General features: G+C 37.2%; 1 protein-coding gene across 1 annotated transcript; it reads right to left on the bottom strand.

The window, feature by feature from the left end:
• Positions 1–38102: 38102 nt before the first annotated feature.
• On the bottom strand, positions 38103–139445 carry FUT9 (fucosyltransferase 9; the record flags this gene model as incomplete). Its single annotated transcript, XM_084283795.1, has 2 exons — positions 38103–39190; positions 139307–139445. The coding sequence occupies 2 exons, from the start codon at positions 139443–139445 to the stop codon at positions 38103–38105; spliced, it is 1227 nt and encodes a 408-aa protein (XP_084139921.1).
• Between the last annotated feature and the right edge of the window lie 4734 nt (positions 139446–144179).

Genomic DNA, 144179 nt, shown 5'->3' with positions numbered 1-144179 from the left:
TAATAATATTAAGAACTGTATCAACTGTATCAACAGCAGTTTGAAAATCAAAACCTTATCTGTGTGTCATACGCTATGCCACAGAGGGAAAATGTAAAATATTTCTACGTCATAGAAGGAAGAGTCAGCAAGAGACAGCAATTTTCATCTCCAAAACACTTCATAAACAACAACAGTCACTGTAAATATCACTACCCTCATTTCTATAGATAAGGATAATATAATTTACTTTCACATTGTCATGAGTCATTCTGAGCAATTTCAGCACTGCTCAGTTTCATTTTCTGTTTTTGATAAAAACATCAGACTAATATTCCAGCCTCTCAAACATAATTATTTCAATCTACGATCTATTTACATTGGACAATGTGAGTTATATGTAAACAAAAAACTGAGAAGGTGAGACTGCACACATAGTATGTGATATTCATGCACAAAGAAATAAAACCAAGGGAGAATGAATTAGGCAAGTGTGAATTATGACTTCTTTAAGAGAAGCTTTAAATTTCATAATCACTATGTTAGTTATTTAATATAGGTCTTTAGTGCTAAACTGTAATAGTTAACTGTAATAGTTAACTTCATATTTATTTAGTCAATTGCAATTAAAATAATTAAAGTATGAGGCATATAAACTTATTAGCCTAGTGCTGATAACATGATTAGTGTGCTAGTAAAAACATAGTATCACAACAGAGAAACTGACCCCTATAAGAAAGGTTAATAGTTTTATTTATCATTTATTGACACATATGTACATGATCTCCAACCTCATTGTCTTTCCAGGACATGATCAATGTATTCTGAACTTCAATACACTTCTTATGTTAAAAAGCTGTAAAAGCAAGAACTTATTGATGCAATTATTTTGTATAATTATTTTATGTTTTCTGAGTTGTGCAATCTTTATTAGTTGAATAGTGAATATTGTTGAATAGTGAATATTATTGAATCTAATATTAGATGAACTCTAACTAGTCAGACAGATAACAGCTAGATAAAAAGTTTGATGTGATACAATATATTTTTTTTCAATCAGTGGAAATACAGTAACATAACGTTCCTCTTAAAAAATGTGTTGACTTTACTTAATTTATTCCAGGCAGTTTCTGTGCCATTATTCATCAGATAAACTCCAAAAGTTGCGTTAAAGCTGGGTTGGAAGTGGGGATACTCTACTTTATTAAGATGAAATCACATGCCACTTGCCGAGGCGATCGGCTCCGGGGCAGACACGTTCTGCAGCGGAGAGGGGGATCTGACGGGCAGGGCTAATTTTTCCGGCACCGAGACCACTTGAGGGAGCCGCCAGGACCCGGCAGCCCTCGAGGGAGGCGAACGAGGCGCGAACGAGGCGTAGGCGGAGCCAGCAGCGCCCCCTCCCCGGCCGTTCAAAAGCTGCCCCTAGGGAGCGCGGCGACCAGGACGGGCAAACAGCGTGGCGCGGCAGAAGTGAGCGGCGCGGCAGTTAGCGCGGCAGGGAGAGCAGGCAGGGCAGAGCGCTCCCCCCTGCCCATACGAACACCTCTAACGGCGGGCTACCGCTAGCTCTGCTGCAGTGGTGCATACCAGGCACAGTGCTCTCCAGGAAGTCTGTACACACCCAGACCCACTGCCTACTCAAAACTGCGGCAGTTCAGGTCTCTCAAAACTCAGGCAGTGCAGGGAGTGCCTGAGCCTGTTGCTGCCATCGGCAGGAGGCAGAGAGACTGTGTGCGTGAGGTGCGAGCAGGTGGATGACCTGGTCTGCCTCGTGGCAGAACTCAAGGAGGTGGAGAGGTTGAGGGATATCAGAGAGTGTGAGTGGGAGATAGACTTGTGGAGCAACTCCCTGCGCAGCCTGATGGACAGGCACCGGGGTGAGACACCCCAAATGGGGGTGGACCCCCTGCCCTGTCGCCATCGGGCAGACAGGGGACCTAGGAGTTGAGGAAGAATGGAAACAGGTCCCTGCTTGACATCGCAGGCGATGCCCCTCCCTACTGGCCCCACCTTCCCAGGTGCCATTACACAACAGGTTTGAGGCCCTGGATCTTGAGAGACCAGTAGCTGAGGAAGAGGTAGAAAGTCTACCCAGGAGGATGCCTAAGGCAAGGAAGTCGACTCCACGCCTCAGGACTGCCTCCACCAAGTAACAAAGAAGGGTGATTGTTGTGGGCGACTCCCTTCTCAGGGGAACAGAGGGACCTATTTGTCAGTCTGACCCTACCCATAGGGAAGTCTGCTGCCTCCCTGGGGCCAGGGTCAGGGACATTGCCAGAAAGCTTCCCAACCTGGTTAGCCCCTCTGACTATTATCCTCTTTTCATAGTCCAGGCTGGCAGTGATGACACTGAAGAGAGAAGCCTGAAGCCCATCAAACGTGACTTTAGGGGACTGGGACGGCTAGTGGATGGAGCGGGAGTACAGGTGGTGTTTTCGTCCATCCCTATGGTGGCAGATCGGGGTACACAGAGGACCTGGAAAGCCCACCTGATAAACAAGTGGCTCAGAGGCTGGTGCCAACACAAAAATTTGGGGATTTTTGACCATAGGGTGCTTTACTCAGCACCCAGCCTGATGGCTGCAGACGGGTCCCTATCTCTAAGGGGAAAATAGCTCCTGGGCCAGGAGCTGGCAGGGCTTTAAACTAGGTGAGAAGGGGGACGGGGCTGAAACAAGGCTTGTTAGAGCTGTGCCAGGGTAAAAATGGTAAGGCTGGGAGAGAAGGCAATGGCCCAACTGAAGTGCATCTACACTAATGCACGCAGCATGGGTAACAAACAGGAGGAGCTAGAAGCCATTGTGCAGCAGGCAGGCTATGACTTGGTTGCCATCACGGAAATGTGGTGGGACCACTCTCATGACTGGAGTGCTGCAATGTCTGGCTATAGGCTGTTTAGAAGGGACAGGCAGCATGGAAGGGGTGGTGGTGTGGCTCTCTATATTAGAGAATCTTCTGATGTTGTGGAACTTGAGGTTGGGAATGATAAGGTTGAGTCCCTGTGGGTTAGGATCGGCGGGAAGGCCAACAAGGCTAGCATCCTGGTCGGGGTCTGTTATAGACCGCTGAACCAGGATGAGGAGACTGATGAAGAGTTCTACAGGCAGCTGACAAAAGTTGCGAAATCATCAGCGCTGGTTCTTGTGGGGGACTTCAACTTCCCAGATATATCCTGGAAGCACAACACAGCCCAGAGAAAGCAGTCTAGGAGGTTTCTGGAGAGCGTGGAAGATAGCTTCCTAATGTAGCTGGTTAGTGAGCCTACCGGGGGGGTTCCCCACTAGACCTTCTCTTCGCAAACAGAAGACTGGTGGGAGATGTGGTGGTTGGAAACTGTCTTGGACAGAGTGACCATGAAATGGTGGAGTTGTCCATTCTTGGGGAAGCTGTGAAGTGGACCAGTAAAACCGCTGTATTGGACTTCCGGAGGGCTGACATTGAACTGTTCAGGGTAGAGTCCCTTGGGAGGCGGTTCTGAAGGGCAGAGGAGTCCAGGAAGGCTGGGCGCTCTTCAAGAAGGAAATCTTAATGGCGCAGGAGCGGTGTGTCCCCACGTGCCTAAAGAGGAGCCGGCGGGGAAGAAGACCGGCCTGGCTCAACAGAGAGTTGCAGCTTGAGCGTAGGAGAAAAAAGAGGGTTTACAATCTTTGGAAAAGAGGGCAGGCCACTGAGGAGGACTATAAGGAGGAGGACAAAATTGGAAAGGCCAAAGCTCATCTGGAGCTCAATCTGGAGACTGCCATCGAAGACAACAAAAAATGTTTTTACACATACATCAACGCAAAACAGAGGACTAAGGAGAATCTCCAGCCTTTACTGGATGTGGGGGGGAACTTAGTTACGAAAGATGAGGAAAAGGTGGAGGTGCTTAATGCCTTCTTTGCCTCAGTCTTTAGTGGCAAAACCAGATTCTGGATACCCAGTACCCTGAACTGGTGGAAGGGGATGGGGAGCAGAATGTGGCCCTCACTATCCATGAGGAAGTGGTTGGCGACCTGCTACAGCACTTGGATGTGCGCAAGTCGATGGGGCCAGATGGGATCCACCCGAGGATACTGAGAGAACTGGCAGAGAAGCTGGCCAAGCCGCTTACCATCATTTATCAACAGTCCTGGCTATCGGGGGAGGTCCCAGTCGACTGGCGGCTAGCAAACGTGACGCCCATCTACAAGAAAGGCTGGAGGGCAGACCCTGGAAACTATAGGTCAGTTTGACCTCAGTGCCAGGGAATCTCATGGAGCAGATTATCTTGAGTGTCATCACTTGGCACTTGCAGGGCAACCATGTCATCAGGCCCAGTCAGCATGGGTTTATGAAAGGCAGGTCCTGCTTGACAAGCCTGATCTCCTTCTATGACAAAGTGACATGTTTATTGGATGAGGGGAAGGCTCTGGATGTGGTCTACCTTGATTTCAGTAAGGCTTTTGACACCATTTCCCACAGCATTCTCCTCAAGAAACTGTCTGCTCATGGCTTGGACTGGCGTATGCTTCGTTGGGTTAAAAACTGGCTGGATAGCCAGGCCCAAAGAGTCATGGTGAATGGAGTCAAGTCCAGCTGGAGGCCAGTCACTAGTGGCGTTCCCCAGGGCTCGGTACTGGGGCCGGTCCTCTTTAATATCTTTATTGATGATCTGGATGAGGGTATTGAGTGCACCCTCAGTAAGTTCGCAGATGACACCAAGCTAGGTGCGTGTGTCGATCTGCTTGAGGGCAGGAAGGCTCTGCAGGAGGATCTGGATAGGCTGCACCGATGGGCTGAGGTCAACTGCATGAAGTTCAACAAGCCCAAGTGCCGGGTCCTCACCTGGGGCGCAATAACTCCAAGCAGAGCTACAGGCTGGGAGATGAGTGGTTGGAAAGCTGCCAGGCAGAGAAGGACCTGTGAGTATTGGTTGATAGTCGGCTGAATATGAGCCAGCAGTGTGCTCAGGTGGCCAAGAAGGCCAACAGCATCCTGGCTTGCATAAGAAGCAGTGTGGCCAGCAGGTCTAGGGAAGTGATTGTCCCCCTGTACTTAGCTCTGGTGAGGCCGCACCTTGAGTCCTGTGTTCAGTTTTGGGCCTCACTACAAGAAGGACATCGAGGAGCTCAAAAGAGTTCAGAGAAGGGCGACAAAGCTAGTGAGGGGTCTGGAGCACAAGTCCTACGAGGAGCGGCTGGGGGAACTGGGTTTGTTCAGCCTGGAGAAGAGGAGGCTCAGGGGCAACCTTATTGCTCTTTATAAGTACATCAAAGGAGGCTGTAGCAAGGTGGGGGTTGGTCTATTCTCCCATGTGCCTGGTGACAGGACGAGGGGGAATGGGCTTAAGTTGCACCAGAGGAGGTTTAGGTTGGCTATTGGGAAGAACATCTTTACTGAGAGGGTTGTGAGGCATTGGAGTGGGCTGCCCAGGGAAGTGGTGGAGTCACCATCCCTGGAGGTCTTTAAAAGGTGTTTAGATGTTGAACTTAGCGATATGGTTTAGTGGAGGACTTGTGTTAGGTCAGAGGTTGGACTCGATGATCTTGAGGTCTTTTCCAACCTAGACGATTCTGTGATTCTGTTATTCTGTGATTTTCTCTTTAGAACCATGAAGTTTAGAACTACTTCATTTAGAACTACTTCAGAAGAAACTATACTGAAGTAGCAAGTAGTGTTTTTTGACTGAAAAAACAAATGGCTGGAAAAATTTGTAATATGTTTAGCATACTTAAGTATTTTGTTAGCTAAGGGGAGAACTTCATAAGTAGGAAATGCTGAAGGTGATTTCATTTAGTCATATTTAGAAGTCATTACAGGCTTGTCATGAGAGGTTCACTTTAAAGCACCAGGTCTGTGATGGCAGTTCTGGCTTCATTCTGGGTCTCAATTCCCTTTTAATAAGGGCACAATACCTGTCATGGCTTGATGAGAAACAGAAAAGTTTTAATGTGACCGCTTGACATGACTGCAAATGATGAGACATTTTATTCTTTGAACGTTTTATTTTCTTACATCTAGATAAGAATGTTATGTGTAAAGACAACACTGTGGGATGCTAAGGCCTAAAGGTTTTAGTGACTTAAGTGTTGGAAGCCCACAGAAGTAATCAGACTTAAAGTCAATCAGTCAGGTCATGCTGTGCTTTGATATACCAGAAAGAAGCAAGAAAGCTTCAAAGATTTTTAGGGTTTTTTAAAAAGACTTGTGGGTGCCATTTGTATAGCCATCTTCATATTCAAGCCATCCAAACTAGTTATTCAGAAAGAAACTGAAAAAAAAAATGGGAAAAGTAAAATGATCAAAAGCAGTGCTTACACACTTAGACATGTAATAACCTTGTACGTTTCATCAATGAAGTTTTATTATAATCTAAAAAAAGGTATTCTTACATGGGCGAGAGTTTGAGAGAGAATGAGGAAAGGAGACAAGAAATGTGATTCACTATAACCAGTGAAGAATTTTATGAATATTTTGATCCAGAACTTATTGCAAGTTTGTTTTTTCTGTCTTCCTTCCAGTAAAACAAAGTTGCTTTAATTTAAATAGAAAGCTTTAAAGGCAAATATATATTTTAAAAAATCCACTAAAATTTTATATTAATTCTGTAGCAGATTGTTTTTAACACAGCTTTGTGTGTTTATATAGAAGTTGTATAATAAGTTCCATTATATAATTAATGTATAGCAAATTATAAGAAAGACCACAGTGGCTGCAGAAGTCTTTCAGTGCAGATTTATCATACTGAAATAGAAATATCTGATAAGAGTACAATTAGGCATGAAGCTAGCAGACCACATTAGTAACCTGTCTACTCAGTCCATTGGCTTATTTATACTGGCCGGAACAAAATCCTCACATAGATGGTAAAAACACTTGTAAGGAAAATAATGACTGAGAAAAAGCCTTACTTTAAGTCCTATCATTTTGAGATGAATTAATGATTTGAATTAGGAGCTTTTAACACTCTTCAAAACATTTACTTCCACTCTCTGAACTTTAACATGGAGGTGTGTACCCATGTAGACATTTAAGTATTAATGTGCAGCTTCATGTATGACTTGTCTCTGTGTCTAATCCTATTTTTGGTTTAATTTTTTAGCCTCAGCAGTAATCTGGCACAGAAAAGCCTTCTGAATAGTTTAGATACATCTACATTTGCCTCAACTCACTGGTCTCAGGAGTGCTATGAGATGTAGAACATCTGATTTTCCCATAATTTTCCTGTAGGCAGCCTGAATGTGGTTCAATTTTAGATTTCATCTGTCTTTGTATTAGGCAACAATGAAGCTCTTCTAGGAAGGGCCAGCTTGTCTCCCCGACAAGCATGTCAGTCATGTTATGTGACTGCAAGGGCAGATGAAATAACTCAAAGGCAGAGTCCAGAGTCACAAAGTCCATCCACATACTAAATAAATCTCTGCCACATTTTGCAAATTCTCCCAGCTCCTGAGATATCTCCTGCAAAACCACTGCAAGAATGCTCCTGTAGGCAAGGAATATGGATGAATGCAAATGTGGCCATCAGCCTGGCCTTAGAATATTTCTTACCCACCAATGTAGAGGCAACAGCTGTACTGTAGTAGGATACATACTAAGTAGATACAAATTTGCTTATGTGAGAAAATTTGTCTGCAATACAAGTTCTGTATTTGCTTGAGTAAGGCTCCACATGACAGCTATAGCCCTAAACTTGATTCCCAGGTAGGACTTTAAAATATCATTAAAAGCCTGCAGCCTGACATCCTGGCTTACAATATTAGGCTATAAATAAGTCTACATATTATTGTACAGACAGGTTTTTACTCATTCCACCTGTACTTTAAGCCAAAAGGATATCAGCCAGCTTTAAACTAAAGGCAGCATGGTCAGAATTATCCTTGCTCAGAGCACAATGCTGGCTAATGAAGCTATGTTGTTTCTGGATGAGACCTTGATTGCATCCAGCCAGTTCAGAGCACAAGCACAACAAGCTCAGAGCTGTCTGCAAAGGATCAAATGGATCCTGAAATGAGGCAAATTGCAAGCTCTTAAGTGAAAACTTGAATGGCTACTTCCCCAATTTCTAGAGCAAGAATGAGACCAAACTGTGGTTAATGTGAGAACTGAAGTTGTGTAAAATCGGGGTTGGACCCGATGATCTTTCAAGGTCCCTTCCAACCCCTTCAATTCTGTGATTCTGTGAAAATTCCACTAACCTTGCTTACTCAAAAGTGATTGTGCAGGCATAATAGTGGAGAGTATGTTAAGCAGAGAAAGAGACAGTGGAAACTGTCCCAATGTCCCAAAATAAGGAGGATAGCTAAGAAAAACAAGATGAGCAGTGCGAAATCGGTAAAAAACAAAAAATCATGGGCCCTCTAGTCATGAGAGAAGGGGGAAAAAAAAAGGGAAAAGGAAAAGGCTAAAATAATGATTGGTCAAATAAAATTGTACATATATGATATAGTAATAAGCATTGAGTAGTTTGTGAACCTGTAGTACTCAGACAGTGAGGAAATGGGAGGAATTAAGCTTTGTATAATTGCGAATATAAGGTTATGATAATGCTTTTGCTGTGCACTCCTTCTTGCAATCACTAATAAAAATGCTGCTTCACTGAAATCCTCACCTGAGCCTGTGGATGCAGATTGTTTCTCACAGTTGAGAAACAGTAACCTGATGCCAGTTGTGAAGCAAAGTTGTGGAGTGCTTGTATATAGGTCCAGTGCTGCATCAGACTGTGTCAATACAGCATAGATGTAATCAAGGGTAATGAAGAAATATTGGTATGATGAGTGACATTTTGGAATGATTTTTAATCTTCTTAGATATCCCAACTGTTTTAGTGTAGAAGGTATTTTGGGGTTGTAATGTTGAATGAATATATATATCTCTTTGCATGCTTGTATTTATGCTTGTGTGTCCCTATATTTGTTGTTATTCATAGATGCTCTAGCAGAAAAATAATGAATGTATTGGAATAACAGAGTGGAAGCTGACATGGATATTGGAGGCAGAAGGCAGCATGCTTTTAAGAATGTCAAGTGAAGGTAAATCTAAATTCCTGATACAAATTTTGATGACTAGCCCATGATTTGTTTTTCAGTGTTCATACTTGTATCATTTACTTTCTTACTGCAGGCAGAAATCACATGAGAAGAAATTCTGAAGTCCTTATTCTTTAGCCAAGCAAAACTGTCAGAGACCAAGTATTCCACTATTCTTAGGTGGATTCAGACCAACAAAATATACTTGTTATCTGTTGTTTTCCACAAATTCCGTAAGATATTAATATGCTGAATGCAGATTTCAGGCATGTTTAGGTCTTGCTGTTCAGAAGCAGAGGGAGGTTAGACTCTTTGATGCCCAAGGCCTCATCTCTGAATGCCTCTCTCTTCACCACACTGCATGAGAATTTAGCAGCTGATGAAGCGATGGAGGGGGAAGAAAGTCAGTGTGACTAACATGCTCGATTGGTTGTATTCTCCTAAAGCAAGGCAACCACCTAGGACTGAATTCTGATATTCTGAGTCTCAAGATTTGGACTGCTGTGCTCCTGGGGCAGTACAAATATATGCCGTTCAGGGCTTGTCATAAATCCAGTTTTGCCCTTAAAAAATGGTGAATTTTATTAAAGTGAGAAAAATACTGTTAGTAAGAAGAAGGGCACATTTGGAAGTGCTGTAAATAGCTTGTCTCTGTTAAACTCGGTGGAATTTGACTGCTATCACCAGTTCACAATTTTGATAATATTTTGGCAGAAATGAGCCTTGAGGTTCCGCCATAGCGAGTTCATTGTTACTGTTATTTTCTCTTAGGTTTCACAGCAGGGAGAAATGAAATGAGTGTGAAATCTTGTTAGCTATCTGAAGACCATCTGTATTTTCTTAATGAATGCAGCATTCCTCTTGAAACCATGAAATATGTAATATATTATGTTGATTCTAAAACAAATTGTGTGGAATTTAAACTTTACATATACAGTGAACCTTCCTTTATTTAGGAGATTCTCCTGTGAAATCTACCAATGTGATATTAATCATTTAGCAGCTGCTACAAGAAAGAGCTCTTAGAAGGTTTTCCTTAAAGTCTGGCATTGAAGTAATTACTTATTGGCTATAGGCACTTGATTTTATCCAGTGAGGAATGCTGAATTTTAGCTCATTACTTTTTATGATGGCTATGTCCTTTAGTGTAAACCTTTCATTGGTTGTAAGCAGTCTATACATTCTAAAGCTATAAAACACAAGGATGGGGGAGGACGAGTTATATGTACAGCCTACCTGAAAGGAATTTTTCTCCTTTGAAATCCTTTGAGGAAACCTTTAAATAGTACCAAATGTTAATGCAGAATAGCAGTAAAATATTCAGCTGAGTTTCACAAATGAAGATGGGTGTTTCATAAGTGTCCCAGAAGAGCTATGAAATGTCATATCTTATAAGCCATTAAGTATTAGGCTGCTTAGATTCTGAGTGCAGAATTGGCACGGTTTAATTTTTGCATTGTCATTAACACAATGATACAGCATATTGAGGTTTCACAGAGCCTTTTAAAAAGCAAGATGGCATGAAATGTGGTTGGGGAATAAGAGGCAGGTTGTGCCAGAGAATCTCCACTGCTCTCACTTACCAAAATAATTGACACTTCATTATGTCAATGCTGTGGGATCTAAGACAGGTTCACAGCTCCTGAGATCAGACACACAGCTGAGCCACAACCTCACTCCATGTTGGAAAAGGGGATAGACATGAACCATGCCTATACAGCTGGCTGATCCTGGTTTCCATGGAAAGAAAAACTACTACTGAGCAGAAGAGGACCCCTGGTGCACTGTCCCACATCCCCAGATTTGGACAATGAAGGGTCAGGTGTCTCCTGTGGCACCATCAGAAAGGTGCCATAAAAAAAATACCCCCAGTATTTATATATAATATTATATATATTATATTATATTATATTATATAATTATATTCTATATTCTATATTCTATATTATATTCTATATATTATATTATATTATATATTTAATTATAATATCTTATAATTAAATAAAATTATAATATAATTATATATTATATTATATATAATATATATAATATAATATTATATATATTATATTATATATATTATATTTATATATAAGTACTATGAGCCAGGTAGCCAGGGAGGAAAAGAACTTTTTTTTTTTTAAGTCCATTTAATTTTTTTTATTGTATGCACTTGCTTGATCTAGTCCACTTGATGAAATAGGGTAGTGAAATTTAGCTTTATATCAAGTTTGTGGCTTTTGGAAAGCCACCAGCTATAAATCAAGTATGAGAAAGAAAGTCTTATATAAAATAAGGATTATAATAAAAACTGTTAGGGACCATTAACTTTAAGCATTGTTACTGCTCTATGAATATTACAATTAAGCATCTCCTTAAATTTGAAACATTAAGAGGTAACTTCTTGCATACACAACATTTAAGTTTGGGTGTAAAATGTTTGCAATATAAACACCACAGAGGTGAATGCAGATAGCTGTTTTTATTTATGACTTTCTTATATGATTAAGTGAAGCTTTTCCTATTCATTTGTTTTCCTAGACATGGGGCCTTGCCTTGGAGGAACTGCCCTATTTGCATCTATGTAAATGAAAGGCATGGGGGGCATTCTTCTACAACAATTAGCTCTACAACAACTTTGCACAGCACAACATTTGATTTTTGAAAAGCCCTTACAATTTGACCCTCAAGAAGCAGAAGTCCAGATGAGTAAGCTTCACAGTGCTGTTCTTTTATTTAAGCACCACAGAGAATGAGAAAGGAAAGGAGCCAGGGTTCCCTGCTTAGCTGTTTGATACAGGTAATCAACAAACAAAGCTCTAAGCAAAACTGTGGCAAGAAATAATTATCACGTTCATTCCCTTTGTTATCATGGTCTCTTGTCTTCATGGAGCTGAGCACTGTTCCCTACTACAGTAAGTGTTGATTCGAGAATCACCAGGTAAAAGCTGTACTCGGTGTGGGTGCATTCCTTTCACTTAGCACAATAATTTTCTGTTCTTACTCGATCACATCTCTGTGATGTAATGAAATGGGGAATGGAAAGGGGGAAAAGAAAGGTTTCACATTTGAAATGCGCTTGCCAGTTCATTCTCCTTTTCCTTCTCCTTCAGCTTGGCCTTGAAATTCTCCATTACAGAATCCCTCACTGAGCAAAGGAGTGCATGAAAACCAGCCAAGAGCCCTCAGGTCCCCTGCCCCACAGCACAGAGCATGCACCATTTCAGAATACAGGCTGGAAGATTTGAGGACAAAGAGATTGGAATGAAGACACTGCTTGATGGGAGGAGTGGGTGAGGGAAGCCTGTGAATTACTTGCTTCTTGGTGAAGAGAAAGTTTATCTGAGAATATGCACTTCAGGGAGAGGATCCTGCCTCACCTCTCCAGGCACAACTTTGGTTTTGGATGGCAGCACACTTGGGTCTCTCACGTGGAAGCTGGGAACTTAAATGTCATGCTGGCTCTAATGCAGATCAGGGTCTGCCCCGTGACTCTCCCACTGCTGATTGTCCTACGTAGAGTCTACAACAGACAGGATGTGCCTCACCACAACTTTGGTAGGTATATATGCCTCTGTTGTGACTTTACCTCAAAAGAAAACTGCTGCATTAGACAGAAATTAATTTAATCTGTTGGGCAATCCCTGGATTGTTCTGATACACAACTTTTCAATTAGCAGTAGTGGTGTTTTCAGAATTGGGAGCTCTTTTACCCTGTGTTTCTCTGTAATTTCCTGCCAGTGTTTAAAGGAGCATTTGTGAAGAAAATAAAAATGTTTTCTATGGCTTGACTTTTCATCACATACTCCAATGTGCATAGGTTAAGTTGTTAAGCAAAATCCTGTGTAGACAGGAGTTCTGTTTATACTTACCCACAATATGTATAACATTATAATATATATAAACTGAGTAACTTTGTCATGGGACATTGTTTAGACCATACATCTATTTCTTGTAACATATGCATTGTTAAGTTCAATAATACTAGGTACTTGAGGGTAGAGAGGATTAATTGCAGGCTCTGTTTTTGCAAGCAGGAAGCAGCCACTTAGGGTGTATATGTGTGGGTACTGAAAGTGAAATGAAAAGCAACAACGGGTAACGACAAAAGTTCATGCTGAAACAGAAAATAATATCAAATGAGGCTTTGTTGAACAAGGAGCCCCTGTGAAGTGGGGTTTCGTACCCCTTATTGGCTTCATATTCTTTCTGTAGAGCTCAGAAATCCTGAGCCTTCATTACTTTTTTATTGCAGCCTGCACCTTTCCCTACTCCCACAGGCACACATGTAGCAGAGCTATGGAAAGGTTTATTTCCTCATGCTAGCAAGGATTTAATTGTGTGAGCTGTTGGACACTTATATCTCTTATTCAAGTCATCACAGCTGAGGGCACTCAGGATCCTCCAAGATCAAAAAAAATAGAAACCACAACATCTTCCTATCTTTCAAGAAGTGAGAAGAAAATCCACAGTAGTGCTAATCCTGCTCTGTCTCCAGTGCTACTAATTCTTGTTTGAATGAGTGCTAGTGCTGCTTTTCTAATTTCTGATTTACAGCAGGTGATTATCACTTGCCCTCCTAACAATCTATTTTTAACTACTCCTAGTAAATATCTACATTTTTGAAATGAAATGGGATCATGAGAAGTCACTCTACGTTAACTTGAAAACTAGGAATTATTCAAATTTGTTGCTGTTCTCAAGGCTACCTCAACATATAAAGTAATTTAGATGTTAAACCATCTGTAATGCTTCTTCCCATAAAACATAGAGTGAAATTCTAACACACCGATTAATTTGTTATTTTTTGCTTTCCATTCACAACACTACAAAGCCAGGCTGTTTTCAGATGTCCTATGTTTTATTCATAAATCTACCTTTAAAACAATAATAAATTTTAAATGATACTAAAGCAAAAAACATTTAAGTTAGTGGCAGCTATAACTGTTTCCTTTCGAGCAAAATAATTAAACAGGGATTATAATATTATTTATTTTAACGTGGTTGGCATTATGTTTTCTCATATACGAGCTTTTGGCATTGATTAACTTTATTTTAATTTAAATTAAAGCCCAACAAGAAGAAAAAATAAAAGTCAAGTGCCCATCAGACAGTATAGTCTCACACAGAATTCAGAGCACTGAATGAAATGGAAACCATCTCTGCAGGAAGAGTGCTTCATAATTTAAAAGCAAAGTACACAAAAATCAACTACTATGTGTTTACTGCCTCATATGCCATATGAAGGATGTTATCACTCGCACTTTTTAAATAGCTCTTCAAAATGAACTTGTTCTGTATGGCTTGCAGCTGTTTGCATTTTTATAAGTCTAGGAGAAATTTACAAATTGTGGATGGATTTGCACTTACTCAGCTTTGTATCTCAAAGATTTTTTAGAGATATATAAAGGCCAATATAAAAACAATTCAGTATGGAAAAATAAGCTCGGACAGACCTGTTTTTGCCTCACAGAAATTGAACAGCAAGATAGCTAGGTTTCCTTTTCATCACCATTAATTTATCTGAATCTATGTTCTGAAAACTGACTGGATACTGGCAAGAACATAAACATACAAGTTGGATAATGACGTTAGGTTGATTTTTATAACTGGTGATACATGGCAGGGAGTATTCAGTGCTCTAAATGTCAGTGCAGGTCCCGTAAGAGGTACTTGACTGGTTCTGGACACCAGAAACAGTATACTTGAGCTAGCACAATGCCCTCCTGCAGTTCTTTTACTATATCTAGTAACAGTATGCTTTGACTTTCAAATCCCATGCTGCATTTCTCAGACTGAGATCCAACATGAACCCCCAAGCATATTTTGCCTGTGACATAATAAAATGTCACACAGCCACATGCACAAAATGCTTCATTTTGCAGTATCTTCTCATAATACAGCATCATTTTGAACATCATAGTGGCAAGTGTGGATTCTATTAGTTACCACATAGCCCTCAGGTACAAGAAGTCCTTTCACTTTTGCCCCTCATACCTAAAAAGCAAAAAGGTTGCATCTTGATACTACCCCTGCAGAAGTTCTTCACAGAGTCACAGAATGTTCCAAGTTGGAAGGGACCCACAAGGACCATCGAGTCCAACTCCTGGCTCCACACAAGACCTCCCAAAAACCAGGCCATTTGTCTGAAAGTATTGTCCAAACACTTCTTGGACTCTGGCAGGCTCAGTGCTGTGACCACTGACTGCACTGGGGAGACTGTCCCAGTGCCCGACCACCTCCAGGTGCAGAATCTTTCCCTAACCCCCAGCCTGACCCTCCCCTGTCCCAGCTCCATGCCATTCCCTCAAGTCCTGTCGCTGTTCCCAGAGAGCAGAGCTCAGCACCTGCCCCTCCTCTCCCCTCGTGAGGGAGCTGCAGGCCACCATGGGGCCTCCCCTCAGCCTGCTCTGCTCTGGGCTGAACAAACCGAGTGACTTCAGCCACTCCTCATACATCTTCCCCTCCGTTCCCCATCTTCATAGCCCTCCTTCAGATGCTTTCTAATAGTTTTATGTTCTTCTTATACTGTGGCACCCAAAACTGCACACAGTACTTAAGTTGAGGCTGCACAAATCCACAAATCTTCCTCTCCAGTTTAATTCATGCTTTACTGACATAAACCCTTTCCCACCTCTTCCACTTATTAATCCTCTCTGCCCACTACAACAGTTCGTTGATCATTCACCTCTGAAAAGTCTGTGAATATCAAAATGATATGTCATTCTGGACTTTTAAAGCAGGATTTGCTTCCTCTAATTTAACTGCCTAGAATTTGTGTATTTCAGCCATTCATTTAAACTTCATTTACAGTGAGTAGAGAGAAGCAGGCATCTTCAAGTATATATTCATCCTACCTATCTAAAATACATGCTTTTTTTAATCATTCCTTTAATCAGTTCAAGGGGGAAAGGACCTACACATAAAGCTACATTCATAACCTTAATATTGTGCAAGATGAAGCAACTTCGCCAAAAATCCAGTTGGTTCTTGACTACTCATTCCATTTGGGAGGCTACTGCTTCCAGTAAATTTCCAAATTATTATTATTATTCTTATTTCCCTTCTAAGCCAAACCAATGTGTGTAATGGTATTTTCAGCCTACATTGTTGCTGTATATTGAGAAGAGAGGCAGTGAAGATCACATCAGATAGCATAACTGGGGATGTGTTGGAATAGTGAGCTTCTTACTCTGGAGTAACACAGTAAAGGAGTAAAACTTTCAGAAGAAATGATCTCTTTTGGGTTGCTCATGATCTCCTCAGCTGTTGAGTGTTTACATTGACTCTGACCTGGAGCTTTTTTTTTGAGATCTTTGATTTCAGTAATAGCTAATTGTTAAATACCCTCAGAAATTTTGTGTGCAGAACAAAGGCAGGGAATAGCATAACAGGTATTGGCACCCTATATTATTTATTTCTTCAAAAGAAATGGAACTATTTTGATGAAAATGCAAGAATTCTATTTGGACAGCACAAAAAAAATAATAAAAAGCATTTCTTATTTTCTTGAAGCATTTCTTTCTTTTACTTATTTTTTTTTCTAGCTGAACTGACAGTCTGAACAGCGAATTTTCTGGATCATGAATTTCTAAAATTGTCTTAGTTGCTTTACGCTTCCCTGTTAGATACTTCTCTTTGAATTTGTCCAAGTTCTACAACTTAAACATTTAAACATTTTCGTTCCTACCTTTTACCCAGTAAATACCAATTCCCCAGTGTTGCTTCATTCTGCTTATAGTTTTTCTAAACTAGTGATTAGAAGCCCATAAATCACCCAATTTCCTGTTTTGCTGTTATGACACTGCAACTTGTGTGCTTCTTTTCCTGTGGAAGAGGCAAGGAGCAGGTGACGAGCTGTGGTGCTGGGAAGAGGTATCTTCTCGCCACCTACCATGATAACCCCACAAGGCTGAGGGAGGATGTGACAGGTAAAAGTGCTCCATTGCTACATGATTGGACGTTAGCAAAGATAATCCTGTATTACTTTACATAGTTGAAGCCATTCAACCTTACATTTCTGCTACAAACACACGTTTGAAAACAACATGGGCTTCTTCAGCTGTAAAGTTTCCTTGCCTAGAGCAAAGTGATAGGTAATGGTTGAAAATTTTGTTTCACCCCTCTCACCACACAGAGTTATCAGATTCATATCTCCATCTCCTTCGTTGAATCAGGGCCAAATATTCATCACCTCACAGGAGAGATCCTTTGATGCACGTACATGATGAATGCAGCATCCAGTTCAGCTCACCACATTATCAGACAAACAATTTGAAAGAGAAATTAATGCTTTATTTTTCCAGTTTTATCTGCTTTAGAGTTTTATCCTGAATTCAATATCAAACCAGCAAATATTATTGTAACTAAAGAGAGGGACCAGATTGTATTACTTTTGTCTGTCCTAGCTGCTAAGCTTTGTGGAGGAGCCTGTTAATTTCATGCTGTGATGCTATGCATAGTAATGTATATATAATGGTAAAGCCTTCATCACATCAAGCATTACAAGATACAACATAGGGAATGGGGTTTTTAGTCTGGGAGGACAGTTCAGGTTAGGTCCCTTAGGCTTTTTCTTATGCTGGTAAAATATCCTCATTAGTGATTTGGATAACAGAATAAAGAGTAAGCTTAAAAAATTTGCAGATGATGCTGAGCTGAATGATTTGAAAGCACTGTGGAGGAATCAGAAAGATTAGAATTCAAAGGTTCTTGATAAATTGAAGAAATAATCTGAAATCAGAGAGACAAAATCCACTAAAGAAAACTGTATAGTTCAACGCTTAGGAAGGAAAAATCAAAGGTTTAAGTACAAAATGAGTTATAACTGAGTTGTCAAAGATAGTGCAGTGAAGACCGTGAGGGCTAAAGCAAATCACTAATGAAACATGAATCCCTGCTGGGTTGTTATAACAAAAAAAGTGTATCTCATTCTGTGATATATTAGCACGAATAGTATATAAAGGAAACAATTACTTCTTCTGTTAAGTACTGGTGAAAAACTGGAACTTGGGCAACGTGTTTAAAGAAGGATCTATATAAAAACTAGAGACAGACCACTAAAACCACTGAAGTGAAAGAAAACTGTACTTCTGAAGCAGTTGGCTTTATTTAATCTAGAAAAGAGAAGAGGTGGGAATATGGCAGCAGCCTGTGGATGCTGAAATGTTAGTGTAAGGATATTGTCCATAGTTATCAGAAGCAAGAGAAAGGTTACTTTGCAGCAAGGAAGATTATATAACAGTCTATGAGAACTGCCAGCCTTCTTGAACAGTGCCTGTTTTATCACTTATTTATTGTGTTTATTTATTTATTTTTAAATAGATAAATGTAGTTCATCCTAACTAGAGAGATAATGCAAGTACAAACAGAAATACATGTATGTTTCCTCACTCTTTTCATAATTAACTGTGAGATCTTACCAAGGTGAATTGCTTCCTTCCAAAACAGTTAAAGGATGAAACAGATGGGCAGGGACTTTATGTTGTTATTGTCTATTGTCTATTCAACTATAACTTAAGTTTACCAAACTATGTTCTGTCCAACAGGGGACCCACACATGTGCAGTGTATTCAGTTCTACTCACAGTACAACATTTGGTAGAGATTTTTATAGACTTAATAGATAAGTAAGTGGATATCAATTTAAAATCAAAATAAAAAATCTTAGAAAGCAAAAACTAAGACCAGAAGATATGTTAACATTATCTTAAAAAAAAATATAGAGAAATTAGTATGGTGGTTTCACACTTACGTAGCTAAACATCACCATGCTGCTCTCTCATGCTCCTTCCTCAGAAGGCCATGGGGTAGAAAATAGGATGAAAAGTTTGTGGGCTGAGAGGGAGGGGAGATCACATATCAATTACCATCGTGCGCAAAACAGACTCAGCATAGGAAGATTACTGAATTTTATTACCTATTACTAACAAGCTAGAGCAGTGAGAAACTGAAAGAAAACTAAAACCACCTTCCCTTCCCATCCACTCTTTTCTACCTCCTCCCCACAAGAGGTGCAGGGGAATGGGGAATGGGGGCTGCGGTCAGTCCTTAACGCTTTCTCCCTACTACTCCTTCACGGTCACTCTCTGTCCCTGCTCCCCGTGGGGTGCCTCCCATGGGATGCCATCCTTCCCAAACTGATCCTGCAGGGGCTTCCCACAGGCAGCAGCTCTTCAAGAGCTGCTCCAACATGGGTCCGTACCACAGCGTCCATCCCCCAGGAGCAAACTGCTCCAGCATGGGTCCCCCTCGGGTGGGAGGCAGCTCCCCCCAGACCCTCTGCTCCTGCTCCTCTCACATGGGCTGCAGCTCTGGCCCAGGGCCTGCTGCTGCGTGGGCTCACCATGGGCCTCAGCCTCCTCCAGGCCACATCCCCCTGCTCCACTGGGGGCTCCTCCACGGGCTGCAGCGTGGAGATCTGCTCCATGTGGGACCCATGGGCTGCAGGGGGACAACCTGCTCCACCAGGGGCCTCTCCACAGGCCACAGGGGAACTGCTGCTGTGTGCCTGGAGCACCTCCTGCCCTCCTGCTGCAGTGACCTTGGGGTCTGCAGGGCTGGTGCTCACTCCTCTCTCCCAGCTGCTGTTGTGCAGCAATTTTTTTTCATTTTTTTTTTTCCTTCAATCTTCTCTTCCAGAGGCCTAGCGTCGCTCCCTGGCTCAGTTCTGGCCAGCAGCAGGTTCCTTTGGAGCCCGCTGGAGCTGGCTCTGCTCTGACGTGGGGCAGCTGCTGGGCTCTGCTCACAGAGGCCACGTATACAGCCTGCCTGCTACCAAAATCTTGCCAGGTAAATTCATTACAATTAGTTTTATATAATTTTGGAACCTTTTTTTTTTTTTCCCCAGCATACATGTTTTTAAGCCACATGGAATAACACTGTACTATTTGCAGGATAATCTAGATTGTGGTAATGGTATATTCTGCTAGTGATGTTCCTCAGTGAATAAAATAGAAAGACCTAAAAAGACTGCTCGGCCACAATATCTTGGATAAAGCACTCTGAAGATAATGCTAGTGGGTTCAGAGACATGCTATAACTGGAAACTGATCTTGACTAAATATCAAAATGGAACTTGATAAATTCTAATGAAATTAACAAGTAAGCAATCTGAATCGCAGCAATCAATTATTCTGCCCATCTTGCCTGCAGTTGTATGAGTGTTTAATATTATGCTGAAGTATAGTCCCATTGTAGTCACATAAATTCCATTCTGGAAACAAGGTAAACAAGCATACACTCAGAGTCACCTCAGAGTTTATGAGTAGCGTAGGCACAGTTAAATATTGCTGTTCTAAGAATGGGATAGAAGGGCCTTGTTACCTTTTTCTGCTAGAAAAGGGAGGAAGAAGGGTGGGTCAGAGACAGAGGGTAGCTTAAATAGAGATGTCAAAATATGTACCTTTCATTCACACTGTGTTAGATATCAGATGGCGTCATCTTGCCGGTGACAGACTAATCTGGAACAGCTTGGAATATTGAATATAAATCCAGCTTAACGTAACTTTATTTTTTTTTTTTTTTAATAAGAATCATTGTTCTCTTAACAGGATCTAACCAACTCTAAGGATATCTACATGGAAGCTGTGGTGATGCAGATTTTTTGTACTGAGTTTTGAGTTTCGATGAAAAAGTCATAAGCTGTTATGACATCAGGGAGTGTTGCACCAGTGAAGTTTTTATTTATTTATTTATTTTATTATTATTTTTTTTAGTACTGTATTGAAAATCAGAACATAAAGGAATTGTTATATGGTCATAAATACATAAGCATTGCACTTCTGTGCAACTTTTGATTCTTTAAGTTTTAGATCTACTAGGTTTCACATTCTTTACTCAAAACAGCAAACAGAACAAAATAAACAGATCAAAACAATGCAACAAAACTGTTACAACTTATTGTAATTTGTAGTCTTCACAATTTTTGTCTAAAAAGGATAACATTTTAAAAACATTCTAGCCTAGCTGACAAATTCATTTCCTAACATCCTCCTTAAATGTGGAGTGCCAATATATGAGATAATAAGTGAATTTGGTTGGACTTTGAGTCAGTTATGTATGCAAACATGCAAATGCTCCTTTGAATCCTTTCATGCAGGACGTCCAAACTGACATAATTCACCCATCTCCTATGCTTTTATAAACATATTCAGTACTTGTTGGATTCATTAAAAGAATGTGTCACTAGATTCAAGGAATGTCAGCAGATACTTATTAAAAGAACAGAATTTCTTCTGCTTGTTATTTATCTTTCATATCTGTACAAACAGCATCTTGGTCTTGCCTTCTATTTCAATTATACAGAAAATATTTTGGAGAAGAAAAAAATTATATCCCCAAATAGATATCGTGTGGTGTGGAATAATGAATGAACCATTTAATCAAGAGCTACCTCTTCTCCAAATATGTGAAGGACTCAATTCACTCATACACCATTGAACTCTGGAGGACTTTCATAATAATCAAGGGAGGGAAGGTGGGACTAAATTTAGATATAAGTTAGTTTCTCATTTTATGCAATATCAGTTGTAGAATTTTGTTTTCATTAAGAATAAATTATCACTAAAAAGGGTAAATTCACAGTGAATATGTGAATGTGAATTGTCAGCATGTTGTCAAATTGGTCACGCACTGAACAGTAACAGCAATTTCTTGAATGAGTTCATAGCTCTTTCAGGGTAACATGATTGCTATCCCCAAGGGAATATGACAATACCATTTTGTAGGTGGTGGGTTGTTACATTGTTCTAGTTCATGAGAAAGACAGGGATCAAGAATCTAAGGAAGGACATAATATTAAATGCTTAAATATGTACTTAGCTTTAATGGCATTTATACTAGTGAAATATGTCCACAGCCATTTTCTGGCACTAGCCGGCATCTAGCCAGGCTAGTCTAGTCAAGTCTATCCTCCAGAACAGAGTAATCTCATATTAAATGCCTCTTGGCATGAGATGACTCCTGAAATGTGCTAAAGCGATACTGGGATGTAGCAGCTGGCCTGAGGCATAAACGGTACCAGGGATCACTCTAACAATTTAATAATATAGATCAGATTACAATGCCTGGGGCATGATGGAAAAAGTGACCTTATATATTCATTTCCCACTGCCTCTATCTACCTTTGCAGCTGTGGCTCATAGTTCTGCTGAAGCCAGATTTCAGGGAGATTTGGGTATTCCCCAGTCACTTGAAGGACCAGCAAGGAGGGCAGTTCTGTGGGGCTGAAGGCTGTGGGAATACATATACACAAGCAAGGACAAGTCTTATGTTCATGAAAGAGGACTGAGAAAACTGTATCTTCCACTCCTCTGAGGCTCTCTGAGTCCAGTGCTGGTTCTGGAATTGGTTAACGTTTGAATTTTATAGAGAAATATGGTACTCTGTTGCTTGTGTACCACATACAATGTCATGATGCCAACGCAGTGGCGAATTAGCTTTATCCACATGCTGCTGCCTCCGAGGTGTGTAGCTGGCTTGCACATCCCTGGCAGCCTGCTGTTTCTGTGAGCTAACACAGGTACAGCCGGATAAGCTTTCAATTAACTCTCACAGCAGACTTGCTATGGGAGAAACGATACCGTTAGACAGTGTGCCACCTGCTGCCATATCTGAGTAGCGTGCCACTGGGATTGCCTGAAGAGTGCACACAGACTGGTAAATGAGAGGGATTTTAGAAGTTGGCCAGTGAATGTGGTGCTCACATTGGTCTCCAGGAATGACAAACTGTGGCATCGGTAGGTCAGATTTCAGATGCAATCATGGCAAGCTCAGCATGATGCTTCTGTATGAGGACATAAGAAGGATCAAAGTTGGCTGGACATGGAGTCCACCTAGCCCAGTGGTCTGTCTCCACGAGCAGATACAAGCAGATGCCCATATGTACAGTGCAGTAGGCTTCCTAAAATAGTTTTTCTTTAATGCCTGCTTGGCTGTGTACTTACTTGTGAGCAGCTTGTATTTTAATGAACAGTTGGGGAATGGTTGTTCTTTAGCAAAAACTCTTAGCTGTTATTCTAATGCTTTCTTTTCTTTTCTACTTTTTTTTTTTTTTTTTTTTTTTTTAAATATGTGGACGTTTGGGAAATACTGTCAATACTGTCTTTGTAGATAAGACAAGAAGGGAAATATTGCATGAAAGGAACTTAATGTGATTCTTACAAAATCAAGAGTCTGATGAAGAAGGAGCTTTGTAAATGGATCGGAAGTGAAGCAGTAGTTGTTTCAGCATAGAGGCTGGCTTTTGTCTTGTTTCTTCATGGAAGTTGAAAGTTGAGCTTGTGTTTCTCTAAGGATATGAAAATGGTAGATATTTGTAATGCTTCATGGTAGAAGGAGCTTTGTTTCAGAATGAGATATTAGACATATTTCCTAAGGATACGAAGCTTAGGAAATGTGATTTACTAAGTGATTAGTGAAGTGATTTTACTAGAGATTACTTTCTCCTTTATATGTATCTACCTATGTCTCTCTGTTTAGCGGTATCTTTCAAAATTTATCAGGACATGAGACAATTCCACAGAATGTTTGTAGATGTGAAGATAATATGTTCATATGACGTTCATTGAAATGGGCAACTAGATAGTTCAAACAGTCCTGTAAAGTCTTCCTTCTGGAAGAAAGCCTGACTTCTGAATGCAGCCCTCCAGAGACACCAGGGAATCCACAAGAGAGAGCTATTATGAATGTCCTGATTGTGAGAAAAGCTTTAATCAGACATCACACCTAATTATATGCTAGAGAATCCGGCTACAGGACCTGAATTCATAAAACTACGCTTCATTTCTTCTTCTGCTAAAGGATCTTAAAAGAATTAAATGTCTATTAAGGGGATAGAGCTGGTGATGAACTTCACTGAATGACTACTGTGGAGAGGCATTGTTATGTTTAGGAAATAAATTGAGAATGAGCAGTGTGTTGTCAAGGTAAAAACTGGTGGTGGAGAGGGATGTTTTGAGGAACTTTTTAAAACCAGAATGTGTTGTGAAGTAAAAGCCACAGAAGTAATTAGCTTCAGAGGAGGTGATAAAGCTTATTAAGCCTGTTTTCTGTCTTGGAGGGTGTCATATCATACAGTGGAGATATTGCTGCAAGTATTAGAACAATGCAATCAACAGTGCCTTGAAATTAATGTTTCTGGACTTCACAAGCAATTTCAATTATATTATGCTAATATGTTAAAATAGGAAAACAAAAGTTATGTAAGGTTTTTAGATAATATTAGGGTCCTGAGCTGGTAAATGAATGAAGGGAATTCTGCTGTAGTGGGGAGGGACTGAGAAACAGTTAAGGGAGGAGAATTGGGAAATGCCCTCAAGCTGAAGCAATCTGCTATTGGGAGAGCAATAAAAAATCACTATAAGGCCAGAGACATCTCCAGTAAAGGGCTCTTTGGGGAGGGGGCTGGAAGAGAGATGGAAAATGGATCAATCATTTTAGAGAAGTACTTTTGAAGCTGGTACTACCAAGCATCTCAAATACTGTATAGAAGTCCAGTCACTCATATTCAGGAAGGATAAATTGCTCTTGGCAGATAAAAATATCAGGGCATAGCAAAACTGTGATGTGAAAAGCAAAAGGAAGAGCAAACTGAAAGCAGAGAAGGGATGTAACACTAAGAAAACACATCTTGAAGGTAAATTTAAGGGAGGAAGAAAACATTTTTTTCTCTTTTAAGCTGAAGAGCAGTGCTGTCACAAGATAAGATGGGCTTCAGTGAGAAGGAATACATTAACTATTGAAGCACCATGATTCTAAGCAGCAAAACTGCTTCCTGAGTAATTTTAAGGTAAGGTATGAAAAGATTATGCTCAAGTTACTAAGAATGGCTGGTTCTGGGCATTCTGTCTCAAAATGTATCCTTTCCAGTCCTGTCGTAAATCTCAGCTATCAAGTTGGCATTAACAGATTGTCAGAAAAAAAAAGACAGGGCTACAGGGTAGAAAAGTAATGGGAAGGGAGAAAGGAGCTATCTCTTCAGTGGGGATATAAGCATTAAATGGTTTCCAAAATATCTAAATGTTTCACTCAAGACAAGCTATATTTGCTTTTCCTGAGAGATTAAGAGAAAAATCTCTTTGTTAATGACACCTTTATTAATGATGTGGTCAGCTGTAGTCAATTGCTTTGTAAAGGTATGTTCACCACAAGGAGAGGCTCCCATGTAACTTAGTCACAGATTTCATTACAGGATTAAGAAATACAGAAAATCACCTAAGGCTGTTTTTTTTCCATTAGGAGAAAAAAATACTAATCTTGAGGGAGAAGTCTAAAGATTTCCTGGATGGAGGGGTGTAGCAGATCCCTTTCAGAAGTTCAATGGCTCAAGGTGAGCTTGCTCAGGTGCTGGGAGTGGTGCGGGCAGGTGGTTACATTGGTATGTATGCGTACTGTGCTGTACAATAGCTGAGCTAGTTCCTCCTGCTCATGGCTTCACTGTGATAGCAGACAGCCTGACTACCTGAAGTGGACTATGTCATTCGTAAACTCTGCTTCAGTTCTTGTAGGAGGATGAAAACATGAGGATTTACACAAGACACCAGTTTGTCTGGAAATTAAAGGCCCCAATTTTGCAAACACTTGTGCAGTGATTTTCTTAAGTATGGAAGGAGTCTTATAGCCTTTTATGTCTACAAATTGCATTATCAAGGAAAAACAGCTTTAAAAATGCTGAAGGGCCAGATCTATTTCATTAACTCTTTGATCTCCTTGGTTGAATGGAAGATTGGAAAAAGCAAGAGTTATCATTATCATTATGGTGCACATTTCTGCATATTTTTTTTTTGCTGATAAGAAAGAACTTGTGAGCTGTGTTTTCATTTGTAAGTACATTTCTGAGCCTTATAAAAAACAAGGTAGAAGATCTCTGTCTTGCTATACAATATGTTTATCTGTGGAAAGCATTCATCTCAAACACAAACTAAAATTTAATGCATCAGAGACATGTAAAATCACTACAAAGATTAAAGATTTGGTTCTGTAATTTTTGTAAGAGGTTCTGAATGATAATATTAAGTGCCACTGCTTTCAGAGCTAGTGGAAAAGACCATGCTCTTTAATATCAAACAAACAGAAGATAAAAGATTTTTTCAGACATCCGACATGAAAGACATAAAAATAAAATAAAATAAAAAAAGATGAAGCTGCACTTTTGAACATTCTCTCATTGACCCAGATCTTGTATGGCCAGTGGGTGTCCTGCAGGATTAAGCCTGCCTCAGTCCTCACCAGGCAGTGCCATCCAGCTCTCAGGAAAGCTTGGAGATGTATGTATTCTTCATCTTGCTAGACAGCTTGTCTGGGGCACTGGAGAGCTCCGTGGGTCCGCATGGTGCTCTGTGCTAGCCAGAAGCCAGGACACTAGGTGCAAACTCAAGGATTGTGATGAGACAGAGTTGATAAATGGTGCTGGACATGAGATGGGGCTGTGCAGGTGGATTTTGCTGTAGTAAATTGTACAGTATGTCTACCTGTATCTGATTTTTATTTTTCAATTAATCAGGAAATCTCAGATAACATCTGACTGCATGGTTATCCTGTGATATTGCTCAGTGCCCTTCATATTGCTTGCTGTCTTTTAGCTCAGGACTGGGTCTGGTACAGTACAACCACATGACAGCTTGGAGCAACATTGGAATAAAAGGTTTCAAGGGTAAAATTGCCATTCTGGATGTGATTGACACATCCAGTTGATTGCATTACAATATATTTGGTTGAAAAGCAGAACCAATTAAAAAGTACCTGATTGCCTATGTACCTTGTTAGATTTCATCTCAGTGCACTTATCAGTGAATTAAATCTAATTTAATGACAATGAGGGGGCAGTGGTGTAGGAGTATAGGGCTCACTAGTTCAAGTGTACAGGCGCTTGAATCATTCTAGCTGGAAGTAAATATTATTATTATTTCTTTCTTCTGTCAAAATAGACAGAATGCAAAAATACAGATTCAGTGCAGAAGGGGAGGGCATGATATGGCTGAGGAAACCAAGTTGACATAAGGTGGAGACAGTGTCAACAAATGCCAGAAACTGATGGTGCTGGAAAACAAGAGTGAGCAGCTTAAAAAGCAGAGTGAACTTTGTACCTTGAAAGAATGTGTCTGAAAGATGGCAATGAACTATTAGACGACTGCTCCTATTGCAGGAATAACATGATTGTGGTGTATCAGAGAGTCTGTGACTATATAGAAATTATTTTGAAACCTTTTGCAACAACTTTTCCATTTTGATTAACCACAGCCCACTGAGTATGTGTTCTTCACACATGACAGAATTCAGATGACAGAGGCCAAGTGAAGAATGAAAATGCTGTTGATGACATTTTCCTCATTCAAGAATCCTGCCATTGAAAAACAGCCTCTTTTGGGAAAAAGAAACATCTCATAAAAATTAGTGTGGAGTTTCTCAAATTAGTCTTAATATTATGTAGTTATGGAAATATTAATATTATTTTAAGGTTTGAATTAAAAGCAAAAATTTTGAGAATACTTTTGATCTTTCATAAATATAAATTAGAACATTATAAAAAACTAATTTTTACTGAAAAAATGGAACCTTATAATTTTTCACCTTTCAGCACAAGCAACTATTTTCTTCTTCCTTGTACATCAAAATTAATTGTAATAAAATTATCATTGAACTGCTAGATAATACATTATTTTTTAATGTGATCTTAGGCAGGACTGAAGATAAAGACCCGCAGAGTAGGTGAGATGAGTTGCTCTCAGACTCCTTTTACTTTTTTTAACTTGTGACTCTTTCTCATGTAGTGGGAACTTATTTATTGCACCTCTACACACCTATATGTAGGCATCTGCTCTGAGATATCTTAAGCTACAACCAGGTCTTTTGCCTAAAGGCTTGTTATCCTATCCAAAAGCTTCATTGGAATTAAAATATGTGTTGAGAAAATATTAGACTTGGAAGGAATCTGCTATTTTAGTTAGTGGGAATCAAAATGGGGTATTTTGTAATGTGGTGTGTCAGGGTGCAACCAGCTGATAGACTAAGAAGTGCTGTAACTATTTGTCTGTCTCTAACTTCTATATCAGCTTTGCTGAGAGGTGCTAGCCTGTTCTCAGACTCACACTGGCTTCATATTCAGTTCCATGCACTGTTTTGTGCCAAAGTACCAGCCTGCATAAAGCTAAAGTGGGGTTATTGCTGGTTTTACTGCATGAGGAAGTTGTGCCCACAGCAGCTTTATCACTCATAGATATGGTTTCAGCTTCTGGAACCCTAATGCTGGCAGTGCTAGAAACCTGCACAACTTCTGTGCACGACAACTTCTGGCTTTCACTTCAGGGCTATACTTCTAGAGGCAGATCAAAAAGTCAGTTGCTTCTGACCCGGTTTTCTAAACATGTAAAGCTTTATGTCCAATAAGTTGGTGTATCCAGAAGGAGTTTGTATTTGAGAGGGAGAATGAAATGGATCATTTGAGAAAAAAAAAAAAAAAAGTTCTGTTTTAAAGGCAGAAGGTTGTATTAGCTGTCTTAGCCTGACTTTTTGATATGGCTTTTGAATGTAAGAAGAGGAAATGAGAAGGAGTGAATAATGAAATGTGACAGGGATTTCTTTCCCATGTACTATTAAAAAAAAAAAAAAAAAGCCTCTGCATTTTTTATGGGTAAGTTGAAGATAATGATAATTCTAGTTTGAGCAAATGACATAAATGTAAGAAATTTTAAAGAATGTATCCAAGCTTTAGCTCAGGTGGAAAGCAAATTACCCAGCTAGTGGGAGGGAGAAGGATTTTTGAACACCCTAACCAATTCTACAAGTTGCACTGTAGCCAAAAATAATATTCTGCCTTGCTATTCTTGCCTGTTATCATGGGCACCAAATACTCTGTTCTTTTGGGAATGCTGCATTAGTTAGTACATTTATTTGACTGGCATCATCAAAAGCAAGGCAAAGTAACTTCAACAGTAGTACCATAATGATTTAGCTATGTTGCTTACTGTACACGGGAAAGTCAAACAAGAGTCCACATGAATTCATTCTGACTCTGACCACTTGCAAGGATTTTGTGTGTAACAGCTTAAAAAAAGGCAAAGTACTGTTTGTGAAATCTCAGTCGGAAGTCATGGGAATGACTAGCAACAATCAACAATCTTTAGATACGGCTCTTGTTGAGAACTACAAAAAGAAAAAGAATGGCATTAGACCTACAAAATAATGATCAAAGACTGTAGTACACTTAGAATGTTTTCTTTTATTTTAAATATACCTATTACAATAATTTGTTAGGCTTATATAGAGCACTATTATTTACATAATTCAGTGTTTATCCTTTGGGGTGAATTCCAGTGCTCAATAAATAAGAGTCAGTGAGCTGCTTGTTAACCATGTCAGGATCAGAGTTCAGAAAGATTAATTTCACATAAATGATGAAAGTCCTTGAAATGGTTACAGTTACCTATGGTTTCATACAGCAGGTATCTTCTGACTGCAGTCAAATTGTGTTTAAAAATCTGACCATAGTTATACGTAATTAGAACAAAGACTAACAACAACATCAAATTAAAAATATACTGAAAAACATCAGTGGTTAAACCTCTACATTTTTCAGATGCATCTCAGGGTGACGATATTGTTCGAAGGTAACAAAGAAACAGTTTGGTAGAATTCCTGTTATAAAACATCATGGGGCAAAATATACAGTCACTAACAAATAAAAAATACAGCTTTTTACAATATTTCCTTTTGACATGGCATCTTAAAATGTGCCTGCAGATAAGAATGGTTTTAATTCTTTTATTAAAATTAAGTTTTCCATAGTTACTATTTCTTACACATGAATTTATGCATTATGTATGCTATTTAAAACATATAAAAGATTAAGTTGTCAGTACACGAAATATTATTAGTTGAGAACATGAATAAAGGGTTCATATCAGATCCCATTCAATGTTATGCTCAAATACACAAGAAAGGAACTTTGGTCCTGATCTTTCACTAGGAGAGTAAATGTCCCATGTTTCTACATAGAGAACTTACTATCTTTACAGAGATTGTGCCAGTCCTGAGTGCAATCCCGTGATCCATGCCCAAAGTGGGTTTGAATCAGGACAAGCAGCTTTAGGGTTTTTCTCCTAATTCTTGTCAATATGTTTTGGAGGTCAAGTCTATGGCACATCATGCAAGTGGCTGAATATCTATGACATTCAGCTATGGCACCCAGTATTGTTTCTCCAACAGAGAGAAAGATAGGGAAGTGCAGCTCATAACTACCAGGCATTTATCCTAGCGAATGTAGCATTATCATCATTATCATGGACCAAAAACCATTGCTTATTGACAGTATGCCTGTTTGTTCAACAAAACATTTTGAATTTCAGCAGCATTACAGCTTTGCAGAGAATAGTTTCTGAAGTACCTTGTTACAGTTTTGAACATCTGGCACATTTAAGACACCCACCCAGCTATTTAAACAATATTTTAAAGCAAAATTAATGTTTGATATAAAATAACAGTTGTGTTGTAAATGTGGAAAAATAGCCTGCAAAAAATAAGTATAAAAGTGATATCAGATTTATGAATATGTTTCATATATAAACAAGTCCAGGTGACTAGTCTGTGTGTTAGAAATGGCCCTTGACAGGCTGTGTCACAACAGTACATCACATTTTTCACAGTTTACATTAACACAGTTAGATTCACTATATGATGACACCTTATATAAGAAAAATAGTATTTTACAAACTATACATTTGGCATCTATTTTTACATTTTTTTTTTTTCTGTTTCTTTGTCAGTTCCTTTTTTTTCTTTATCCCTCTTTTTTTTTTTTATTTTCTTACAAAATAGTGCAAAATTACAGTGCATTAATAGAAGATTTTGCAAATCCTAATAAAAAGACATACATAACTTTTTATTTTATTTTTAAATTATTATTATTATTATTCACTGGAAGCAGTTTGGCACATTAGAATTTTGTATAGATGGAAAATCTTCTCATTTTGTTGTCTTCAGGATATCCACTGAATCCTTGAAACATTAACCTGCACCAAGGGAGTTAACTTTCCATACTTTTTAAACTCATTTAACATATGCATTACAGAAGGAAACAGCAAAGGAAAATATAGATTTTATGGTTAAATTATTTACCAAACAGCATACATATATCAGACTGGCTTTTCATACCATGTTATAAGGAAAAGGACTGATGGGAACATTTTCATTTGGTGACTGTTAAGTGGTTAGTTACAGCTTCAAGGCTCTATAGGAAATTTATCCCAATTTCAAAGCATTAGTTTATGGTATATCTTTCACATTTTGCTGTCATGCATGTCCTTGTATATAGATCCAAACTGTCTGTATCAAGTCAGGGGGACAGGGTTTCATGAAAGCTTGTTTTATGCTGGACTAATTCATATATAGAATAACCAACAATTGCTTTTCCTGCGAATTTGCAATGATTAGATGATTTTTTTTTTTACTAATTATTTACTTAGGAATGTTAATGAAGAGTTCCCCCAGGTATGAATACTTCATTTGTACAGACAAGCACTATACTTCAAAGAAATGCCAATACTCTTGAGGACAAGAGACTTCTGTGTAATCACAAACAGGCATGGTGAAGGCAGCAGGACTGGGAGCACCCTAGGTCACTCTGTGCACTGAGAAATGCACAAAGATGTCACATGAGTTCAGTTCACATGACTTCAGTTCTTTACCTCCTTAGCTAAAAGTAGGAACGAGAAGCCTGGTTGAGATCATAGTATCACCTGCTAGAGGTTCCCAAATAGCCACCTGCACCAACCTACTCATAATTCAGGCAATTAACCCAGAGGTGAAAGGCTCTGACATGTGACCAAACCTCTGAACTCTTCACTGCACAGAAACTATTGGGTTCAGTTAATTGCATGGGGAATATGGCAACATAAAGGTTTCTCAATTAAATAGCTTTCCAATAGAGTAATTAAGTGACTTTTTCCAATACAGAAACCACAGGATGATGTCTCTAGGACTAATTATTTCTCATGAGTTTATGGTTTTATTATCTGTATCACTCTGTGGCATTTGTGCCATGAATTAAAATTACTACTGCATGGTTTATTTAATCAATTTCTTGGCATTCCTGTACTTTTTATGAATATATCTAACCAGTATGAATGTTACACTGATTCTTTGAAGTTAGAATGGGCTGTAGCACTAGAACCATTTATTCATATATTATAAGGAAAACATCCACAAATAAGAAGGTTGCTTTTTACCCCAGCCATTCCACTCTGGGCTCATCCTGTATGAAAGTTTGGGAATGTCCCATTTGGGAATGTCCCATATCGGCTACTGACTTTGGTGGAATATTTGCCTGAGCAAGGGGTAAAAGATGAAGCTTAAACAACCATTTTGAATGAATTGTATTTGTATCGATTGTGGTCTAACATCCAAAAAAACCACTTATATGAGAAAAACAAAACAACAAGCAAGAAAGCAGAATTGTCACCCATTGTTAATAAGAATACCCACCAACTGTTAGATAAACAAGTACTTCACCTAGATTCTCTTCTCAATAATTTACTGGTTTGGATGAAGGAAGCACTTGAATATTTGACTAACTTCCACCATTAGATTTAAAGAGGTCAGAAGCCTCCCTGTGTGTGCAGACACACTTGTGTTCTCTGTCTCTCCCAGGCTGTCGGCCTCTAGTTCCTAAAACTCTAGTTTAGTATAAATCAGTAGTCCAATTAATTTACTTACAACTCAGTTGTTTCTGGTGCTATGCTTCTCTAAGATGAAGAATGCAAACGTTTCCTCAACAGTGGGAATAAAACCATGTGCTGTTTTTCAATTATATGCCTTTTCTTATCCTCAGAAAGCAAGTAAGTAATTCAGGGGTTCACATTTAGATGTTCAAATAGCATTTGGACAATACTCTTAGATACATGGTTTAACTCCTAGGTTGCCCTGTGTGGAGTCAGGAGTTGGACTTGATGATCTTCATGGGTCCCTACCAACTCAGGATATTCTATGATTGTTCTAAGATTAGACTCATCCCCTCTAGGACGTCCTTGGTCTGGGTTAAATGAAGCAGATGTGACCAGGTTTTATACTTTCTTCCTAGGAGAATATTCTAAATATCATCTCAGCAAGCCTCAGCTCCTCTCACCTCTGTATTCAACATCTAAGTGCACAGCACAGGGAGGTTGTAAGGTGGGGTGCCATACTGAATGGATGATATGAGGTGATGATGCACATGCTATATGCTGAAGCAGAAGAGTAGGGCCAACGTCTGATGGATAAGCACTAAGCTAGAATTAGTCTGAAGAGTTTTCAGTTTGGAGTAGCCAGTTTACTCACAGAATAGACCCATGGATGTTAAAAGGACACACAAGTTGGCCTATGCTATAGACTGTGCTCTCAGGCACAATTCCCAAAGACAGTAAAAAATATACTGTTAGAAGCCCCATTGCATTAAAGCACTTAAGATGATCTTAAATTCTCATGGTCATATGCGTGTGCTTAAGGTTCTTTTCTGAATGAGGTCCACAAAGCATTGTTGCATAAGTGCAGAAGGATTTATTTCAAAATCAAAAAAGAAAAGATAATAAGAATTCTTTATATCAAATGGGAAATATGATTAGCATACTGACAGACTTCAGTCTTCCACCCCCAATGTTATTTTTTATCTAATAAAAGAGATAATACAAGGCCAACAGGAGTGTCATTTTTGAATAACCAGTAACAGTTATTAGTTATTTAACAGATGCCTGATTAGAGAAAATTATATGGTCCTTTTCCTTTTCCTTTTCCTTTTCCTTTTCCTTTTCCTTTTCCTTTTCCTTTTCCTTTTCCTTTTCCTTTTCCTTTTCCTTTTCCTTTTCCTTTTCCTTTTCCTTTTCCTTCTTCAGTTCCAGGTTGAAAGTGAACATAAGTAGCTAGAGCCAGTAACCATCTGTTTACTGTGATCAGCAGTGCCAGTTACACAGATAGTGCTCAGTCTGCATGAAATCCGCAGCCCCACATACATATTCTAGCTCTCTCGGTCTTTCATTTCATTTAATATATTTCTTAAAAAACAAATATGTTGCTGGCTCTTTCTTGCACAGTCTGTGGGCCTCGCTCAGGCTGCTTGTTCATTGCAATCACAGCCACCTTGGATGACAAGAGGCATTCAAAGAAACTGGGAACCCGAATTTGCTAAGGAAGGGAGATCTCACATTGAGCATGAGCTGCTATGGTCATTGAGTGTTGGTGAAATGAAAGGAAAAGTCTTCTTTAGAAGGATCTGCTGCCAGTTTGTCTGACATCTCTTCACATTCAGTGGGATAGCAATGCATCTGCTGTTAGCATTTTATCTGTTTTGGATCTTATTTTCCACACTGATTAAGACAGTATAATGTTGATAGCTCAGCATAGCACAGAGTGCCTAAGAACAACCAAACGAGGGTATAGTAAAAGAAAGAATAATGATTACTCTGTCTTCAATGACTGACGATGTAATATGTGACAAGTAAGCATGCTGCTGGATTACTTGGCTGGCAAATAAAATGAACTGACTGGCTAAATAAAATTGTTAAGAAAATAGTAAGAATTGATGTGATTTCTCATCTTTAATTTCTCTTTTATTGTACAAGTATCTTCTTTTGACAGTGGTACCATGGCATAAATAATGCCTTGTTTTCCATTTTAACTAATTCCGTGTAATTTTTCTTTCCATAATTAATTGTTTTTGCCCATTCTCCTTCACAGTGATTTACTATTTGAACCCATTACACTAATTGTTCATGTAGGATGGCACACAGAAAGACCATAAACAGACTGGAATCAATCTTCTGTTAGTTAGGTGTGTAGGTCCAGGCAGATTGCATTTTTGCATGCATGAAGTCCAGATAATTTACAACCATTTTTTCCATCATTATTCACCTAGGCTGGATACGTCTGAAGATGTTACAGCTTCTGTCAGCAAAGCTCTTTACATTCAGTCTTCCATACTGCTTAAGTCTTGACAATACATACACGTAGATCCCCCTAAAATCTTTATAAAATGACTGACTCACTTTTGTTCCAGACCGCACACTTCAGGAATATCAATGAGACATTAGGGCCATGTCTTGTGTTAGGATTTGATCATGATTCTTAGTCATTTCAATCTGGTTTAATTTTTTCCTGTTTTATTAATCTTTGAAATTCAAGTAATGAATCCTCAAGGCAAAGTATCTACACAAGCTTGTGTAGAGTTTTTGTGACAAGAATGACTGTTTCCAGTTCCAGCAAAAGACTGTCATGTACCTTAAAATTCAGCACAAGATTAGCCACGCTGACTGGATCCAGTGCTCACAGAAGTAACAATATTACTTACAGGCTTAACACGTAGCATATATTTCAAAACTTTCCAGTGTATACTCCTATTGATCTTTTTAGTAACGAGTAATATATATTCCTATCTCATCTCATTATTGTGCTTACTTGTTATTAATATAAGAATTTATCAGATGAATCTTGAAGCCAAGGAATTAGTCTCCTCTGACTAAGGCCTTGTAATGCCTAGCACACCTCGTGCTATCTGGAATGAGGAATGAAATAAGAGACAGTACATATTCACCAATGGGTGAATATACTTCCACTGAGGTCAATGCAAAGAATTTTAAAATTCCAGCATCAAAGAAATCAGGTAATCTAGCTGAAGCAGTGCCATATTCAGCAGCTGAGAATTTCACAGCCCTGAAAACAAAAAGTATGAAGAAACAGAAAGGTTTTGTTCCTGTGGGTAATAGCCACTTGCCTTCAAAATGATAGAAATATTATTCACATTACGACAATGTCAACACTGGTTTTAGAAGACTGGGTTTCCTTATATTGCATTAATTTGCAAGGTAAGCCCATCTTGTTTCCTACTGGAATGCTGGTGAATTTAGGAGGTTCACAGTATCTTGTAAATTAGTTTTTTAAGACAGCAATACACAGTATAAATAAATATCTAAATGGAGACATAGGGAGAACACAAGTGTTTCTATAAGATTTTCAGAGGAGTTTCTGAGTTTAGAAATGTAAGTATATTATTCTTACAGCCTTCCATGTTTCTGTTCCAGCCTGGGGTAAACAAAGTATCTCATAAATCACTTTATTGTTTGTTAATCATCACTTACAACTTGATTCATTATTGCAGCAGACTTGTTGTCTGCAAGTTTAATCTTAAGTACTTATCAATTACATTGCTTGATCAAGGTCTTCTACATCACATAACTAGAAGTTTTTCCAGTTAAACTATTAGACTTTTTTTCATTCTTTTCTGTATGTAGCTTCTTTTACCAGGCCTTACTTTAGTAGCAGGACATGTATTTGTTCACGGTAAACGAAAAGTATCTTACACCTTCATGTTTCAAGCTTTTTACATGTTATTTTCTTTTTCTTAGGGATAAGTCTCAAAAGTTTGAACTCAATGTTCATCTGTTAACTATTGAAACAACGTACTAATTTTACTGTGTGATGCTTACCAGTGAGTTTGTACCTTTTAACATTTCTTTTACAACTCTTTCTGTAGTTTAAATAAAAGATAACATAATCAGAAAAGAATTCACATTTCTAGTATGATTTTAAAACATGTCAAAATAGTAGACACAAGATTCTGAGAGCTGACTGCAACTCAGTAGAAACTGTACTCTGTAATATTTTGACCTAAAAAAACAAGCTGATTGGTTTTCAGTTGGTATCAAAATATATCTGTATGTCCTACATCATTAAACTAACCTTGTACTATACACAGCAATCCAGAATTTAAGTCTTAGCTGTTGAAAGAAAAAAAGTAATAAAATCAAATAACACACATTAGAAACAGACATATTTTTAACAATCATGACAATCATCACATTTCTGTATTTGTTATCAGAGCAAATTTAATACTTAAAAACCTGCTTGTATATTCAGATTTTGAAAGCATCTACTGTTCTTAAGAATGCATTTGTTTATACCTGTCACACAAAATGTTTTCAGAAAAAAAAACTCATTAGCATAATGAGTTGAATGGTTGAATATGTCATCTTGATAACTTATTTACTGATTTTCAGCATATTTCTTTCAGAAAAGAAACTCGGTACTCAGCAAGTTGTCCAACTATAATTACAGTTCAACAGATCTTTACAGAATTGGAGAGAAATTTAACAATAAAAAAAAAAAAAAAAAAAAAAGGAGAGAGAAATTTCTAGAATCTTTTAACAAGCTATTTCTAAAAGGTTACTATTACCAGCTAAATTCAGTGCATGAATCTACGCGATCAAATGCCTATATTAAAATCCGTTTACTTCTGTATCAATATATCACCAATTACAGCCCTGATTCAGGTAAACAATACTTGATACACCAGGAAAATTAAGGACATGCTGCATTTAAATGCATTCAAAAGTTGGATGAATCGGGCTTTGATCACTATGGTTGTTCATCTTGTTCATATCTGGCTTCTCTACTCTTTGGAGGGTAACAAACGTATTACTAAAGTAACTCTAGGAGCTGTTTCTTAGGAAACTCATCCTTTTTAGAAACAGAGCGTCTGCTATGGTAATACGTTTTAAAAACTGTATTTCTACATTCTGCACCCTTAAAAAGGGGTGCAATTGATCACACTGAAATAATGACAGATATTGAACTTCACTGTGTTCTCAAAATATAAGATGACCCATAAAAAAGTTACTGTTTTTTAAAACATTACACACATTTCAGAATAGAACAGAAAATTATGTTCTTAAAATTCTCTATGGCATTTAAGAGTTGTGTCCTCATTTTCCAAATAGGTTAAAAAGCAAATAAAATCTTTAAAAAAAAGGAAAAAACAAATGTTAAAAATCACCACTTTATGTGCAAGAATGAGTCATACTTCATAGACAATGTGAAAAATCTTGTTTAAAAATTATAGTAAACAATCAAATATTCTTCAGTGCACATAATTAGTATGTACATTATAATTTAAAACTGAGTATTGATGACTGTTGCTCATGATCTTTAAAATCTCTTACAAAATATAAATAGGACAGCCAAGAGAGGATAGCTGATAAACCATGACATAAGGTTTTCTCTTCCTTCTTTTCTTTTCTTATTCCTTTCCTCTCCACTTGGACTAAAGATCCTTCTGGCTTCTTCAAAAAAGTGCACACGTACGTGCGCACACACACACATACACACACACACATTAATTCCAAAACCATTTTTCTAAATTTCCAATTGACTTGTATTCCTGGTGTCTTTTCACATGATCACAAGCAAGACATGCATGTGATTCCCAAAACCTAGGAAGATGCACTGAGAAATCCTTCTTCCAGTTGAAATAACTAAGGTACATCTTGTTATTTTTGTCAAGCATTAGAAGATATTCTGCCAGCTCTCTTGGGGAGAGAAAATCTTCCACATGTATGAAAGAATCTGATGGAATGTAATTCTCATAGTTTTCTCTGGAAGGGCCCAGTACAACTGGTACTGATCCAGCCAGAAGGGCATTGTAAAGTTTCTCAGTAATATAATCTTTGTGGATTGAATTTTCAAATGAAAGGTAGAATTTACAAGTAGAGATAGTTGGAATTAAGTTTTTATCATTGACGTAGTCTCCGAAGGCTTGCCCATAGGTATGGATTTCAATGTATTTGCTAAGCTCATTGTAATACTTGACTCGAGCATGCTCAGGGTTCCAGTTACTTACAACCCAACACACCAAGTTTTCTTTACTTGGCACTTCATATGTAAAGGAACTTGTACCAACCATCATGAAGCCATAAGGCACCTGAATATCTGAATCACGCCGATAAGTCAGGGTCAGGTTAAAAAGGTGTTCAATGCCACTCTTTTGAGGAGTATGAGTTGGAGACTCCAAGTTCATCCAAATCCATTTCTGGAATGGTGGCCTGGCTTGCTGAGGTAAATTAGTCAGATCCCAGCTAATGTCCCTGTGATGAATGAGAACTGCATGGGATTTGTTATATAGTGAGCGGTCAATAGTCAGATGGCACCCATGGATGTTGAACATTGTTTGGCAGGATGTTAGATCAAATGTCTGACCAAATGGCCAAACCCAGATCAAAATAGTAGTCTCGTTAACATTATCAGTTTTGGAAGAAAAGAAGCTCTTCATTTTCAAAACTGAGCTGGCTGATTCTATAGGACCAGAGATCCAGCTGTTTGTCGGTTTAATATAAATTAGTATAAATGCCATGAAACAACCAAGGACAATGAAGATAATCAAAAATGGCCGGAAAATTCCTTTAGATGTCGATGTCATAATTTGTTCTGAGAAAAAGAAAAAAAAAAAAAAAAAAAAAAAGAGGAAGAGAAAGAGAGAAAATAACATCAGATATTTAAATCATATATATATGTCTTGTTAATGCAATCAGACATCAGACCCCAAAACGGACAAATTTTGATATCATTGACCTATAATCTCAGAAACTTCTTCTAAGTAGAGAAGGTATGTTGTGGGTGCCCCATCCCTGAAAGTGTTCAAGGCAGATTGGATGGTGCTTTGAGCAACGTGGTCTAGTGGGAGGTATCCCTGCCCATGATAGGAGGGTTGGAACTAGATGATCTTTAAGGTCCCTTACAACCCAAGCCATTCTGCACTTCTATGATTCCATGAATCCATTTTCCTATGAATCTATGTGATCTTGCACAGCATTCATGGCAAAATTTTGGATAATAGCATATTTCTCCTCTTCACATTAGAAGCTATCTGACATAAATTGAAAGTAGGGTTTTCAATATATATATCAAGCATGACATGTATGACATATATATATCAAGCATGACATGTATGTCTTAATCATTGTATATCTTAAACAGTGTTTTTGCTTAAAACCTAGGCCGAGGATTTGAGACAAATGATTCTCTTTGATTCTCTTCTTGTGTGTCTGGGTGAAGGATAATATGATGCAGTTTTGGTCCATACATATTCATATGTATATATGTATGGAGGATGCAGCTTTAGAGAAAAGAAGAAGGAAAGCACTGGAACTTTAATTCTGTTATCAGTAAGACTGTCAAAAAATTAGCTTATGCCTGGTGGGTACATGGGTATGAACATTTGTGCCTTTTCCTGAGAACTCCAAGAACAGATAGGGAAGCAAACAGCAGTACAGGTTCTCAGCTCCCATATTCAGCGTCACAGTTCCCACATAAAGAAAAACAAATAGTAGTATGTCCTTAAACATTTAGTTATGTTTTTATGCCACAGCCCTGTGTTAAAAATTACAAAACTACAGATATGCTGCATCTTTTTGAGGCATATTTTTTTTTTTCTTTGGGGAAAGAAAGGGTAAGAAGTTCCTATAGTTTCCTTTGTTCTCTTTCTGGTAGTGTCTTTCTGAGATAACTGATAAATCTCTTTCCAGCACTCATTTTCCATATGTTTCTTGTGAAACCTAGCAAAGTTAGGGATTGTTTGTGGTTAACTTCTACTGCTGTATGTAGCCCTATAGGTGTTCTAAAAATAAAAATAGTTAAACATGTAAAAAGTACTATGACACACAATGAAAAACGAACAGAAGTTAGATATCAATAAGAAGTGTTCTAAATATACTGTCTGACTGTAGAAATGTAGTCCTGCAGTACACTTTAATTACTATAAAATTTGTCTGACTTTCTTTTTCTGCATGTTTTTCAGTGCTTTGGGTTTCTTATTTATTTATTTATTTATTTATCTTATAAAGTACTCTTTGATTCTCTTCTTGTGTGTCTGGGTGAAGGATAATATGATGCAGTTTTGGTCCATACATATTCATATGTATATATGTATGGAGGATGCAGCTTTGGAGAAAAGAAAAAGGAAAGCACTGGAACTTTAATTCTGTTATCAGTAAGACTGTCAGAAAATTAGCTTATGCCTGGTGGGTACATGGGTATGAACATTTGTGCCTTTTCCTGAGAACTCCAAGAACAGATAGGGAAGTAAAGCAGCAGTACAGGTTCTCAGCTCCCATATTCAGCGTCACAGTTCCCACATAAAGAAAAACAAACAGTAGTATGTCCTTAAACATTTAGTTATGTTTTTATGCCACAGCCCTGTGGTTCTCAGGTTCTCAGCTCCCATATTCAGTGTCACATTTTTTTTTTAATTAAAAAAAAATCCCATGCCTAAATATATATAAAATATCACTCTTAAAAAAAATAATCAGACAGAAAGCAAAAAAATATATATATATATATATTTTAAATTTAAACCAGCTCATCTCATTTAACCTGTGAAATAAACAATTACATTCAGCACAAAGACATGGTAGAATGTTGTGAGTGTAAAAGATGATGTTTAAGCATAGCAGCACAGTTACAACAAAAAACATTTTCACATTCATCATTTATGAAAGGGACACAGAGGGGATGTCATTCCTAGTTCTACGCTACCACTGTATCTTGAGGAAAAGAATTTTCCACAATTTCTTCCTTATTTTAGAAGGTCAGATGGTCTTAATTTTCTGTTTTTAGGTACTGTAGGTTAACCTTGGCTGGCTGCTGTGTGACCACCCAGCTGCACTCTCAATCCTTCTCCTAAGCAGGACAGGGGCAGAAATTAAGATGGAAAAGCTCACTGAGGTAAGGATAGGAAGATAACTTACCAATTACTGTAAGGGGACAATAAAACAGACTCACTCTGGGGAAAATTAATCTGATTCATTGCCAATGAAAATAGATTTGGATAGTGAGACCCCTCCAAAGGGAGCAGAAGGGATTGTTAATGGGGATTGAGGTCAGTCTATAACAGCTCCACCACACCACTCCTTCCTCACACTTTTCCCCTATTCCAGTATATGGGCTGTAGTCTTTCTATAAAAAACCGCTGGTCCAGAATGGGGTTTTCCACAGATTGCAGTGTGGATATCTGCTCCATCATGGCCCTCTCCGTGGACTAGGGGGAAATCTTTGCTTTGGTGCCTGAAGCATCTTCTCTACTTCTTCTCTGACTTTGGTGTTCACGGGGCTGTTTCTAACACTTTTTTATTATTACTTTTTTTTTTTTTTTAAAAAAACCCTCTCATTCCTCACTGCCTGTCTAGTGTATTTGCCTTTCTTAAACACACTTTTTCCTAGGCACTGCCATCTTGGCTGCTGACACCAGCTGTGCCCAGTGGCGGGGTCAGTGGAATTGGCTGGAATCCAGCACAGGGCAGCCCCAGCCCCTGCTCACAGAGGAGCCCTGTAGCCCTCCTATCCTACGAGTGCCTGGACATGGACAGCCAGTAGAGATATTTAAAATCTTGTGGTGTGTTTAGTCTGACTCCTTTGTCTCATCCTCTTCTTTTGGACATAGATTAGCAAGTCCTCTATGCTTTCAAGCAAAATGATCCTGAAAGGAGTAAAGGGGAGGAATGTTTGTGTCCATAACTTTTCCACTTCTTCTCATCAGTTCAAGTTCCTCTGAAGGAAATTTGTGGTTTTACAGCTACATCACACTGGCTTTTTTTTTTTTTTTTTTTTTTTTCCCCAGTTTATGTTGATTTTTGCTTGAAATACATCTAGAGGGCAGTTTATGACCCACAAGAGCAGAAGGTTCTTTCCCTGCCTTTCTATAATGACAGTCTGAGCAGGGTCTCTGAGGAATAAGGGATTTAGGTTGAACAGCTCTAGGAGATGAAACTCAAGTTAAAAACAAGGGGCTGAACCAATCTTTATGTGACTGTTCTTAGTTTCTCTGCTATCGAAACCAACACAGAATAGGGACAGCTTTTCACATAAGAGCTAGTGTGAGCTGAGTTTGGAGAATAGGTTGGGAAAGGTGTCTATTCACAGAGACTGATCATTTTCTGGAGACTGAAATGGCCGGCAAATCAGAAAAGTACTTTAACATTGTGCCTTGTAATGCAGTCACCCTCCGGTTAAAAGCTCACAAGGCTTTCATTGCAGGGATTATTTTACACCAAGCTCATCTGCTAACTAATGAAACCCCCTGTATCATCACAAGACAATTTCTGCTACACAGGAAAGAGTCAAATATTATTTATTCTGTTCTCTGCAAGAAATTATAGTGTATTCACGGTGCAGTATTTGTGTAGGAAGTTTTGAACTATAATGTCAATGTGAGGATAAACACTTGCTGCTCCAGAATACCAACATTAACTTCTCACAACACTAAAAAAGTAAATTAACCTATTTTCTGTCCTCAAAATCTGTTTCCTCACATTGTTTTGGTGCCCTCTACTTATGTGCCCCCTACTGATGCGGGATCGTGGTTCTTAGAATTTACCTTTCACTGAAACACTAACTCACAGACAGGATAGTACTGTCTGGTTTTACATCCTTTGGGTTCAGAGAACTAGCCATTCATTACACAGACTCAAATATCTATTAGGAAGTTACTGCTAACAGGATTGTGGAAAAGTGTTACAAAAGCAAGATGTTAAAACCTGGAATGAGAGGTTTGCAAGGAAGCAGAAGCCTAGAGCAGAATTCTAGCAATGCCACTTGCTTATACTCCAAGGAGCTGACAGGATTTTGTGGTAACTGCAGTAATAACTATTAAGATATTCACTGGGAATAGCAATATTTTTTTTCAGAATGAAGTGTTAACCTCAGAAGCAATAACTTCTGCCTTCCTTAAAGCAGACTGAAGAACCAGCAAACTCTGCCTTCATGGCTTTTGGGACCCTTAGTTCTATATACAGGGAGGCAGTAGACCAGTGAAAACATACAGCAAGCACCTGTTGACAAATAGTATTTTCTTGCGAAGCAGCTTTTCTATAATGCTAGGATATAGAGATTGGTTCCTTTGTTTGCCCACTAGAATTTATGGAAGATTTATTTTTCACAATGTTCTTCAAAATGTGTTTTCCATATTTAACATTTCCTTCTTCCTTTTTGTGCCTAAGGTAACTACCAATCTCCTGCTGTAGCTCTCACATAAAGGTGACAGACACTAAGGAGACATTCATTACAAGACATCCAGCCAAATAACCTTAGCTCACCCTTCCTCTTTCATGGCTTTCCTTCCACCACGGAAGCACAAATTTCCTTTTTGCAGATCCCCTCCCCCATCAACCTCTGGCATGCCAGCCTCTGAAAAGAAAACTTTGTCAAAGAAATGTGTTTACTGAGACTATTGCCAACTGGAAGAATTCATTACCTTTGATAGTTTCATTATAAAGTACATTTCTGAGTGTTGTGACATAGCGAGTATCTTCTAGGTGCTTTTTTTCCTAGTTGAAAGTATAATATCTCATCAGTACAAGACTATTTTTCTCAGTACAAAACTTAGCAAGGCTCCCTTTAAAGTGCAAAATTTGGCATTACATCTGCAAGCAACTCCACGTAGTAGCAACACAACCAAGGAGATACTAGCAGGGTACTAGCAACATTAACCCTAAGTACACCAGGCAAGGCTTGCAAAAAATATATCTATTGTGTGAATGCATCATGTTCACAAAGAAATAAAATGGAATTTTAAAGGAACTGTTTTATCATGGCTCCTTTGCAATGGTGACTTCTTAGTTATTCCAGAAGGGATATATATATACATTTCTGATATGCAACACTGCAGGAGGGAGAAAAAAAGGTAACCTTCCTGGTCAATAATATCAATATCTGCTTTTCTGGCATATCTTTATGCTAGCTTCACTGGCATACTATCAAAGTTTTCCCAGTAACCCAAATATATAACTACTTGCAGAAGTATAACTGTCATTACTAGTCTAGTACTGAAATCTTCCAAAGGCTTAGTGTCAAGGTCAGTCCTATGATTTTTTCAATCCAAAAAAGCTGGCCACTGCATCCATCAAAAAAAACCACCTGACTGTCAGCACTGGCAGTCACTGCAAATCTCCTAGAAGAGCTAAGATGGCTTTCTGGAGAATTTGAAAGTGTGAGGGAACGTTTTGTTTCCAAGGGTGGAAAGGGGCATTGAGGACAGTATTTTAAAATTAAGCTGGAGCAAAGGGACAGTGTTATTTTTGAAGTCATGGACACTGAATAATGAATAAAGACCTCTTGTTACTTTTCTTGCCTTACTTAAAATCCTGAATTGTTCAGGGCTAACTCTTATCTTTATCAGCATTTGGTTTCAGGAGAACTCAAGAAGAAATACTTTAAAGTCTCTGGTGATCACTCCTGGGATCAGATTGGGCATCTCTGGCACAGAGGATTTGTCAAAACTGAGAAGCAGGAGGACACTGAGGCAAACAGATGTGTCAGAGATGGGCCCATCTAGAAGCAGATAGTATCTATGGAGATACTCTAGAAATATTAAAAGGACAGTTGAATGCAGTGGGAACTGATACGAATCTCATGAAAACAAACATTATTGTTGGAAAGAACATTCCTTTGAAATTCCTTTCCCTGTCCTCTGGCATATTGTAGCAGCCCCAGCCGTGACATATCTACCTTTATGCTAAAGGTGGTGTTGTCTTAGACCAAACTTACAGTTAGATGGAGGTTTCTTCACCTGCAGTATTAAAAGAAAATATATTGCTTCAGGCTAGCTTGAGTTTATCTTTCTATCTCCAAGTCATTGCTGTGTGGACATGCCTCAAACTACTTTTGCTTCAGTTCTCTGAGACTAAAAAATTTTTCTTTTTGATGGAATTAACTCTTACTGCTCCCAGTTATGCCTTTTTAGCAACTGAAGTAGTGGATTTTTTCCTTGCATGGGCTTGTTTCCATTCTTTTCCACACCTGTCCCACAGATTTCTGAAAGCAGCCCAGTCTGAAAAGACTCATCAGAGCTACATAGAGTTAAAGGTTTTCATGCTGAAAGTTGAATGAGCTGCTAATCTCAGGCTGTGTATTTTGATTCTATTTGCACCATTGTATTTGCACCATTCTTTTTCTTCCCTTCTCCACCTCTTTTGTTTTCGGGTTATTTGTTCAATTCCTCAGATTCCAGTTTTGTGTGTTTGCACATTGAGGACAATATAGAATGTTCTTATTCAACAGTGGTAATTTTTATTATTATGAACAGTTTTAGAAAAATAATCTAAGAGGACAGGTAGCATAATTAAGACATTGTTTAGGGAATGTGCTGAAGCAATCACTGGAGACTGTTAAGAACAGGTTAGACAAGCATCACTCAGCAAGGAGAGATTAGATTCTCTCAGGTCCTGGGGCTGGGCTAGATGACCTCATTTGATTCCTTCCAGACTTTTGGTCAGTGATGATATTAATCACAGACTGTTGTAAAAAGTACCTAACAAAAATGCATCCCGACAGCCTAAAACTGCAGAAAATTGCTGAATAAATTAGTAAAAAAATCTCTCATCTTGAAACTTTTCTTGCAGTCTATGAAACAGCAATACTGCATAGTGAAAATGTAAAGGAAACTGAAAAATCAAGTGCACAACAATGACAACAACAACAAAAGTCCCCGTTTTCAAAGGCAAAACAGAGAGCTTCCTGTCAATTGCTGGCTGAGGTACTGCTGCTTTTTTGAGAATCTCTGAATCTTGTCCTCTCAGGCCTTGGTGAGGAACACCCTATTCTCATCTCCATTCTCCCGATTGCTGTGCAACACACAGAATGCTGCAATGGCTCAGCAGCCTTCAGCGTTCCCGTGTGATTGCCATCTATCCTCTCCTTCTCCTGGTGGCACTCACATACTGTCACTCCCCAGCTGCTGAGGCAACAGCTCAGTGGTTCCTTTCTGCAATCTGACACTACAGCAGACAGCCTTAGCCAGGGATGCAGGGTCTTTTGTAATAACAGAAGGAAGCAGCTACAGCATTGCTCTCCGTACTGGACAGATCCTACTTCCACGCCCCACTGCCACATATTTGAAAAGAAAAAAGAAAAGAATTACCTGAAAATCCTATCCAAGGAACTTTTTCCAGCCAATACAGAAGTAGCATCAGGACACCCCACTTCACACTGCAGCTCTATCTCTTTCTATTTATGAACTCTAAGGGAACATAAGAGTACTGTCTGTTCCCTCTCTTGCACAACTGGAAAATTCATGCATGCAGAGCTTTAAGAAACACCAGCAGCATTGCCAGGCTTGGTAACATGCAGAGACAGTAACTTTTTACCTTAATGACCATGTTGGTTTGTCCACGTCAAAGCTAGTTTACAACTGATAACATTCTGTGAAGGGAGTGGTGGCTTTCCATACTGTGCTGACTACAGAAAAGGCAGTTCTTTACCACCATAACTTACGAGCCAAGTTTATCCACCTCCCCAGGAAAGTACTTTTTGTCTTCCTGAAGATAAAACTCCTCCTAGTTATACAGCACAATCCAAACTTCTTTCAAAAGCACTGAAAATGCTCTGCAACAAATGAAGCTGTTCAAAGAAAAGCACCCTCAGAAATGGGTAAGGGGGTTTCTTTCTCCCTTCTTTCCATGTAGTTTGGGGACAGCAAATTGCTGTTCTCACTGATTGTGCCAGAACTGCAGAAAGAGCTGTTCAGTAGCTTTGTGGATGGCTTGTAAAACTGCAGCCAACCAGCTGAAATATGGAAAAAAAAACATATCTACACAAGGTATGAGTTTGTGATGGCCACCAGCCTACCAGAAAGCCCTAGTTAACTCACAGTAGCTGTGAAATGGTGTAAATTAAGTTAAAAAGAGATGGGATGTAAAGTGGCAAATGAAGAATCATAGGCTTTGCTGTGTATGTGTGCTAAACTGAACATCCCAGAATCATGGTTGCTTCTGACCAATTTCCTAGTATATAATTCCTTAGTACAATGGAAAAAAATACCTCTCCATGCAAAGCAGACAAATCAGGGTCAGGAAAAAGTGGAAAATGCCTGCTTATAATAGTGAACATTTACTAGGGGACATTACTTCTGTGGCAAAGCAAGGCTTTTGGAGCTCTAAGCACCAGCTGTTTGTGTAGATATGATTAGAGGCTGTGTGCAGCCTCTTACACTGCTGAATCTTGCTGCATAGGCAAGCTTGAAAATTTTAATTGGGATTTAATGCTGTTCTTTTTGCAGATACAACTGCAAAGATCTGGAGGATTGTGCCAGTGGCAGCATAACTTCTGAGACAGCTCTGTAGCCTAGACAGCTCTGTAGCCTGAGAGGCCTCTAAAACTTCCCATAAAATCCTCATAATTTGAGCTCTTCTTAACATTTCAGTTCTCTGCCTGCCTAGCACCTGTTTCTTAAGAAACTCATAAATACTCTGGCTTTTGGATCTGTACTGATATCAGTATTTTAGGATGCAAATCGATGGTCTTGCTTTAATTTACAAAGCCTAAACTGTTAAGAATGCTAGTTGCTGGAGAGAAAACTGCTCTTGAGAGAAAAGGGGGCAACTGAAGTGCTCACATCCGTTGTAATCAGCTCTATGGCTGAAAGGGAAAAATACATTTACTTATAAAGTCAGAATAAAAATGCAGAAGAGAGCTGATTTTCAACAGGACTCAGCAATGGCCAAGAGTCCTTATCCAGATTCTGCAACTTCTTGTCCACACTGCTCTTGCTTTCTTAAAAGAGACTCAGTAAGTCAAAGGCTGAGGTTAAAGTCAGTGTATATAAAATACAAATCCTTCGTATCCTATGATACTGAGTGCCAAAAATGATCGTCACTTATTTTCTGTATTGAAAAAATGTACTTCAAGTAAGTGAACACTTATAAGTGCAAGTGCCTCAATACAAAATACATGGACAATTGGAAAAGCACCAATCATTTTCCAATTGCACACCAGCAGTTATGTTTTCAAGGTAAATTATGTTGGTAAAGTGTTAAACATTTTAAAGAATGAGCCTGGTAGGTGTAAGATGGAAGGTCATTATAAAACAGGACTCTTAAGGTAAGTATTTTATCTTGCTGGAGCAAAGAAGTGTGTAAGTCACTATAAACGTTGGCCAAATTTGGAAATTTTAAAAAATAAGAAAGGAAAACTTTTTAGAGACCAATCCATTTGGCTTCTTACTCATGCACAGAAAGCAAGAGCAAGATCCACACACACACACAAAAAAAATAAATCATAATTGCTCATAACAATTTTATAAGAGCTTAAAAATCATGCATATACATGCCCTCACACACAAACAGAAACAAAACTGGAATCCACCAAAACCTAAACAGCAGAAAATTAAACAGTAAGGATGAAAACATATTTTAAATATATGTATTAAATAGTATATATTGTAAACCCAGCAAAAATAGTAACCCCTAAGCCTCTCAAACTGTACATTCCTCTGAAAAAACAAAATCTCAGTTGAGAGAAACAGCGGTTAATTTCTTGGAGTATCTCTTTGTGTGTATAATGAAAGGAAGAACAAAGAGCTGGAACTACTAGTATAACAAGCTGAGAAATACAAAGCTGTAACAACAAGTCACTGAAAAGACATTTTCTATAGAAAAGAAAAAAAAATCTTTCAGTCAAGAAACAGTAAATACATGAGGAGTGAGTTGAAGGAATTACAGTCTGGAAAAAAAAATCCTACAACACCTACATGCACCAAGATGATGTTTTCTTGTTACTACTTACTGTCTGGGTTAACATATGCAGTGATGCCTCTGAAAGCAACGCTCACAGTTAGAATATAGGAAGGAAGAACAAGTTGATGACAATAAATTGCATAAAACAGATTGGTAGTTAGTACAGAGATCATGCTTAATTTGAAAAGACTCAGGTTACTTGCTATGGAACTTGCTGTTTCCTAGCTAATTTTCTTCCTTTTCAGACTATTGAAAAAAACAAGTTGAGCATCTGCAGTGTAAGTTAAAGCAGTCCATTCTGATGTTCAGTTACTGCATTTTACTGTCATACATTATTTTATTCTTAATAGAGCAAAAATTCCATAGTGAATTCATGTATTTTTTACCACTGCAATAACAGGTTAAAGTAAAATTATTTACTATATCTTGAAGATGCAATTTGCTAGGCAGTCTTTTTGCCATCTTAAGGTTTGCAGCCCATATTTTTTATCTGCTACAATCCTACTGTACATATTAGAATGAGGCATTTAAATAGGGGTGAAAAAATAGTTCTCATTTGTTCCAGTACATGAGGAAGACTTTCTATAGCCATTTTACTCAGAAAGCAGCTTTCTAAAAAAGTCAGCTGAGATGTCTAGGAGCAAATGCAAGGAGAAAAAGAGAGGACAATGAAAAGAAATTAGAAAATGGGAAAAAAAGGAGCACTCTGCTAAATTCCATTTTCCTCTGCTTTGAAGATGTTGGTGTAAAGAAAAATGATGGCAGGCAGTTGCCTTTATTTAGTCTGTGTCTCCCTGCAGTTAGTGCAGCTTAGGTGGGTAGGACTAATTTGATGACAAGGATGATAAGAGGGACCGAAACTCATGCTTGGTTAGCCTACCCCTGGTCCTAAGGAGCCTTAAACCAGAAACAGGCACTACTAATAGGGCTCAGGGGGTATGCTGGTGTCTGACTCCAAAACTGCAACCCTGAAAATCTCTGTTCATTTGTTCCTCAATGCTAGTCATGCTTGAACACTCTCTGGCCCTCTGCCTTTCAGCCTCCTGTGCACTCAGCAGCCTGGTGCCAGCACATGCCTGGAAGGGGCTCATTCTTCACAGGGAAGGGCCACTTAAATCGATAAACCAGCTATTCTCCCAGCTCGCAGCCCTGAGGAAGAACTTAGTAGCTGTGTCTACAACCACAGACTCCATCTCAAATGCAGTGTTAGCAGCTGCCTTTTGCTTCTCTGCTTTTAAACAAACCAGAATAGGGTGAAGTCCCTTTATGCAGCACTTGAAGCTACAAACTCGGATGAGAGATACAAATCCTACTTCAGCATGAAGTGATTCGGTCCTAGATATTGCACTTTCCTTAAAGATTTCCTAGCTCCTTGATGGCAGTGACTGTTGATTTTAAAATGTGAGAAGAGATCTAGGATTAGAAGGAAAGAATCCTTTCCTCCTTATTGGTGCCCGAGCTGCTAATCCAGACACTACTATTTTCCCCTGACCTCCTTCTGTCTCTTGCCTATTGACTCCTTAATGATTTATGCCCAGGGGCACATCTGCAGCAGTGGAGCATGGTGTCCAACTTCCTTCCCTGTGCAGTTTACAGCCTTGTAATGGGGGATGGTGCAGGGAGGTGATAGAGGTGGTCTGAATCTCCTGTGTTGGAAAGATCACAAAAACTGGTCTGTATGATGGGCGACTGTTTTTTCTGTCCTCCTCTTGCTAGGTTTAAAAAGCTGCAACACCCCAATTTCTTCATAAAAGAAAGAGTCTAGCTCCCTGATTTCAAGGGAGGATTCCCAGCTCTGAGTCCCAAGGAGAGTACTCTTAAAGAGTGCCGGATGTGCCTTGGTGAGGGATGGAGGAAGGCACATCCCTGTCCCATTTTAGGTAGCCTCTTCCATTGCTTATCCTGTGTCTCCATCCTCACTGGTTTAATTTCCTGCATTTAGGTTGGCAGCCTAAATACCCTAAGGAAGCTTTTGGGTTCCTATCCTGGGGCTGACAGATAACAGGCAGCCATGCTAATGTTTAAGGCACAAGCTGGATCTGAGTGCAGATTCTGGCATGCATGGTCAGACATCAAACAAAACCAAAGACCAAACTACTATGAATACTATGAAGTCTCCCTCCCAGCCAAATTAAATGAAGTAAATAAAATTCTTATGTTGTAATCTTTCATAAAGGGAGTGAAACCAAAAAGAATAATAATAGTAGTAAATCTTGATATTTCTGACCAGCATATTGATCTAATGAAGAACAGCATGGTTTTGCCAAGTCTAAATCACTATTAGACCCTGCTGGTGCCCTAAAAAACCTCTTACATGGGACAGAGAGCAAGGTGATAGGAGAACTTCCTGGCTCATTTATCCGTTTCACTTGAGTTCAGTTGAATGAAATTTAATTTGGGTTAATCACTTTCTATCTCTTTTTTTTTTTTTTTTTTTTTTTTTTTACAACTATAGCATGAAACTAATGATATTTTCCCTCCTTTAATAAAATACTTTAAATAGTTTACAGATTATAAGCACCATACAAGCAAAACCAATGCTGCATTGGTAATAGCAATAGTTACTTCTGAAATGCCTTCCTTAAATAATCTTAAAGGACTTTTACAAGCATTAGTTAAGTTCTAATCATAGCACAGTTAGAAAATTATTACTGAAACTGCTTTAGTGGGAGTCAAGGAGGGGTGAAAATGAAGTCCAAGAAAGATTAAGTGATTTACATAATGCCATATAGTTTTTATGGTATTTGACAATGATGATTTTAATTTATATCAAAATGGTTGCATCTGTGGGATAGAATATCTTCCTTCAAACAAATGTCACCAGAAACTACTCATCACATTAATTCAGACCAGATACCTCTAGCATACCTTCATTTCAGTCTCTGAAAACAGATCCCGAACTTCTTGACTGTAATACATTAGTAGAGGAAAATGTAAGATATAATCAGAAGCCAATATAAGCCAATGACCCCTTGATTCGTACAATAAATAAATAAATAAATAACACCTTGAACTCCTTTTTTTTTTTCAGAACACTGAAAAACACTGTCAGAAGAGCTGAATTTATTGAAAGACAAGAAGTATCAGAGATGAAATCTTGCTCACAGAAACACTAGCAAGCCTTCTATTAATTTCAGTATGGTTACGGTTTTGTTCTTTCAAGTGAATGCAGCAACATCTAAGAAGTGAGAAAAAGAGCACAAAAGCTATTCCTTTGTGACCAAAGTTGGCTTAGAAATGAAAAACCTAAGGCAGCTCAAGAGACAGCAAGAAAGATACATGTCAGAACCTAAACTCTAGAACAAGTTACAAATAATAAACACTCTCCCCTACATAGACACACACACACATCAGTAACCTTAGGAAATTTAACACATTTTTTAGATTCACTGTAATGTCTTATCAACACCACTTTACATTCTTTGTGCCTGTACCCTTACACACATCATCTATACGTATGTAAATACACGCACACACACACATGCTTATGAACATATAGAAAACTACTGCCCAAACTGCTGGACATGGGTAGAAGCAGTGGGTCTAAGGAGATAAGCTGATGCTTTGCCGTGTGACAGCCAGGAGATGTAGGTGGTAATGGCACAACTACTCCTGCCTCACTGACAACTATGAGGGAGAGAGATAGGTGAGAAGAGGAGATGAAGAGTGGAGATGGGGTTATTGTGTATGAGAAATAGTATCTTTTTCTTTCTTACCTTAACCCTTTTATCAGAGAGGATGTGAAAGAAAGCACTGATCTCAAACACTTCCCTTAGAAAGAAGCATAGCAGCAGGCTGAATCCTGAAGTCCTGAACATCATTAAGAGCATAAGACTTCTGTATACATATCTTGAGATCAGAAATCTTCCTTCAGACTTTTTGAAAAAAAGTACATCAAGGAAGAGAAGGAAGTTGCTCATATCAGGACGTTGATGAAATTTCTCTACGATGTGGCAGTAGGGTGGATTGACTCAATAATCGTTTCTAATATGCAAACAAGTACATCTATTTGCATAGTTGACACGAATAGAAAGCTTTAAGGATAAAGGATTCTTAAAATCCGTTTTAGTTTTCATTCATATTCTGCTCCTTTTTTTTTTTTTCATTTTCCATGTCAGCAAGGATTTTTATTTTCTATTTTTTTATTATTACATTGATTACATTGCATTGCATTTTATTATTATTTTATTGCCTATTATTATTATATTTTATTTTTATTTTATTTGTTATCTTTCAAAGTTACTACGCTATGCAAGGTTACTAGGTTGGATTTGGGTCTTAAGTACAACAAATATGATAACTGTTTTCAACCAGCTACTTCTAGTGGATTTATTTTAACTGCCAATACAGAGGATTAATATTTTTTTAATCAAAGAACATTAAAAATATTTCTAAGGACGTTTTAGAATAAAATCTTTCAATGTTTCAGCAAAGTGTTTTTTTGTGTGTTATTTCCATGACTGTGGTTCCTAGTGAACTCTTACTGACACCTGTTACTAGCACTAAAAACAACAGGAGAAAAAAATATATTTACAGAAAAAAAAAAAAAAAAAAAAAAAGCCTTTAAAAAATGAGTTACTTTGGATTTTCAAAGACATAACTGTGTGGAGAAGATGTTTTCTAAGTTCCAAATAGTATAATATTAACTTGAAAATGTATTTTTTTGGGGTACTCAAGAAATATTTAGAAAAGTACTTACAATTTCAAGGAAGTCTTCCCACTTTAAGCTATTTTCTGAATGCCAGGCAAGCATTTATTCAATGCCCATGGTGTAAACATTAAAACACGAAGTAAAAGATCACCTAACAGAGCTCGTGTATGATTGACAAATATTGGAATTTGATTGCATTTCTCTGTTATTTAAGAAGATACCAAATGAAATATGTACAACCGGAAAAAAAAAAAAAAAAAAAACAACAAACTATTTTGGATAGATGACCTTACTTGCTGATAAAAGTAAAATGAAATAAATTACATTTCAGCATTTCTGAAACTACCCTATTATGCTGAACTGAACGGTAAGTATTTCACCGGGAAATTCTACATTCTGAAAGATATATTTTTTTATTATTATTATTGCTTTTTTTTTTTTTTTAATGGAGAATAAAATATGATAATCTCCCAGGAGACTTCTGGAAAGATACTTTAAATTGTCATTTTGTGCAAGGAAGCAAGATAGAGTTCTGCAGAGCTGATGTGTTGATAGTATGATTACTGCAGCTAGATTTATTTTTCCATTGGGATTTTACATCTCTGCTTTATTTAACTGCTACATATAAGGGAAATTACATAAAAGGGCAAATTTGGCACAGAATTTCAGTTTGTAGTACCATGATTTATAGAACCTAAAAACAATAGACAAGTTTCCACTGCTGTTATTGCTTAAAATACAGAAGTAAGAGTTTTATTTCTTTTACAAATTCTTGCAGTGTATAAGCTGTTGCTCTGTTAGTAGAGGCCAAACTGAGATTTACTGGACAGCAACTATAAACTATGGTACAAATGAGTGTCTTGTTTTCATTGGACAAGGTGAATTAAATTCCCTTTGTTTCCTACTCTCCCTCCATATATTGCTTCTGAAATGTTTTTGGATTCTGATGCATTGCACATAAAACTATGTTATTCTCTGGAAAAGTTCAAGGAGACTTGATCACAAAATGTTTAATAAATTTTGTTGTTGTTTTAGTTATCAGTGTGTAAAAAACAAAACATTCTCTTGAGAATACCATTTTGTTAACAATTTCTCAAGGATATTTTTTGGCAGATTTTGAACAATTTTTCAAGGAAGCCCATAGCTTCTCTAACTGCTTATTAGGGAGGGAATGGTTTGAAAGCAATTTTGCACAGAAAAAAGTAAGAACATTTTCAACATCACAAAAATTTGTGGAGGGCAAGAAATCATTCCAGCTATCAATTCATGATAGCTTTAACCACTGGAAGATTTCTCATCCTTTGTGAAAACTGAAGGACAGGTACACACTGTTGTACGATACTAACAGCATCACAATGTCCTCCTGAGTTGTACAACTAGAACACCTAAAGAAAAGCAAAAGCAGAACTACATCTTGATGCAGACATAGCCTGGGTGATTACTAGTTTCCCTAATTACCCAGCAACTGGGCGGCTCAGGCACCAGCCACCCAGATGAATATTTTGCTTCCAGTTTTCCCTAAATTTTTTAGGTAAGGGTACTTTGAAGAATCTGCCTCAAAGAGTTTGTACCTGTTGCATCCATATGTACAATGTTTCTGAGATATCTTATGAAATTTCAGTATACAAAGAGAATCATAGAATCACAAAGAGCATGAACATGGTGACAGCTTCATGGTCTTAGCCTTAAAAATCATAATTCCCACAGACAGTAGCCCCAACTCTCTCTATTAACGGCCTCTCTTACCTTTTTTTTTTTTTTTTTCCTACTTCCAGTGGCAAGCTCATACCCTTGCTATATTTCAGAATTAACAACAGCTGTGGGAATCTGGCAGCTCCAGCAACATCCTAACAACTTATTGAACTAGCCAAATAGTACTGCCAGTGTCGCTTTTTTGTCTTCTTCATTTGGCTTTTGCTGTTGTCTATGTATTTTCCTATTTTAAGGCCAAAAAACAGAAATTAGAATGCTTTTGGTATGGCCTAGCATGTGAATACAAGAGTAATTATTAAATAAATGGGAAGTGCTCCATGGACAATAAAGGCCCATGAGAAGACTGAGAGAAGAGCATCTGGAAGCTGTGCATTTTTTTGTTTTAGTACTCTACTCTACTGGGAGAGACAAAAGATTATCAGTGCTAGACAAGGATCTGGAAACTTTAGGACTTTAAGTGTGTTCAGGAAAGACGGGATCTCCAGGCTAGTCCAGAGTAAAGACTGAAGAATAGAGACGGTTTGTTGATAGCAGTACTTGTTTGTTAAAATATATTTTATGTTACATATATGTTATTTGTGTTCAGACATGAAAAACAATGCATTTTATGTGTTATTTGCTATGCAAAATTAGTTCCATGCCTATGAGTGTGTGTTACTCTCAGGGAGACATGGTACAGCATGTACTACATCCCTGACACTTCCTGCAGACTTCATTCTTAATCTTAATCTTACATTCACTCCATACCAGGTTCACTCGGCTCATTACTCATTAGTGGAGTTACTCCTTGTTCCCCCAGCAGCAGACATTCCAAATTAAAAATATCTGCAGGATCCAAATCACTGGAGCTTTCAGGTGAAGCCTCTGCCCCAGTAATGAGCATGAATTAAAATCCCACAAATTTGGTTATAACAGTGGTGTTTTGCATATATATTTTCTGGACCTATGGTTGCAGGCCTCATGTAGGTGACTATGTTAATGCCTCATTTCAAAGAAGAGGCACTATGCTTTTCCAGCTATATTCATCTCTGATTTCTCAGTCCTTCTGGAAGACTCTGGATGCAGGTGACAGCACTGCCAGCAGCTGATGCTGCTCTGAGCAACCAAGTCATTTTCTCCCATGTTCCTCAGTGTGACAGACCTAGAGCCCTGCACTGGCCCAGCAACCAGCCAACACAGGGCCTGCACTTCCATTTAGTATTTTTAGTGGAAGCACCCCGCTTAATAAGTTTTTAGTTTACCAGATGGGAATTACTGTTGAAGTTTTCCTGGTTGTTGGCCACAGTCTAGATATGACCACTAAGCTATCAAGATCTATATACTCCAAACAATAGGAGTAAAATAGAGGGTTTCCTGGTCATCAGCACTCTCCCTTTAGCTTTGCAGGTCTGAAAGCTGTTGTCACTCAATGCATAATAAGCCTCACTTTCTCTATAATAATGGTGGTAGATGCTTGCTACTGTGTGTCATAAGTCTGAAGGTATATTTCCATTGTAAATACAGAATATAAAACCCAGTATTTGAATGTCATACCCACAACTCAGCTAACACTGTCACTGTCATTTTAGCATCCTAATTACATCAACATTGTCCTTTGTGACTCATACTGCAGATTTCCAATCAAAATGTCTCTGATGAGGGAAGCTGCATTATGGCAATCAAGCAGCAGAACAACATCTCTAAATAATCCCAGCTTGTTCAACATCCCAACTGCACTGTAAAAAGGTGATCTAAACAGCTAAATATGGCAGGAAAGTACACATCACTATGTGAACAACTCTGGCTTAGATAGCTGATGAGGAGCAATTAAATATGTCTGAGTATTGCCAGAGTTCAGTACACATTACCCATGGAACCACATAATGATGAATGATCATAAATAAAAGGTGAGAAAATATACTTTATGCCTGTTAATATCTTCTCTGCATGCCCTGTTTTTATTATTATTATATTATCTTTTATTTATTTATTTATTTATTTATTTAAATTCAAGTGAATGGGGAAGCCTAAACTTGCATCAACCTTAAGTTCCTGGGAACCACAGCATTGTGAATTCACAAGAACCAGAGCTTCCATTTTCCCAAGGAAATACATTCCTAGCAATTGCAGCTGCAGAGGAAAGCTTGAAAAAGCAACCTGGTGTACCACAAAAAATAAGATAAAAAAATACAGTACTGATTACAAGAAATCCTATTATGGAATTGCAGGAAAGCAGCTCCCGAGTTTCAGTGCCGGGTACTTCCAATACAGCTTACAGAACTCAGTTCTTTTTCTCTCAAGGTGGAAGACTTTTAGTGTGGAAAGTTTGAAATAGTCCCCAAAAATGCTTCCTCCCCCTCCCCCCCCTTTTTTTTTTTTAATTTCTCTTTTAATGTCACATGGATCCAAACCATTACTGCAGACTACTTTGTGTTTGGAGCAAAATTATACTAAGTATACTTGGCTGTGATACTTCATTAGGAATTGATGTAGCAATTGAGTAGGCTCAGAGTAGAAACATATTTGGGTGATATTCTCTGTATTTTGGAACACATCTGAGAGGTGGAATAGGTATGGTCTGAATTGCTTTAGCTGTATTACTGTCACAGAATGACTATTATACTTCCGAGAAATTTTTCTTTGGTTAGATGCTCCTGTGCTGCTTTGCTGCATGCTAGGGCTATGCTAGATAGCATATGCTGTGAGGTATTTTCTGCAGTCTCTTGTTAGACTTTTTTTCTCCCCAGCTTATCCATGAACATCAGTGGTGGAGAGTCCCATCCTCTCTGGAGTACCCCAGGACACTGGGATGACCAGAACCCCTCCTTAAGCTTGTATCTTCTCTGAGAACACTGTACCACTGCTGTCTGTACAGGACTGCCATTTGGTAGAGAGAGAGCAATATCTGTGGTTTGCCTGCAGTGTTATAATCACTGTCCCCATTGCTATAACATGAAGAAAGGTGAAGAACAGTTTTATTTTGTGATAGTGAAAAATATTACAGAAATTCTGCTGGGGAAAAGATATGCAGAAATAGAAAACACCCTGTTTCAGAGTTACTTATAAATATCTAAAAATGTCTGATTTCTTATTTCATTCAAAAAAAGACATCAGGATGCTTACAGAGCTCTCACCTCTGGGATCCACTTCTGGGCAAGACCCCCATCCTGAGAACTGTCAGTACCGATCAGGATGCTGACCTGCAGCACATCTTCCCAAATGCACACATCCTCCCCATTCACATTCTACTCTCTTCCACAGAATTTCCTGTGATTCTCAAACTTAATACTTAATCAAGGTATCAATTTTTAACACTGTTCCTAAAGGATTTCTAGCTGTTACAGCATAGGTTTGGAAATGACAATATCTCTAGGGTGTAGTTAGAACTGTTGCCTGGCCAAACCGTCAACAAGCTTTTTCAGAATAACTGTGGAAAGCATAATGACTGGGCTGGTATTTAATTTTGTGGTGAACAAAAGATTTATCTCACTCAAATAAAATCCTCCCTCTAGACCAACAGGGAGAAGTTTATCTCAGTAAAAATTCATTTACACATTTAAAATATCATTTAATCCCTTTACACGGAAAAGCACTCTTTAGGCTACCATAAAAGAGAAGCTATAATCATAGTTTTGGCAGAGACTAAATACAAGAGGAACCAACTAGGAGGATACTCGCAGTTTCAGTGTGGATGACGCTGATACCTAGTTTGCTTGGGTGGTGGGACAGGTGATGGTGACACTGGTAATTCAGATCTTCTTCCTGATTTAGTTTCCTTGAATGTAAAATGAAGTTAAAAATACTTGCCTTCTTTATAAAGTGTTCTGAAAGTACCTACAGAAATTATCATGTAACTAAGATCAGTTCCCTTGTACTTACTGAATCTTCTGTTAACCAATTAATTGAAATCTGTGCCTGCTTTTTGCTTGCAAATCAGCACAGATGAGATCCAGCAGAGTGGAAAAATAAAAAACAAGTTATGGTCTATCAAGATACATTTTAATATCAGTTTCATGTCATGTGCAAGAAGTAGGTTGCACTGATTGCAGAAGAAAGTCTGATATGCTCTACTGATAGACTAGTAGGTCCATATCATCAGATTATAGCCTTGGATTGCTTGCCCTCTAAGTAAGCCCAAATCAAGCCACTCTATTTCAGTGATGGTGCGAACACAAACTGTAATCTAGCTGATCTGATGTACCCGACCTTTAGCACGATGTCAAGAGGGCTAGCTGTGCTGATGACCTTAAACACAGCCCAGGGCAGAACTAGCTTACTTCCTGAGTATGGCCAGAGCAGTGTTACAGCACAGATCTTACGCAGCACAAAAGCGTAATGACAGTCCTTATGAAAAAGAGATTCTTAAGGTTTCCATTAATTTGTGCAAAAGGACAATGAGTTTCTCTCATTGTGACTTCTCTCACAAGGCACACATAGGTGATCACACATTGCTAGGCACTTGTGTCAAGGCCTTGCCATCTGAAAGACTGCTGTGCACTTTCTTTGATGGACACCAAGACTTTTAGGCTGGTAGAAGCAACCTCTGTTCTGGTATGGCTTCAATACCTGGAAGAAGCATTTCTTAGTCTTAGGATGATATAAAGAAGGGATAGGTAGAACTGATGGTTACAGAGGAAGAGAGGAGTAGGTAAATACACTCAGAGCTGATATTTTTACATTTCCTCTCCCTTTGTATTATATCATATGCTTAGATCAGTCAATATGCTATTAAAAGGCAAATGTTAAATTAAGATATATTTGCTACAGGAATATAACCCAATCTTTCATTCCACTTTCTGAGATATAGGAGTAGGTAGTATCAACAGTCTCTCTTCATCTGCTCATTACTACAATTCAAGTATTTTTATCTGGCATAGATCTTAAAAAAAGAAAACAACAAAAAAGTAGACTGTAACACAGATATACATTAGTAAATATATATGTATTTATGGAGATATGTCCCATATTACCCCTTTACTGCCTGTTAGTATTGTATTAAAGCATCTATCAAAACAGAATAAGAAATAATTGTTTTGGAAAGGATTATAAAGTTTCTAGTGGTGATGGACTCTATACTTCCCAAGGTAGAAGTTGTCCCTTCCTGTGTTCTTTTCAGCTGTTTCAGATTATGTCTCCAAACCATGATTTTCAATTCAAAGCTCTTTTGATAGAACATATGAATTATAGTTGTTATCACATGAAACCACCTTTTTTTTTTTCTGAATAGTAACTTTAAAATTGCCCATTGCAAATCTGTAAGAACACTTTCTTTGTAAAGTCATAATCTTGTTTTATAACATAGTCAAAATGGCAACAGAAAAGAGTGAAACCCATGATTTCCACATTATTTCAGAATCTCTTAAGAGAATTAAAAAAGGAAGAGCTAAAAAAAAATAAAAAATGTAATGATCAGAAGATTAAATCTTAAGAGTCAACAAGTGCTTCCATTCCTCTCTGAAGACTCATGTATAAAATTAATTTTTAAAGCTTCTTTTATAGTATTTTATAACTGTTTTACATAGTATGTTATATCTACTTTATACAGAGTGCAAGCAAACCACTGAATTTTAAACTATAAGTTAATTAAATATAATGAATTTTAATGGAACACAGAAATAAATTGTTACATCTTACAATTTGCATCTCATAATGATGGCCACATTAAAATTCCTTATTAATACATCTAGTGGTTTTAAAACCAGTTATAATTTAAACTATTGTTATGAATCTTAGCTTTCTCATATAAATCTTCCTTGAAAAATGTAAATGCTAAATTTAGTTTGCAGAATATGTTGCACATATAAAGTCCCAAGTCCCAAGTTAATGAAATGCACTAGGGTTCTCTTTGCAGAAGCAGTAAGGGGGTACCCTTTCCAAAAGCCGGTATCATCTATATGCTTTAGAAATCTATCCCAATTTTCAAAACAAACCTAGGCATTTTAATTGGGACTTCATTATCTTAAAAATTAGGTGTCTGTTCTAAATTTTTCATATAATCTACATCTCATATTAAAGAAGAGAGAGGGATATTTCTCAGTAAGTCATATGTCTCATCATAAGATAACTATCTTGGACATTACATGCTTATTTCTCTGAGAGAATTGAGAGAACTTACTTCCCCTTGTAATGGAGAATCATTAACCCTCTTTTGGTCTTTGGTCAGTCCTTTCTGGGTTGGAAGGTGGGGGACGCAAGCTGCAGCTGGATATAACGCTGTTCTGGAAAACAGAAGAATCAAATCCAAATCCCTTCTGTGTTTGATTTAGTTTCTTATCTTTTACGCAAGAGCTTAACAACTAAGCCATAAGGAGGCATTCAGAAATTAAGATCTCAGTGCATCCCAGAGTGAAACTTAAGTACTTGACTACTGCAGCAGACCTAACCAAGCTATTCTGGTTGTGGAGGTGAACATCCTCCCTCTATGACACATCACAGAATAAAGCAGTTGCATGTGAGAGCCTGGAGATGATGTAAATCTCTACTTCAGATTCTCAAACAAAACAAATTTTAATTAGTGATATTGTAAATCAATAACTTCAGCTACTTGTCCAATAGATGTTCTTCCTCCAACTCCATGCCAACTGGCAAAGCTTAGACAAAACTGGTAATGAAGTCTGAGTATGCAGGTAGCACAGGGAAAATCCGTTTGGATTTGAGGATCCTATCAGGAGGTGCTCCAGGCACTGGAGCAGCAGTTTCCCCTGCGGCCTGTGGAGAGGCCCCTGGTGGAGCAGGCTGTCTCCCTGCAGCCCATGGGTCCCACATGGAGCAGATCTCCATGCTGCAGCCCATGGAGGAGCCCCCAGTGGAGCAGATGGATGTGGCCTGCAGCCCATGGAGAGCCCCCGCAGCAGCAGGGCCCAGGCCGGAGCTGAAGCCCATGTGAGAGGAGTCCATGCAGCAGCAGAGGGTCTGGGGGGAGCTGCCGCCTGAGGGGGCCCCGTGCAGAAGCAGTTTGCTCCTGGGGGATGGACCCAGTGGTATGGAGCCGTGTGGGAGCAGTTGTTGAAGAGCTGCTGCCTTTGGGCAGCCCCCGCAGGCTCAGTTTGGGAAGGACGGCATCCCGTGGGAGGGACCGCACATGGAGCAGGGGCAAAGAGGGACCATGAAGGAGCGGCAGAGACGAAGAGTTAGGGACTGCCCACAGCCCCCATTTCCCTGTGCTGCTTGGGGGGGAGGAGGTAGAAGAGGGTGGATGGGGGGAAGTTGTTTTTAGTTTGTTTTGGGTTTCTCAGTGCTCTACTGATATTAATTGGCAATACATTAAATTAATTTTCCCCAAACCAAGTCTGAGACAGTAATTGGTGAACCATCTCCCTGTCTATTTCTACAAGTGCCTGAAGATCAAATGTTTTCTGTTTATGTCAGAATAATTTAACGTGCCAGGGCAATTTTCTAAAGTTTTTGGATACTGTTCATTAATTTACATTCATACCTTCAAATTCTGCCTTGTCCTTCCCTTGCACTTGCTTTTCAAAATGAAATTTCAGAAACTGTTATACAAGGTGCTTTTAAAAACCACCCTTCCCTTTCCTAGAAAAATGCAGAGTTTCTAGTCTTTTTTTTTTTTTTTTTTTTTTTTTCCCCCCATAACAACAGGTTTACTTAAAATGTCATGTACAATAAATAAAGAAAAGGGAGAACGTAAATGTTAGCCTTTTAGGGTTTTGATATGTTTGAAAACCAAATCCAATTATACCTCCATATTTGCAATTCCTTATCCTAATAAAGTTGCCGTGGGTGTTTTCTGCTATTTATACCATGAAAACATGAAGAAACAGCATGATTATTTTCAGATTTGTGTTTAGATTTTTTTCACATCATAATCACATGAGAAAACTGCTTGAATGTATTCAATATTAAAATCAGCAAATAGTTTTTAAAGGAGAGAAGGTAATTAACTTCCCTTTTTAATGATGCTTCTAATTTAGATTATGCATGAGATGTATCATAACTGAGAGAGATTTCACAGGAAAAGACTGTTCTGTAGCTAAAGTACTAAACTCAGAATCAATACAGTTTGATTCTGTTTTCATGTCTTCAGCAGACTTGCTGTGTGACCTTAACTGAATTATTTAATTATTCTGCTCCACAGTTTATCTGTAAAATTGAAATAATGATGGTCAGATTACTGAGAGGATGTGAGGATTAATTATTTAATATTTACATCTTCAGATAGAATAGAGTTAGAATTATATTATAGAATTATATGTTAGTTAGAATTATATGGTGAATGGTTAACATTATTTTGCTACTACCAAATTCTCAAATAGTAGCCTGGCTATTTTATTGTACAGAAATATTAATTTTTTATAGTCTTGCATCTGACAACTACTCTTCCTGAAATGTGTTAAAAAACAAATGTAAAGTCCTTCTCTTGGCTTTTAAATCTAATTAATGCCCAAAGTACTCCAAGAAGGGGTAGAGAACAGTACTGTTCAAGTCTACCTTTGTTGCTCCCACCTGCCAGTTCCACAGAAGGACGAGTAAAAGATATCTTCCAGATAATAGATATTTACCACAATCCAATTGTTAAAATAAATACCACTACCACAGAACAAAACAACAACAACAAAAAGAAAGAAAGAAACAAACAAAAAACACCAAACCAACCAAACAGAAAAACCGAACACGGAAACACACAGTGCATTCACTATAGGCTTATAATGCAGGTCCTGGAGACCAAAATAAATAAATAAACTAAACACTTTCTGCTTCTGGCCAGAGCTGGCAATTATACTCACAGGAAACAGAGAAGATTTGTTTTGAAGGTGATGGGCTCCTGAAGTACAGATCCGTCCCACACAGAATCTGGCTACCTCAGATGTTATTCTATGCAAATCTCTCAGTCAGTGGTTAAAAGAAGAAGGCTGTATATATACCCCAAATGTGTATGAAATGCACTCTAACTGATGATGATGAATTGTCATCATCAATTGATAATTGATAATTGGCAATTACACAGCAATATTAATGATGTACAAGTACTACCATTTTGAATCAACAAGTAATTGCCAGCAAATGTCTCTAAAAATTTTCAGCATAGTTGTATTCAATATACTGAGTTAAATGGCCTTTTTAATTCAAACACTTTCTTGACATTATTGGCTGTACTTTGTGGATTATTACGTTGAACTGGAGTGTGCTGATAAAGGTCTTCAACTTCTTCAGATATGTGATGCAGCTGAGCAAGTTGAACTTCCCACCTGTTTGATTTATCAACGCAAGCTAGAGGAAGGTGGCATGTATCCTTTCTGGTATTAAAAGGAATGGAGACCGCGAGTGGATGATTGCTATCCCCATGACCATATCCTAGGATGAGTCCTGCATACAAATACCTGCTCCTTGTCACAGGTAGGGCACACAGCAAAGTCTGGGTTAGCTCATAGCTCAGCTGTGTTTTGCTCCCGCATATGTGCAAGGAAAAGTGATTTTAACTGTAGTGCTGAGGCACAGCTTGGAGAACTAAGAGCTCGTGCAAATACTTTGGAGAAAAAAGAGAAAGCAGAACTTCATTATTTCTTAGCAAGGCACCCAACACATTTAGAATAGATTATACTGAAATGTGATGATTTTAACTCTTGTGCCTGAGGATGATGCCAATAAAAAGCAGCTATTATCAAACATAGCTTAATATGAAATTTTTACAAATGGTTCATTTGTAAGAAAGAGGTCCCTGGTGAAAGGCAGGTTACTCAGATAAGCTGTGAGACCATAGTTTTTCACTATGTTTTTCAGGAGTAAAAAGCATGAATTAGCCTACGATCTTACAGTGATGCCACAAGCAAAGATTAAACATTGTGAAACAGGCAATCTATAAGGTTCTTGAAGCTTAATGTCCAACAAAATCCCAATAGAATAAACTGTCTAAAATGACCTTTCTTATTACCTCACATTCTGTGAACACTATGACAATATAAACACAGATAATTTAAAATAGCCTAACCCATATAAACACGATGTATGTGTATAAAAACTTCTCATTTTTGACTTGAATCTCTCCCGATATTTTACTTATCTCTATTACCTTTGGAGTCAGAAGCTTTGTTTCTGAATAACTGTAGAGCCTGCCTTGCTATAAACAAGCATTAAGACCCCTACCTGATTGGGGAAGCTTGTATTTCTTGGTCTTGATGAGCAAATGCAAGACTCACAAGTTCCACAACATAAAAAATAAGAGCAGGTGTACCTCTGAAGCAATTTGGTTCTTGTACGACTGCTGCTCAGACATAGAATCGTACATTATGCAGCCAGAAAAAAAATCACACACAATTTCCCTGAGTTTTTCTCACATAGAATAGAAATGAATGGGTTTTGAGCATAATTCCCATTGAGCTAAATTCTCTACAAAGCCTTATTCTGATTCATAACAGCAAGAAAAACCTGATCTGCTGTTTCAAAATAAAAGCAAACTCCCCAAATAATTATTTTAAAGGACAGTACCAAGTTTTCTGATAATTTTGTTGGTCTTGGTCAATCACCTTACAGAACATTATTATGACCTGATAGGATATACAAAAGGCAGTGAAATCAGAGCAGCAAAAACTCTTAGTTAAATACTACTCTCTTTACTTTCAATGAACAAGATCAATTCATTCTAGGGCCAAGGTCTTTCTGTCCAGTAAAAATTTGCATGCTCTTGCTTTAGTATGCAGAAAAGTCTAATACCGCTATTCAAAAATAAACAAATAAATGAAATTTCTTTAACACAGAGAAAAATCTAATGCTATTGTAAAAAAAAAAGAAAAAAAAAGAAAAAAAAAAGTAACAATAAATAAAACCAAGGGACACTTTTCTGTCTATGTTTAATCTGCTCCGTGGACTTTGCACAAAAGTATTGTCATTAGAAGTATGAAATGTGATGAAATCAGAAATGTTCTACACCCTGTCTATAAACTAAGCAGAGCTGATATAAGAAGAATGCAGGGTGGTGGATATAAAAATCTTCTCCATCTTTCAGAATCAGGATCAAATAGACCATTGCAAATATGAAATAAATAAATAACTGTCCAGGAAATAGAATAAATCCTCAGTAACACAGGTTCAAATATACTTAATGAAAATGTTGTTGCAAAGAAAATATCAGAATAAAATACTTAAGAAAGTATGGAAATTACAGCTTACTTACTTGGTTAAAGTGATGATTAAATATTTGTCAGGTAAAGTGACATGGTAACATGTAAAACTATACATAAATATTACAGTGATGAAGAAAAACAATGATTTTAGGAACAGAACCATAATCTCTTCTATCAAGCTCAAAGAGAATTACCTTTTTTTTTTTTTTATGTGAACATTCTTAAATTCACAAAAAAAAAAATACAGAGAGGAAAAAAGTACAATTTCATACTATTTAATGACAGCTACACAGCTACATAACAGCCACTGGCCATGACAAGTGAAAATACCAAATATGAATCAATGTAGTAAATAAAATTCCAAATGCTTGGAATGCCAACCAAAAACATTATTTTTGACTTACAGGTCAAAAAATTAGAATTGCCCTTAGGAGGACAAAACACATATACTTCAGATCAGTATGATTATATTTTTAACACATGTCAATTACATTTACAACCCTGGATACACATTTGCAATCTATCAGAATAATCTAACTAAATGAGTGTCAGATGTGATTAGAAGCAGCAGAAGGAGTCAATGCAGTTAGAATATCAAATAGGCACAACATGTTTAGCCCTTTTCTGCATTCCGTCTACCCAGCTTTAATATATGTTTGCCATAGCTTTCTGCCCTGGACTCTAGGGAAACAATCAAAAATGAGAAATGTAAGATTTTATAGACTCATAGCCTTTCTTTCATTCCCTAGCCATTTTTAACCCTTTAGATATTTCAGTTGTTTAGGTCTATCAGGTCACAATTAGGTCACAATGTGAAAAAAAAAGGTGATTTTTATATGCCTCACTCACACTAAAAGATTTTGCTGTCACTGACTGTATCAGTAAATGCCTCAGTATTGCTCTTGATTAGCCACTGGTTTTCTCTGGATTATGCCAAATTCACCAGCAACACTGAGGACAAAGCCTTCTGAATATTCCCAGCACTTGGCTGTGCAAAGCAAGGATTTCAAGTGAGTCATGCCTCTTGCATTAAAACTGTTTGGACTGCTGAAGATGCAGTGAGACCTGCCACAAATACACAGGGGGTTTTGGAGCACAGCTGGTGACAGGTAATGGTGACATTGCATACCCTTACCTTAAAATTAAGAACATTTATTAAATATGTGCTTATAAGGCCAAAATTGTAACAGAAAAACATACTAAGTTAAAAAGGAATTAACATCTACTTGCTGCTACAGTGAAATGTCCCAGTTAGGGACTTTTCTGGATACCCTGGGCAGTCTCTTACAGAAAATATTGAAAATAGATAACAGCACAAAACCTGCCACCTATCTGTGCTTACCAAGGGCATTTCTTTCCACCTCCATTCCTCCAACAGACTGTTTTTTTTTTTTTTTTTTTTTTTTTTTTTTCCCCACAATGTCTCTATTTACCCCCTCAGGGAAATCCAAAGTGAGCATGTGCCTTTGCTCCACCTCATATCACATCAGCTCTCAGTCACCCACATTCTCACAAGCTCTTAGTCTGATCTCAGCTAGGAATCATTAACTCTGCTTAAACAACTCTTTATAAAGATATCACTAATATAATGTATGCAGTACACAGTCAAGGTCAAGCTGCTTAACATGTGTGTTTGCTCAGGTGTTTTTGACTTTCTACCTGCAAAAGTGAGTATGTGGACTGGGCTAGCAAGTTTGATGCTCTAAGGGATAATAAATGAAATAATTGGGGGTAAGTTTCTTCAGCTGCATCCATGAAACTGGATTCTCAGATTGGGTTTTTAAGATTTTTTTCATTGTTTTAGAGACAAATTTCATTTTTCTTCTGAAAATATTAGCTAATATGTAGATAAAATACATAATGTTAGAGGACATTGCATTACTTGAGAAATAATGAAATACATGTAATTTGCATCTGTACTGTAAAACATATGTAGAAAAGAGTAAAGTTAAGGCTGCAAATGGAATTTGTCATTTCCTGATGAGTACAACTTTATAATAAGCTATGTTATTGCATATCACCAGAAAAATTGTCACACTTTTTTTTTTTTTAAATCTTTGTAAATACCATGCACTGAAAATTTACATTACATGGAAATCATAAATACTTTGTTGTATCCAAAATATTTTATTATGAATTCCTCTAGTTCAGTGGAATTTGCTTCACATTCATGTGTTAAAAGTGATGACTTATGTAATACATGTAGATGATGCACTCTATAACTGAGTTTAGGTGGCTCAGACTTCTTTAGCATTTTGTAAGAAACACATGGGCACTGGACCCTTTCTTTTACAGAAGCATGTGTGCTTGGATGACCAACGCAGTTATAGTTTCTATAACAATATGGAAATTAACATATATATTGGTAGGTTCCTGCAATAACCCATCTGAACAGAAATTTTGACTGTATTTTCACCATGAAGATTCACATACATGTGGAAAATTTGCCACAAGGAACATTTTTTCTGAATCAAGATAAAATAAATGAATGCAGCAAAAGATAAGAAGAAAGACAAAGCAGAAATAAGATCATGTGTTTAAGTATGCATATCCAAACTGTTTTAGAAAGCTTAAAATAGATTTATATCAGACATCTGGTTTGCTCTTGAATTTATGACAAGGTACTTCTTTCCAAACTTCTTTCCTTAGGTCTTAATGGGAAGAGAATATGATCAATTTATGGATCAATTTTAGGAATCTATTGTAGGATTAAGAGGCTACCTCAGAGAAACTTCCAAGGTGTTTGCCTCCATAGCAAAAGAATGAATAAAGATGGACATGGTCCAAGGTGTTGTGATGTGCAGTGTCAAAAACACAATGGCCCTGATGTGGTAGGAAATAGGACAAGAAATAGAGCTTCAGAACAGAGGAAAGCATACTATAATAACCGACAGGACTATTTTGGCAGATGCATTTTTTGTAGGCAGAAGAGTGCAGTGAGAAGACTAGTTAAAAAAACAGGAGAGCAGATAACAAAAATCAGTTGTGGGTTTTAGCAGCAGTGGCAGGAAAACACACTTTGGAGGAATAAGTGGCCAGAGATGGCTTTATCATGGCAACAAAGTAGAAGGAGGAACTGAAAACTTTCTTTAGTGAGTTAAAGGGTCACTCTTTCCTACCAGATGGGTTGTCTGAGCACACTACACATATTTCCTCATGGCGACCCAGTCTGAAGGTGGGAAGGAGCAAGTTATCCGTGTAAGAGAAACATCCCTGTGCCTGCACACTAAACCAATCACTGCTTCTCCTCAGTTTATTCCCTTTCCTTTCCAGTGTATAACACTATTGTTCTATTTACCAAGTATTTCCCAACATGGTCTACATTTCCCTATGATGATTTCTATTTGCTCAGTGCTTACTGAATCCCCTATTTTTAGAATTTAAAGAATTTCGATTATTCTTACTGAATCCCCTAAATAATCGAAATTCTTTAAATCTAATCATATTACTTATTAGCTTAGTACTTTGTGAGTAGACAGCTAACTTTGCACATAGCCTCTGAGATGTTAGAACTTGTGAGGACACTGTCCTGGCTGCCACAAAGGTCAGCATTATCTTTTCTCTTCTCTTCTGCTGTGTGGGCACAACAGTGAAGGTGTTCTAACCTTGTTCCTTTGAATGAAGGGATTTTCTCTGTAGGCTATGTCCTATTTGAGCACAGGTGAGAAGGGTGCTTTATAAAATGCATTTATGCTCAACAGGTGGTTAAAGAGCCTATATTACCAATCCCAGGGATGCTGTGTGTATGAATTATTTCTCAATAATTGCATTGTTTCTGAGTTAAATAATTTCCTTACCCATTTTTTTCATCAGTTTTCTCCACCAAGTCACAGGTATGTTATCTAAATGCAAAATAGCCCTAAAATTACCCTAGCACACTACAATCCCTTCCCAAACTGAAAGTTTCCATCCCAAATTATGTTTCACAAATCAGCTTTCCATCCTGCAACTTTTCAATTCTCTTCATTTTAAGCATTAATCTCTGAGGTGAAATCATCTTAAACACTTTTTGAAATAAATTCTGCACAGGAGTTAACTTCAATTTCATCTTCTCAGAACTCATATATGTCTTCTATGGATTTCTGCAGGCAGTAAAATGGCTACTTGACTTTTCTCAGTAGCATGATGTTTTTTCTTTCAGTAGTATGTTGATTGTAATGTAACTCTCAGGGGTATTTTTATCATTATTATTATATATATATATACTTTTTTTTTTTTTTCTAGTGTAAGAAAAAAAATGAGGAGAGAAGAATGCAGTGCTTAGTGTTATCTTTTTAAGAACTAGAAAAGGGCTCAGGCAACTGCAATTTAATGCTGCAATGCCTAAATCCTACACACTGAGAACCAAGTATAACATTTGCATTGAAAAGTGTGCAATATGAAGTCAGGTGTCCATGTTCCCTTGAATGCATGAAGAACATTTTGCAGCTATCAGCAAGTGAAACAATTTGGTGCTTAAATGAGTCCAGAGGAGGGTGAATCTACAACTCTTTTTCTGTTAGAAGCAGGCACTTGGTAGTTAGTCATCTCTCTTAAACTGAGAACATGAAGCCCAGCTCCTGAATATGGCTACCAAGCTGGATGTTGACTGGTCTTTGCTTCCTATGATGGGAAGGGCACATAGCTGCTTGAGTGCAGCACTCAATTGGAGTGAGTGGTCTCAGAAAACTGTCCAAGCCAACAAGCAGTAAGTCATTATGGAAAGATAATGTGTGTGCGTGTAACTTTTCTTTTTTCCCTGGTTCAGCCTGTCAGCCAAGAAAACAAAAGACAAAAGGAGTAAGCATGATACCAAACCCTGAAAGGTTTTTATCTTTCAAATCTTATTAGCTCAGAACTTTGTGTTTATGACATTCACCTGAGAAAGAGTGTGCTGGAGGTTTCCTGCAAATGTGCATTATTTTAGGTACTCAGAAAATATATTGTTTGACCTGGAGATAATTGTAAAGATAAGTAGATTCTCCTTGCATAGAGGATGCACAGAGACAGCCTAGTTATATTGCCTTAAAATGTTCAACTTGAGAGTAGAAGAACCTTTTGTGAGGTTCTGTGAGAAGAACCTTTCTGTGATGCTACCTTGGATTTAGAGTAGGAAATGTTTGTTGTTGGATTTATTTTTTGTCTTTCATTTGAAATTTGGGCGTAGTCACACTAAACTCAGCAGAACTAATTATGAATTTAGCAACAAGCACGTGAAAATTATTTGGAGGGCTTTGGACCCAAACTAACTGGCATGTCTACTTCATCTCCAAATGACAAGCTCCCTGGCTGCCTGCTTCTGGTCTGCTGGGAAAACCTGTGCAAGATTAAACTTTTTCCAACTTCATGCAAGAAAACTTTTTTTTTTTTTTTTTTTTTTAATCTTGATACTATGTAAATCCTTTAGATGGGAATCAGGCTGCATGATATAAAAAACAGGATTAATCTCTTGAGAACTGAAAACCCTTCTACCTTAACATGATAGTTGTTGATCATTTCTTTGTTTGCATGGGGACGAAAAATCCTAATGAGCATCTCTGTAAATTCCAGTGTCAATTTAAATATTATTGAAAAACTGCTCAAGACTTACAAATGTTCTATTACAAAGATTACACTATACTGCATAGTGGTCTTTAATAAGAACCGAAAGTGATTCACTTTCAGTAACATTTTTCACCTTTTGATTCCTATAAATTCAGCTAGTACACAAAATAAACTTTTTTTTTTTTTTTTTAATATATGACTAACGTGAACTGCTAGTATTGTTATTACAATTATTTATATATATATATATATAAAAACCCAGCTACCTCAACCTAGCATCCTTAAGAAAAGGATTGACAGCCAATGCACATTGTTCATCAGAACAGCTGAGATCTATTTCCACCACAAGTTTTTCTCTGTTACTTTTAAAACATCAAATAATTTAATTCACCCTTCTGTCTGAAATGGCATTCGTCATATCTATTTTTTTTTCCATTTTCAATTCTTTTTGCTATTTTTGCTTTTGCTATTTCTCTGTATTTTTCTTGTGTTTTCATATGTTTTTATATGTTTATGTTTCATATGTTTTTTATTTGTTTATGTTAAAATAGATTTTAAAGCATTTTGTATAAATGAATAACTAGAATCACTTTGTATTTCTTTACAATTCAAAATGCTGAAAAGCTTTCACTGTTCCTTAATGTGCTAAGTTTCTAAAGGAACCACAGCAAACATTTATTAAATTGCATGCTGGCAGTTCTACTGAGCTGTTACTCACATGTGTAGAGTTAAGCACAGGAAAAAAATTAAGACCATAATCATCTTTCTGTATATATTTAGAGAATATTGATCTAGAGGCACAATTTGGAGTCAAGTGCCAGATTTTTGGTTTGACAAAGGCAAAGCTGTCACATTACATATCTTTCTTCGCACCTGCTTATTGATACTAAAATTTTTGGCACCTTCCTCATAGAATCACAGAATCATTAAGGTTGGAAAAGACCTTCAAGATCATCTGGTCCACTGTATGAAATAAGCATCAACTTAAATAACGGAATGTGGACAATCTTATTGTAGCTTTCTGTATATTGGATTAAATATAATGCCCAATCTACTACTAATATATATTTTAAATATATAGTTGTATATAGAATGTTTCTATACATATATGGAATGTATATAGAATTCTATATACATGTATATAGAATGTTTCTATATATATATTATATATTGTAAAACATACATGATATATTAAAAATTATCTGTGTTGAGTATCCAATGGATAAATTAATAAAGTTCCTAAAATGACAAATAACTTTTTAATATAATATTATGTAAGATCATACCCCTTTTATTTTTCAACATTTTTAAAAATGGTAGTCAATTTGTATCACTCAGCTAATTATGACAATTTTACTTAGATATGTCCTTTGATATATTGCAACTTCTTCTGGAAAGAAGGCAATGAATGATTATGATTCCCTGGTTCAGAAGGTGGATCGGACCAGATGACCTCCAGAGATTCTGTGAAAAAAATGTAGTTTCTTTCTGGAAATTCTGCTTGAATAAAGAATTCATGATCATTTCCCAATTCAAGGTTTAGAAGAATGTTGGCCCAGCATTCATGTCTGTATCTTCAATCCTTTGAAGACACTGCAGCTATGTTTAGGTAAATATGACAGATAGCAGAACAGGCTTAATAAAAATCAAAACCAGATTTGTTTGAATAGGGATTGCGTGATCAGGTTATTTACTAGCAGAATAGAAACTACCCAAGGCCACAGGACCTTAGAGGGAAAACATATTCTACGCAAACAGTGAAGACAGGCTGAGCTTTATAGAAAGAATTATTTTAGAGTTTGAGAACTGTTGTCTCTGGTATATATAGCAGCAATGTATTTCTGCTACACTTCTACAGTGCTACATACCACAAGCCTCACCTGTGTTGGCCCCAGAATTTTCATCTGTATGCACAAGGGTGAACTATATACCTCACAGCTATTGCCTGCTCACTGTTTCCTCTTATTATTCTTTAAAAACAGTAAATTGTTTTATCCACAAGATAAGTGACTTTTGCCACATTTCTCTCTCATCTACCTAAGAAGATTAATTGATGTAGCATAGATTTTAGATGCAGAAGACCTTTCCTGCAGAGATTTATAAAATGCTTAAATCCACTTGTATGAAACTTTTTTTCTGAAGCGAAATGCCCTTGATATTGTAAAGGTGCAGTGCCAAACAACAGATACCTGTCCTTTTGTTAATATGTCATTCACTTAGAAGTGATTTGTGCCACCAAAAGAATGATAAAGCTGGTGTAGTCTTTGACACTTACCCAGACAACATAGCTACATTACAAAAAGGATATTTGTGTGTGTATTTGCACAGGATTTAAAGTATTCCACCTCTATAAAAACTGTCAAAGAACCTTTGTGTTACCTGACACCACTGCACTACCAGAAGTTTTAGAGTAGGTCCTATAGAAGATTCCTGTGTAAAATACATGAATGGAATGGGCAAGGAAAGGAGCTTATCCATAATAAAAAATATCAAAGTGTTCCTTAACCTTCTGGAGAAAAATATCCATTGGTATTTTGTTATAGTCTGGTACTGAAGGATGAGAAAGAGAAAGAGGAGTAGTGAAGAAGAATGAATAAATACAGAAACACTTAACACTGAATTAAAAACAAACAAACAAACAAAACTATTGTTTTTTAAAAAAAATGACTTTTGAAATTACAAATAGTTTCATGAAATGCTGGTTTGGATTTCTTTGTTTTCATACTGTTCAAGTCTCACTACCCCTTCATAAATTAGATTATCACTTCATACCCCCTCATAAAAAGATTATTTATCACTTTACGTTTTTGACAGAAGTTAAGAAAGCAACGTTAAAAAAAAAAAAAAAAAAAAAAGTGAAACAAAAACCAGACTAGTCTCACTAGCACCAGTGTGTATTTTCCTATAGAACTGTAAATTTCTATGCTATGGGCAGGGACACTTTCTACTAGATTAGGTTGTCCAAAATCCTATCCAACCTGCCCTTGAACTTTTCCGGGGATGGGGTGTCTGCAGCATCTCTGGACAACCTGTGCCATTGCTTCACAACCCTCATAGTAAAGAATTTCTTCTTAATGAATAATCTAAATCTATCCTCTTCTATTAGAAAACCGCTACCCCTTATCATATCACTCAACACGCTGATAAAGAGTCCCTCTCCATCTTTCTTGTAGGCCCTCTTTAGGTACTGGAAGGTTGCTATAAGGTCTCTCCAGAGCCTTCTCTTCTCCAGATTCTCTCAGCATGTCTTCATAGGAGAGGTGCTCTAGCTCTTTGATCATCTTTGTGGCCCTCCTCTGGGCTCACTCCAACAGGTCCATGTCCTTCTTGTGCAGGGGGTCCTATAGCTGAGTGCAACACCTAGAGTGTTCCACTCTCATGAGAGTAGAGAAGGAAAACCACTTCCCTCAACCTGCTTGCCATGCTTCTTTTGATGCAGCCCTGAATACAGATGGCTTTATGGGCTGCAGCTGCACACTATAGACTCTTGCTCAGTCTTTCATCCACCTACACCCCCAAGTCTTTCGCCACAGAACTGCTGTCTATACCACTCAGTGCCCAAACTGTGTTCATGGTTTGTCTACTAACCCCTCCCTGTCTGCTACCTTTAAGCTACTGAGAACTGATCAGATGGAAGCAGGGAAGCAGGTAACTACAGAGATTAAGCATGATGAGAGTCAGTGCTGCGACAACCATTGTCTTATTTTCTCCAAATTTCTTTACAACAAAAGAGACTCTTGGTCTCTATGGTCTCTTACATATCTTTTTTTTTTTTTTTTTTTTTTTTTTTTTTTTCAAACTAGGCACTTTCTAATTTTTGACAAAAAACACAAGTGGAGAACTACATGGAGTTAAAATTAATATGATTTCCATGGCTTCTCAAAAAATTGTTCATCAGTGACTCTGTGGCTTTTCATATGAACATTTAGGCTACAATACTAAAAGTGAGCACCTGCTTGTCATTTTGCATTGCAAACAGCTTCATTGATTTAGTGAGTTAAGCCAGGTCTCTGAGTATACCTTTGCAGGATCAAAGCTCAGCTGCTTCAAATTTCAAACAATAATAACATGACATGTCTAGGTCTAACGTCGCTTCTGCTTCAACAATCTATTTCTGTAGCTGGTTTTGTTAAGTACCCTGGTTTTTATCCTACCTCCAATAATTAAATTTGAGTTCAATCTCATGCTTATTTAGAGATTTTTTTTTTAAAAGAAAACCAAAGTTAACTACTTTTTGTAACTGGATTTGACAAGAAAACAGAATGAGCAAAAGAGGTCAAAAGCTTTACAGGCAAAATAAAACCAAAAGAAGTTAGGAAACAATACAGAAAACTTGAGACTTAATTAGGATGTGCATAAGAAATCTTAGAATGGAACTAGAAAGACAGAAATGAGATTGTTTTCCACAAAATTAAGTGCCTACAAACTGCACAATGGAAAGATTGCACAGCTATTTCAACTTAGAAGCTAATATAGATATTTTTCAAAACCTGAAATAAATAGTAACTAGACAGAAGTAATGGAGTACTTCTGCTTCCTTGTTTCTTTCTAACAGAGTCTAAAGTTCAGAAAACCCAATGAGAATTACATGCCCGAGTTTTTAAATCATTCAGAGGAACCTTATCATATGACTTTCTCACTCTTTATTCCTTTCATTTAGACCTGCTTTGTGTGTTCATACCATACTGGTTTTCTAGGCAGAAAAGTCATTATCTTGAAAACTTACTTTCTGATTTGGTAGCTTTGCTTTGTAGCAATAGCAAGTACAGTAACTTTGTAGATGAAGTAGTCAAACTTTATGTCAGGAACTCATGAATAAGCTCAAGCAGGTCTGTCTATGATGGAAGTTAAACTGCTGATTAGTTACAGATGAAAGTGAACTTTATTGGCTTGCATAGAATCTAATAACTTAGAAATGTCCAATAAATCCCCAGTTTATGTAATGGCTATAATAATATCAGGTAGGTTAATCTTGCCTCTTTTTTATTCAAATTGGCCTTCAACTTGATTATTAGCTTGAAGAATGTAATGCACAAGAGAGACAGTCTTAGTGCTTTTGGTTCCCAGTGCTAGAGACCAGAGTGACCTGTAGAATACGGGAGAAGAAATTGTAGGGAAAGTCCCTCTCAGTCTACATAGGTCTGAGATGTAACATTCTCAGTTTAAATATATTTTCCAGAGAAGTTAGTAGCTACACTATTAACCATTTATGAACTAAACATTCTGAGAAGCTATTTTTTTTTCACTTGGCTGAGTTTGAGCATTCTTACATCTTTTTTCCCTTTCCCTTTCCCTTTCCCTTTCCCTTTCCCTTTCCCTTTCCCTTTCCCTTTCCCTTTCCCTTTCCCTTTCCCTTTCCCTTTCCCTTTCCCTTTCCCTTTCCCTTCCCCTTCCCCTTCCCCTTCCCCTTCCCCTTCCCCTTCCCCTTCCCCTTTCCCTTTCCCTTTCCCTTTCCCTTTCCCTTTCCCTTTCTCTTTTCCTTTTCCCTGTTAATAACAACAGCAGTGATACTAAACATCAAATCTCAGCCTTTTTACTTCCATGTTATTTGGAGCTACTTAAACAATTCCAAGAATTACTTTGAAGAACCAACCAACAAACAAACAAAAACATCCCGCAAACCCCCCAAACAGAAACAAAACCCACAAAAAATAATGAAACTATCTTTCTTCCATTTTTATCCTTGGAAATAGCGAACCAGACTTGGTCTCAAAATTGTCATAAATCAAACACTTAATACAGAAAAATGCTGATCAGATGACTGAAACTTTACCACATAGCAAGAAAAGGATTTTGTGTCTGAATATATCATGTACTAGCTCTCCCTATAGAATCAGGTTGGAAAAGACCTCTAAGGTCGTCTAGTCCAACCTTTAAACCTATAATAAACTATCATAAGTGACATGGCCTTAAGAGTTTAGAAGAGGACTTTTAAGCCATTGCTTCTCTCTCTCTATTTTATTTTATTTTATTTTATTTTATTTTATTTTATTTTATTTTATTTTATTTTATTTTATTTTATTTTATTTTATTTTATTTTATTTTTTTGGTCTTCAGAAGACATTGTCAAAAGTCATGGGAGGTGGCACTGATTGCTTTTGTGCTATCCAAGATATCTTCTAGAATAAATGAGCTAAGTACTTGGGTGGATAGCATTCTTTTTCAGATCCTGCCTTCTGCCTCCTATTTTTGGTGATCTATGCACTATTCCAGATGGTGAATAATCTTTATAAAATAAGACAATAAATCATAATAAGAGAAAAATACTACATTATGAGGTTGAATTGGAGTAAGTTTCCTATGTCTAATGATCTTCTAGCAGTGCTCCATGTTTCGGTAATACCTGTTCATCCAGAGTATATTTCTCCTACTATTGCCTAGCATTAAGATTAGCAGCATTTTTGTTTCTCCAGCTGCTTTTGTTTCTCTTGCTTAGCAATTAAATACAACTACAGACAATTACTTACTTTATAATTTGTGTATGTAACTGGGCTGTCTTACTATTATATGTTTCAAACTGTGCATGATCATCTTTATTATCAAACACAATATGGAGGAAAATTTGTGGTGGCACAGAGAAATATATTTGTATTTGAGTATTATTTGAGTATATATTTGAGTAACTATTATAGACATTAATAGAAATCACACAGCCTGATCTATTTAAAACTTGCTGGAATTTAAATACTGAAATATTCTAAAGAAATGATTAGGAAAACAGGATAATTCCAATCAAAGTAAATTCCATATGTCAAATTCTTATTTTTATTTATATACCTTAAGGCCACTCATGAATATTCACCCACTTCACTTCTGTCAAGACAAAATCAATTTCTGTTGTATCAATTTTATACTATTGTCTGAAAAGTCTTTAACTTTCTTTCAGGATAATAGTGCTTTTCGGATGACTGTTTCTTTATTTTCTTTATCCACTGAGAACTTTCCAAATTTTGTGTTCAGTGAGTCAGAGGTCCTTTGAGAAAAATAGTATGTGATCATGTAATTAAAGACAACATGCACATTCACATAAGGGTAGACTGAAGACTCACAAACAGCATTGATTCAGGCATCTCCTAACTCACAATGTTTTGGCTTTGCAACCCAAATAATATTCTTCAGTATATTTTTTGCGGGTCAAGAACTGATTTATGTGAGTGAACATTTAGGAAGTATGAAAATATGAACATTTAGGAAGTAGGAAGTATGGTTCAAATAAGAAAACAATACTCTGGACTAAATATGAATGTTGCAGAACTTCCAAAGATGGTCATTTCGTTGTGCAACACACTGATTAACTTTTCCTTCTTCAGTCTCAAAATGTCTTAGCATGATGTCATGACGTTACTTTATATCTTCTTGTGGCTTTAAGGCAACTCCTCTGCTCTTCACCACAGTATGTAGTTATTTATCTTCAGCCCAGATGTATTTATCTCTGGCTATATATATATATTCTTCTTACAAGTTAAAGAAATTACTTGATTGAATTTACAATTTAGTCTACAGTAGAGTAGTGTTTGAACTTCATGGTTTAAAGACAAGGTGATAACAAATTTGGAGGGAATCTTATATACTGTTACTCAGATATGCTATTTTTTGGTAAATGAGAGCCAATTTGGTGCAAATTGCAGCATTCTGAAGTAAACATATATATATATATATATATATATATATATATATATATATGTGGAAGCTAGATCCTAAGAACTGTATAATCTCCCATTTCTTTTTCAGTTCTACTGAAGTTCAGTAAGGCTAGGTGCTGAATGCGATGATACAGGCTGAGGTAAGAGTTGCTGGAGAGTTGCCTGGTGGAAAGGGACCTGGGAGTATTGGTCAATAGCTGACTGAACATGAACCAGCAGTGTGCTCAGGTGGCCAAGAAGGCCAACAGCATTCCTGGTTTGTATCAGGAATTGTGTGGCCAGCATGACTAGGGAACTGATTGTCCCCCTGTACTCAGCTCTGGTGAGGCTGCACCTCAAATACTGTGTTCAGTTTTGGGCCCCTCACTACAAGAAAGACTTTGAGGTGCTGGAACATGTCCAAAGAATGGCAATGAATCTGATGAAGGGTCTAGAAAACAAATTTTATGAGGAGCAATTGAGGGAGCTGGGGTTGTTTAACCTGGTGAAGAGGAGGTTCAGGGGAGACCTTATCACTTTCTACAATTACCTTAAACGAGGCTGTAGCGAGGTGGTCTATTCTCCCAAGCACTAAGTGATAAGACAAGAGGAAATGACCTTGAGTTGTGCTGGGGGGAGTTGTGTTGGATATTAGGAAACAATTCTTCACTGAAAGGGTTGTGAAATATTGGAACAGACTGCCTAGTTGAGTCACCATCCTTGGAGGTCTTCAAAAAAATGTGTAGATTTAGACATGGTTTAATGGTGGACTTGGCAGTGCTAAGCTAAAGGTTGGACTAGATGATCTTAGAGGTTTTTTTCCAACCTAAACAATTCTATGATTCTATTGGGTCTATCCTGTTTTGCACGAACCAATAAGAACCATTAGAAACATAAGAACCATTCTCTGATAGGAAAATCTTATTCAATTCTCATGACTACTCTCAGCAACTTGATGGATGTTAACTGAATATGAGTTCATTACTTGTGAACATATACCAGGATAGGATTTTTTGTCTGCTGACATTCTAAGATAACTTTTGAAACTGCAATATTCTTATTAAACTAAGTGGTAAAATAGAAGTATACAGGCAATTGTACAAATAAACCCAAGATACTGGGTCATAAAAATATGACATATTTACCATAGTTTTTAACGCAGTATGAAACAAGCAACAGATACAAGACTCAGAGAATGAAGCTCCATCTTTTTCTTCCCACCTGTAGATTTCTAAAGCAACAATGCTGTAATAAATACAAAGGTGCCTGCCATCTGTTCTATTTTATGAAGATTATTTGTTGCCTTTGTAACACTGGAAACTTTCCAGCAAATGTTCCAGCAAATTTGAGCAAAGAAACAATCAGGTGCAAGGTATATGACCATTATTCATGTGATGTGCTATAAAACATAAAGCAGCACAGAAACACACAAAAAATAAATAAAATAAAATAAATAAAATAAAATAAAATAAAATAAAATAAAATAAAATAAAATAAAATAAAATAAAATAAAATAAAATAAAGTACCAAGCAGAAGAAAATAAATGTTAATAAAGATAAATGATATTTGATATGTTTTTTTTTTTATTTTATTTTCACTAAAAATTAATAATTCTATGCACAGAAAAAGGCAGTGGCTCATAGAATCATAGAATGGCTTGGGTTGGTAGGGGCCTTAAAGATCATCCAGTTGCAATGCTCTTACCATGAGCAGGGATGCCACCCACTAAATCAGGTTGCCCAGAGCCCCATCCAACCTGGCCTTGAATGCTTTCAGGGATTGGGTATCCACAACTTCTCTAAGCAACAATTTCCAGTGCCTCACCACTCTCTGAGTGCAGAATTTCCTCCCAGCATCTAATCTAAATCTCCCCTCTTTTAGTTTAAAACCATTCCCACTTGTCCTGTCATCATGCGTCCGAGTGAAAAGTCACTCTCCAAATTGTCAAGCTGTGATTTCAAACACTTTTAAGCTAGATAATAAATATGTCATTGATGAACACCCTTGATCAATAGCACACATCCCTGGTAGCTTTAGGAGAAACTAAGCACTACCTGAGCAAAGTGAGGCCAACAGTGAGGTTTGGAGCTCGTGAGAAAGTACTGTTGTTATGTGTTAAATGGATAGCAGCAAACAGCTCTAAAACAAGACAGGATGGAATACTTGGATAACACTTCAAATTTGGAAGAAATTACTGTAATTTCATTAGGTTTGGAAGAAGAATTGACAACAATTTAGCATTATTTTTGTCTCCTTTTGTGAAACACTGTATGACTTTCAGCTTTACTTCATTCACTTGACCATCTGAGGTTGTCCAGTCCTCATTTATGAACTAGTAAAGTGTTCTTACTGTAATCTCTTCAAAGATGCAGCAGGATCAGCTTCGGGTTTTCCAATAAGATATTTTCTAGAAATAAAAATGAATGAGATGCAAATAGACTTTTAGAAAAACATTGTTCTGGCCAGTGGATTCAGGTTAGGATGAATGGTGTTTGGAACAAAATAGAGACCCAGCTGTTCTAATTTCTACTCAGAGCTTTGACATAGCCATCCTCTATGATCATGGATAAGACCTATTGTAGACTGGAAAGTCTGGCAGAGTTGAACATCTAAAGATGATAGTCACTTGGAATATTTTTCATTTGGAGTCTTTATGCATTTCTACTTTGACTGAAGCCAAATTTTAGTTGGAATCCTATGACATGCCAGAAAAAAAAAAAAAAAATAATAATATCAGCTATTGCTCAAACCTGAATGGAAAAAAAAAAAGAACAGGTTTCTTTTTCAGTTTATTTGAGATTTAGTTTTGTGCGCTCATATTAGATATTTTGTCAGTGTGTCTAGAATCTGAAATAGAGCTTGTACAAGACCCAGGTTAAATGGTCATGAAAAGTCAACACTGCTATCTCAGTTTTTCATCAGTATAACTATGCTTGCTCTTGAAACATTCTTCTCAGTTGCTATTAACATGTTTGACCAGCCAAGAAGCAAACACTGTTTACATTGAAAAGGAAAGAACAAGTCTATGATCCATGGTGAGGACAGTACAAGCTACTGGAATTTTCAGGGTTACCAGAAAACTAAGAAAATATGCTCCAGTTCAGGATTTATTTAGCTGCTTTTGTAGTTAAAACACTTTTTCATGTTAAGATATTCATAAATAAACTCAAATAAAATAATGTGTAACAAAGAGGTGTTTTGAAGATGCATCATAAGAAAGAAATAAAACAAGACAATATCTCTCTGTACCACTCAGGGGAGGACACAATCCTGGATATCAAGGCTTCAGAGGATATTGATGAAAACAGAGCAAGATCAGGAAATGGAAGAAAAGTGATAAAGAGTCCTGGAGGAATTGATTTATGAGAAAGATCAAAAAGGTAAAACAAATCTATAGCTAAGTAGTGACTAAGGATAAGAGAGAGCATGCTTTATAGCCACACAGAGAAATGTTACTGGAATAATAGCGGGGAATGGTAGTCCTGTGAAACTCATTACAGAAGAAGCTGGTAGAATAGCAAAGTAGGCTGACTAACATCTTAGAAAAACAATGGGAGAAAAGATGTTAGTTATTGTAGGCAGATGACAGAGAGAACATGACTATTTTTTTAATTACAAACTTGGTAGTGTATTAATGTTAAACTGGAGTTGATGAATAAATTAGTGGTGCTGGCTGCTGTAGTGGGTGGCCTCAGCTTAAATCACTTGGTTTATTTTTCAGTGATAACCTCATCACACAAGGCAAGGAATACATAAGAATCTTGTATACCTATGATGCTAAGTTGTGTATGAGGCAGGAAAGATGCAAAACCTTCATTCAGTCTAAATTCAGAGTGTCGGGTTGTGGAATGAACTGAACTATGTTCCCTCTAATTAGTGTCTGACTTTCTGAATTCATTTGTCATAATTAGTCATTCATATGAAGACAAACGTGGAAGACCTCTGTGTCTAGTGACCACAGATATATTGCCATCCACTTGGAAAACAAACAAACAAACAAAAAAACAAAACCAAACAAAAACAACAACAACAACAAAAAAAAAAAAAAAACACACAACAAAAAAGATTTTGTTGACCTGATATGAAAAACTAAAGGAATTATTTGGTGTGTGAATTGATAGAAAGATATTGATACTAGTATCTAAAAGGGCAATTCCGAATTTATCATATGAATTACAGCCTCTGGCAGGAACATCCGTAGGGGAAAAAATCCAGGAGAAAGAAGACTTTCTTCTATTTTTGAATGAGATCAAACTCCCTGGATACTCTAGTGAGGGAAAAACAGAGCGTATATGGGACCTGCCTGCTAATGACAAGCCTGGGTCCAGAATTTCTGGCACTAAAAAACTATGACTGGAATTTAGCACATCAGGGAAGATAGAAAAAAAGTATTATCTAAAGATTCAATCAAACTCAGTGATTCTACTTTTGATGAAAGTGATTCAGATTTTGTGTTCTTCTAAAGCACCCTATTCAGAAGCAAAAGCAAATCCCAAAGCTGCTCTAAGTCAACAATGAATGATAGAATCCTAGAATGGTTGGGTTTAAAGGGAACTTGAAGATCATTTGAAGACCAAACCCCTTGCAATGGGCAGGGACATCTACCCCTAGATAAGATTGCTCAGAGTCCCAGCCAGCCAGGCCTTGAACTCTTCCAGGGATTGGGCTTTTCTAGCTTTTCTGGGCAACCTCTTCCACTGCATCACCACCCTCATAGTAAAGAATTTCTTCCTAATGTCTAAGCTAAATCTATCCTGTTTTATTTGCAAACTGTTACCCCCTGTATCATTCCACCCCCTGATAGAATCCCTCCCCATCTTTCTTGTAGTACTGGAAGGATACTATAAGATCTGGTCTCCATCCTTGGACATTTTTAAGATCTGAATGCACACAGACCTGTGAAACCTGGCCTGACCTGAGTTTGAGCATTTGAGCAGAAGATTGGACTAGAAACGTCCTTGGATCCCTTCCAAACTGAATTATCCTAAGATTCTGCCTCAATAAATATTAAGGAAATGTAAAAAAGCAAAGGAAGGAAGAAGTGAGAATATTTATGGTAAGATCAGAAAATTGTCTGTATACTAACTCCTGCAACCTTCATTCAGGTAAAATTGTCATTTTATCTTGTATGATATAGGCAACTGGGATCTACAGAAGGATTTAAATGACTGCATTTGCATTGAACTGAAATCAATGAGGGCTGTACCTATTTCAGTAGAACACTAGATTTAACACCCAAATCTGCTAAGTATATCACAGACTTTTAAAATAATTCTGCAACACTTCAGTTCCACCTTATTCAAAATAGGAGTAATATCTACTTAGAGTTACAAAGACTTAAGTGCTTGTTTTTATTTCTTTATTTTTATTTTTATTTTTTTGCATATACAAGGTGGTGCAGTCTTACTGATATCCCAGAACAGTAACAAATAAATGATGGTTCAGTGTACGGTCAAGGGAAAGTGAGTTGCTGATGGAATTAACACTATTGTTTCCTGGGATACCTGTATGATTTATAAAATCCCTTCCTGCCTTTAGAAACAAGAAAATTTAACTTTTTTTTTTGATCTGCCAACAAATCAACAAACAAACAAACAAACAAAAAACTTAAATACAAGGACATCAAGTTTATTCTGTAATTGTGCTTGTAGCCAGTGTTATACCTAGGTGTTGCCAACAAAGATCTATTTTTTTTTTTTCTTTTTTTCCAGTTATCTTCTCCACTGACACAGACATTATATGTGAAATGAAAGGCACTCACAGTGCACCTGAAGAGTTTAAAGTCTGTACATGCTACCTATATAAACATGTAATATTATTGTAACTATCACAGAATCATAGAATCATCTAGGTTGTAAGAGACCTCCAAGATCACCTAGTCCAATCTCTGACCTAACACTAACAAGCCCTCCACTAAACCATATCACTAAGCTCTACACCTAAATGCCTTTTAAAGACTTCCAGGGATAGTGACTCCACCACTTCCCTGGGTAGCCCATTCCAATGCCTCACAACCCTCTCAGTAAAGATGTTCTTCCTAATAGCCAACCTAAACCTCCCCTGGCACATCTTTAGCCCATTCCCCCTTGTCCTGTCACCAGGCATGTGGGAGAATAGACCAACCCCCACCTCACTACAGTCTCCTTTAAGGTAGCTGTAGAGAGCAGTAAGGTCACCCCTGAACCTTCTCTTCTCCAGGCTAAACAATCCCAGCTCCCTCAGCTGCTCCTTGTAAGCTTTGTTCTCCAGACCCCTCACCAGCTTTGTTGCCCTTCTCCGGACTTGCTCGAGCACCTCGATGTCCTTCTTGTAGTGAGGGGCCCAAAACTGAGCACAATACTTGAGGTACGCCTCACCAGAGCTGAGTACAGGGGGGCAATCACTTCCCTAGACCTACTGGCTACACTGTTTCTTAGGCAAGCCAAGATGCTGTTGGCCTTCTTGGCCATCTGAGCACACCACTGGCTCATATTCAGCCAACTATGAACCAATACTCCCAGGTACTTCTCTGCCAGCCAATACAAAATATGGTTGGAATTACCTTTTTGTGTATTTACTTTCCTTCTACGTTCCTAATTCCTCTTTTATTTTGTGTGTTTTCGCTTTTCTTCTTTTTAATTTCTAGAAGTTGTCCAAATTATCCCTATCTTGGAAGCACACACTTCTTTTCCACTTATGCTCTAATTCCCTCCCTCCCTCCTTTCCCTTATTCTTTGATATAGGTTAATCTCCCTTTTATTCCAACCCATGACTTGACATTTGCTCCTTTTAGGAACCAGAGAATCTGTAATATTTCAAGAGAGAGAACAGCACAGAGCAGGAGAAGCATGCAACATACTGAAAAGAGGAATGGAGAAAAATTTGGTGTGGGAGGGTGGTTGAGCTGAGTAGAGAACTTGCAGAGTCCTGACTATTCTTTAGACACCAGAAGACTCATGGTGTAGGACTGACAATGGACCTTTGGGGTGATGAAACATCAGCAGAGAGCGCAGTTGTGATGGCCTTGTTCAAGACAAATAGGAAGAAGACAATGTCATATAACAATAAAAAAGTGACAGTATATGTCATCATTGCTATTATATTTCCTCTCTTTGTGTTTCCTCTCTCTGGTTTCAGAGCTAGAAAATCTATAATATGCCTTTCTGTATATTTTGCTATCAGAATTGATCTCTTTTTATACACTGTTTCAGTTATCAACAACATGCTTTCACCACAGGCTGCACAATTAAGAGACTATTGTGAACTATCCTAAAATAATGAATAATATACAAACTAAATTATCTGTAGAAAATGTAAAAAACAAACAAACAAACAAAAAAAACTAATTACAGAATTCATCCCCTTGGAATATGAAAACCTGAAAGCAAACAAGTCAGAGCACTGCTTAACTTTCATGCTAAGAACAAGACAATGTAACTAAATACAATTATATACAATAAACAAACAAGAAAATATTTATTGCAGCTATGTTCAGAAGTCATGTTAGAAACATGAATACTTTCTGAACTTATATTAAAATGAAAAGCTATGTACTTTTTAACAGAAGTTATAAACCATGTCATAGCTCACTTTTCTGATATAACATACTTTGCAAAAGCACCTGCATTGTAAAATGAAGAAAAATATCACTTTTCAAAAACAGAAAATAATTTCATATTGCATGAAAGATGGATATTTATATATATATATAAAGTTTCATAGTTCATAACTATATACCTTGAGTTTTAAAAAGTCCATCAAGAAATTAAGGATAACAAGATGGTCATCCTCACAAGTAATGACGATATTTTGTTTTCAAAATATAAGCATGGGCTAAGAATTATTCGAGATGGGAAAAATCAACTTTTACTGGGGAATGAAAAAAACAACATTTTAATGAGGACTTAGAGAACTTATACATTATACATGATTACAGGCATACCGCATACTGATGAAAATATTAAAATAAGCCAGGTTAAAGGAAAACAAGATGTCTTATTCTGCATAAGTCAACATTTAAGATTACTGTTTCAAATCAATGACTTTGAATATAGTGACCTTCTGTGATTTTAAAACATGTGATTTAAAACTCTTCCAAGTTTGATGTTATGGCACAGAGATTTGAATCCTCATTGTTGACAGATTAACAGCATAGGTAGTCGTACCCTACTGCTATGGATACAGCATAAAAACCTAGATAGATGAGTTACATATGCCAGATTTCTTAAGAGAATTTAGGATCATGCTTCAACAAAATTAGAACAATTAAGTGGCAAGCATGTACTTCAAAAAGAAATACTGCCCATTACAGGTACATCATGTAAGCCATATGGTACCAAATTTTCACAACAGAAATATAATTTGGTTTTAAAAATGAATGAAATGAGCAGGGATGGCTTAGAATGAACAGAAAACTTTTTAAGCATGAAATGCACGGAATAATGAGGATGTTGCACCTCAGTGGAGAAACACAGCATAATGACACAGAGATGCTTGCAAACAACTGCCTTGTACAGTAGACCTTAATCAAATTACACTGTTCTTGTTTTTACAGTCCAACCCCTCTCGGTTTCCCTTTCTTTCCATTTATTTCTTCTCTCATAGTCACTAGGGATGACAGAGAGTACATGTAATACTTTTGACAGAGACAGGGAGAAAGGACAGATCTGTTTCTGCTCTGAAAGTGATTTTCCAAGGATCATGCTACTAGTAGTCACTACTAATGAACACTGTGAAGATAGGAAGAATGTACATTTGTGTATGACTCAACACCCACTGAATTAAAAGGAAAATTACTTCCTAAAATTATATTCTTGATGCATTTTTGAGTGTGTGTAGGCACAAAGAGAGAAAGAGAGAAAGAGAGAAAGAGAGAAAGAGAGAAAGAGAGAAAGAGAGAGAGAGAGAGAGAGAGAGAGAGAAAGAAAGAAAGAAAGAAAGAAAGAAAGAAAGAAAGAAAGAAAGAAAGAAAGAAAGAAAGAAAGAAAGAAAGAAAGAAAGAAAGAAAGAAAGAAAGAAAGAAAGGAAGGAAGGAAGGAAGGAAGGAAGGAAGGAAGAAAGGAAGGAAGAAAGGAAGAAAGGAAGAAAGAAAAAAGAATACAAAGAGAAAACATGATTTAATTTTCAGTTTTTAGGAAGAAAATTAAATTGATAATAGCTCCTGGAAAAGATATAACTACAGTTTATTTTTAAATGTATTGCTCTCCTAAGTTAAAATTTGTTGCTATATAGATATTGTGTTTCAGGTCTATATGGTGGCTTGGAGTGATGCAGATCACTGAGGTTTTTCAAGGAAATGATTTATCGAATAAAATATAGTCCTTAAAGAACAGGCACAAGTGATTGCATATAGGATAAAGAAGAAATAATGCTGGAAGTAATATTTGATTTGAGCAATGTTATTCAAAAGTAAAATGCTACGACACGTAGAGCTTGTAATGCAATAATTCTTGCATGTACAGGTAGTTTCAACACTGTTTTTCTGCAAGACAGAAGTCTTTACAATTACAATATTTAATTTAAAATAATATGGGTTCTTTTCCTATATTAATTTACTTGAGAAAAGAAACTTAAAAAGGATCCAAAGAAGGAACTTTACCTAGGCTTGCACTACTTCCTGTAAAAAGAACTAGAAAAGAACTAAAAAATGAATATTCACATATTCATTCAGGTCAAGAACCTGAACCTGTGAATGTTTATATCCATCTGGATTCTGCAATCAGATTTGCCATGGCTGCTAATAGGGATTAAGCTATTCGTGTATCAAGGAATCCTAGGTGCTGAATCACAAGGCCTGGACCCTTCTGAATTAAGAGATAAAAGGGTAAGCCTAATGTGTGCACCTGCCTAAAAACTTTGGTTCCAGCAAGTTCTATAAACTGAAACCATATTATTAAAGAACTCAAGAACACATATACATTTGTTCAAAAACTCCAAAATCCTATTTCCTTTTTAAATCTGGTTCTGGGCCATAACACGTCACAGGGACTGAGCAATTTACTGAGTACTTAATTATTGAGTGCAAATTTTCTCAAGTGCCTAGCTAATGAGTTTAGCAAAAACAAGCAAAGCAATAACCAGAAAGAGGTTCGAGTTGAAATTAAAGTCAGTGCTTCAGCCAATTTGTATGTGGGTAATACCTCTTTAGACTGTTTTTGTAATTCCATCTGGAAAAGATATGCTTCTTTTATCACCTTTAAACATTTCCATTTTGTTTCTATGTGCCATTGACCTGAAGCTGTATTTTAAATCTAACCTGATGTATTTTGTGGCTTCAATTAACTCAGTGCATATTGAATAAGGGTCTGATCCTTCATTTTTGATTCACAGGTATATTCTGTATTTGATTCATATCTGTATTCTTTGCTTATCTGGACTATCTATTTGTAAGAGTAAAAGTCTGTAAAAATGGCCTTTGGAGCTCTGCAAGCACTTTCAGATGAGACATGAGTTACTGTTCTATAGCAAATTTCTTCTGTCTCTACTACGGTGTTTTGACTTTTATTTAACCAATTCTCTCATTCTTTTTCTAAATATATGCTACCCTTAGTTTGGTCTTTTTTCTATATCTCACAATTAGAAACTTCTTTAAGTCTCAAGACATGAAGCCTCAAGACTTTGGTAAGTACTAATGGTAATAATTATAGTATGTCTTGTTCTTTATTCTCTTTTTATTGAATGAGACCTGGTATAATGCAAACATGGTTATCGCATGATTGTTTTAATTATATTACATTTTGTGGAACAACATACAACTGTGCTAAGTTGGTGTAACAGCCTACAACATCAGAACTGTGCTGGTCTACATCCACTCTGAAATTGCTTTGCACGGACAAACACATATACAAAAATGGTAAGGGGGGGGGGGGGAAAGAAGACAGAATCAGACCTTCTCAGTATAGACAGAGTTTAATTTTAGATCATAATTGAATTACTGTAACTGGCTTAATGCCTACTAAAGTCTGTTTCTTGCATAAAACATAAGAACATTTAAGATATGTGTTTCTAACCTCATAAGACACCTTTATAATGTGGATTATTGAAAATTATTTTAGACTTGTTATCAAATAGGCCAACATAACTATTCAAAAAGACTTGTAATTTTCAACCATCACCAGCAGAAAAAGTCTTCAACAGTGAAAGAGGTGGGCAAAGAGGAAAGCACATTAGTTGAGCATGCCAAAGGGTAACCAACAGAGAAAGAAACCACTCACCCTTTAAAATTAAAGCTTGCTTGGTGTGCTTTAATGTGTTCTATATCTAGGGCTGTGCTTTTCACTGCTCTTGAAATTCCTTTCTAGTCCAGAGACAACAGCTATTAGTGTAGCTGCTCTGAATTAATTTACACCATATTTTATTGCATATATTTTTACAACGAAGCTTTTATTCAAATCAACCATACCAACATATAATTATCAATCATAGCTTTCTCCTGGAAAATTACCAGTATATTCAAATAATCTGACTGCATGGGAAATAAATATTATTTAGAGCTCTATTTCTGTAAAACTGTGAGATCAATACTTCTGAGGCTGTGGAATACTTTATTTGTATGAATATGATGTGAATTAAGTTACTGCCATGACTGATGTGTTAAAAAGCTTTATTTATTATTTCATGCCAGACTCACTGAAATCTTTGGCCTGTTCTGATATGTAACTTGAATTCTCTTCATTTTTCCCCGATTACTAACTGACACAGAAAAGAAAATCAGCCTACAGAATTGCTTCCAGGAGAGTCTAAGGTGAAACTTCATTTGCTTCAGTAGTACAAGGCAAATTCTAGCAGTTTTAAAATTATAATTTTGTTTAACAACATCAATTTGTGCACTGATCTCTTTTATGGTTAAGAAGTGTCTTCTGTAAATGTGAGTACTGGTAAAAGACATACACAAAACCAGGGAGATGCACTATTAATTATTTGAATGTGAAGATGGAATTGAAGTTTAAATGTGAAGCACTAGTCCATAGTTCTTTATTTCTAGGTACTTTCTAAAGCCTTTAGCCCTGTGTGCATATTAATTCCATGATCTTCGGACGGGAAGGCATCAGAGCTGAAGCTGATGAAGACATGAAAGTTGATAAGGTTATGTTTCTATGCTACCTGTGCTGTGCTATGCTATGCTTTACTGTCTTATCCTACCCTTGACAAATCACATACATTAACAGGACTCCTAAAACCAATATTTTTATCTACAAGGAGACTTCAAAGGGGAGTCCTTCTTCAGCCAGAAGGAGGCAGGATCTAGATGGATAATGAAAGATAAAACACTGAGATGATGGTACCGTTTGCTTGGTGGAGATTATCTATGGAGAAAAATACAAACAAGTAGACCTCAAAAAAAGGTTGTTAAATCTCATGGAAAATTAAGGAAGGAATGGGGAGAATCTGCTGAAGTGGAAGACAAGAAGTGTTCATCAAGAAGATAGTCAATATTGCCTGGCAACCTAGGGAATGTTAAGTTCAGTTCTGAGACACCTAGACTGGGACATACTTGTAGAGTGACTTCACTACAGTGGGTAGAACTTGATTTAGAAACAATCTAGCATAATTTTTGTCTGGTCATAGAAAATGTTGCTGGTCAGGCAGGACTTGCCTTGACACAGGACTTAGTGTCCTCCATTCCATTCTACCTTTCACTTTAAGGTTTATTACTTTTAGAAGTCTGGCAAAATGTAAATTTTTTGCTCTCAATATAAAAGGGCATGATATGATTGGCTCAAAACACTTTAGTACAGTCACTTCTGAATGCCTGAGTACAAAGGCACTGGCAGCAAAACATATAAAACAGGAGAGAAGAAGAGTGATGTTGTTCATTTTGAGCAAAATAAGGTCAGAAAGGCCTCAGCCCATTTTTTTTTTAGACAGCTGTAATAAAGAAATCTGTGGCAAGTCATCAAACATCTATGTGACTCACCTCTTTCCTTTATTTAGTGGCCTCAGTATGATGTTTTCAATAGCAGAAAATATCCCTAGGTGTTTTTACTCTTTTGATTTGCACTTCTAGTTATTCAGGCACTTGGCTAAACTGATGCTGCCACAGAGCTTCCTGTTATGGATAACTTGTTGGAGCCAGGAACTTTACATGAAACAGCAGTGCAAGCTACAGGCATACCCTTCACAGTATCAGCTGAAATAACACTATGACCCAGATGATAGTCCTGGAGTTCTGTATGGTGTATAATCATGCATATGTTGTTTTCTCCTTTGAGTACCAGTCTCTTTATAACCAAATGCTCAGAAGTAAAAGCACTTAACCTGATCCTACTGATTATGCAGTGAGACAGTGAGACAATGTGCTCTCCTCGGTCTTTTAGATACAGCATTTAGGTGTCTGACCCCACATCTGAAGCTGATTTTTAAAAATCATAACAATCAAATTATGGATTTTTTTTTTTTTATAACAAAACTTTTAAAGCCTTTCTAAGTAATCTCATCTGGGATGATGTTGTCTTCAATAATTTTAAGATACCTTTTCTTCCAAGATGAATTTATGCTAATCTTTCATACACATTATCAGATTTCATGAGGTCCAGGTTTTTAATTTCTCTCTTGATACTCTTGATAACAACAGCTATGAATATGTCTTTTTCCAAATCACTATTTAAAATGTTATGAAAAGTTACACTTACCAACAAAACTAATAGCAAGGTCTGGATAATTCATCAAGTAATGCATGTTTTATTCTTTGAATTTAGTCCTTCAGAATTTAAATTATTTGGGTTCAGAAGCTGCCAGGATGAAGACAGCATTTATATATTGCTTCTCCATGCCTCCATGTTGTGGAAAGAAAAAGTTATTAAGATTAAATGAAGGCAGAACAGTTCTGCTCAACTTTTCATGGATTTCTGGGATTTTTTTTGATGTGAAACCAAGCAGATGATCTACACCTTTGGCAGTGCAATGACATGTCACTTTATGTAGATAGTAACAACATACATTCATATAATACCTTGTAATCTTTACAAGAACTGTCACCTTATACTGTAGCAAAATGTACTATTAAGCACCATTTAATCCACATATCAATGGCATAATGCTATGGAGTAAGATTATAACATTTTCCTTGCAATTCTAAAAATTATCTGTCTGAATTGTCAGCTCTTTAAAGACTGACATGATTTTGGTGTGGTGTTACAAGTGTACATCATGATAAAAAATGTAATTTAAAGTAACTCCCCTGAGTGTACAGAATCTTTTTAAACAGCTGCTTCAGATTTATTTATTTTATTTTGTTTTATTTGTGAAGCATAAAACATAAGAAGATATCAACTCAGTAGGTAGCAAATGTACCTATACTTCTTTTTTAAACAAAGTCTTTGTCTGAAATTGAGCCAGGAACAGTATTCCCTCTCCAGCAACATACTGTCACAGTGGAATATGAGATATATGAGATATTCCTTCCCATGTTCCACTCTCTCTTCTCCTGAAATTATATATACATATAAATCTATTTTCCACTAGTATCTTGTCACAGTCCTCTACACTTCAATGGGAGAAATAGATATTCAACATGAAATCAAAATGAAGGTTTGTAGCATGTATAAAGTAAGCATGTAGCATGCAGAACTTATTTATATATATTTTTTAAAACATGCACTTTCATTAAACTCCATTCAATAGACCTGATGGGAAGAATTGTTTTTGAGTAAATGTCTCAAAAGGAGTTCAGTCATTTCTCACCAAAGTACTATATGTAGAACAGCTAAAGAAGACAAGAGGATATATTAGTATTCTGGTGATCTTTTATATGCAGACTGCATGGAAATCACAAAGGTTAATTTACTGCTAAATTAATTAAAACAAATACAAAGTCAGACTGTGGAATTTCCAAGGTTTTTCTGTCTCACCCAAACACTAATTCTTGATTTTATTCTTCAAAGAAAATAATACTTCTTTGTGTTCCAAGACATGCAAAAGACTTAGGAAAGCAAAGCATAATGAATCTCATAAATCATTTTAATTCCAACCTCAAAAACAAACAAACAAACAAACACTTTTTTTGTTTGTTTCTTAGACTACTGATATTATGTAGACTGCAAAGGAGATCATACTGAACTCATGACTGTGAGAAGTGCTGTATGATGTCATTCAATCATAATTTTTGTTGTTGTTATTGGTTTTTTCACCCATCTTTTCCTGAATAAGTGCAAAGTTGTTAATAATGTGTTAGACCAAAATGTGGGGCAGAGAAAAACAGAGAAATAGTACTCAGGGGGAAATGAACAGATCAGAAAACTGGCAAAATAGAGCAGTGATCATAAATTATGGGAAGGAAAATCAAATGTGTTTATATATATCAAAATATCAGCCCTATTCAAGTACTTGTTTCTATTTCCGTGAAATGAAATGACATCTTAACTGAACGCATTAAATTCTATGCAGGAGAATGAAAATGGCAAAATACTAAACTTGAATTTAAAAGCAGAAAACACAAGATGGATAAATATGGTCACATTTTGCGTTATCAGTATTGGGAGCCTCCATAGGCTGGTATTGACTGAATAGGCCTATTAGATCACGTGGTGTCTCCCTTTCTATTTGACCACAAGCAATCATTACTTTTTTCCATGACTGCAGTCCTGTAAAGTGATCATTGATCACTTCATAGATTTTAAGGCCAGAAGAGAACACTGCAGTCATTTAATCTGACCTGCTATGTGACACAGGCAGTAAGATCTCACCCAATAACTTCTACACGAAGTCCAATAATTCATGGTTGACTACAGAACACCTTTTAGAAAGAAACCAACACTGATTTTAAAATGTTGTATGATGCACAGAAAATCTACTACTTTCCTTCATAAATTGACCCAATAGTTATTTTCTCCTCACTGTTGGAACTGTGTCTCATATTTCCATTTTGAATGTGCCCATCTATAAACTGTGGACATTTTTTTTGTTGTTGTTGTAGTTTAAATAACATGGTATCCATTAGCCCTCCCTTGTTACATACTTATATGGGAGTATTATAGGTCAGTCTCTTTATTTTCCCCCTGATAAACAGATTATTTCCTGACGTATATTCCTGTAAGGGAGTCTTTAAGCCTCATGATTCATTCTTTTGAGCAACAGAGCTAGAAGTTACATTTTCAGCCTACACTTTGTACCTGCAAACAACAGAACTAGAAAACTTTCCTGTATAGAGACAATATAAGCTTTTGGTTTCTGTTGTAATTATCTGTATATACACAAATAATTTAACTTAGTATCTGTTCTAATGATCCTATGAAGATAATTGTGTAGTTTGTCTTAATGGGGAAATGGCACATGCACATTTGCAAATAGAATAGAATTTACAGCTAGCTAAGTGTGAGGAAAACTAACAATGATAAGCAGAAAGTTACTTAGTCCAATATTTCCTTAGTCTGAAATATTCAACAGACTGTGGAAACAGAGATTCCCAGGAAGGAAAAGGTTAGAGCATACCAAAATTATGTAATATTTTCTGGATCATAGCACATAGTGCACTGATACTAGAAACATCGTTCTGATTGCAGCTTAACTTCACATGTATGTGATATTATTAGAAATGGGAAATAAATATTTTTATTTTTTTAAGCTTTAAAGCATGTTTGACAGTCTTGAGAGGTGAGACTATGAAATTAATGTGAAATTAAGCAAGACCAAGTGCAAGGTCCTGCACTTGTATCAGGGCAATCTCAAGCACAGATACAGGCTGAGTGGAGAATGGATAGAGAGCAGCTATGAGGAGAACGACCCGGGGGTGTTGGTTGTTGAAAAACTGAATGCAAGCCAGCAGCGTGCACTTGCACTCCACAAAGTCAATTGTATCCTAGGCTGCACCATGAGAATTTTGACCAGCAGGTCGAGGGAGGTGATTCTCCTCCTCTACTCTGATCTTGTGAGATCCCACCTGAAGTATTGCATTCAGTTGCAGGGCCCCCAGCACAAGAAAGATGTGGACCTGTTAGAGTGAGTCTAGAGGAAGGCCATTAAGATGATCAAAGGGCTGGGGCACCTCTCCAGACAGAGAGTTATCCAGCCTAGAGAAGATCCGGGGGTGACCTTATAGCAGTCTTCCAGAACTTAAAAGGGGGCTACAAGAAAGCTGGGGAGGGACTCTGTCAGGGAGTGGAGTGATTGTGGAGTGACAAGGGGAAATGGTTTTAAACTAAAAGAGGGTAGATTTAGATTAGATAGGAGGAAGAAATTCTTTACTCAGAGGGTGATGATGCACTGGCACAGGTTGCCCAGAGAAGTGCAGATGCCCAGTCCCTGGATGTTCAAGGCCAGGCTGGATGCGGCTTTGGGTAACCTAGGCTAGTGGGAGGTGTCCCTGCTCATGGCTGAGAGTTTGGAAGTAGATGATCTTCTACCCTATTATTCTATGATTCTATGATTTTATGATATTATAAAGTGATAGAAATTAGTGATAATGTTTGAAATGTTCTTAGCAACTCCTCAAATGAATAAAGTTTCTAACTTTCTGTCTTAATACACCTCAAATATACCGTAGGAGTCCTATTTCACTAGGGCCATCAGATTCTCTTTGCTGCATTTCAGAGTTAGTTTGGGATTTTGAAAAGTCTTTTTCCAAATAAAGCTTCCTCTCTCCTTTCAGAACAACCCAATTTCCAGTTTGATTTGCAGTTTCAAAGGTTCTCAAAACCAAATGAGATATGCTGGATTTTCTGAATTATTCTAATGACATAACCTAGTTTCCACAAAAAGCAATGGGAGCTTGATCAGTTGCTCTAATGGGAGCTAAAATGGAAAACTTGAAAAAAAAATCACCCATAGCTAATTGGCTTTTGTGTACATATTAGCTCTGCCAAGTTGAGTTGTACTGAGGAGCCAGCCTAGAACTGGCAGGATACTTGATGATGCAGTTGCCATCCAGTCTGCCAGAAACACTTTTTTGAAATAATGCTACACTTCCATTACTTGAAACTTTCTTATTTCATTTTCTGTATAAACTGATGTATTAAAACAGTTGGTGAGGGAAAGAGTCCTGAGTTTACAAAGAACAATGTGAATAAAAATTTCTAGAACTATGAAAGACCAACTTTAGGATTTGTTTAATCTTATTTTATAAATGCATATGATCTAAGCAGTAAACTATGTAGAATTCTAGAGTCAAGGCAGGGAGATGGTAAATCACACCTGACTAATCTGATTACCTTCTATAGTAAAGTGGATGGATCTGTGGACAAGGGGAGAGCAGTGGCTGTAATTAATGTCTGTTTTAGCAAGGCATTTGGCTGTCTCTCAGAGCTTCATTGTATGCAGATTAGGACATGATCTGTATGGGTGGATAACTATATGGGTGGAAAGCTGACTGGCTGGATAGACTCAGAGGATGCCAGTTAATAAATAGGCCACAGTCCACTTGAAGGCTAGTAAATAGTGAGTACCACAGAGGTCTACATGGGGACCTGCCCTCTAACATCTTTATTTATGACTTGGAGGATTCAATGGACTGCACTCTCAAGTTTGCAGATGATACTGGGGACACTCATCAGTTCACCTGAAAGCAGAGATGTCATCTAGAAGGTACCAAACAGCATGGAGGAATGGACCAGTATTAACCTTTGAAATTCAACATCATTAAGTTCTCCACCTACAAAGAAGAACCCTTTGTGATTATACAGTCTCAAGACTTAATGGCTTGAAAGCAGCACTGTGGAAAAGGACACAGATATTGTAGTGATCTTGGAGGAGAGTAAGCTGAATGTGAGCCAACAACGTACCCTAGCAGGAAATGTCAACAGTTTTGGGGGCTGTATTAACAGAGGAGCAGAGCCAAGAGGTAAATGAAAGTGATTATCCTTCTCTACCTGAGACAATTCCTAGACACAGTGTCCAATTTTGAGGCTCCTCCTTCTCCTCCCCCTTCCTTCCTTTCTCCCTAGCCCTATCAGTAATCTGGAGAAAGCACAGCAGAAGTGACCAAGATGCTCAGGGGGATGAAGCACTTGCCCTGTGAGGAGAAACTGATGGAGTTCACCTTGCTCAGCACTTCCTGAAGAAGAAGCAGTTTTGAAGGGACCTAAAAGAAGCCCCCTAGTAGCTACAAGATGGTCACTGAGAAATGGTGCCAGTCTCTTCACAATGGTGAAGGATGAGAGACAACAGGAATAGGCTGAAACAAAGGAGGTTCAGGCTAGATATAGGGAGAAAAGTTTTCCACTGAAGACAGCTGAATCATGGAACAGGCTGCCTGGAGATGTTGTGTAGTCTTCATTCTTGGAATTTTTAAAGGCCCAGTAGGATGAACCCCTGAGAAACAGTAGATTGGACTGAGAATTTTCTGAGACCACTTCCAACATGAATTAGCCTATGATTTAAATTCTTTGTAAGACATGATTGCCCTTACCAAGTGTCTAAACTGCTACAGAAGGAGCCTAGCTTGGGGTAAGATGACTAATATTTAATGTGTCATTGTTAAATAAAAATGTCCTCCTATTAGCAGGGAACTTCAAGTCAGCTAATGAACTGAATGGGTGCGATTACTGGTAATAATAAAAAGGCTTTTAAATCACAAGCCAATTCTCCAATCTCACCTGCATAATAGTGACCAAAAGTCTTTTCTATTGGACAAGGCATTACCTGTAAAATCCTGTTATTATATATTTTCCTCCTTCCCCCACTTTCCCCTCCTCCCCCCCACCAATATACAAACAGTGCAGCAGCTGTATCAGAACTCCACAATAGTTTCTGAACTATATTTATACCTATTTTGCTTACTTCAATGAGCAGTAAATTGCTCTAACTTTCTGTTTAGATGTGGACATGAGACCCAGAAGGATGTTGCTTTCCTGGTTTCTAAGCTACTTCTCTGTCCACTGCACTACCTTTCATCTTTATCAGATGTTCTTCCTTGAAAATTATCATCCTACATAAAGGTCTAATCACATGAAAGAGTCAAGGACCAAGGTGCTGCTCGTCATGCTTTATTCAAACAACGCTTATTTTTCCTATATCTTATACACTAACTTCCAAAGCAGTAATTAGCTTCACGTTCAATGATCTTACAGAATTCTCTGGTCTTCATTAGGCTTTTAGCCCTTCACAAATATGAGCTATTAATTCATTAATAAATGAGCAGTTAAATTATAATGTCTTTTTGGTGTCAAGAAAGAAAAATATCTTAATGTCACAGCAAAGCTGAGAATAGTTTCAAGGAATATAGAGAAGGTTGTTGTCTGGAGTACAGATGTGAGAGGATAAGATAAACAAAAGATGAAGTAATAGTCTGAAGGGAAACCTGATACACAAGGATAAATTATGTGTTCTTAATTCTTAGATGAGTGTTTCCTATATCTACTAAAATGTAGGATAAATAGATGTAAAAGGGAAGCATCCTTGAAGACCACTGTAGAGAGGATAGCAGGAAGTGGCAGGAGTAGAAACCATAGCCTGCCTGCTCTTCTTTATACTCCAGAATAAATAGGGCAAGTATAGAGATCTGGAAATGTCCATAAGCAGTATGAAAAATTTTAAAGAAAAAGTATGGACTTCTTATTGATAGGAATAGAAGAAAAGGTATATGTTTCTCTCTTTTCATCATTCTTTCCACAGTCTTTCCCTTCAGCAATTAGTAAATTAATAAATTAGTAAATAATTAGTGATCCTTTAATTTACATGATTATAGTATACATACATTAATAAATTAACACAATTTGAAGAACTCTGTCCTTTCTTGTTTTTAACCTTCCAGTCATGCCATCTGGTCCTGTGCAACGGCTGCTTAAATCATTCATTTTCCTTTTTAAGTTGACCTTGGGTTGACTTCTTCACTTTCCACATAACTGATTAAATTTAGTGGCAATTATTTTTGGGTAGTCTAACATACTCTCAATCCTTTTTAATGTACTTGCCAGAAATCTAATTTTAAAATAAATTTGCACATGTACAATTTTTGCTGTTTGCTTTGCTTATATAATTATACTTGCACCACTGTGCAGGCAGCTTCAATATGTTCAAAGATGGGTAGAAAGATCTGCCTGTAAATGTATTCACAAAGGTAATTTTGGCATCACCTTTCAAACGTAAAGGTAATGATGAATCAAGGGCAAACACCCTTTCTTTACAATTTGGTCTGTAGTAATATATGTTCCAACAGACTAATGTCTTTGGCAGTACAATTTTAAGACTTCATCTCAGTCATCTATTTTTTGTTGGAAATTTCTTGAATCTTTGCCATATGCTGAGGCAATCCCTGTTCAGTAGGCCAGTTGAATTACCGAATAAAATTCAAAAGGCATGCAGGCATTTTGTCTCAATAACTTGATATTGTATCGTCACTTATACTCAGAAGTTATTATAAATTAATTAAAAGAGCATCTGAAACCCCTCAGGTAATTTTTAAACACAAGAAGAACCTCTCTTGTAGTGATACTGCTGTCCCCGTAAGTCTATGAAGATATTTTAATCAGACATACTAATTTTACTGCACTAAAAGGAAAGGGGGAAATATATGATTATGGTCTGTGCCTACTGTCAGAAATGCATAAATTTTCTGGCATAAGTAGGATACACAGGGTGTAAATCAATGGCACAAAACCAGTGCCATTGATTTCACATGAAGTATAGCAGCCTAAAATGAAGTAAAAACATTCTGTGTAGGCTGTCATGTTTAAGAAACCAAGATGCAGAAGGATTTACTTGACACCTTTGGCAATTAATATACATATGTGCTGTGATAGTTTGTGGAAGAGGTTGGCAACAGTACTCTCTAAAATAGCAATTTGGCTGAGATGCTCAAGGATTTCAGGGTATCCACTGATGACAAAAGATAGCTGTCCGAAAGCTACTTCTTTCTGCACATCTCTTTTCCAGTCTTACTCAATGAGGCTCTTGATGCGTAACATAGTTTATGAGCTGTCATACTGCTGGATGGACTGGAAAATGATTCCCATCCTTCTCAAGTTTTTTCTTGTTTTGGCTTCGTACATGTAAAAAACTTCTTCTGCAGGCTATTTTGCTCCCAGGTGCCCAATATTTTCTGCTTACTGAAGATACTGTTCTTGGGATAGGTCTTTTACTGCTCATGCTTCCTTCTCTGTATTAGTCATTAGCTATTGTAACAGGGACTTGAGCCTTATTTTCATTTCATTATGTCACAATGGAGCAAAGGCTCTAACGAATTTACAGTAGCTTTTTAAGTTACTGTCTCCCTGTATGTGCTGACCTACTTATGGCCATGTTATTGCTAACATGGAATGGACAAAAAAAGTGGAAGTGCATTGGCTTCTCAGTTGACACAGTTCATATCCTATAATATGAAAGTAAAATCCATTAATTTCAGTTCAGTATGGTACGATGTGCCACAGGGTGTCAAGAATGAAGAGAATAATATACATTCAATTTTCCTATCTCTGATACTTGGGCAGAAAAAATCTGGAGCAAAAAATAAGGATGATAATTTCTTAAAATATTTCACCAGGATTCAGGAGACCTCAGTAACTGCTTCCATTTCATGTTTTCCTTCTGAAACTATTCCATTTTCCAGGGGGTTGGCCAAAAGAATTTATTTATTTTTAGAAGTGGTTCTTCTAGAATGGAGAATGGCTATGGGTGTCTAGAAGCTTGCAAATTAAGCTGGAAGGAAATAAGATATGATTTCATCATAGCTGGACCATAGTTTGGTATGATATATTAGTATGTAGTTTTGCAGGAAGTCATGTGTCTTTAGATATCCCTGAAAATTATTATTCTCATAGAAACATGATTCTCCATAATAGATGTTTTAATCTATAATCCTGGTAAGTAATATAAAGGTAAAGTAAAATGTTGAAAAAAATTCTTAGTTCACTTGTATGCTTTACAGTTTTATATTCTTATATTTATAACTCTTAAGGGCAAAAATCACTTGTTACTCATATGAAAATGGATACGATAGTAAGTGTGCTGTTGAAGAGTCAGTACTGACTCTGACTTCTGGTTATGATTCTTTTTTCCCCCTGTTACCATACTGAAACTCTGCAGAAGCAATGCAAAGAATGGAGAAAAGTATAATAGAAGGGGAGGGGAAGGGTGTCACTTTTTGAAAGCTGATCAGCTAACTCCATCACATTATTGTGTTTGAAGGAAAGCATACTTATCTTCCAGGCATGAATACAATGATAACAATTTTGGCCCTACACTTTCATAATATCGTTAAGGTAGTTGTAGAAAGTTCAAAGGTCAAAGTGTGACAGATAATAGCCAGCTCTTTTAGGACAGTTCCTGAGGCTGAATTCCATGCTTATCCAATACTTTAAAAAGTGTCATTGATAATTGACATGCAAAGATTTTAAAAGCCCGACTCGTTTTAAATTCAACAATATCATTAAGCTACACAGGACTCAACACTGCCATTGCTTTTCAATCTGAGAATTTAAAATTCAACTTGGAAAAAGTGTCCTAAGGAATCAAAACTAAAGTAAAATAAAATAAAGCAAATCTAACATATGTAGACCTCTTAAACTATCTACAAATACATTGCTATTAATTTTTACTTCTATTTACTTAAAAAAAAAAAAAAGAAAGAAAGAAAGAAAAAAATGTTTGCTAAAATTCTACCTCATATCTTGCTTTGGAACTCAAAGTAAATATAAAACAATTCGGCCCGAAGAAATATCCAGATCTGAAGTGTACTGGTCATAGTGCTCATATCAACATTCACTACAAATCTCCACAATCAAGTTCTATAGCCAGATTTAAGAACACAGAAGCATTTACATTTACATCTTTTTACTATCCAAACCAACCTGTAAGCTGTGGAATATAAAATGGATTTGTTCTTTACTAAAGAGCAATAGAGGCCCTACAACATGCAACCAATCCTCCATAAACAAAATATAAAACAGGAATAAGTTTCTGTTACCTACAGCCCATATAACAGCAGTTTAAATTTTGGTCCAGATAGTGAGAATTCCAAGATTCTAATTAATTCACATTTTGTCTGCCTCGAACTTACAGAAGGTCAATATTTTAAAAACAGCTAGAATAATAAAAAACTACAAGCATTTTTGTGATCATGCACAAGAACATTACCCCATGTCTCTGGCAACCTTGCAGCAAAATTAGCTGAGTAGGTCCAAATTATACTGATAATAAATTTTCTCACTGCACAGCCTGAGGAGAGAGACGAAGAAAATGAACAAATACAAAACGAAGAAAAGTGAGAAAGGAGAGACATGGAGGGAGAGTAAATATATATTAGAGACAAGGAAGCTTTTAATAACACTGTTCCCTGAGCTTGAGTTTGTTCTTTCCTTTTGTTCATAAAGGTTTATAAACTATGAACTCACAGAGAAGAATCACTATATTTTTTCAAGGAAGTTTTATAACTTTTATTATCATTTGCACAATCCAATAGATATGTAGGACTCAATACAAAGCAAATTGATATCAGATTCTATCTTAAGTATATATGGAATTAAAGATGGAAATATAGAAAAAAAAAAAAAAAGTTTAGCACAGCATATCTAAGCCCACATTTAATATCTTCCATGGAGTAGCATTGTTTTCAGTGCAAGCTGATGACATTCACTTGGATATTATACTAACTCTTGCATTGGTATATAAGAAATCATAATTTTGTGTCCAGATAAATGGCAATGTAGAACATGTAAATCCTAACAACACGTTACTGCTTTGGATGCTTTCTAGTAGCTTTGGAAGCAGCACCTAAGCAAGCATCATCATAAAACTCACAAACCGTTTAGAGGGATATACATGTAAACCTACTGACAATATTTAATTTGAAGAAAGGAGACTTAAAATGGCTCAATTTCAAATTCAGCTAATTATATCTTGTGCAAATCAGACAGATGAGAAAATTATCTATCACTTTACTTTTAAAAAGCTTAAATATTTTTTCACTATTTACTCACAACACTGGAAGAAGGTGGCATTTCCAGGCTGAGACAATTCAAGTATAGTACATTCTTTTGGGAAAGATGCTCCCATTATCAGTTAGAGAAATTAATTTATAAAAGGTAGTCTAACAGTTAATTACTCTTATTTACTCAAAGGAACCAATAGCATAAGATTATGTTGGTAGAACACCAGCCCTACTAAAGAAAAGTTACTTTCAAAGCTTAATTGATACCAATTACAATAAATTTCTTTCCTTGACTGAAGCAAAATGCGCTGAACTTTCCCAGTACTCAGACAAAAGCATACTGATTCGATACTTTTTCCATAGGTCTTGAAATTCATCACTTGACTCCTCTAGTAGTTCTGCTTTAATGTGACATGCTGGGAAAGCTACAATAGTGAATCATATTAGCTATTTTTTTAGCATTATTTTGGAATGCAGTCTGGGTTTACAGTCTTAAATAAACAAGCATTGGGTCATTTCAAAAATACATTCTACTGCTCTGTTACTTTTGTGCAATTTAGAATGAGATAGAAAATCTGTGGATTGAAAAAAAAAAGAAAAAAAAAAGAAAAAAGAAAGAAAGAAAGAAAAAGATCGAGGAGTTATGCCCTTTCATTCTTAAAATGTACTTTTTGGCAGTGAAAGAATCCAACTGAAAAAAGGCTTTCTTTTAATCTGGGGGCCAATTTAAATGTCTGCACTTAAATTTAGTGCGTAGGTTAATGTCCCTCCAATTGGATCTCAATTACATACACTCCAGTTCTTGCATTTAGATCATTGTACTCCTTAACAAATCAATAAATAATTTAGCTCCCTGGGGAATAAACTATTAAAGCAAAATCCAGTGGACTTTAAGAGAGGGGTGTTTGAACTTTCTAAATTATATTGGAAGTCTTTCAATAGTTATTGTGTAAAGCTAGTACAAAATTATGCTGGTAATGATACTGTCTTGCAGATACAGTGACATCACTCACTCATTTTGCCATTACAAGACATTCTCTTATCATTTATTTTTACTTAAGAGTTTATTTTGGAACAATTACATTGGAACAGGCTGCCCAGGGAAGTGGTGGAGTCACCATCCCTGGAAGTCTTCAAAAGACGTTTAGATGTAGAGCTTAGGGATATGGTTTAGTGGAGGGCTGTTAGCGTTAGGTTGGAGGTTGGACTCGATGACCTTGAGGTCTCTTCCAACCTAGAAATTCTGTGATTCTGTGATTCTGTGATTTTGGTTAATGCTAATGAAATAGTATTGCTCACAATTTTTCTCAGCTTGAGTGAATGCTCTTTTACTTTGCACCAGCCAAGTATCTTTATTTATTCATGATTCCTCCCCAAGAAAGCTGGGTGTCACAGAGGCTCCTTTTGAGGGCTGTGATATCACTGTCCCGTATGGAGCACAATGGGCCCATGTTACCTGTGACAGATCTACAAACCCTTACAATGAAATACAGCTCTGAGGAGGTGAGCATAAGTGCTCAAGACTTAGAGAAGAGTACAGGAAGTGACCATAATTATGGTAAAGGAAGACTAATTTATCTCAAGACAAAGTGGACTGCAGGGTGGCCTTTGTTTTAGGTGATGGTTATATCACTTGGATGAATCAACTGGTTCTATAAATGGCTTTCACATAGGTAACCAATAGAGAGTATTCTCTTCCTGAGCCAGTCAGATCAGTATGGGGGAAGCATATATGTGCAGCATAGAATAAGAAAACTGTCAAACAATGAAATGAACTTTGAAGAGAACAAAGGGCTTTAAACCACATAACCTTTTCCAGCAACATGGGATGCCCAGCATCATGACAATGAACAGTCATTGTCATGATGCCCGGCATCATGACAATGAACAGAGACCAGTAACAGGAATTACATTTGTATTATGATCCAACTGCATGTCGCAGTTGTTATATTCCATATGTATTTTTATTTCAGTACACTGCTGTAACACTCTTGTAAATCAAAATCCAGTGTAATGTCAGATTATCTCAAAATAAGTAAATTCTGAATTAAATGTCAAATCCTCATTATGTAAAATACCTAAAAAAACCTGGTCAGATAGTATTAGACTCTGACACTGCTAAACCTCACTGACTTACTGTTCCAGAGCATTTTCTAGCATGGTTCCCCTTGTTGGGATAAGAGGCAAAGAGGACAAATTTAAAAACAAAAAACAAAAAATGACAACATGACATTCCATATGAACACAAGAAAACACCTTTTACAAAGTGGGTGGTAAAACACTGGAACAGGTTGCCCAGAGAGGTTGTGGAGCCTCCATACTTGGAGATATTCAGAACTGGAGTGAACATAGCTGAGAACAAATTGCTCTTGCTCTTGCTCAGAGTTGGATTAGATGTCCTCAACACGTCACTACCAATTTAAAGGATTTAGTGATTAGGCACAACAGGCAATTCAAAGATGTGTTACAAAGTGAAAGAGAGTAACAAAAACAAAACTGTCAAAGGAGCAAGAAGTGTCCAAGGCTCTTCATCGTGGCCAAAGTCTTCTATAAAACCTCACTCTTATAATTTGCACTTTAGATATATGAATACAGATAATGAATACAAATAAGTACTAGTTGAAACATAAACTTAAGCCTAAAATGCGTGATATTTCACAGATTTGAAATGAAGCACTACACAGATGCATGATACATCTGGATTACTCCTCAAGCCATTGAAGCAGCTCTGCTAAAACTCCTCAACCATTCAACAAAGATGAAATGCTCAAAGATGAGCATTGGAGATTGCATAAAATTCTGCAATACTGATCTGTGAAACACAGGTAAGCCCCTAAATTGGGTAGTCACATAATTAATTCTGTATCACCAGCCTCCTGTGGAGTGTGATTAAAGCGTGCTCGGATACATGTTGCAGACTTCTCTGCACAGCCCTTATCTCCAGTACTGGGGACAGCTCAAGGTCCCTGTTTGTGCCTACAGGTTACGACACCAAGATTCCAAACAACTTAAGTGACTGTAGCAGCACCCACATCAGAAGTTAAATTCTATTAAAAATGATATCACACAAGCAAGTGTTAGGAAAAATAGATAAGTGTGACAAATTGGATTCACTCCTGGCAAGATAAGACATGCTTCACCTTTCGCCAATGACTGGTCTGAGGAAGGAATTGTGATGCAGCTTGATGATCTGTCAGGAGATACTGAGTGATGAGAATAAGACAAATATTTAATGGAAGCAAAATAATCAAACCAATGAACAAAAAAATATATAAAATCTACACATTTTAGAAAAAAAAAAAAAAAAGTATTATAGAACATAGTGACTGCAAAATTGCTGTCTTCAGCACAAATAAACTTTACCGTTATGTCAGAAACTTGAATTCTGACAGCAGAGCATAGTTACAGACCACAGCGTCTATCTGTAATCATTGATGAATTTTCAATATCCTAGTTTCAGACTACTCCATACCCAGAAAAATGCTGAGACCATCAGTTTGCCTTGCTATGGCATCAAGGTCATACTGCTTGTTGCAAAGGCAACTGGCATATTTACTTTCTCTAATTCATATGGCTGAAGAAGCTTGTTAAAATTTTCAGTACTAATCTGTGTTTCTGAGAGACTGATGCCCACCATACCTATACTATTTTCTAATTAACAAGAGAGATAAAACACTTGTGTAACTAGGGCCAGTCATGAGCAAGGTGAAAAGACACTTCCCAGGCCAACTGAAGAGAGTAGAGGTTTTTATTAGTGGTTATATCTAAAGAAGAGTTAAGTATAGTGCTTGGAAACTACAGACTATAAGGGACTGACTGTAGATATGAACTTTAAACAAGAGGTAGAAGTTTCACCTTTGTTGTGGCAAATATTTCCAAGAACTTTCTTCTGAACTTATAAATAACTGACTTCCTTCTGTTCAACTTCCACTGGCTGTTCTCTTTTCCAAGGCTGATTGTGTCTATGTGCTGCAGTTGTTAACTGCTCTTGCCTCAGTCCCTATGGAAATGGAAATAAATCTGAGATGATACTGAAAGGTTGCTAGGAAACAGCCTGATGATGAGGAGGAGGAGACCAGTTTCCTGGCCTCTCTTCAGGGTATTTCCCTGCTGTTTGTCGATCAAGATCACCACTGATGATTTGCCAATTCCAGGTGCTACTACAGAATTCTATTAATAAATAGATCAGGATTAGTTTTTTTTTTATACCTGTGCTTAGTAAGGCAAATGCAAAATTTTCTTTCTGACAAGATTTTGAAGCCTTTTCCAACTCAGCTGAAATGCACTGTACGTGGAACTACTCTTAAAATTCATTTAAACTCAGGCTGATGCAGAATGCAACAACTTATTTGACAAGTTAATACATTTATTATATTTTTTATATCTCTTTATAGCTTAGTCACAATGAATATTTGAGTGCCTTCCAGTAGTGCGTTAAGCAATGTGACTAATGCTTGTTACATGTTTATTCTTTCATTCCTCTTCCCAGGGGAAGATATGTCTACTGTGCAATGTTTTGTTTTACAATATACAATGCTTGTCTGACTGTTCATCCAAATGTTTATGTTACAGAATGAAAGGTTAAGAAAATCCAATTTGCACGTGGAAAGGGAAGTGGCACTCAAACTTGTTCCTCCTGCAGAAGTTGATTTCTCAGTCCCAGACTGGCCCCAGCAAAAGCACTCATTTCTGTTTAATAAGATTTACCCTCCCTGCAAAGGTTTCTGTCTTCCAGTAAAACAAAATCAACAGTCACTATTTTCATTTGGGGACTTCAGTTTAGATACTCTGAACTCTGGCCACAAAAAAAGACTTTGAAAAACCTTACAACTTTGAATATGATTCAGTAGTTGATGAGAATGGAAATGATACTGCAGAAACGACAGTACTTGGAAGAGCTCAAAATTCATCACAGCTCACAATTTTCTTACCAGAAAGACAGTTCCTTCTGTCATACAATGTTGTTGTAACCTGTAAAGGCACTGAAACCAGGAATCTGGTCAAAGGTGAGTTTCTGACGGTATACGCTTCAGGAGAAATGCTTATTTATGCAGGAAGCTTCTGAATATGAAAACCTAAGGATTGGTGGTATCTAGACCCCTATAGGAAAACCAGATTCCTGGAGAAAATAATAACTGGGAAGAAAAAGAAGGGATTTGTGGTGATGTATTTTTAAAGTAGAAAGCTTTGGAACAACATTATACTTTCTTTTTTACTAAATTTTCAGTACAATGTATTGTACTGAAATTTTCAGTAAATTTTCAGTACAATATTTAATAATGAATTGATTAATGTGATAAAATATGTCACTAGATTCTGATTTTAAACCTTTGCTCTACTAAGTTTGTAGTGAACTGCAAACAATTTTGTAATAGGAAAGTATGAAAGAGATATTGATTTCAGTTTTATCCTTATTTTACATCTTCTCTATAAATAGTATTTTGCCATAAAATTGTTACTCCATGCTTTATGGTATTTTTATGCTTTAGTTGTATTACTGTCTTTATTGTAGATTTTACATTTCAGAGAATATAGTGTTTTGGAAAGCAACAGAAATGGCTTTGCCAATACCAGGCAGTATCATAAAGGCTCTGGAAGGTATGTCATAGCTTGCTTTGTAGCAATCAAGACCACATACTCAGTGTAGAACATCTGGAATAGCCACTAGGCTCAGGATTTGCATGTTTGTGATATTCAAAGGGTTTGAACAGGTGTCAGAAACTTCAGAAAAATGAACTGTCTGCTTACAGCCATGAGTGGATCTCCAATGAGAAACTTGGTTTGTTAATATACACATCCCTCTCAGATGTCTTTATTTGGACAACTCATTTTTTTTTCTTTGCAATTTGCAATATTTTTAAATCAAAAAGGAGAGAAATGGATTAAACTTGTTTTTACTAGTATTTTGAAGGGAAAAAAGTGATGACTACTGTAAAAGAATATATATTTTTTTCCTTTTATTTTCTGTTCTCCCTTTATACATTAATGGATATTAATTATAGTTTGATGGATCTCTGAAATACTTAACCTTCTGGAAGAGTATAAAAATAAACCTTTTGTCTATTATAGTCTACTACAGGGAAAAAAAAAAAAAAAAAAAAAAAAAAAAAAAAAAAACATTCTCCTTTTCAGTCCTGTGTTTAAAAATGTAATATCAATGGGATGTGTGTAGGCAGATTAAGATTCCTTTTCACATTCTCTTACACCATGAAATGTAATTTGATGTGAGTAAATGTTGCTAAGAAGGCAGCTTTTGTGATCTCACTAATTAAGTGTAAGAAATCTGATCCTGATTGCATTGATGATAGTGAATAACATCATTTAGTTTAGATCCAGATGGGACCCATGGTTTAATTAATGTTGCAAGCAGCCATAGGATTGCACGGAGGTGTTGAAAAGAGTTTACTCTAACTTCAGTGATACAAAGTTTGCCTCAGAAAAGCAAATTGCAAAAATGTGTAATTTGGAAAAAATGCAGGAGGAAAAGTCAAAATATGCTATATTCTACCTTTAAAAAAGAAATCTAAGTTACTCTAGGAATCTACTACTGTTCCTTTCCTTAAACGACTATTCACTTCTCTGATACTCCTCGCACTCCTTTCTTAGATAAATGAAAATAAGTTTCTTTCAGATGTCTCCTATTTTTTTTAGATCATTCCTATTAGTCATAGCAACATCAGCCTCAAAGGACTAATATCAGAAAAATCTATTTGTACTAGAGTCTACTTTATAACATGTGCTTTCAAAAACTTCCTAATAGCAGCCATTGTAAAATCTGTATAACACCTGGTACAGCTTTATTTTCCCTTTAGAGGGACGAGAAGAACTGGAATTGAAGATCACCTGTTTATTTGTCTACTATCTTTGGGTTTGACCCATTCCATGAAAAATCTTCCATTATATTTATCTGAGTTTGAAAAAAAAAAAAAAAAAAAAAAAGGTTTATTTTTCCTGTTTTCATCAGGCAACTTTTGTATCTTAGTAAGAGTCTCCTTGGTCAAGCTCCCTCCACACATGCATCGAAATATCTGGTATCAATTTTGATCTCTTCTATTTATGTAAAATTTATTCTATCAGAAGAATGATGAGAAAAGCCTTACTGTGATGATCAGAAGAGGGTTGGTTGTTCTTGGGAAAAATTAAAAGGCCTATTAAAGAATAGATTGAGAGGATTTGTTATTACTTTTTACAAATATACCAGAGCAAACATGCGAGTTAAAATAAATACCTTGAAGAATGATAAACAAATTGATAATTTAGTGACTAAATTCTACTAAGTACTTATTATACCTTTAATTCAAACTGCAAAACTTCTATTTTTCTGTTAATTAAGGTTCCAGACTCATTCTGAATTCAGATGAAAATTGGATTGCAACCTCAGACCTGACTCATGACCTTTTTCTATAAAAAAATCTTGTAAGGACTCAGTCAAACACTATTAGTTATAACATGTTTTATGTTTTATTTTGTTACTAAACATACTAAATTATAAATCAAAAAAATTATTATTCTGGCATATGTGTTTTGTCCTTTTCTCCTACACATTCATCAACTTTAAAAAGAAATTCTGTGTTTCTAAAATAGGCAATGGACATGTTGTTCACTCTGAAAATAAAAACATATGCAACAATCAAGTGCTATGAAGGTATTTTTCAAACAGAATAGAAACCATACGAGAATGCTATAGCAATGATATGTTCCAAACAACAAACTCCTGTGAATCCTTGTAGAATGCAAACTCATAGATTGTCAGCTGTGTCAAACAGTCAAATAAAACTGGCATTCTGATATTTTTCTAACTTTCCAATTTTCACACTTTTTAATAGCAATGCAACTATTTGTGCATATGAGATTATTATATTAATTATTGAGTGCAGTGATAATTGATATTACTGAGCTGTTAGTGGAACATTTATTTATCAACTGATAACGTCTCAGTTAAAGACCTACACAAAATAAATGGGATAGTTACCATCAAGAGTTATAATGATGGGGACTTAATCTGTTACCTGTACAAAAAAAAAAAAAAAAAAAAAGTAATAAAAAGCAGTAAAAAGCACTGTCACCATACATGTTGACTGCATCCGAACTTAGTATTTACTGTAAAAATATCTTATGGTATGTATGGGCATCACTTTCAATAAAAAAAGGCTGTGAACACAATTTTAAATTGCTGGCTAACAGCCAGCCAACTCTTTTTTCAGTGCAGCTTCGTCACACTATGGCTGTTCCTTGAACATTCTTCAAAGTGTTATAGAATGTGATTTACCTCTGCCATATTTGATTTTGGATGTATGGCCCTGTAGAAGTTATGTTGAGTCAGATGCATTGAAGGATCACTTCTTTAAACTTGGAAAGATACAAAGCAGAGAAAATATTGAGCTACTAAATATCACAATTAAGCAGAAAATACACATGCAACTAGAATACCTAAATTTCTGTACCAACTACAAGCAGTGTTTGCATGCTTAATTGGCTTTCCTCAAAGGCTTACCTACCTCTTTTTATGCTCCCAATTATGCAGACAATTAGTATTATTAGGCAAGCAGTACAGATGTATCGGTCAGAAAATTCTTGTAAATCTCAGAAGGTAGTTTTGAAGTGGTAGACTTTTTACTTCCAGTCTCAGACAGGAGGCTCTGAAGGTTTGGAAGAGTAAATATCCTCCCCTATGTCATGTGTCTGTTATGGAATTTTGGATCTTCAAAAAAAAATAAATTATTAATTAATTAATTAATTACTCCATTGAAATCAATGGGAACTTCATAACTTCCTCCCTGTCTCTCCAGCAGCAACATTCTGCAGAAGAACGCTCTGAAAAATGAGTAATAAACATACCATTTTTTTTTGGTGTTAGCTTTTGTTGATCTTTATGCTATAATAAGTTTATGAGGCCTGAGTACTAAAGAGGTTAGTTGGTCTTATATCTGGACCTCTCTCAACAAAGTTCTTGGGAAGTCTGGGGAAGTCCCTGCTGACTGGAAGCTAGGCAATATTATACCAATTTACAAGAAGAGCCTGAGGAAAGACCCAGGAAACTACAGACCTGTTATGGTCTAATCTCTATACCTGGAAAAGTATTGAGAACATTATCTAAGCTACTAAAAGTTACCTGAAGAACAAAGCTATTATCAAGCATAGTCAACATAGGTTCATGAAGGGAAAATCCTGCCTTAGTAATTTGATCCCGTTCTATGATAATGTCACCTGTTCGTTGGATGAAGGGAAGGCAAGGGATGTAATATATATACATGTATACATATATTTTTGACCTTTGATGCCATTCCTTATGGTATCCTGAACAAATTGTCCAACTATGAGATAAACAGGTCCATGCTACACTGGATGACGTGCTGGCTCAACAACAGAGCTCAAAGGGTTGTAGTGAATAGGGCTATACCTAGCTGTCAGCCAGTCACTAACAGTGTTCCCTGTCAATTCTAGGGTCAGTTCTGTTCAACATTTTTATCAATAATCTGGATGCAGGAGTGGAATGAGTCTCAGCAAGTTTGCTGATGATAGTAAACTGGGAGGTACTGTTAGGTACTGGAGGGATGAGGGGCCTTGCAGAGGGATCTAGATAGACTGAAGTGTTGAGCAATCATCAATGGCATGAAACTCAGCAAAGGAAAATGCTGGCTTCTTCACCTGGTACACAGGTGAAGACATAGGCAAGGTTGGACATATGTACAGACTGGGAGATGAATGGCTGGAGAGCACCTCAGCAGAAAGGGATCTGGTGGTGGTAGCTGACAGCAGGCTTAACCTGAGTCAGTATTGTGACCTGGCAGCCAGGAGGGCAAACTGTATTTTGGAATGCATTTAAACACACCACAGCCAAAAAAGAGGTCAAAAGAGGTGATTCTTCTGCTAGAGAGCATTGGTGTGTCCTCACCTTGGTTATATTGTACAGTTCTGGTCTCCACAATATTAAAAGGGTATTAAGATACTTGAAATCAGCCGGATGAGGATAACAAAGCTCTTAAAAGGGCTGGAAGGAGAGGGTGAAGACACCTGGGTTGGCTAATCATCCCAGGCAATAATACAAAAAAAATCAAGAGACAAACAGTAGGTCTGTTTGACATCATCAGCAACCCCCTGCAGAGAGCCACCAAGAAGATCAAGGGACTGGAGCACTTCTATGAGAAGCTGAGAGAGACAGAACTGTAGAGCCTGGAAAGGAAAAGGCTCAGAAAAGCTCTTATCAAGGTGTATATAATACCTGAAGGGAGAATGCAATAAAGACAGAGCCAGGCTCTTTTCATTGGTGCCCAGCACCAGCAAAAGAGGCAATGGGCAAAACTGGAACACAGGAGGTTCCCTCTAAACATCAGGAAGCGCTTCTATACTGTGCAGGTGACTGAGCCCTGGAACAGGTTGCCCAGTGTGGTTGTGGAGTCTCCCTCCTTGGAGCTATATGGACATGGTCCTGGGCAACCTGCTCTAGGTGTCCCTGCTTGAGCAAGGGGCTTGGACTAGATGACCTCCAGAGGTCTCCCCGAACGTCAAGTGTTTTGTGATTCTGTGATCATGTCACAGAATGAGAAAGAATAAGAAGGTTGAGTTAGAAACAGTGAGTTTGTATTTGTGCGTATGTATTCCTTTTCATTATTTCTTCCTCTCCCAATCCTTCCCGTCGTCATTCCCTGCTACATACTTCTTCAAGTAATACTTCAGTCTCATTCTTGCTGTAAAAAGACCAAATCATCAGCAGAGGAATGTCTGCTTCTCTGGTGAGTCAAAGTCAAATTCCCTTTTTGGTTCCTATCATCCCCCAAATGTGTTTTGACCTTGTCCTTCTCCAGTCTAGGCATCACACAGACTTCTGGTATGTGGGTGCATGTGGCTGTGCTCATGAAAAGGACAAAAAATCATGTTTAGAATGAAATAAATACTGCAAGTCACTTGATAGCCTCATCCACCTCTCCTAACCACAAACCTCCATCCCCAAGAGATGTGTTTTGTATTATCCTACGTTATGCAGCCATCAGTTATAAAGATGATGAAAGTTGTGGCCTTTGTGAGGTTGTTATTGACAAGTTTCCCTTGATGAATAGATCTTATTTTTTGCCTCCCACGCCTGTTTCCAGGCACATAAAACACTACTTAACCTTCAGGGTATGTCACATATTCAGCTATGATTCTCTGTTAATTAGACACTGTTTGTATTTATAGGAATGCCCCTTTTTATTGGGTTTGAATATCTTTGCTTAAGCATGCTTTATGTAGCAATTATTGAATTTGAGTTCTCTGCAAACTAGCCATAATTCAGTTTCCTTTCTGTGCTTACATAGAATACTATTAGCAGCTTCTTTAGGTAAACAGAAAAATGTGTAAAATGTATCATTAGCTGGGATATAAAAAAAAAAGAAATGTTTCTGTAGAGTAACTAGTTTTGATTATGCCTGCTTTTCCCACACGTTTTTCAATCTATTTTCAGCTCTCTTCTCATAGGCACAAGGGATTCTGCACTATAATAGCTTCTTCCCTATCCTCAAAGGAAATAAAACTGATAACACCCTTTTCTATTAAGCAAGCAGAGAAGCCAGTATGCTGACAAGATGTTAATTTTTTTTTTTTAAAGTTTTCTCATTTTCTTTTTTTTTTCTCACACTACTTCATTGTAGATAATTGGGCCTGTGTGTGTTTGTAGTTTTAAACCCAGACAGCAGTTGTATTGTCACTTGTTTTCCTCATCTAAAATATTTGTAAATTCATCCATTAACACTTCAAACATTCATTTATATATACATATATATATATATAAAATGTGGAATTATCATATATTTAGTTTTTATTCATTTAAAAAGATTATGCTGTGTTAATTCTTCAAAGGAATACCAAATCATTCAATTATGTCCTAAAATGTAGCTTTTTCTTGTTTTGGAGGAAAGCCAGTTTCCCAGTCTTTGCTTTCTGCCTCACTGTCCCTGTCCACTTATTCTAGTGGTCATGAAAAGAGTTTTTCTTTCATGACTGCTTCAACATTGAGTGTTCCTCTCTTGTTAAAAAAAAGTCAAGCATTTCATGCTAAAAACTAAACTGACATTTTTATTATAGTGTTGATTCTGCTGAGTGAGAAGACCTCAGACAAAGGAAGCTTGTACAAACAAGCTATTCACATGAGGTACTTGGTTTCTTGGGAATGGGAAAAGCTTTACCTATTGTCAGCTAGGGGCTGCAAAACAGAGCAAAACTGAATGCAGTAACAGCACCTCAGATTTCCCAAGCTGAAAGCAAGAGTGATCAGTTAACAACACTAACATTGACTCTTAATAGGTAGGAGATTATGAAGCTGAATATCAAACAATAAATAATAACATAGGTCAGGCTACATGATGCAATATTAGTTCTTAATTTTTAATGCTACCTTCATTTAAAAAAGGAGAAAAAAAAGGTACAGCGAATACTGAAAATGCCGTAATCACAGAAGGGTCAGTAAATAGATCATTTCCTGCTAATAAGAATGCCATCAAGACTCAAATTGGGATGAAAAAAAATAAATAATAATGTGTTTTTGGTAATAAATCAAGATTTAGGAATTACCATGTTGCCTAATTCAATCTCCAAACACGGTCTCCAACTTGAGTTAATTGATCTGTTCATTAAGGATTAAAAAGAAATTATATATGGCATTAAATAGCACAAGCAGACATTTTATTATTATTATTATTATTCATTAATTTGTTTGGACAGCATTAGTCCTTCACATTTAGATGCTGTTGCAAGGACCTGAAGGATGAAATCTGTCAGGGTTGATCAGGATCTCTTTGTCAGGAGATTTCCTTCCTATGCCCATGTCTATAGCCAGTCTAATGGTCTAATGTTCCCTCAGTGCTCTCGAATGGGACTCAAGAATTATTAGCTACCTCCTCTCTGACAATGATGATACCCAAATCTAAGAATGAACAGTTTCAAAATTTGATCTGAGAGAGGACTATCTCTTCTTACTTAACTTTATCTGTGCAATTTTAGTTCCATTCCCTGTTAATGAAAATGAATAAAAATAAAAATAATATAAAATGTAGTTAACATAATATCTTTAGCATAAAAGAGGGTTTTTTTGTTTGTTTATTTGTTTGTTTGTTTGTTTGTTTGTTTTTTCCCATTGAATAAGAGGAACAAGAATCTATAGGGAGGTAACTAGCATCTACTCATCATTTGATATTTGTAAGTGTCATCTCATAAACATCCTGCAATGCTGTCTAGCATATTTCTGATAAGTGGAGTATGTGTCAAATGTTGGAACAGAGGAAGGGAAGACTGACCTTTGGCTTTCTTTGGGAATATAATGCCTTTCGTGTCATTTTTATTCCTTCACTGACAGTAGTACTTCCATATGTAGAATTGAGAACAACCCATTTCATCTTGCTTAATGATTAAATATAAAATAAGTATCGCCTGGAGCAGAAGCCAGGGTTTCCTCTTTTTATCTGACTATCCTATCTTAAATATAGAGTAAAACTGTCTTTTACTTATTCTTGACTACATGTATATCACTCTATTTGCTGAACAATACTTTAACAGACAGCTAAAGGGATGGAACAAATGAGAATATCCCATGGGATATTCAAGAAGTGGGAAGGGTAAAGGAAAGTGGATTTCCCTCATTCAATAAGGTAGCTTGGGTGAATCTGCCATAAAAATAAATAAATAAATAAAAATCAACATGACCACTGCCAGCCATTGGCTTCCTTTTTTCTCAAGCATGGTCCAGCTCAGTCTTTTCTACTACTTATTATGTGACTGCCCTCAGAAGGAGGTATTTGCTTGAACCTGAGAGACAGTTGCACTTCTATACCTCAGAAATAGGGCTATATAAGCAAGGTACATGGTGCGCATCTCTTCATAAATCATTTGTCCCATAGAATTTATGTTACTAGATCGATTTATTTATTTTTAATAGATCTACTTTCCTTTGCTAGTGGAATCTCTATTTCTCTAACTTAAAACATATTTAGAAATTATTTTGGTAATTCTGTCATTGTGTCATCAACAATTTAATTTTACAGTCTACAACATTTCTTATTTGCTAATACTGTTTGTTTTAATTTCTTCAGTCTACAATTGTTTTCATTAAGTCCCTTATTTGAATGAATATTCTCAATCTGTTACACGCTGCCATTATTCTTAGTCAGTAAAAATACCCCCACCAAAACAAAAAAAAAAAAGCACGACTTTTTTATCCCTGCATCTTAGCACAACTTTGACAGATTATTAAATTATCCAATTTGAATGATAAGTTCAGTGTAAATTCTTATTGATAAAAATCTGTCATCAAAAGGAAACAAATCCTCTTGGACATAAAGCTGTCATTCACCAAGCTAGTTTCTTTCAATATTCTTAAAAAAATAGACAAACCAAACCTCAAGTAGGCTGTTTCACCGGAAAATGTTACTTTCCTCACAAAATGGCTGAGCAGACAAATTCATAACCATTCAACTACAGTAAAATTTAAGGTTTTACAGATGAACTAGAAAGCACTGAAAAATGAAAAGTCATATCTTAAACTTGTATGTTTAAATCTTTGTTTGTCTAAGAGTTTATTTAGACTTTAAACAAAGTCTGTTCCTTTTAAAACACAAACAAGCAAAAAAATAAAAACATTGTAAAGCTAAATCCCCTCACAAAACTACCTGTGCGAACAGCAACATAAGCTATCTCCATTCAAAACTCAGTAAATCTTCCCTTCCCTCCCCTTCCTTTTTTTTAAAAAAAAAAAAAATATATATATATATTAATTACTCTGTTTATTTAAGCAAGAAACTTCTAAAGTTAGAGTTAAAAATGCATTCTTAATTACTAGTGCACTAATTTCACTGAGAAAACAGACAACTTATATTTAGTATCACAGCAAGAGGTTTTAGTATTACCTGCAAAAGTATGTACTGAACTGAGTTTAAATACTTCATTACATAAATAAAAGTAATTGTTGCTGTAAAGAGACAGTGAGAATCAAAACCAGAATAAATTTGAAGTGCTGATACTAAATTGATTATGTTGATTATGTTGACCATACCTCAGCAATTTTCTAAAACTAGTATTGAGATTTACTTCTGTGTGCAAAATTTCACATTATTTAGAATAAATTTATCTATACCCAGCATAATTTAGTTTCATTTAACACTTACTATATATCTATACAAAGAAAAAATACATTTTAATCCAAAGAACACATCATTACATAGTCATGAAAATAATCATATTTTCCAAGGACTGAAATTTATCACTTTTACCAAGACTTGGCAAGTTGAAAAATGGACTGATAACTATACCAAGGTTATAAAACACAGAAATCAAATCACAATGAAAACAACATTTAAAGCTTCTTAAACAGAATACAGCAAACAGACAAATGTTAATTGTGGAATATTTTGGCTAGGAATTAGGAATGGGCCTTCTTTTGTTTTGTGAAAAAAAAAAATAAATAAATGTGTTTCCTTCATTAGAAAATAGCTTAGAAAGGAAACGATGATCAATGTTTCCTGGGGACAGGTGTTACAGGGGACTTTCCACTCCCTTTGAAAACATGCGTATTTACAAGGGTCGGCTCTGCAGGCTCTGTGAGTAAGCAGCTCTATTATCCTGCACCTTCCAAGACTTATTTTGGGAGCCTGGTAGGGTATTAGTGAAGGACAGTAATGTTAAAATTTCTCTTTTCATCTCTGTGTTGAGTTCCTCATGACAGTTCCCAAGCTGATGGGTGTCTACAGATAAGCCCAGAGGGCATTCAGAGGAGCTGTGAGTGCTGGTTGCTGTGACCCACCATTACCAGCTTCAAAGCAGCAGGGAGTAGCAGAACTTCAGGACATTAAGGACCGTGTCTTTCTCTGGATGTCCCAATATATCCATGATACTCTGATTTTCCATAAAGCACTGAGTTACACAGAGCAATGGGAATGACCCTGTGAAGGTGTTTCCTGGAGGCTTGACACTGGTGCCTGCAAGGATCTTTAAACTGAAATAACAGAAAAGTACAAAGCAAAATTCTCTTCCCACAATACTATTTGCTGAAGCCTAAAGCAAAATTGTGTTAACTGCAAAACAAAACTAGCATTTAGGAAGACAGTATCTTTCAAAATACATATTGAAACTGAATATTCTCTCAGTTACTCTGATGTCTGATCTCCACCATAATTCTTCTGAATCTTATACAGTGGCAACTTGCAAAGATTGGCTGGCAACAGAACAGTAACTCAAGACTTTCTCAGTCTTGAAGCATAAGTAAAATTGTGAAAGCTAGCTAAAATCTATATTTATTTGCATAAAGACCTTCAATAGATATAACAGGACATGACCACAGCAATCTTTGAGTCATGTAGAGAATACAGAGTTGGGCTACAAACTTGTCAAGTATCCCTTTAAATGAATTGAGATTTTCTGTTTTGAAGATCTGTTTGCCCAACAAAAAGGTCTGCAGACCAGAGCCTATGAGGCATCAACAAAACACATAAAATCACAGTGTGACCTAAAGTCCAATAAAGTGAACAAAAAAACAACAACCCAAATGTTTTCCTGCAAATATCAGAAAGAAATGAATTCCTGAATTTCACTGATCCATAAGATTTTAGAATACCATGGCCTGAAATGTAATATAGGCATACATTTTACAATCGAAATGATTACTGCTTGTGGGTGTTATTCCCAGAAAAGAAAAGAAAAAAAAAAAAAAAAGTTATCAATTTTCTAAAATATCAGGTGGATAATATAGTTAAATTGTTACAGCACAGTGTTGGTAATAATTTAACAAAATGTAGATGCTTATGCAATGACAAGTTCCAAAAACGGTAAAAAAACACACAAGGCTAGAACTCAGATAATCCATTGTGATTAATGATAAAAGAGATGACCTAGTAAACATGAAATGTAAGTCATAGAAATGCTACAACTTTTTTCTCCTAAGGAAAACTCAAACAAAAACCTCTCCTGTGAAAGCAAGAAATCATCAGATACACAAGATTTAAAACAAAACCTTCTCTGTCCATATGGGGGGCTCAGAATGAATGTTGGCAGTACATAGCCAGAGACTTGAGTATTTTCCAAGTGAAAGTGATAGTCAGAGGGACAATTTCCAGTAAGTGGAATGTGCTCATGTGCAGACCTTTAGTTCCTCATAATACTCTTTTTGCTCTCAAAACTGCAATAGAAAAGTATACATCCCTACTATTCTATCCCCCCCTCCCAGCTATTTTTGTTACATTTGAGCACCCAGTGATTCATACTCCTTTCTCCCGTTATTTTCTTAAGTTATAATTTCAACCTGCCTCCACTGATGCTTATCGAAACTTTCAGCAACTTCTGCAAAAGCAAAATAGAAAACACAGATGAAAATACTTGACCATCTGGGAACATACAGTAGAATAAATACTATGAATGAAGCAGCTACATACAAAGAGCAAGACCTAATGAGCAAGTAAAATATGCAGAAAATCAAAGACCCAGTGTAGAGCATTATGTCTGTCAGAAAAAGCAGCTGCTCTGCGAAAGCTGCAGCTCGCAGCATCAAAACATAATGAGTTAGCATGACCAGTTCCCCACACCCCATCTCATAACAGAAAGACACATAGACTCAGTAAAGATCCGAGTGTAAGGCTTAACTTTATCTATGAAGCAAAATGAACAGTTAAGAAGAATACTACTTTACAAAAGATTATAATTAGAGCATCAGAGGTTTCCATACTGAATTTGGCTCAAGACCCAATTTTGCTTTCTTTACTGCCCCTGATTTATAATCCTAGTGATGAGTAGGATTACACACACTGTTGTCAATAGTACTATCTGCCTAAGTATATATGTCCATCAAAGTACAGAAGGGAAATTGGGATTAAGATTTACCAAGGTTAACATAATTCAAGTTATATCTAAAAAAGATATATATATATTTTTTTTTAACAGCTAGCCCATTAAAACTATTCTGTGTAGAAGGTTTTATTTCTACAGCTCTTATTTTGTTTTATCACAAGAAATAAAACTTCTATAAGCCAAAAAAATGTCTTTTTTTTTTTTTCTGCACAATTTCATGGTTCTCAAAAGGCGAGAGAAAAAATAATTGGATATTTGTCAAATTATATGACAAAGAGTATGTATAAAATAGAAAAGTTTTCTACCTCCTTTCTGAAGCACAAATTTATCCAACTTCACTGCACTCACTCAAAATCATTGTCACTCTCCAGGCTCCATCTTAACTACCCCAGTGGTAAAGATTGTTCTGTAGAACTGCCAAAAGAGCTCAAAAATGGTAACTCAAGCTGTACAAGACAGGCTCAAAAAATATTTTACTTAAAAATAAAAGAATGAGGAAGCTTTTAAAATATGCTTTAACCTTGCTGTTTTTTGTTGTTGTTTATTTCTGGGAGTGAGGTATTTTGAAGCTGTGTCCTACACTCATGATATCTATAAACTTATCATTTGAAAACAATCTCATCCTACAGTTCTGGTTACAGATATGACTTACCTTCACCTACCTACATTACCCCTATTGACAGATGGAAGTTATAACTTCTATGATCCAGAAGTTCAACTGCTCACATAATTTCCTATCATTTGTTTCAGGCTAAAACATCTAATCTAATTTAAATAATTTAAATAGTATCTGTTTTCTAACAGAACTAAGAAACAATAATATTTAGTAGGTGTAGAAGGATTTTGCATAACAAATGTAATACTTATGTTCCTAGCTTTTCTTTTTTCTGTCTCATGGCATTTGAGATTTTCATGCAATACTGTAATTTTCTAAGTTGACGCATTAAGAGGGAGAGAAAAAAACAAACAAACAAACAAACAAACAACACCTGGCATATATCATAAAATAATGAAATTAGGCATCAACAGCCCTTTCCTGTGCCCCTACGTAGTAGGGAAAATTAAATACTGAATCTGTAAGATTGTAGTGAATTTAAAGATATCACTGCTATAAAACTGATTTTAGTTCCTCTTTTGTGTGTCTTGTCACATTCAGCCCAAAAGGCCAGTAAGGAACTTGTGTATATTGAAGAATTGAGGTCAACTCTCTACTCCAGGGAGACAGCCGGATCTGTTGTCTCCGTACTCAGCAATTGGAAGTTAGGAAAGGAGAAAATGTTCTGACATTTCACAGCAGGGGGCGCTAGCTATTCCCCCCAAGCATTTAACAATGATAAAACTAGTTGAGCCCTCTGATTAGATTAGTATTTCCCTTCATAGAGATTGTAGTAACTTCCTAAACTAAAAGGACTTATAGGTGAAACAACAGAGAGTAACCCTAGTGTAAAAGAGTAGTAAACCAAAATGGGAAACAGTCCCATCCTCATGTACCATCCTTTGGCAAAGATCAAATTTAACTCTACCTAGTCAAAACACTCCCTCTGACAACACGCTATGTAGCTCTAATATTTCAGAGTCTAATTTAAATGGCATCCATTCAGATGGCAAAATGACAACAGTGGCACAGAAAGTCAGGCTTGCTTTGCAGGCTTTCCAAGAAGATTGCAGTTTTATTCTTCATAGCCTTGCAGTTCTAAAAATAAATATTGGTATGTCATGAACACCTTCAGAAGATCTTATTTGGAATACTATTGTGGACATCTATTGACAAATTTAGGTCATGCATGCTTTAGTTTTAGCACTAATTGATGGTATGCAGTCATCTATTAGCATCTAGTTTGTATTCATTCACAGAAATGAATGAGAGGACTTTTCTGTAATTAAATTAAGTTGCATTACTATAAGCCCTACTCCAGAGCTGAGTATCAGGATGTTCTCACATTTTCCTCCATTGGCTTAATATAGATGTGCATACATACAGAAATGGTAGGACAAAATGAATGATTGTACTGCTTCTAAGGGAGCATATATTCTGTAACAGAAAATGACTTGTACAGGATGTCCCTAAACTTGCTAAATTTTTGTAATGATTTGTTCAAAACCTAGTAAACTGGGAGACGGGTTAACTGGAAGAAAATTGAATACATAGAATATCCTACTTATCTATTTGCAATAAACAAATTTAAAGAAAATTGAGGTACTGTGCCAGTGAATTAAGCTAGTTTCAACAGAGTTTCTTAGCTCAGTGTGCAGTGTCACAGGAACACAGCTGTGCTGCTTCTAGCCCCACAATGGCTTATGTGCTGCCAGCTGAAATCTCTCTGTACCGTACTCCTCAGCTTTCCTAAATACAAGGGGAGCACAGCAAGCTCTTTTGGCTCCATTCCTACTGTCTAGAGATAGCCCAAGTCAGCCACAGGTTATGGCCTTGGAAATGAAAGTCCTATATAAAAATAATTGATGGTCTTAAATAATTAAATTGCATCTTAAAAGAGAAAGACATACTCTCCATAGTGCTCACAGAAACTCCCTTATAGTCAGAGGGAGGAACAAGTACTTTCACCGGGTAATTCCTCCCATTCTAAGAGAGAGGTCCAGAAAGCACAGTGAATTGCTCTCTGGAAATGTCTTTCCCTCTCTTAACTGCAGAGGAAACTCTGAAAGTTAGCTTGCTTTTGGTGGCTAAAGTGAGGTGAAATGAGGGCCATTCATGAATACATTTTTAACCTGTTCAGGCACCTCTTCACAATTTTGGGTTGATTATAGTTGATTACAAGTAGAATCATGTCTGAGTGATAAAATACTGCTAAAGAAGATGGGAAAGTAAAGAAAAAAAATGAGAGTCAAAGATGCAAATTATAAGTGACCAAAAAGAAGATAATAAATATAGAAATTAAAAGACATTATCATATCTGTATTTAGACTTAAAATTTTGGTGGCTTTACATAAAAGACTAGGCTGAGTTATAAATTAGTTAAATGCTTCACAGTCAAGGGCACATTTCTAGCTTCACTCACTGCCTTTCAAGAAAATTTAGGGATTTCAAAATGCAAATATTTAAAGTGGGTTTTCCCGGGTATATTCATGCATAACTGATCAGTAGATGAGGATTTGATTCTAGCAGGAAGTAATGATAGTTCTGGCATATCTATGTGTCAGAGGGGAAAGCCAGTTTTCTAGAACTCTGAAAGAGACATAAACCCAATAATGATTTGTAAGATTAAGAGACCATGGAATAGATATATTCTAGTAACTGGACTGTAAATCTAGGAAGATTCCAGGCCAAAATTGGTCTATCAAAAAACTGCAGGCTAATCATCTGAAAGGAATAATATATGCAACAATGAAATTCTATGCTATAGTTAAAGAGACATTTCCCACTCATTATAATTTAGATAAAATTTTTCCTTGAAAACACTCTTTTGAGGTTAGAGGAAGTCATAAAAACAGGGAAAGACAGCCTACCAACCGAAATAGATTTGCAGGCACTGACTACATTATTACCTGTGATACTCTAATGCTCTTGTCAACTTACTCCTGCTTCAGAAAGGTTTCGGTCTAAACAGAAGATAATAAATTTTAATGGCTAGTTCTTTCCCATAATCTTTACCAGAGAAGATTTATCACAAATATTAGGGCTTTCACTAAAATGATATCTACAATTTGATAATTGCTCAAGGAGCATTAGGAAGTATGAATGCTTAACTCAGTATGAATAAATCAGATTTTTAAGGACTTCAGAAAGGTGTTTGTTTTGTTTTGTTTTGTTTTTTTTTTTAAGTGTTGCAGAAACCTATGCAAAGGTTTGCTTTGTAAAATAAAGCGTAAAAACTAGATTAGATTATGTTGAGCTATCATGTTAGTACACAACAGCTTTTAAGGCTACTGGAAAAGTGTCTACCATGAAGACTTTAAAATCTTAAATAAGAAAAGAGACAAAGGACTGGTAAAGATATTTGTTTTTTAGTAAATAGTCCATCAAAAATGAATGTCTATAAGAAAATGATAGATACTTACTTTCATCCAATGCATAATTCCCTGAACTAATATATTCTTCTCTTCCCTTGGATATTAGCTTATTTTGTGCCTTGGCTATAGACTTTAATATCTTATAACAACAAATGGAGGCAAAGTGATGAAGGACTATGGGAAAGCTATATTATTGCTCACTGCACTATATCTATTATATGCAAGAACAGAGATCTTCAGTTTCCAAACTAGCAACTAAGTGCTTTTTATAGACCATTAAATTCACTGAAGGTTTCTATTATTAGTAGTTCTCTGTAGTTCCAAAACCTCCTTTTAACACTCTGTTTTTTTAAATGAACTATAAAGGTAAAACTTATCAAGGGGCTTAGTTGGTGCTTTGGTCAAATGCTAAATTCAGTGCTAAGGCACCACTAGTGCTTTTCAGCCCTCATGCAGCTGCAGCCTAGCATCTCAAAGCACTGTGGTGCTTACACAACAAATCCTCAAGCCCTGACCCTGCCCAGACTCTGAACACAAACTCCCTCACAAGAGCAGCAATTGACTCCACAGAGCAACATTAGTCCACTCTTCTGTGAAAGAAGAGTGTCAGATTTAAATTCTTCCTCCATTACCTCTTTAATCAATTATGCAAATTGGCAAAGTTTCAAAAGGAGAAAGTCACTCACTTCATCCCAAAATAACCATTCAGTCAGTAGTAAGGGCACATTTCTGACCTGAAAGTGTCTGTGAGCGAAGTATTTTCTCTAGTTCAGACACATGGGGACATTTTTAAAAGGTCATCCACCCAAATGGTAAGTCCTCTAATTACTGGATACTTGGGTATCAATTAGCAGCATGTTTTAATTATTTTGTAGAAAAGGCAGGTCTGGTGTACGTGCTTACTTTCAGTAAGTAGGTGGTTGCTCAGTGCTGAAAGTAGATCCTTTAAGGTGTAGGTTGTATGTGTATTAATTACTGTCCCATTGTATTTCCTTCTGACACTCAGCTTGCTGATTTCACTGAATTCTGCTCTTACTCATCTATCTCCCATGCTTTCCATGTGAAGCCTAATTCAGGGCAGAGAAACGAGTCTTTAACTGACAAGTACTGTGTTTATAAATGTTTCAATGCCTGATGGCTGAATCCAAGAAGTCTGGGTATTAAAAGACAATTCATTACTTCACTTTTGGTGTCTTGAAGACACATCACATAAAGCGTTCCTATTTAAGTTGCACACAGTCCCTCAGGAAGTCAGGTGGAACAGGCTGGGCTGTGGGCACCCTGCACACAGAACAGATAGTTATGTGAAGTTAGGACACTGACCAGATATTTTGATACAGAGGACAATACATGTCACAAAGCCTGTTTTAAATTCTACCAAGGCAGAAGTTAAGCATCCTGCTTAAGGTTTTAAGGAAGTATGCATATCCATCCATATATTATTCAGATCCTTCTAGCAAAGTAGATATAAAATACTTTCTTTTTTTTTTTTTTCTTTTTTTTTTTTCCTCTCCTTTAGAAACTGAATGGAAGACAAAAAATAAATTGAAATTATTTTATTTTAAAATAAAAGGAAAGGTGATGGTGGTGCTCTTATCAAATCTGATAAGATTTGTTTTCCAAACTGTCCACAGCCTGGGTTTGGTTCTGCTGACTGCCTTCTCTGGCACTGCAACCTGTTGCTCCCAGAGATTATTCTGAGATAAGACATTTGTCACACCTGTAGGAACGATGCCACTACATGGTCAGAATATTTAAATACTAAATATTTATTTGCCCACATGATGAATGACTCTTTAGCCTACTATCCAAAGCAATTGCCCAAGGAATGGGTTCCTGGTTGCAGTACTTAGTCCATATGATCACATAATAGAACATTTATGCAAGTCCTTTAACTTCTTTGATCTTCAGAAGACTTAAGGTGCTTCTTGGGACATAGACAAATAGAACTTTAAGATTGAAAACTGAGCTAGCAATAGGCAACTCCAGGGCAAGGTGATGGTGGATTGTGCTGTTCAGAGACTAAAAGATTATGCTGCCATTTGTCTGGGAGAAGTAGTGTTGTTTTGTAGTGCATCCCATTTACCATACATTGGTTTGGTTTCCAGAGCAGTCTTGGTGTGCAGGAACTAGATTTCTTTTGAAGGAAACTAAATTGGAAGCTCTGCTTACAGCCTGTACCAGATGTACTTTGTCCTGCAGAGGGGACAAATGGATCTGAGCTAATCAGTCCTTTGAACAGCCTCAGACTATGTACAAGGTAGTAACATTTGGTTCAAGACAACAAACTAAATCTAGTCCATGGTAAAAAGCGTTGATCACATATTTTAAATAAAGGGACCTCAGCACCAGCTGCTTTGATCTACTGGTCTGCTCCTGTTGTGCAGAATTACTTGCTAACACAGACAAATACACCCAAGTCATGTTTTTTGTTGCCTAAAACCTCTAATGTATTTAGTTACAACTCTAATGTGAATTTTGCCCTCAATCATCACAGGTAGCTGTTAGTGAAAAGTTCATTTTTTTTTCTTTTTTTTTTTTTTTTTTTCCTGGGTTGAATAAAATGGCTTTTATATAATTAAGAAGTGACAATTTGGGAATCCATGTAAAGGGGAAAAAAAAAAAAGGAAATTCTGATCTGAAATGAAATGAATCTGAGGCATAAAGGAAACAGCGGCAGGAAGAAAGGGAACAGACTGAAAAGGAATACAAGTGGGAGTGAAGCAGGAGAAAATGCTATTTTGAAACAATAGATTGAAAAAATATTTAGAAATATATATATTTCTATTTCAGTAGGTAGAGAATTTTACTATCTCGACTGATCATTGACAATTCTCTCAAGTCTATGCCAGCCTTTTTCCATTTGCTGCTGAAAGAGTTTGTGATTATCACATATTACCCTCCCTTCATGACATCAGGAGAATTCTGTATATTTTGAGGAAAATATGTGCTAAAAAAATTTAGTAGTATAGAAAGAGGCATGGCTGCAGCTGTGGACTGGGAACCTAGTGCCTTGGCTTGCATTTCCGGCTTTGCATCTCTGACCTTCAGAGAGGCAAAATTCTGGAGTAATTTCTTCTACTTACCTAAAAACTACAGATAATCCATAATCATTACACAGCATTAGCCACTTACAAAAATGGGGCACAAACATCAAAATGACTTATTCAACAACCCAGTGAAAGGAACAAATATTATCTGCATAGCGATGAGAGCAAAAAGGAGTACAAATTAGGCCAATCCAAGAAAGTTCAAGAAAAGAAATAAAACCATAAATCTAAACCAAGAAACTGCTCTATTATGGAAAAAAATAAATAAAAATCTCACTTTCAGGGAAGAGGTTTTCAACTAAGCAGGATGCTTAGTAGCTCAGCTGCTACTGTGGACCAGGAAGAATAGGAGTATATATGCTTCTGTGCGTGTGTGTATGTATATGTATATATTCCTATACCAGAAAATATATTTACTTAAAAAAAAAATACATTTAGACACAGTGATTCTATTCAGTAGTTTAGACTGTTCTCTATATAAAACTTAATACAGAAAGCTGCAGATCTTCCTTGTAACATCCAATAGGATATCATATTCTTTTCTGGAGATCAGAGCTGCATGATTTTTTATTTTATTTTATTTTATTTTATTTTATTTTATTTTATTTTATTTTATTTTATTTTATTTTATTTTATTTTATTTTATTTTATTTTATTTTATTTTATTTTATTTTTTATTTTGTTTTATTTTATTTTATTTTATTATTTTTTTTTTCCCAGGGGAGAATGAAGGTGTTTTTACATCAAAATATCTCTTGGAAGAATGTCAATTTCAATAAAACATGTTTTGAATAAGTGACTGCTGTGTATTTTTAACATTTAAAACAACAAATTACTTTGATTTTATCAAAATTAGTCTTCCAAATTTATCCACTACTAGATTATCCTACAAGTAAAATTACTGACCAGAAAAAAATAAATTCTTAATCTGTAGAACATATCAACTTTTTGGTTTTGTTCTTTTCAGAGTAGAAAATTGTAAAATTGTAAAATTTCCCACAAAGTGGTATTTTCATCTAGCCAAGTGCTTCATTACTCAGTGTGCAACAGAATCATAACACGTTTTTTCCTTTGCATCTTAACTGTTAAAGAAAACAGAACTTGTTCCTCAGTGATAAACTTTATACATATAGTAGGTCACTAAATCATTAATTGAAAAGCGGGTGGTCTTCACAGCTAGTCTATTTTGACTTATAACAAGATCAAGAGGAATATGATAATGTGATGTCTGATATAGGGCTATTTGAAAGTGTCGAGATGTTGTGGGAAGAAGCAACTTATTTTAGTAATAGGTAGCCTCCCAGTTTCAGGCTGCATTTCTAAGACAGACATTTGTCTCCATATTTTGTAATCACATCTTATAAATGTGAAAAAACTATGACTTGCTGGTATCTTCTTAGATTATTCACTGATGTACTTCACAGGTTTTGGTCAACTACTTCCTTTTACTGAATTGCACAACTCATTCATACTGTAGCTTATACGCACATACACATACAAACAATTTTCCTAATTGTTTCATTGATTGCATGAAATTAAATTACTCCCAGTCTTATGCTGATTATTGTCAACTGTGTAAAAATCCTGGTCCCACAGCAGTACTGTGCTGAGCTCCAATGTGCAATCAATATGGAATTCCTTCCCATTGACCATTAGCATCACTTGCTACACAAGACTTTGCATAGCACTTTGCACAAAATAGACTTTCCATACAAAAGAAATTTTCGTGCAAAGAGCTAAAAAACAGATTTAGTTATTATAGTCAATATTTTTGTTTGTTGTGTTTTAGCAATATGAATGCTCTCCGATCCTTGCACTTGCCCACCCTAGGACACCTTTGGAAAGAAGACTCTTCCCCTAAATGAGGCCTGAAGGACGTAAACTTTGTCTAGTTATGAACACTAACTCCAACAGATTTTAAATGTTATTTTGTGTCCCCTGGGAAGCCTCACTGGAGAGGCAGATGTTTATTCCTTTTCTTTCCATGCATGCTGTGAACAAGGGTGGCCAGTGGAAAGCCGTGGGGGAGTTGCATAGATCTTTGGGAAGTGCAATTTGGCTCCTTCACTGAGTTCCTCACTAACAACCCTAATCTAAGTGATAATGTATCATGTAGGGACGTCAGTTGTCTCTTAGCGGAGGTGGTTATGGCAAATGTTAAAACTCTCTTAATTATTACAAGTTCTAGAATTAGCAAGCTTGTTATACTCCAAAATGGCATTCATTGGATATTATCACATTTCCTTCTGCATTCAGTATTGTTTAAAAACTCTTTTTAAAGTTTGATAGTTTGCAAGAAACCAATTAGCACTTGTTTCAGAGCAAGCTTACTTCGTTATACTTAAACATTGGCCTTTACACTATGGGTATTTAGAACTGCTGAATAATAGTCTTAAGCAGTTAGTTTGTGAAAATTTTGTATTGCCAGATTAAATAAATCGTAAAATCAGGATAGCCTAGGTTGATAGCCTTGGCTGTGTAGCTGACAAATTTGATTCCAAACATAAAAACACAGGCAATAATAATAACAACTTGAATGCTTTCTAAGTGTAGCTGGATGTTGTCCCATTCCATTTAAATGTAATATTCAGTGTTAGTGACTGTAAAGTATTTCCTTTTTCGATTCCTTAATTTCAAAAGTTTATGATTTTCCATAACTCTCTCCCTCTAAGCCAAGACTTCCCCTGCTTTGGCGAAGAGTAGCAAGGACTCAATTCTGACAAAGTCTGTTAAAGTCAGAGTGCTTATCATAGGACTAACATGTTTTACACAATCAGCCAATTTATTGGAATATTTGCATTCACAGAAATTGGCATACATATAAATGATTGATTGATATGCCTTCATTTGGCATAACCCTAACTTTAAGGAAGGCCTTTCTTCCTTTGTAGTTAAAGCCACTGAAGAAAATTCACTGAAATCCTATTCTGTCAGAATATGCTGTTCAACAGGTATCACAGCGCTCTATGAATTTGGACTAATTTTGGTGAAGTCTTGATTTGAAAGAAAATCTAATAAAATATTCAAATGGTTTCTGGGTTGTTGAGATGTATATTATAATATTTTAAAAGCCTGGCTTGAACAGTTCAGTCTATCTGAAACAATTTGGAGGAAAGACTTCATTTTTTGAGGACTTCTAAATTTGTATCTTTTATTTCAAAAGGACGCAATATTTGACATTTCAATAAGCTCTGAAATGTCACCCTGATAAGCAGAGAGAACTAGATTTGACACTTTATGAGCTTCCTTCACCCCATGGTGTCTGGCAAGGTCTACATTCCACCTGCATCCATCTGTCCTCAGTTAGTAATCTGCTCTGGGTACTACTGTTAGTACCTGACTTCCTAAGATGTGGTGACTCATCTGAAGGTAGCCCTTCAAAATACACAGAGTTGAGGCTGCTTAATAATTTAGAAGCTATTTAAAAATTTGGAACTCCTACCTGGTGTCTCTATTTGGACTGAAAAAAGTGGGTTTTAAAAAAAAAATGCAGGAGGAATTGTGGGGAAAATTTTACACCTACCTGAAAGGAAGTTGTGGGAAGCTGGGGGTTAGCCTCTTCTCACAGGCAACTAGTGATAGGACAGAAGGGAATAACCTCAAGTTGTACCAGGGAAGGTTTAGGTTGGAAATTAGGAGTCATTTCTTCTCAGAAAGAGCACTTAGGCATTGGAATGGGTTGCCCAGGGAGATGGTAGCATCACCATCCCTGGGGGTGTTTAAGGAAAGGTTGGACATGGTTTAGTGGGAGACATTGGTAGTAGGGTGATGGTTGGACCAGATGATCTTGGAGGTCTTTTCCAACCTTAATGATTCTATGATTCTATGAAATGTAAAGACAAAAATGTAAACAAGATGTTAGTGTTGACTTTATCATAAGAATTGGCAGATTTCAGTCAAACTGTTTTCAATCACCAACTTTAACCATAGTTCAAATCAGGAAGAAAGACACCATGTATTAATATTGTATTATGTATTATTAAATAATTGTAATTAATCTTGGACTATAATTATGCTTTTTAGTTATTTTCTTAAAGAATATTTGAGCATCACTCACTTAACCATTAAAGAACATTAATCAGCAATCAATATAAGCTTTATGTAAAATTTGATACCATTTATTGCTAATCACAAAGAAGTCCACATCTGTCCTTTGTTCAGATTTTCAGCTTGTGCATTTCAATATGAGAAATGGTGCCTAATGTTTTAAAAATACCTAGATGCTTTGGGACAGAAGTCAATATACAATTAAAATACAATATATGTATATATACATATATATATATTCTAGATTTTTTATTAGGTAAATGAAACTGTGAGAAAGGCCCTAGATAAATACAAAATTTACAAACACATTCCGTGTTAAAATAAAACCCATCACTCATTTGTTAAATGAATGAAATAAATAGTTTTGAAGTATATGCTTTACATCTTTGTGTCCTTCAAAGTTTGAATTGTATAGATCTCTGCCTTTCCATTCTAGCACTGAAATAGGGAAACAGGTTTTTCTGCACTTTCAATTCTAACACATTTTATCAGTTTGAAACTGCTATAGTTGTAGTTTATCCCGGATAAAGGACATGGAAGAAGACATCTACAGAAAAGAACAAAGCTTTTAACAGCTGGATTATCACTAAGATATACAAAAGTATATTTGTTAGTGTTTCAGCTGGTGGATTCTTTTAGTTCAGAAGCTTTACATACATAATAAGTTTAGGTTGTACTATTACAATAGTGTTTTTTTTCTTTCCTTTTTTTTTTTTTTTTTTTTTTACAAGAGTTGTAGGTTTCATTTATACAAAGCAAACCATTATGTATAAATATCTATTAAAAAGAATCAAATTGTATTTGTTTATTAATTTGTTTTCTGACATTTTGTGCTGTTGGGTATTAGAAGTTACAGGGGAAAAGGTATTAGAATTGGAATATTTTAATTTAGCCAGCTATGGATACATGGTTAAACGTCTGTTGTCTATAAACATGGCTATAATGTATAACATGGTAATACATTGTCTATTGTCAGATCAAGAAATGTAGCATTATCTTGTAAAGAAATGAAGCTCTTTGCTCATGGATTGTTTTCTTTCCAGAATAAAATATCTGACAGCATTAACAGTTTCTCTACATAATTAAAAGAAATAGTGTGAAAGCTTCTTTTTTTTTTTTTTTTTTAATAATAATAATATAAAAGTGTTATTAATTCATTTCACTCTTCTCCAGTTTGTGAAATATGAGCACGTACTTCCAGTAAGATATCCTTGAAGAACTAAATGTCTCAGGGGACTGGTAATCACATTTTTGGAGCCTTTCACCTCTAGTTCACTGATTCAAATACAGCCAACATGAAGTAGTGATGGAAAATCATTGTGGTTTGAAAGCTGGTTTGTGGCCTGTGTGAAATGAACTGGTTATTTCACTCAATTTCTTAAAGGATCTTGGAAAGCACTCAGCACTTTTATAAATGGTGCTGAGGATGCTGAGCTCCTCACAGGATCTGGCCAGCACCTATGAAGACACATCTGGGTCTGATTTCTTTGAAGATGGCAGAGGCCAAGACTGACAAATAAAATCCCACTTCTGATCCATTTCCAGGCAAATTTCCTCAGGAGATTGACCTCTTATAGCAATATCAAGTACCCCATCCAGCAAAGCAGAGCTGAGGCGGCAGCACAAGGTGGTAACTCTGCGTGGCATTGCTGCTCTCTGTGCTTCACAAATGCTGGGCACAAACAGAGTGTCATTTTCTATTTCTGCCGTCTGGCACCTTTTCATTAGAATTAAATGAACTTAATTTAGGAGGAAAAACAATAGGGAAAAAAAAAAAAGAGAGAGAGAGAGAGAGAGAGAAATGACTCTTTTTTGAGGGGGTTGAGTGCATCAGTCTCATTTTATTTTATATTATTTTATTTATTTATTTATTTTATGCAGAGGTACATACATATGTAGAAATAGTTAAGTTATCCTTTGTAAAGCTCATATCTACCATATTCTCAAAAACCCATCTGCCAATACTTTTCCTCCCCAGTTATAAATTATCTCAGCTCTGTGTTTCCCAGTGAAGACTTTAAATTGTCTCCTTCATTAATTCATTTCCTTTACATAAGGGACTTTTCTTCACAAGAAGTGTATCTCTTTTTAAGAAAATATACACATCTTTTTTTTCTTTTTTTTTTTTTTTTTTTCCTGAACATTTAATATGTGGTATTAGGAACTTCCTCAGAGGAGAGGAAGAAAAGTCTATCTTCATTAACCACTAAATATAAAGCAGGGATATTAAAACATCCAGATGTCATGTCAGCTATATACATTGTCTTCTATGATGTCACATTTGATTTTCTTATTTTATGACTTTGACAGCATCATATTAAAAATTTGATTGCACAATGACAGTACAGGTTTTGAATTATTCAGTTTATGAGTGCACTCTTACAGGAAGACTATTTTGTATTTCTTGCCATTTCTGAAAAACTGACATTTAAAAAAATGTAAAAGGAAAGGGAAAATGATCGCTAATAACTAATTAATAACTCAAGCTTGGCAAAGGTAACCTCATTTTAATAGAATATCACACAAATTAAAACTAGATTACATATAACACACAACGTATTTCAAAAGTCATTTGAAACATAATTCTCCGGATGACATTTTGGCCCCAGTGAGATCAATGGCAATATTCCAATTCAGCTTCCGTGAAGCCAGGACCTCCTCCTAACTGAGGATGTTTTAGCAATTGTCAGAATCCTTGTGGTACTTCATTGGATTATCTTTACCAAACCCTTTGCTAACAATGTTCTCCAGATACAAGTGGTTACTGAAATCACTGGGACATTTTCCATTGGACTCCCATTCTTCAAGTCATACCCTTGAAGCTGGAACCTTTGGGGCAGTTTTTGCAACAGTCTTTTGGGGCATATGCTGTGTGTAAACGACTACTACAATGACTGACTGGGTACTACCAGCTTTTGTTTTTGTTCCATTTTTGTTTTTGTTCCTCTGTCTAATGTTACACAAGTGCAATCTGTTTGTTCATTTGCATAAATAACTTCAGCTGTAACCCTTTACAGAGTGACCAAATCTGTTTTTACTTCATTACAATTTACACTTATTTTTTAAATCACTAAAGTTAGAAACATCTGCTCTCCAGCTTGACTAGATTCAGCTAGCTCTTTCATATCAGAACCGTAAAACAAATAATGTTCCATTTTAAGAAACATGTTATTTCCACAGACTAAAATGAAATTTTACTGGTATCAGATATGAAAATGTCATTCAAAATCGAGCCCTTTTACCATCAAACATTACAATTTTTTAACCAGTAGGGCCCAGAAGAACAGTCCATAGCTATACATGCTTTATTATTTCTCACAAGAATTATTTCAGCTGAGCTGTCTGGGCTTGTAAGAACTATAGGATTGACTACAGCTCAGAAGGGTAAAGCTTGGAATATTCCATACCAGACATAAAATAAATCCTTCCAGCTACAGTGATAGGGAAAAATACAAACGATCTTTTCACATCCTGGTTCCTTCAAAATGGTTAGCAGAAATGTCTTTGATTCAGCTCACACCTGTGTCTGTGGAGAAACTCATACTGATTTAATTGAGATCAGAATCATGACCACAGTTATATCAAGAAATGTATTTGTAGTCTCTCCAGAATTTCTGAGGTTTATTCAAGAGTTCAGTTTGTCATTAAAGACATACACTGCTGCTCTTCACCTCCCTTCTAACATGTCTCTATTCCAATTTGAAGATGACAAGATTGCCTGTTTTCATTATAAGCAATGAAAATTAGTTACGGATCACTTACACTATGTCATTTTAGTTCACCTATTTAACCTGCACCTAGTCTGCTTCAACACATGAATCCTACTGGGATAGCATTTTTTCAGTCTTAAATGAACAGTTCCACACTCATGTTGCTTTCCTACTGATAAGCAAAACTTATTTCAAAATGTACAATTGAAAACAAGATATCACAATTCAATAACATTTCATTCTGCAGTATCAATATCGGTCTGTAAATATTCTGCCCAAAATAAAAATGCAAGAGCTTCCAGGACAAAATCCTGCCATCCTTATCATTCACTGCTCAACCTCTACTCAGGCAAACTCCAGCTGGAGATAACAAATGGTAACTATATAGTTGCAGAGTAAAAACTGAGAGATAATATAAACCTTTCCCTATTTAATTTCATGTGTTTTTAGCAGCAGTCCTAGTCAAAGGCTGCATGGTTTAAACACTGTTTCTGGAAAACACTACTGATTAAACAGAAATCAAAATCAGAGCATTTCTCTTACAACTATTTGTGGTCTGACTGGGAACAGGCTGATCATGACCAGTGACAGAAGAACTTATTTCCATAATAACCTTTAAATCTTGTTGTTTCAGGCTGCCACCAGCCGTGGCAGTTAAGGTGTGATGAAAGCTTTCTGATGAGTCTCACAAGCTTTCCTCTCTTTATTGCAGACAAACTCACCATCCTGTAAACTATGCCAGAAAGCTACATCTACAGAAATACAACCTTTCCCTTTAGTACTTGTATGTGGAATTGCTTTAATCTCTTTACCCAGGGCAGTGCAGGACTAAGGAGTTCTCTGTAACTGAGACAGAATGCTAGGAAAAAAAAAAAGAAAAAAAAAAGAAAAAAAAAAGTATAAGTGAAACACTTTAAAAAAATAAATCAAAAATTCCAGCAAAAAATTAACAAAAAGCAGGAATTATGGTAAAAAAATAAATTAAAAGATGTTTCCCCCCAGACTCCTTCAGTCTTAAGTGTTATCACAGCACCAGCTTCTGGAGAAAGAAGTGAAGATTTACTTTGAATCCTATATTCATACTTGTTGGCTATTTGGCAAAGAGGCAAGAGGTATTATTGTTTTTGTTAAGGCAGTTTCCAGGTCTTTAGCATTACTCTGAGCCAGAGATGTTAAATAAAAGGGGGAAGCGCTGCTGCCATAACAACCCTTTTGGCAGGGAACTATTGGGATACAGATAGCTACTACACTACCTACAACCAACCGTGTGCATCATGACACATAAAACCAGAAAAAGGCTTTTCAGCCCCAGCATCTTCAACATTTGCACTCGCCACTCCAGAGCAGCGAAAGCCAAACAAGCACAGACTTCTCCTCCCCATCCCCTCCGACCCTATACTTATTTATTTGTTTGCTGGGGCAGGAGGGGTAGAAAAGTCCATCCCAGAACCGAGTTCTGCCCGAAGGGCTCTCCCTAGAGCATCGCGGAGCGTCTCAGGGCCCGGCACCCCGGGGTGCCACTCGGGGGATGCAGCCAGCTGTGCTCAGCTGGGTCGGGTGTCGTGTGTGTGTGTGTGTGTGTGTCACCAGCACATTAAAATGGTCCCTCGCAAAAGTTAAGGCGCTGAACCCTCCCCCGGGCTGCCCCGGGCATGGGGGGCTGCGGAGGGCGTGCGGGTGTGCGCGGGGAGGAGGGGGCTTCTGGCCCCGGAGCTTGGAAGCGGGGCTGTCGGGGTGTCTGTGCGTGCGGGTGTCCGTCTGTCTGTGACACAGAGGGAGAGAGACCCCCGTGGGAAGGGGCAGCGGGAGGGGCAGCAGGGCGCCAGCCCCTTCCCCCGCAGCTCCCGCGCAGCCCCAGGGCCACCCCCGCCGCTCCTTCCGCCCCCCCGGGGAGGGCAGAAACCGGGGGCCGGGACCCCCCAGTTCCCCGGGGACAGGGGCAGGCGGAGCGCGGTGCCTCCCCCCGCACCCTCCTCAAATCCCCCAGCGCTCATGCCCGGGGCCGCTCCGGGATGGTCGGCGGGGGAGGCTGTGGATGGATGGGGGGGGTGAAGGCACGGCAGGTGCTTTTCTGGGGTGATGGTGGTGCTGTGCGGGGGGGCCGGGGCCCGGTGACTCACCCGTCCGAGGCGGGGGCTGCGGGTATCGCGGCGCTGCCCCCGGGGCGCGGGGGGCGGCGGGGCAGGAGCAGCAGCGGGCGCGGGAGCAGGGGGGAGCGGCGGGGCCCGGGCTGCTCCTGGGCGCGCTCTCGCTGCCCATCCCCGGCGCTGCCGCCGCCGCCGCCGCCGCCGGAGGAGGATGCGAGGGAGAGTCAGCCCCGGGCGCGGGCACGCGCGGCGGCGGCGGGAGGGGAGGCGGGGAGCGGCGCGGGGGCGCGCAGCGGAGGGGGAGCAGCGGGGAAAGGCGGGCGCACGGTCCTGCAACCGTCTGTCCCCCTCAGCCCCGCAGCCCTCCCGGCCCTCAGCCCCGCAGCCCTCCGCCCCGCAGCCCTCATCTGCTCAGACCCCCGGCCCTCAGCCCTCCACCCCACATCCCTCCATCCCTCGCCCCTCCATCTTCCCATCTCTCCATCCCTCCGCCCGTTATCCTTCCATCCCTCCCTCGCCCAGCCATCTCCTTCCGTCCCTCCGTCCCTCCGCTCCCCCTGGCCAGGGAACCGCCGTCTCCCCCCTCTGTCCCCCTCCCTCCGCCGCAGGGGGGCTCCGGAGCCCCCCGGGACCGCGGCGGGCGCGGGCGCGCTGCCGCTCCGCCTGCGCGTCCCCGCGGCGCGCCCCCGGGAAGGGCGCCCCGCTCCTCTGAAGGGCAGGGGGTCCCCCGTGCCCCCCTCGCTCCCCGCAGCCCCCGGGGGAAGAAGCGCACAGGTCGCGCTCTTCCCCGTTCTGTCTTTTATTTTTCCCACCCGGCAGGAGAACACAAAACCGTGCCGTGGCAGGAGAAAAGGCGGTAAACAAGAGGAAAACGTACAGAGTACGGTAATCACCGAACGAGAAATAAACCGCACGCTGGAGTAGTTCTTAAAAGCCGTCTTTCGAGCCTGCTCCTGAAACCTAGAGGACTTCCCAGGTGTTTATTTAGGATCAGGAATAATTTTTTTGACATTAGAAATAAAAGAGACAGCAGCTCAAAATGCATTGTGTGAACGTAAGAACTGTCAATCAAGCCTGCCAAATAAACCACCGTACTAAAAGCTGGCCATCAACTCTTTATCCTTGTTCTCAACTCTCCCTGCATTACATAATGTTGTTAAACTGCTGCAAGTATGTTCGGGGAAAGGATACAGTGATGATGAGAGCATGGCACTCTCTATGAGAGTACATCAGTAGCCTTACCTGCCAAGGAGTTGTTTCAGAGGTTCATCCGTCCTTTTTTCATCAGCCCTCCAAGTAAACAATCGACTAAACGTTTGGTGCAGACATATGATTCCCCAGTGTCAGTGCCTCTGCCCTCGACGTTTCTGAATTGCTTGTAGATTATTAACTTACTATGCTCTTCCGCTCTGCCTTGTACCAACAGCTATGCAGGTATCAACAGCTCCCACTTGTGAAGCCGGGGAAGAGAGAGATTGGGTAGATTTCCATGCTGCTCCACATTTCAAACTGCTGATTTGCTGTAAGGGCTACAGTCGCTCAGGGAATTGGTCTGTGCCTCTAACAGGTTTATTCCAAAGAGAGGCCTGACCCGAAGTTCACCGAAGACAGCACAAATATTTCTATAACCACGGTCGAACTGGTTTAAACCACTGTGAGCTCACTGCTGGCATGAAGATATTCCTGAGTGCCACTGTTCTTTCATGCTAGTAAGAACTCTCTGGGGAAAAAAAGGATAATTACCAATATGCACATCTTTTCCATAAAACTGTTGAGAGATACAGATACTTGTTTTTGCTGCTCTGTAGCTATTAGCAAAAATATGTGCTAGACAGCAGGTTACAGTCCCTGGCTAGGGCATGTCTTCTGGTCTCTGTAAGCTCATACCAAGCCATGTAACCAGCAGATGCAGTGGGAAAAACGGAACACCATGAAACTCCTAGGTCTAAATGTGGACATTTGTAAAGCCAGCAGGAGTAAGGCTCAGTGTTTCATTGCTGCTCACAAGGAAATTCCTAACAAATTGGCTTTTCAGGGCTTTTCTCTTCTTTGGTCTCAGTCCTGGGATTAGGTCTGAGCACCCCATTAGCTTACAGATTTCTGTTATTTTCCTTGTATTGAGTCCCATCTTCTTTCTGCTTTCTCCAGTAAGGGCTACAAGCCATTAAAAGAAATGTTAGTGGCCAGTTAGGAAAGTGAAGGTAAACTGGGGATTTGGACTCTGTATAGATAACATTTTTGAGCAAGAATTTCGTGTGAGTCTCACTGACATCTGGTTAATTTTTCTTTTAGTATAGACATCACAGGCTTTAAGTATACTTAAGACAATTTTTTTACTATAGCTTTTTTTTTTTTTTTTGGCCCCCTCTTGCTTCTTGTTCTGTAGTTAAAGGTGAATGGCCACAGTAGGGACAACAGAGTTCAGTGTAACAGTAGCCTGGTAGTTAAAGTGATTCCAGAGAAATGGGAGACTGAGGGTAAAGACTTTTTCTCTGAGATTTGGAATAGGAAATGAACCATGGAGGTCTTGTGTCTGTTCTCAAATGAATTACTTAGTTCTCTCCTAGCTTTGACTCCAAATTTTATCTGCATGAACACAAGCACATATATGCCCACAGAAATGTTTTCCCTCACCAAGGTGAATTTTTTTGAAGATGTGTCTGTTCTTAAAAAAATCCAGAGCTCTGTTCAGATTCTTGCATGCTCTTTACACATATACCTTATATTATATACATATGTTATATATTGTCATTTTCCAAGTAAGGGGTTAGCAAGATTGCTTTAGTTTCATATTATATCACCATTTTGTGTTTATGAAGAATACAAATATTAACCCTTACTTTTCAATATCACTCTTGTGAACAGGTTTATTCTTAGATATGAGGTTGCATCTCTTCTATAAATCCTTTGGATGAGAGCAGTAAACATGCTTTTTCCCACTAGAGATATAATTTAAGTCTTTTGTGATTATAGAATTGCCATATAAATTGGCTTTGCAAAATCTAGCTGCTGAGCTTGCTACCTTAGAATGGATATATACATATATATGTTGTTTTCTGAAGATTCCAAAATATTTGCAGAGAGCACAGTTTGATAAAAGGTTTCATTCACATAATGGAAAAAAAGTGGATATTAATAGAAGTTTAAAAATAAAGTAAGTGTAGATACAGACTGATTGTTTTAAGCAGCATATTTTAAAGGTCAAAAGAAACAGAACAATTTTAAAATAAAACAAATCCAAACAATCCCCTCCCCAGACAGCTCCCCAGCCCCTAAGGGGGGGGGGGGGGAAGGGGTTGTTGTTTAGTTTTGTTTCATTTTTTCTTTAAAATGGTCTGAACATTTATTTCAGGCATGTTTTTAAAGAGCATACTTCAACAAACATTTAAGCTCTTACTAAAAACATATATGCAGCACGTGCATTGTTCCACTGATGTTATCTGTATCAAGCTGGTCTTACCAGTGTTTTCAGGAGCAGGTCTTCCCTTTTCATCTGCATTCATTTCAGATGGCCCAGGACCCATGCTCATGGGAGTTCTGTGCACATTTTCCTATTTGTAATTGATTGTTAGCTTCTGGGTTAAGTGCAGCATTTAAAAATCTATCATCCTTTGGCTTACTGTTCATGATGTTCATTAGTTATGGCTTGCCTTAAACTTGGCCCTGATTATACAACTGGTTTGACTAATGCCAGCACCTGGTGTTTGTGCAATGAGCCTTAATGACCCCGATGAGTGCAGTGGCCCATTGCATGGCCGTGGGATGAGGAGTAGGATTCTAGATCCAGACAATGGACTGTGTTGTACAATGAGGCCTCAGACCAGGCTGAGGCTTTGGATATGATTAAGATAAAAAATATGATAAGTATAATAAGTATATGATAATTAAGATAATAAATATGATAAGTATAATACTTGGATCTCAGAATGAACTTTATGTTCTTAGTCTTCCTTCCTTCCTTCCTTCCTTCCTTCCTTCCTTCCTTCCTTCCTTCCTTCCTTCCTTCCTTCCTTCCTTCCTTCCTTCCTTCCTTCCTTCCTTCCTTCCTTCCTTCCATGTAGTTAGTGTGCTTTATTAAAACTTTGATTTATTGGCAAAATATTTTTTTTGCTCCATATGCTTTATCCAGAAAAAATAAAGATTATGTGAGATTAACTAATCTATAGCAAACAAATGTTTTGTTTGTTTGTTTGGTTGGTGTGTGTGTGTGTATGCCATTTTTAAGACACTTTGTTAAACAGCAGTTTCATACTGTAGAGGACAATCAGATTTAAAATTTTACATTAAAAACCTTTGCAGTGTGGCTTATAGGATTGATTTTAAGAAAAGTTTTTCTTTCACAGGCAAATAGCACAGCAAGGATTTAACACATGAACCTGAACTGGTCTCAGTTACAGGTATCTACAAGAGAGATGTGCTTTGATGGATCCAGGCCTCCATCTCCACTGAACTCAAAGGAGGGCTTTGAAATATACAACTTTTCTAATTAAGACTTTCTCTTCTGTCTATTTCTATTTCTGTTTCTTCTCATACCAAAACTAAAGAACTTCACAGGTAAGCTCATATCAGCTGGTGAAAAAAAGAAATAAAGTGTAAAGGAATAAATGAAATATATTTACCCCTTTTTCCATTAGAGATGTGATTTAGGAGGGGGAAAATATCATCAGAAACCAAACATATAGGTGCTGGTATAACTTTCTTTCCTATTTTAATCAAATGTAAAAGGGACAAATAATTGAACTAGGGAACTTCAATATACTTACAGATTCTCATAATATGCAGTAAATCTTTACAGTTCTACTCTCCAAGGAGATTCTTGAGTAAATAATAATGACTTTGGCCTCTTGGATAAATGAAGATGGATGTACTGAGAAAAATCTAATTATGGATTTCTCCTGCCTTGCCT

This window comes from Netta rufina (assembly GCF_964035555.1).
Source record: "Netta rufina genome assembly, chromosome: 3".
NCBI classification, from domain to species: Eukaryota; Metazoa; Chordata; class Aves; order Anseriformes; family Anatidae; genus Netta; species Netta rufina.
Note: the sequence above shows the minus strand (reverse complement) of the source record. Positions and strands in the feature narration are given on the sequence as shown.